Source organism: Rousettus aegyptiacus, unplaced genomic scaffold (genome assembly GCF_014176215.1).
Source record: "Rousettus aegyptiacus isolate mRouAeg1 unplaced genomic scaffold, mRouAeg1.p scaffold_m13_p_7, whole genome shotgun sequence".
NCBI classification, from domain to species: domain Eukaryota; kingdom Metazoa; phylum Chordata; class Mammalia; order Chiroptera; family Pteropodidae; genus Rousettus; species Rousettus aegyptiacus.
In genome coordinates this window covers 1,040,408-1,176,012 of record NW_023416310.1, presented here as the reverse complement: position 1 = coordinate 1,176,012, position 135,605 = coordinate 1,040,408, and the positions used below count along the sequence as shown (strand labels likewise).

The window sequence follows — 135,605 nt, the reverse complement described above, 5'->3', positions numbered from 1 at the left end:
CGCGAGGCGTGCCCGGCGGGGACCGCCCGTTCCTGGCATTCCTCTGGAGCTCTGTGGCGCCGGCCTCAGGCCCACGCCGTGTGTGTCGGGCCCGGGCGCACGCTTCCCCCTGCTTCTCGGCGGGGCGCCGGCACCGCTAGCCGCAGCCCGGACGGCCGCTGTTACGTGGCGCGCTCACGTGTCAGCAGAAGCGTGTGCCAGCCCGGCACCTCTCAGGAGCCTTAAGGAGTCACTGTGAGAACTGGCTTTGTGATCTTATTTTCTTCTGTACTGTTTCTAAACCAGGAACACAGGCGTCAGGCTTCCTGGGCGACAAACCAACCAGAGAGCAGAGATTCACGTGAGTTACCAGACGCGTTTCTCCTCCAGAAATGTACTGCTGCCGTGGACTACGGCCTTTGCAGTTTGCACAGACGGGGGCGGGGGGGGTGCACTGCGACCTGACTCTGACAGCAGGAGCTGGTTTTGAGCGGCTCCTGCAGCGTGACGCCGGCCTTGTCTCCCCCAGGCGGCCTGCAAAGCCATCGAGCAGGCCCGGGCCCAGCGCATCAGCAAGCTGGTTCTCTACACCGACAGCATGTTCACCATCAACGGTAGGCTGCCGCGTTCTGCTTCCAGCGTCTTTCCAGTAGATTTGCAGGGAAACGGGTATTTCCTCGGTCGGGCGGGACCCACAGGTAAACAGGGATACGTTCGGTTTGTTGGGTATGAGGGACAGGGCGTGGATTCAGGGTTCCAGGCCTGCTTTTCTGGTATTTGCCACGTCCATGTTTCTTTGCCAGGCACCAAAGACTTGGCAGTAAGGTAGATATGTCCCTGCTCCGTGGCACGCCGAGTCTAAGCGTGTGTAGCTGGCAATGGTGTGCCGATGGCCTTGGCAGCACCACGTGTAGGAGCGCAGGGAGGCACGCTGAAGCCTGGGAAGGCTTCCTGAAGGAGGTGACATCGTGGCCTGAGAGCTAGGTCGAGTACAAATGAGAGCGAAGGGACGAGACAGGGACTGCTCTGGGTCTGTGCCAGAAGCCCGAGCGCGGCCCAGGGAAGGGAGTGAGGCGCCCGGACTGCCACCGGAACCCAGGAGGGAGGGAGCGGGGCAGGACGTTCGAGGCTCACCAGCCCGCGAGGGCGTTTCTTCTAGGCATCACCAACTGGGTCCCAGGTTGGAAGAAAAACGGGTGGCGGACGAGCGCGGGGAAGGAGGTGATCAACAAGGAGGACTTCGCGGAGCTGGAGAGGCTCGCCCAGGGCATGGACATTCAGTGGGTGAGCGTCACGGCCCCGGGCCTCGGGTCCGGTGACCCGGAGGGAATGCACGGTCTGTAAGCGACTTAGTGACCTAGGTGAGGGCAGCAGTTTCCACGACACATCTGCAGCGTATGAGAGCACGCGGGTCATTGTCACGTGTGTGTGATGCTGCTTCGGCCAGGGCCACGGTGCACAGGGCGCGCTGCCTGGTGCTCCCGCGGAGTCCTCGCCTGGGCTCGCCGCTGCGAAGGTGGCGCGGGAGGGTCGACCTGCCCTTCATCTTTACAAAGCTGTTTAGCACGCGTTTCGTTAAAGTTGCGGGGTGAGACCTTGGTGCCAGGACTGTTTTTTCTTGATGCAAGTATCTCCTAGAATAGGTAATTTTTGTAAAATTACTGTTCAAACACTACCGAAGTGAGCCACACCCACTTTTTACCAGCGCTGGCTCTCCTAGCCCAGGACGGCGGGGGCGGTTTGCAAAGCTGCCATTGAAGCTTTGCCTCGCAGCCCCGGAAGTGCACTCGGTGGGTGAGCAAGGACAGCGCTTCTCTTTACCAGCATTTGCAGATGAGTGTGTGCACGTCCGAGTGTCGTATGCACGCCCGTCCGTCCATTCGCGCACATGTGTGCTTTGCCCAGAAAGCCCACCACAGCCCATCACAGAGTGGGGGGGAGCAAGGCAAGCAGTGGGGTCCGACTTGGGGAGAGTGACAGCGTTTGCACCAGGTGTCCCGGCCTCGTGGGGCGAGGACTGCTGAGGGGAGGGCCGTGAGGGGTGCCTCCTCTGCCCGGCCTGTCTTGGTAGTGGGCTTTCTTTTTAACCTCGAGGATGTCAAAATGGAGGGAACAAATCTCTTTGACAGATGCACGTTCCGGGTCATTCGGGGTTTGTAGGCAACGAAGAAGCTGACAGGTTAGCGCGCGAAGGAGCGAAGCAGCCGGAGGCCTGAGCAGAGCCGTCGTCGTGTGCAGAGGACCCGGGGCCGGCGGCCGCTCCGTGCTGCTGGGGAGGACGGACGTACGGGGGCCGTCGCAGGACACGGGAGACGCTCTGAAGCGAAATCAGAAAGGCAAGGTGGCATCTGTGGTGCCACGTGATAAAACTGCGTGTGTGCGTAATAAACTCGACGTGCTTTGAGATTTGAGGCTCGCGTGAGATTTTGGCGTTACGTTTTATTGCTTTGATGCTGTTCTCATTAGTTTCATCCAGGCTGGACAAACACGTCAGCACTCCGATTTAATGGGATGGGATGAACGTGGGTTCAGCAGTGCAGACAAGAGGTCGCCAAGCATTCCAAAGACACTCAGCCACCTCCAGGTGGCAGGGTGGGGTCAGAGGACCTCCAGGCTGGCTGGCACCTGCCTGCGGACCACAGAAGGCTCTGCTTGCTGGGGGCAGCCCGGGCCGGGCTGCAGGGGAGGTGGCTGAGGACTCCCTGGGCCCGGACACCTGCGTGCTGGGCAAACCCGCAAGACCAAGATACACAAATTTCTTAAAATTTTATTTGTTTTTGTTGAAAGCACTATGTAAAATTAAAAATAAATGTTCAACCCGATCATTTGTCTTTATTTTTATTACCCTTTTATTACAGAAACATTCAGAAATGACACAAAATAAATATATAGCTTATTGAATTATTTTTTGATTATTGTAAGGTGGATACCCCATAACCTCCACCCGGGCCAAGAAGTAGAGCTTCGCAGACGCCCAGAGGGGGCGGCCTCCTTCGACTCTGTGGCGTCTCACCCTGGCCTCTTGTCCTTTCCACTCGCTGTCTCTCGGGTCTTCTGTCTCCTTGATTTCCAGGCCCCCCTCCCCCCCGTTGCTCTCCTTAGAGGTTCTCAGGTGAAGACCCGGGGCCATGTGTCCTATCGTTCCCAGTCCATGCCCTTACATGCCCCTGGTACAGTCTGGCATTCTGGTCTCTGCAAATTCTGCAGATGGGCAGCTGGACGCAGAGGCGTGATCAGAATCGGGTTCTGCACTGTGACCCAGACGCCGGGTGGCCCGTGTGCTTCCACGGGGGCAGTGGCCGGTGCCGCCCTCTCTGGTGTGGGTGGGCCTGATGCTCAGTGCCTGGACCCATCAGTCAAAGGTGCACGTAGGTGACAGTCCCTTCTGTGGTTGCACACACTGACTGGAGCGGTTTTAGAAGGTGCTCCCCTCGTCCTGGGTGGAGTTCTTACAGGAACAGCGGGGAAACGCCAAGATGCCGCATTAGCTCCTTGTCATCCCTGGAAGGTGACCAGTCACAGTTTACTATTTCCATATTTTTAAAACGTGTGTCACAAACTCATGGACTTAAGCATATTTGATGGTTTGTCCACTGCAATTTTAATTGTCACTGAGCCCAAATGGTATCTCCTTTGTCCTGTAGGAGGGACCCTCTTCAGGTCAGCCTTATTTTCCCGTGTGCCGCACATGTGCATGCACACGCAGTGAGCATGCTCACACGTCTGGACCACACGCAGCTCCCTGGCTGGCTGCTGTGTCGGGGAGTTCCGGAGCCATTTTGCACACATTCTGCTCCAGGCCTACGGTCGGCTGTTTCTCTGAGGACATCTGGTTTTTTAATATGGCCGGTGGAGTCCAGTCGGGCACTCTCTGCTCCTAGGTGGGTCATCCTTCTAGGTCTTTTTAGTGGACACGGTTGTAGAAAACACTCACATGCACACTCGTAAAAAAGTGTTTTCTGAGTTCGGACTGACACTCCGAGTTGGGGCGTGCAGCCTCTTCTCCCCACGGCTGTGTCCCCCACGCGGGGAGCCGTGGTTCCTAGATGGGCAGCGGGTAGGGCGCTCGCCCTCCGCCTGGCTAAGTTCACTTCACCACGCCCCGCGTGGATCCCGAGGCCGACGCCCTCCCTCAGGCCCCGCGGAAGCAGCGCCGTGTTAGCTGCGGTGTTAGCTGCACCCGCCTCGCCTCACCACGCCCTGTGCGCTCCCTGGTGCCACCCGGCCTCCGGGGCAGCGTCGCTGTGGGAGCCATGCTCTCTGAGGCCGTGGAATTCAGTCGGTGTCCTTCGCGCCCGAAGGTTGGCGTTGCGGGGCAGGAAGTCTTTGGCTCACGTTTTTCCCCTTCGGTGTCTGAAATATTGATTCCATTTCCTGCCAGTGTGAAGTGATGTGTGGGTCGCCTAAGGAATCCTACCTTCTTTCCCTCTACGCCGGGGCCTCCCCTTCCCCAGTGGGAGGCCGTGTTGGTCTGCGCTGTGTGTCGGTCCCCCGGCCAGAGTTGGCAGGTAAAGGTGTGCTCCTCCTCAGTGCTTGCGCACCGGCTCTTTCGGGAATGTTTTCCTGAGCTCTGGCTTAGTGTTATGTTTTTCTTGTAACAGTTGTAAATCCAATTCCAATGTACGGTAGGTGGGGGGGATTCCCCCCAACTCATCTATTGAAGCTCTGACGCCCAGTACCTCAGAATGTGACTGTATTTGGAGATCGGGCCTTTAAAGAGGTGATTGGGTTGAAACAAGGTCGTTGGGGGCCTGATCCAGTCTGACTGGCGTCCTTGTCGCAGGGGATGGGGACGGGCAGAGGGAGGACCTTCAGCGGACACAGCGAGGAGGCAGGTCTGCAAGGGGCGGGGCGCGGAGGCCTCGGAGAAACCAGCCTGCGAGCGAGATCTGGGCCCAGCCCCTGCGCCTGGGAGTTAGGGTGCCCCGCGGCCGCCCGGTCCGGAGCCCCGCGGCGCGGCCCCGCGAGCGAGCGCGGAGCAGCCGGCGCCGAGGGCGTCGCAGCGGCCGCGGGAGGCGGGATCGCCGACGCGACCAATCAGGGCTGCGGGGCGCGCCGCCGTCCCCCATTCCTCTCGCCTCACTCCGTGCGAAACACGAACGGGCGCACGCGGAGCAGAGGACGAAGAGCCGGGCTGCGGGCCGCGGCTCCCGGGCGTCGAGGGTCTCGGTCCTCGGCTCGGCTCGGGCCGGACCCGAGCGGCGCCTATCGGAGGGAACCGCAGAGCCAGCAGGGAACAAAAGCCAGTGGGGGACAGGGCGAGAGCCCAGAGGAAGCCAGGACCCCCGGGACAGAGCCGAGCCCCCTGTCCCAGCGGGGAGCAGAGCCGCTCAGGAGGCGCAAGCCCCGGCCGCACCCATCCCCGGGGCCACACCCCCACCCTGCCAACCCCCGCCGCTTGCATCCTCCCCCCCCCCCCCCGCCCACGACCCCCGACTCCCACCCCCACTGCCCCGCCCGCCGCACCGATCCCTGGGGCCCACGCCCCGCCCCCACCACACCCATCCCCGGAGCCGTGAGCCTCCGGCTTCCTGGACGCGCACGGAGTTTCTGGTCTGGAGTCCCCAGGCCGGGCCAGCTGTCCCTTCAGCACCGGCTCAGACGTCGCACACACTGCCAACCACGCTCTTGGCTTCGCCCCCCCACCCCCAGAACTGGCTCCGCCCCAGTCAACTCACCTAGGTGCATGGCAACTCCGCCCTCCAGGCGCCCCGCGAACCCCTGGTCCATCCCTGACCCCCAGCCCCGCCGGGCCTCGCTCCAGGTCCGTCGGCAGATCACGGTGGCCTTCACGCAAAATGGACAGGGACCTGATGGGTCCCACCACACCCACACAGGGCCCTGGCCCCAAGCCCCGACTGGTGCAGCAGCCTCCAAGTGGTCTTGTGTCCATTCTGCCCCCTACAGGTAGACCGTGGAGTCACGTGACTGGCCCCTGGCCAACCCCGCAGCGCCCTGTGGCTTCGGGCGCCTGCGCACTCTGGCTCAGCTGTTGGTCTCCCTGCAGGTGCACTGGGCGCAAGGACCCCACCGCCTCAGGCCGGGTACTGGCTGTTCACCGTGCTGGCGCCGTTTTCCTCCAGGTGTTTGGGTCCCTCCGTCACCTGCCTCCCCCTGCTCAAATGTCACTTAGCGGCAAGCTCTCCTGGCTACACCCACAAGCACAGTTCAGCTTCCCTGCCCCCCCCCCAACTCTCTCTATCTCACACACGTTCACACACAGTGTTTACCAAAGAACCTCTGTGGCACATTTTTGGAATTAGTGTGTGCCTCCCCAATCTCTGCATCATGGGCCTTAACACTTACTTGTCAGAGCACAGACAGACAGGCACAGTGTCCTGCAAGTTTGTGACCTTCAAACTCCTTTTGTAAATGATCTCTCAACTTATGTGACATGGAAGGGCTTTATTAGAACGAGCGGTAGGGCAGTATAATCCCCAATGCGATGGCTCGTGGAGGATAAAATAGGGGGCCTCGCCCTGGAGTAAACACCAGGTTTTGCTTTCATCCAGGAAGCACAGAGCTTTGGGATCACCCCCTGAGATGCCGTGAATGAGCCAGCATTTCCCCAGGGAAGAGGAGCCCAGAGTCTGTCTCGTTTCCCAGATGTATGAAGACCGAGAGGGGCGTTATCCTTTTAATTAGTCTGAACGCGGTTTCGCTAGCCGTGGCCCCCGGGCAGCTGTTCCTGAATGTTGCTGCTGTGTTGGGCAATCCAGCCCCGTGCTCCCAGTTTTCAGTCAAGAAGATTTACGTGTGCAGATGGCTAATTTCTTAATTCAAAATGCCATAAACTTTGTGTAAAACTTAGTACTGGAATTTTTCAAATATACACCGAAAAAGAGAACAGTTTCATGAACGTTCATGAATCTCTGTCACCCAGTGTCATCGTGTTAAATAAAGTCTCTTGTCATTTTATGAGTGTTTAGTGGACTTTCTTGACGTGTCGGGTGGAGCTGCAGTTCCAGGGGCTTTCACACTGCGGGTCTTACCAGAAACCCGGCGTTTATTTGTGGCTGTTTCACAGCAAACTCCTTTTTAGCTCTTTCTTTTAAAAGGCCCCTGAAACAATACTTTCTACTTCCATTATTTATTATGCCCGTTCTCCTTTAGCATTTTTCACGTTTTCCAGAACGTTCTCCAGGTTGTTCTGTTTAGTGGAGCTGGGTTCATGGGGGGATTGCGGGGACCGGGGACTGTGGGGGCGCAGAAGCAGGGGACCCGGAGGGCCCGGAGCGTGCTGGCCGAGGGCAGGTTTGCACATCTCTCATTCTCTGTTTCTTGATGAGAAACACTCAGAACATGGAGACTCTCGAAGTGTCGTGTTTGTCGTGAGTATCGGCGCTTATCCTTGTCTCCTGGGGCCACAGCCCCCACCCCTCACCCCTGCCCCCAGTCAGGCTCAGAGCCACCGAGTGACTATGGTTATTCCGCCCAGGGCATTTGTGGGCATCTTCTCCAAAATGAAGTAAGTGAGCCTGTCTTTTAAGAGACAACTGGCAATATTTATCTCCAATGATGCAATTCAGGCTTTCGAAAGAAAATTCGAATTCTATAACACTTGTGTTTGCGCCATGCGCGTGACAGCTTCCAATACCTAGACTTTTCTGATGAGACTGGGGGTAATTAAAAAAAAAAAGTTATTTTTTCATGTTGTATAATGAAATGTATTAACATTTGGAAGATGTGCATGACTTAGTGAACCAATATTTTCAAAATGACTATCTTCTTAAAAAATCACAGATGGATAAAATATCTAGTCGAAGTACGAGACCGACCAACATACGAATGGGCAGCCATTGAAACGCGGTCAGTCCACACCGCGACCCTTAAGAAAATGCCATGTGCTGAACTTGGGTTTGGTGTGAAAGGTGGATGCCTTCGGCTTTCCCTCTGCCTCCTGCCCAGCCCGCGGGGCTGGCTGGTCACATGATTCAACTAAAGTAACATCTATCGAAAGGTCGGATGCAGGAGCAGATATGAGAATACCCCTTCCTTCTACTCAGCTGGACAGTAAACAGATCTGTAAAAATGTAACTCTTCTCGTAGGTTTTAATTTGTAAAATGTGGCTATTTTTCATAAAAATGTCATTTGTTAACATGTAATTGGTTATCCTAGTTTTGTTCAGATAAAGTAACACGTAAATTTATTTATTTATTTTCCCACTTGCGGTTTCTAACCTGTAAATGTGAGAACTGACGTAGGCCTTGGCGGTGTTGGGAGCCACCGGAAAATTCAGGACCCGGCGAAGTGGAAGGAAGAAGCAACCAGAGAGGGTTGCGAGTGGAGCCTTGGGCCCTTGGGCGGAGGAGGGTCCGACAGACCAAACGCCGACCTGCTTCTCGAGCGCCCCCAGTTGTCTGCGAGGGAAAGGGGTTCCAGGGCCGGTCAGCATGCGCCCCGGTGGCGGGATCCCTGAGGGTCGGCTTGTTCTTTGATCCCTTTTCTCAAAATGGCAGCGATGACGTCAGGGCTAACTGGCCCTTCAGGACAGCCTCTGGGCTCCGGGGCGCAAAGTGCCCGGAGCGACCCTGACCCGGTATTTTGTTCATTGTCATTTGAAGAGATCACGAATGAGAGCTCATTGTAGGTGCTCAGCACATGGGATTCATCACCAGAAGGGACCTAACGATCATCACGTTGCTCTTCCTGGGGCTGCACACGCCCGTGGGATTTTTAACGTGTTGTTTTTGTTTTTGTTTTACAGGCTGAAATTACAGCAGGGAAAAAAGACTTCTTCATCATCACAGTGGCCAAACTTACATCAACATCAAATAGCTCATGGCTCCCATCACCGTGTCAAAGGCAAAGCGTAAACAAGGCCCCTGTCTTCCCCACGACGCCACCCACTGAGCAGGTGTCACCCAGCCTCCTCACGACCCCTGGTAGGACCTGTGCTTGGGAGTCTGTGCGGAACTGCTGGCGCCCACACCCCCACCCCCTGCCTTGACCCCGGGGCAGGCTCACTGCTCAGGCCTTCTCAGGAGGAGACCCAGGACCCTTCTCGGCCCTGCCCTCAGGCCAGGAAAATAAAGTGCGTGATGCTCAGATAAAATTTTAACATAATTAACGGGATAGAGTGGGTGGGCAGACTCCAGCCCCTGAGCCCAGCCTGGTGCCTGTTTCTGTACATCCGACGAGCCAGGAAGGGTCTTCGCATCGTGAAATGGTTGTTGGAGGCCTCTCCGTTTTGCCTCCTGGCCCACGAAGCCTGAAAAAGTTGCTGTCGGGCCCTTCAGGGAGACAGTGTTGCCCCAGCAGACATGCTTGTCCCTGTCTTACGTGTTTCAAAGGCTCGGCTCCCTTCCTCGGCTGCCAGCGCCCCAGGCTGGGAGCACCTCACGAAGCCTGGGCTGCTAAGGGTCTTCGGCAAGGGGGACACCTGTCTGTCAAAACATCTAAACAGACTCTTCCCTAGCCGCCTACATCAGGGCGATGAATTCTGGTCACGGGATATATTCTTGGGCTGCCTTTGGCTATTCTGGAAATAAGTAGTTCAAGTTCAAAAGACTCGCCTTCAAAGGCGGAACCCCAGGGGCAGCAGGGTCATGCGAAAATAAGGATCTGCTCCCGGCTGCTGTGCCCGCGGACTGGGCTCCGGCGGCAGGCGGGGTCCTGGGCAGTCCCTCGGGCCGTCCGACCGTCCGACCGGCTTGCCTTTCCAGAGCACAGCTCCCCGCCTCCTCCCCGAAAGAGGGGGGAAAAGGTCTGTTTCAGATGGAGGCCAATGAAAGGAGCCACGTGACCCTGTGGTGGTGGTGGGGGACTCTGCAGGGAGAGTCGTCCCCGTGCACCGGATGGCGGCAGCTCCCAGCCTTCCCCTCCCCCACCCCACCACGTGACCTTGACGAGTTCTTCTAGCTGTCAGTGCCCTGAAGTCCCGTCTTCAAAATGCTGCCCCGCAGGGTGCTTGTGGGGGTGGAGGAGACAGTCCACGCAGAGCCTGCACAGTGTCACCCAGCACATGGCGCTCTTGTCACTTCCTAGGGGACCACAAAAGAAGCTTTGATTTGGGCGAGGAGGGAAGGCGTGGCAGCGCCATGAAGACCATTCGGGGGTTGCTCGTCGCCTCCCTTTTCATCCTGCAGACTCGGGTCTGCCCTACTGGGCATCGATTGGAAGGTTAACAAGACACACTCTCTGACTCCGAGATACGAGCAGTCACTGGCAATACAGATTCATTCATTCAGCAAGTACCCCGATGGGGCTGCTGGTCCTGAGGAGGAGGCAGACAAAGGGGGCCCGAGGGGGACTCTCTAGGGAAGGAGTATGTGAGCTGAGAATGGACGTTCCCATCAAAGAGCTCGGCGGAAGGGGGCGCCTTTGGGGGGAAAGCTGCACGGGGGGGGGGGGCGGAGAAGGGGGGTGGGCACGTGGCTGGGCATGCGAACCACGTGAACCACGGGTGCGGGGGGCACGGCGGCCGATGCCAGAGTGTGTGGAGGGCAGAGAAGGAGGCGGAGCGAGAGGGGCTGGAGGGGTGTCGGAGCCGGATGACAGGGCCCCGGAGCCGGGACAGGGAGGGAAGGCGGGTTACAGCAGAGGCCCGATGTGGTTGCGTCTGAAAGGTCACCTTGGCTGCTCCGCATAGAGCGAACTGCAGAGGAGGCAGGGGGTCAGTGGCAGCTGTCGGGTCCGTCAGGGCAGGGACAGCTGAGGGGCAGAGGACAGCAGGCGCGCGGCCAGGTCTGCAGGACGGGGCGGTGGGACCTGCGAGAGGCTGGGGACGGGGCAGAGGAAACCGGAAACACGCCGGGCTTTCCGACCGAGACACTGGGTGGCAGGAGCTGCTGTGGCTGAGACGGAAAGAAGGGGAGACGCGCGTGTGGGGCGCCGAGCCCCATCCGGCGGCGTGAGGGGCGATGCACTTGGAAGCCATGCATGTGGCCGCCATGTGCGATGCTCAGCTCAGGTTTTGCAAGCGCCCCAGGCAGGGACACATCAGCATATCGTGAGTGTAGGGTCACCAAGAGTACGTGGGGACAGAGGACAGGACAAGGAGAGAGCCGGGGACACTCCATGGGTCACATAGGGGGGTGAGCCAGGGGAGGAGCAGGGAGGGGGCACTGCGTGAGCTGCAGGAAAACGGGACAGTGTTCCTGGAAGGGGGCAGGGACCGACTGTGCTGGCCCCGCCCGTCAGAACCCCAGTGCTGCCTGCCTCTTGGGTCACAGTCACAGCAGGCGGCAGGGACAGGCAGGTGGAAGCACCACAGGTGGCTTAGGGGGCCCGGGGGTGCTGAGCAGAGTAGTGGGTGTTGTGGGCCAAGGTGGACCCTGGGGGATGAGCAGTGACAGGTCAAGCTGGGCAGGAAGGCCCTCAAGGAGGATGTGGGCATGGGACTTGCAGCCGCAGGGGCAAGAGAAGTGAAATAAATGTGTGCTTTCTGTATAATACTTCTGGAAAGTTCCAGAGTCGACTGAACGCTTTGGAAATGTGCTATTGTTGTAGGCGCCAGCCCCTGAAAGACATACGGACCACCAGAACTCAGTGAGTTATAGGAAACACACTCTTTATTCAGCCAGCTGGATCTGCCAGGGGTACGCAGACCCCAAATTAAGCAGCCCCGAAATGTAGAGGTACAGGGTTTTTAAGCCCTAAATCTCATTCTTCATTCTGTCTGCACACAAAGGTCTATTTTTCTTCTATTCACTACCTGTCGACCCACAGGTCGGGTGTGCAAGCCGGGGTACAGAAGCAGAAAGCTTATTGTTAGAATGTTATGTTCCTATGGGTGATGGTCTATGTTCCCATGGCGATAGCCATGTTCCCGTGGGCATAGCCAAGCAGTAATTTTCCTGCAAGTAATAAATTTCTAGCAGTCATTTTTCAGCCATTACACTATCCTAGAGAGTCTGGTTTAAACCTATAGGTTTTCAGTTACTTGATTCCTTGTTTCAGAGCCAAGGGCAAATGTCTGAGATAATCTGATCCTTTTTGGCTGATTGCTTTAAAAAGATAAGCCTAGATTGATTGAACACCTGGATTTATTTTTGTTATCTAAATTGATAAGAAAGTCAAAAGATTTTATCGATTTTATGTTATTTTTATGTTTATTCTAGGTCATTTTGTACTTAACATCAAAGTGGTATTGCAGACTGTCGCTATTGCAAAAGTCCAAGAAAGGGCCGGGGGATGCGAGGGGCGCCCTACCCCACCCCGAGTGACAGCAGGGTCCTCTGAGGTGACTTGATCTGGCTTCAAGCCACAGCTGTGCCCCATAGCGGCAGCAGGGTTCTAACGGCATCGCCGTTTTTCTTTTTCGGCATTTGCTTTCTTTTCTGTAAACTACGGATCGTTTCATCTCTGCGTAATGGTTCGCTTCGCAGACTTCCGGTGGTCCCAGAGGAGGCCGTGCGTGTCCGGGAGCCCTGCGGGCCGGGCACCCGCACCCCGCGTGGCGCTAAGCAGCCCTTCCCCCACGACCCCGGGACGCCTCGGGGCGCCCAGGTCCCCAGGAAAGGCCGCAAGACTCCGCGTTCCCCCGCCCCGCCTCGGAATCCATGAGCCGAACTGCTCCCCGACGGACTGACAGGGAGGAGAGGCTGCCCCGCGTCACCCCGCGCTGGAAAGGGCTGGTGGGGGCGTCGCTCGGGCGCCCCTTGGCGCCCCCGCCGGCGACCCGGCCTGAGGCCCCGCCACGCCACGCCCCGCCCCGTCCCGCCACGCCACGCCCCGTCCCGTCCCTCCCCGCCACGCCACGCCCCGTCCCGCCACGCCACGCCCCGTCCCGTCCCGCCCCGTCCCGCCCCGTCCCGCCACGCCACGCCCCGTCCCGCCACGCCACGCCCCGTCCCGCCACGCCACGCCCGCCGGGCTCAGAGCTCATTATGGCGGCGTCGGGCCCAGCGCTGCTCGTGGTGCCTCCGGGAGCCGACTGCGCACGCCACGCCATGGTGCAAGCCTGGTACCGTGACGAGGCCGACGACGACCCCCGGCGGCCGCACCGCGCGCAGCCCAGCCGCCCGGTCAGCCTGGAGCAGCTGCGCCGGCTCGGGGTCCTGCACTGGAAGGTACTGCCTGGGGCCCCGCGCCGGGGCGCATGCGCGCCAGCTCCGGCGACGCCGAGGCCGCGGCGGGGACCCGGCGGCACGCGCCGCGCATGCGCCGCTGCGGGCCCGGGCAGAGGGGCGCGCCCGCGGCCCCCGGCCCGCAGCTCAGCGCCGGGCCCCTGCTCGGATGGGCGCTCGGGCAGGTCCGGGGTGCGACCGGGAGCAACGGGCCGGGCTGCAGCGCGCGGGAGCAGGAAAGGGGTGCGCAGCCCCCTACGCAGAGCTTCCGGGGGCTCGTTCTCAGCCACAGCTGCCCCGCCGGGTCCGAAGTCCGTTACACCACCCACGTCCCGTGCGGGCCAGGTTGAAATTCGGACTTTGGGTTTTGTGTAAATATTTAACACGGTATTTGCTTATCCTAGGCTAAGACTTCGAAACAATGAAAAGGTTTATGACGTCTATTAAAATGAAGGATAAAAATAAAAAAAAATATATAATGTCTACTATGGCGGGAAAATCAATTTTGTTTTATAGTAAAATCTATGTGCAATCCAGATGAGCAGGTCACATGACAGCACTGGGCGGAGCCTTTGCGTTTGAGAGTAGCAGCGAGATACTGATCTACTCTCAAACGTATGCAAAGGGTGAGTCCTGACTCTAAAGGGTGCCCTTTGTGATACCCCATGGGTCAGACCCCGTCTCTCTTACCTTCTGGTTCTGTCTGGAGGACGAGGTTAAGGGCCATCAAAATTAAATTTACTGCGCACTTAGCATCCCGTGTATTTTACACGCTTTCTCATAAGCCCGTTTGCAACCAGTGGGAAGCGATGGACCATTTTTGTGCATCTGCTGTTGGTGTCATAGCAGAGTGACAGCTCTTGTCACACACACCACGTGAACCTCGGTGGTTTCGGTATGGAGCAGTGGTGTGCACATCCTGGTGGCTTTGCCAGTTTGGAGAGTCCCCTCTGTAGTTTGGGTACCAGTGACTAGTACTTTGAGACAGTCTGCAGTGGACCGTAAGTTCCGGTGCTAGAGTCAGTTTTACTGCCGTTTAGGGGGAAGTATGCCAAAGTTACTGCCAGTGGACTTCAGTAGGGGTTCACACTCGTCCCGGCTGGGGCCCCGGGGAGTGCTTCATAAAGAGGATGGCGTTGCCTTGGTCCTCAGAGAATGGATGGCATGTGAGGGACGGACAGGGCAAGCGAGCGTTCTCGGTGTATGGCCGCCGGCCCGGCAAGGGGCTGGGGGGTGCAGTGTCAGTCATTTTTGAAGAGGAGCAAATATTCCTGTTTGGTTTAGAATATAGATTTTAAAAAAGAACAGGGTCTCGGGGCAGCAAAGTAGAAAAGGCGCCTGGGGCCAGATGGCTGAGGGACCTCGTCCCAGCCCAGTGAACTTGCGTTCTACCTGTAGGCACTGAGGATGTTGGCCATTTTGGCCTGGAGAAACGGACTGACCAGAGAGGCCATGGAGAGACCAGACTGCGGAGTGGGTGGCTGGCGGAGGAGCAGGACAGGCGTGAGGCAGAGAGTGCACCACCCAAGCTCATGGCAGTGGGACCAGAGATGTGAGGGGGTCCCCAGGAAGGCCTGCCGGGGGGCAGGGCAGCAGAGTTAAACACGGCTGCGTTATCTTAGCCGTCAGGGAGAGTCGGGAGGGAGGGGAAGGAAGTTTTAGGGTTGAGAGGCCTGGGTGGTGGCTGTGGAGACGAGCGTACTGGAGGCCCAGGCTCTCTGTGTCCCCCTCTTGTCGACGTGACCTCCCGTTTGTCGTTTAAACGCTTGTAGCTGGATCCTGACAAATATGAGAATGACCCGGAATTAGAAAAGATCCGGAAGGAGAGAAACTACAACTGGATGGACATCATCACTGTCTCCAGGGAGGAGCTGCCGGATTACGAGGAGAAGGCAAGGAGCCCCGAGTCGTCATGAAGTTCAAATGCTTACAAAGGGAGAGCTTCATTTGTTACCAGTGCACAGATTGTCTGTTTTTTTCCTTTGAATGTCTTCATTTGGGTTTATATCATATCAGAGTGATTCATATTTGAATATTTTTATTATAAAATGTTAGAGGATAAAGACCTTCTGAAAGACACAAAAGTAGGTTTGAACAAATGGCAAGTGTTGGTCGAGATGACGAATGCCATCCTTAGATCTTCACATGGCCTCTGACCTTCTAGTGTGATCAGTATGACTGCGTGTGTGTGAGCAATGCGACTGCTGTGTGCATTGTGATCACGCGATTGTGCATGCATGATCTGCGTGACTGCCATGTGCAGTGTGATCACGCGATTATGCGCATGTGATCTGCATGGCTGTGTGCAGTGATCATGTGATTGTGTGCATGTGTGATCTGCACGCTTGCCGCGTGCAGTGTGATCAGTGTGACTGCCATGTATGATGGGTTTGGAGCAGGACAGGGCTGTTTGCACGTCCAAGCTGTGTGACGTTGGGGCAGTGACCTAGCCTCTCTAAGCTTATCTCTCTGTCAATGGGATGACAGAGCTCCAGATGAGTTATTACATGTGAACTATTTAGAACGCTTCCTGGAGCACGGTGGGGGCCGTGTGCCTGTCAGTTCTTCCTTCTGCTGCTAGTACATCGATAGGTTTCATGAAATATTCTAGCTCCCGCCCCTTCTACTTATTACGCTGCTTCTTCTTTCTGAGGGGGGTGATTTGCATCCACCTCAGCTCTGGTCTTTGAAGGCCGGGCTCTTCCCTGGTCTCCAGCTGACTCAGACTTTCCCCCTTGCTCCAGCTCAAATCGTTTTATGAGGAACATCTGCACCTGGACGAGGAGGTCCGCTACGTGCTGGAGGGCAGCGGGTACTTTGAGGTGAGAGATGACAAGGACCGGTGGATTCGCATCCTTGTGGAGAAGGGGGACCTGATCACTCTGCCCGCAGGAAGCTACCACCGCTTCACGCTGGACGAGCAGGTGGGGCCCCGCGAGGTTCGCCTGCTCTGGGCACATGTGTCCGGAGGACAGGACACGAGACGCGAAACAGAATGGCGCGCTGGCCGAGAGCCGTGTTAACGCGATGCTGCTGTCTGTTTTCTAGAACTACATTAAGGCCATGCGGCTGTTCACGGGACAACCGACGTGGGAAGCGCACTTCCGGCCAGCTGAGAATCTCGAGATTCGGAAGCAGTACTTGGAGTTTTTGGTGCAGTCGGCCTAGCGGCGCTCCTCGGGCCCCTTCCTTCCCCCCCGGATGGTCCCAGGCACGAGGACATCAGAAAATCTGTCCTGTTGTCCTCGTTTTTATGTCGTAGATTTGAGGCTAGGTTAACTTTGCTTTGCAAAATCATTTGATCAGAATCTGTTTTAATCAAAGGAGCCAGAAAAGTGAGTGTCACGTGGAAACAGCTGTGGATGAGGCGTTCCTTTTCCCGTTCAAGGTCAAGGTCGCCGTCTGGTGGCCGGAGGCTGTGTCAGCGCACGCCTCCCATGCGGCCCGGGCAGGTGTTGCCCCCAGCGTAAGGGCTCAGCTGCCCCGTCCGCAGCGGATTCACAGCCACCTGTGAGCAGGTGGAGGCGTGGGTGACGGGACTGGCCAGTGCAACACACTTTTCTCCTGGCGCGTGGTGGGGAGTGGAGTGGGAGGCCGGGCTTGCACATTAGAGGGACACCCACAGTTGCCGATGCCACTTTCTTGTTCAAAATAAAGTAGCTGCCTTAGTTTTATGCTCATGGCTCAGAGTCCCTTACATTTCAGTACATGTCGGGGAAAATCACCTTGTTTAGGTCCTTCGTGTGAGCGTATGTGTGCGTGTTAAGTTACGCTTTGTCCATGTTGGCCTTTCTTCTGTGTGAGATTTTCTAGGTCAAACTCACTACTAAATATCCCGTTACAATCTAACTTCTGACTCTTAACACGAAAACGGTACATTATTTTCTTACTCAACAATTCTGAGATGCAATGATGCCTAATTTGTCATAATCATAGAAAAACCTCAAATCAACACCATGTTTTGAAGGGCAATGCTGTTTTAAGTATTTTTTTAAAAACTGGATCAAAAATCTTTGCGTTAAAATTTATCTTTTGAACCTCACATTGGTCTTGGGAGCGCGTGTCCGCTGCACCAAAGAAACTCAAGCCTCAGACATTTTATAAACTGAGTTTTAGGGCTCACATGCGTAGGTGACAGAGGACTTGGTCCAGTGAAACGACCAGAAAGATTTAAAAAATAAAAGGTAGTAGTTTAATACTATATCTACCCATTCTTTGACAATCTTCTCTCAAAACATGGAGCCCAGTTCTCCCCTTGAGTGTAAGCTGGCCTTGGTGGCTCATTTCTAATGGGCAAATGTGGCAGAAGTGACAATGTGACAGCTGTCACCAAGTCGGAAAGGCCCCGTGATTCCTGCTTGCTCTCTGGGGTCTGCGCTGTCATCATCCGGCCCAATCACCTCAAAGGCAGCCGGCTGGGCACGGGGCTGCACCAGGCAATTCTGAGGACATACTCGGTCCCCGGCACAGACAGCAGACGCGGAGGGCTCTCCTTGGAAAAACAGCTAGCTGTGAGACCTTTCTGGGCTGGAGAACCCCTGCCTGCGACCCCCCTCCCCCGGCCACCCCCAGGCGCCTCCCTGCTGCGGCTGGGGGGGGGCCCTGCTCATCAGAAGCGGGGTGAGGCTCGCCTTGACTCGCGCAGCTCACACCCACCGGTGCTGAACCCGGCGCCCTTGATCCCGCCGAGTGGAGGACGCTGCAGTGGTTGTGTGTGTGTGTCCGTGCACGGGAGCCCCGGTCCTGGACCACGGTGCTGGAAACGCCACAGCGTCTGTCCCTCCTGCCTCTTGGCTTGGCTGGGCCCTGAAGAGGGCGGAGGAAGGGCCTGGGCGTTGCGGGGCTAGGTGCACCCCGGGGCTGGATGAGGCTGTACAGTTCACCGCCCCACACCCTCCCCTCCCCGCCTACCGAAGGAGGAGCCTTAGGCGCACCTTCCCTGGGGGCAGGAGCCCCGTTTGAACCTGTTTTCTGTTCTGTTTCCTGCCTTAGGAAGTTATTTTCCTTCAAAGGATCCTCTTAACTGCGGTGGGGTCGGGCCCCTGGGGCTATCGGGCAGGACATGACCATCCGGGTCACAATGTCCGGGACGTGAGCGCGAGGACGTGGCCCTGGGACCCGGTCAGACGTCCTGGGACAAGTGTGCTTCTTCAGATTGTCAGTATAGCTCAGCGTCTTTTACTTTATGTTAAAAAAGCTTTATTTTGCACAGACTGTTTACAAAATCCCTTGTTCTGAAACCCAAGCCGAATCTCACGTGGGCGCCCTCGGGCCTGCTCCACTGGTAACCGCGCTACGGGCCTCCAGGCCCGCCGGCGGGGACGCCTGTCCCTGGACGCAGTGCGCATGCTCGAGGGTTCTCCGCGGAGTGCCCCCCCCCAGTCCGCGTGGGGAGGGGGCCCTCAGGGCGGCGTGGCTGCTGGCAGGCTGCTGCGGCCCCTCGGTGGCAAGGGCTCTCATGCCTCCTGCTTGTTTAAGGGCTCATGGACTTTGCAGGTTAGTAACCTAGGGACCCCGGGACATTTTTATGTGAACAGTATTTGTGTCCCCTTATAAAAAGCAGAGAACATGCTGAAGTCGCATTGATGGAACAGATGCCACATCTGAGAAGTCTGAGTCTGGCTGCTTTTCCCGTAAAATTCAGGAGAAAAATGAGAAAGCGAGGTGGCTCCTAAATGGGCGAGGGGCACTTCCATTACCAGTGATTATAATAATGGCTGATAAGAATGGATATTATGGCCTTTTAACACGTGGATCTTTACAGACGCCCGCTGTTTCGGGCACAGAAACAGCCACCGCGGGTGGGCGTCCTTGGGTGTCTGGAGCTCCCTGGAGCGCGTGGCCAGGAGCACCCGGGGTTTGCTCCCGGCCGGCCTGGGAGCGGCGCCAGGGCGGGGCAGCCATTGCTGTCAGTTCGTTCAGCGGGCGCTTACTGAGCATGCGCGGGCCGCACAGGCAGGTGCGAAGAGCTGGGCTGGCGCTGCAGAGGCCCTGTCCCGTCCCGTGGGAGACCCACACCTGCGGCGGTTCCCTACAGAGGACGCAGGCAGCCCCGCAGCAACACCAGCCCAGAACCACCCGTTCGAGGGTACAGTCGGAGCCCCAGTCTCAGGACTGCAAGAAATGTCCCTTCTTCTATTTCTTCAGATTGAATTAAATCCATTTTTTAGCCCCTTCCTGCTTAACTTGGCTGCTACTGGCCTCCTTCACCTGCACAGGATGAGACCAGAATCCCAGGCCGGGGTGTGGCCTGCAGAGTGTCAGGTGGCTCTGTTGCCAGGACATCTGACCATGCAGTGCCTCAGGCCAGAAACCCTGGTGGCCCGGCTCCCGTTGTCCCAGACACAGTGTTTGGGACAGGCTCATCCATGAACCCAGCCGCTTCCTGGTCAGAGCAGGACCTGCGGCCGTGAGGCCGTGAGGCCCGCGGGTGGGGCCAGTGCTCCTCAGGTCCTGCCTGGCTGGGCACGAGCTCTTTGCTGGTTAGCTGCCTACCCTGCTCGACTCCAGGTCAGACTTTTAGGGGCTGTTTAATTTAAATTTTAAGACAAAGGAGAACTGAGAACCAACCAGATACCACAGTCATCCCAGACATGACAGCTGCTCAGAGCCATTCCCCGCTTCCACCTTGAAGGACTTGCCAAGATGGCGAGGGAGAAGGTGACAGTGTTCATGGGCTGCAGCCCCCGCCTGGCCCTGGCCCTCACCCTCACCCAGCAGCCCAGGTTTAGCAGGCGTCATCCTCCTGGATGGAGATACCAATCACCGCAGCTTCCGCGATGCAAGTCTGTTTGCTGGGACCTGAGTCCTGTTTGCAGTCTGCCGCCTTCTGCTGGAACCTGTGTGATATTACTGGCTTTTTTGCATAGTTGCTCGGGACCATTCTCAACCACCCACCTGCAAACCCACATTCCTGTGGCCTCGGGCCAGGTTCAAGCTGGAGGCTGAGTTTTGTCTCACTCGCCAAAGCCAGATTCGAAGGAAAACTCTCTTGATGGGAAATTCAAATGACATCAACAGATCTCTGGGCCTCTGAGACAAAAGCTTTTATTTTTCTCTCAAAAAGTTTAACCCTTCCTTGGTATCCAACAGCCCTTTGGGCTATCTCACCTTTTTCTCCTATTTTAATGTGCACATTGACCTACCTGTATTTCAACAAACATGTGGAGCCGTCTGTCTGGTAGGTGTGTGGGTGTTTTTACTCTATTACTAAGAGAACAGAAACAGCTTCGCTTTGCTCACGCAGCAGGTGTTCACAGCACGGTCTTTAAGAGGAGTTCCATTCTCGGATGCTCTAGAAGAGCCGGCGGCTGACAGGGCACTGCCGGACTCTCTGGAGGAGAGCGAGGAAACTCGCCAGTTCAAGAGCAGGGACCACCCCGTCAGCAGAAAGTGAGTCGCGATGCTCAGATGAGGAAGCGCAGCCCTGCCTCTCATGCACTTGGATCCTTTCCTTCCACCGACACCCCTAACCGCCCCCAGCTCCCATGATGTGCGTACACGGATGGAGAAATGAGGGTGGATTCTGTCACCCATCAGCAGGCTCGTGCGAGGTGTTCGGCACGGGCTGAGGAAGAATCAGATGAGTGACGTGGGCGCTGGGGTGTGGGACGGGGACAGGGGACAGGGGAGGAGGCGTGTGGTGTCGTCCACGTGTACACGTGCTCTGGACGCACGGGCACAGCGACAGCACTTTGTGGCGCGTATGAGCCGCTCTGAGGATGTTCAGAGTTCACGAGCCACGTGGGCCAGCTTCCGGGAATAAACCGCATCCCCTGGGGGTCTGTCCGTGACCCCCACCCTCAGGGCACATTCTCCGCGGTGCTCACAGGCAGTGCGAGCCGCGCGGGTTCAGGCCGGCTGGGGTTCCACACACTGCAGAACAGCCACGCCTTGGCTCGGGGTCAAGGAGCCGCCCCCAGACGCCAGCGGCGGAGGCCCCCGCGGCCCCGGGACATCGTGCACTGGCGCCGGAACGCAGCTCACGAAGACGCGGTGGGGCCGCGTGCAACGGCCTAGGCCAGCTTGAGGCACTGCGTGTTGAAGCTGTCGCCCTCCCTGCCGGCGACCGCCTCGAGCAGGGCCTGCTTCTTCTGCGTGCTGCGCGACGACTCCAGCTCGTACATGGTGGTGAGGTTGAAGAGCGCGCTCTCGTGCAGGCAGTGGCGGGGCTGGCGCTGCACCATGGCCTCCAGCTGCCGCACCGAGTCCTTGAGCCGGCCCAGGTACAGCAGGCACACGGCGGCGTTGTTGTTGGCCTGGGGCAGGGGGCGCGTGTCAAGGCCCGCACTCTCCCGCACCCTCCCGCACCGCTGCCCGAGGCCTGCGGGGCGCCGACGCATCTTACCACTGCGTTGCTCGGCTCGATCCTCAGGATCTCCGTGAAGAATCGGTGGGCCTCGGCGAAGTTGTTCTGACCGAGGTGAAGGAAAGCTCTGGAACGGGGGTGACAAGCAGTGAGCCGCGAAGGCCAGGATGCTGGGGCGCAGCACCCGACCCGGGAGCCGCAGGGGCGCGGTGGTGGTGTCCGCCCCTGAGCCTCGCCCCCAGTCCGGCAGCGCTCTCCGGGGGTCACCCGCGAGCGACTGCGCCCCGTCGGGCTCTGCCTGCCTAACTGCGCTGTGCCCCCCGCATTGTCGCCGTGTGCGCATGCGCACTGCCGGGCTGGCGCCGGCCCCCGAAGACAGCAACAGGCGGCCGCCTTGCGAGACCCAGACCTCTATACAGCTCGTGTTGAAAACGGGGGTTTTGAAAAACGAGGGGAAAGATCGTAGTTTTTACACCAAGAGAACATTCCTGCGATTCCAGGCCGCGCCCACATGCCCCCCCCCCCCATCCCCGGATTCAGTGCCGAGACACGTGGTGGGGGCAGGAGGCACCCTTTCCCTCTCCCACCCCGGGGCTTGCACACCCGAAGAACCGAGGTGCTGCAGACAGCGGGGAGCATTCCGCCCCCCGGCCCCTGCCCGCGACACGCCTGCGGTGTCCCCTGCCGCGACATCAAAGGCACGTCCACAGGCGCCCAAAACACGCACCTGTTCATCAGAACCATTGTTTTCCCCTGCAGTCCGTCCAACTTCTGTGTTACTTTCTCCACGTCTTGAAAATATTTTTCTGCTGTCTTAATGTCACCAATCTGTTTTGACAAAATTACTGAGTCAGTTCAGATGACAGATCTACCTGCACGCAGTTCCCTAGAGTCACGTTAGGGTGTGGAGATGTTCACATCCAGGCAGGGGAGGGCTCTGGTGGCCATTTACCTATTATTACTGCCTGACCAGGAAGCAAAACGCATTTAGGATACCGCGGAGGCTGCCGTCCCACACCAGGAGTGAACCTGCGAACACACAGGCCTTGCTAAAAAGTCGTAGTTTTTAGAAGGAATCCTGGCACAGCTGCACAGTGTTAAGTAGATAAATATAAAATGAAAGACCAAAAAAATGTAACCTTTACACTTTGGTGTAACGTGGCAGACCCCAAATCAACAAAATGCGAGCCCATCAAGCTTAAAAATGTCCAAGTCACATTTTGACTCAATAGTACAGAATTCCACGGAAAAGAAAAACAAAACGAAGCCGAGCCCGCGTTCATCGCGCGCACGGAGTGCCCAGCTCCCCTACCCAGGGGACCCGGACCTGCGGGTGCCGACGGCTGGCATGTTCCCGCGTCCCCATCGCCGGGAAAACCATGGCGGCGTTTGGTGGCAGGGACTCAGGCCTTTGTGCCTCAGGTGTAAGGATGGACATCAAACGACCTAAGGCTCGTGAGACATACATGGAAAATAAGAAAAGTCCACTTATGACAAAAACTGGCACAAAAGGGGGAGGTGAGACACAGGCCTGTGTCCCGGGCCGCACACAGGGACGACTCCGGGCAGTGATACCCCCAGTCCCTCAGCGCCCTGCTGGGGAAGCTGGCCCCTCCCCCAGCACCACTGCAGGCACGCTGCCGGCCCAGCAGCCGAGGCCTGCGTTCCCGAGGGTGGACTTCTATCCAGCAGGGCGGCCACTGCAGTCATCACCTGCCCCTGGCACGGGCCTGAGGAAACTGGGCTCGGTGTTTGGTGACAAGTGACACCCTAGGTATACTGAGATTACTAGAGTGACAAATGGCCCTGGAGTCTCGTGTCTTAAGCCAGTGTCCACGAAACGGTAGCTAACCTTACGGGGTGCAAGGAGGGCAGATCCCTTCCCAGAAGCCGACGGCACCGGGCGGCATACAGCGGGGCAAAGAAACGAACGTAGAGGAGGAGCCCTGAGGAGGAGAGAGGCGTCTGCCCCGGGCTCCCCTCCCTCTGCGGACTCTCCCGCGGGAGGCTCTGCATTTCCCGAAGCAGGTTTGCTTTAGCTAAAACTCTCTAACAGGTGCTGCTTGCTGCCAGCACAGGTGTGCTGAGTGACACAGGTGTGCTGAGCCCCAGGCGTGCGCCGGGGCCTGTGATGAGGGCTTCACCCCTGGCCCTGTACCTCTGCCTGCAGCCTGTGAGGTGACACTTCTGCTGTCGCCAGCCGCTACATGGGAGGGAGGCTCAGAGGGCCGCACGCAGCCGGCACGCACAGACCCGCAGACTGGGCTCCCGGCCCGCCCGCCCGCCCGGCCTCATGCAGCCGGGCAGCACTGGCTCTGGGCCTGTCTTAGGGAAGGCGACAGGGAAAGCTTGGATGATTCTCTGCCCCCCACTGATTTTTCTGGTGATCAGAAAGTAGGTTTACATCTTCATAATTATTAGAATGTAATTAGGATTTAAAATATGACTGATTTTCTAAGAGTTACAGGCAGCTTAAACATTTCAATATGAAAAGGCAATTAAAAGTATTGCAGAATACCTAGTAAGTCAGCAAACAGATAAACAAACCCAAGGTAGTTATCTGAAGCAAATAGATAATAAGTGAATGGACTAATACAAAAAAAGTAAGAATAACCAGATTATAAATGTAAAAGGAGAAGTAACTGTAGGTAGAAGGAACTTGAAGTGAGAGGATTGTACTTTACTGAACTCTATGCAAATACACATAAAAATACAGACCAAACAGGTGATTTCTAGGACACTCTAAAACGGTCCCCGGAAACAGACAGAAAAGCTGGCAGCACCGAGCACGCCCCGCGCCAGCTTGGCGTCTCCTCGGTGAGGGGCTCAAACCTTCCCAAACACCCCGAATTCTGCAGGAAGCTCCCGACTGACTTTCACGCAGACAGAGAACCAGCGCCAGACGCCTGACGCGTTGCTCACGCGCACGCACAGCCCAGAGACCCACGTCCCTGTCACCGTGAACGCGGATGGGACGGGGGCTCCTCCCTCAGGGAGAGGGGTTCGTGGCAGGAACTGCACATGCGCGTCACGAGCGCGCGGCGCCGGTCCCTGCGGCGGCCTGGGGCAGGGGCCCTGGCTGCGCGCGCGTTCGACCCACAAGAGCTGACGCTCCCCGTTCCCTCAACCTTTCTCCTCTGGGGCAGTCTCCGCCACCTTGGCGGCCCCGACGCCACTGTGGGTCGTCAGCGACCACCCTGGGGTCCCCCCGGTGGCCCGCGCGCCCGGGCGCCACCCACCTGGAGGAAGACGCGGCCGATGCCGCTGAGCAGCTGCGGCTCCTGCTGCGGGAGGTACTGGATGACGGCGAGGTACGCGTCCACGGCCAGCACGTAGTCCTGCGGGGAGAGGGCGTCAGGCGGGCGCGGCGCACGGCCCCTGGGGCGCCTTGCCCTAGTCCTCCCCAAACCCCGCAACGTGCTTTTCTTGCTGTTTCCTTCTATATCTCAAGCTCGTCCAAACTGGAGCCAGAGTGACCGCGTTGCTAACTGGGATGCTGTCAAGACAGACAGATGACGAGGAAAACTCCAGTTCAGCGGGAAGGTGAGGCGTCTGCCACCCTCAAGCGCAGCTCGTTACAGGGAGTGTCACGCGAGGCCCCGGGCGCGAGGGCTGACGGCACCTGTCCTGTGTCCCCTCGGGCGCCTGTCAGTGCCGCCCGTGGCGGGGCCGTGCTGTAGCCAGTGCCGTGGGTGTGCACGTGTGTGTGCATGAGTGTGAGCGTGCGCTGAGAAGCATCTCTCCGGGAGGAGGCAGTGACCCCGCTGCTTAGCAGCTGGCGAGGGGACCTGTGGAGCCTGAGGCCCTGGCTGTATTTCTGGGGGCACGGGAGTGGGGGGGAGCCCTCGGAGTGTCTGCCACACTGGGGATCCCCTGCCGTAATTCAGCACTCCCCCTCCTGTCAGTTGAGGGGTGAGAAAGGGCAGTTTGGCGTTCCTGTGTGACTGGGCCATGCCCGTGAACACGCGCATCTGGGCTGCACGGACCACGGAGGGACGTGCAGGGTGGGGGCAGGGCCCCCGGCCAGCGAGGCCATTCGGCGCCCCTTCCAGGATGGCTTTCTGGGCAGTGTCGCTGCCTTATTCTTTCTTTCAGAGTCAAGGACAAGAGTCAATATTTTCAAAGATAACTGGATCCAGAAGGGACAGTTTTAAAACACCGAGCAATGGTCTCAGAAGGGCACTTGCACCCACGCGCCGGGCCGGACGTCAGACAGGAGGCGGGGCTGTGGGGACACGCAGCCCTGGGGTGGACCCTGGCCCGGGAGCCAAGCCTGTGGGCACGGTGTCCCGGGGCTGCTCCTCCTTCCTGTACGGGAGCTGCCAGGAACGCGGCCGCGCTCAGGCGCAGTGGCCCGCGGGCTCTGCAGAGGGCGCCTGTGACCTCTGCCGTCGTGGGGGTTGGGCTCCCACGAGGGCAGGGGCAGCCCCCCGCCTGCGGGACATGCCTACTTCAGCCCGTCTCTGCCCACCTGTTTGGTGGCTGTGAAACTAGGTTAAAAGCCACCGCAACCAGCAAGGACCTGGGGGGAGGCGTCAGGTGGCTGCACAGTCCCTGAGCTGACGTGGGGAGCAGGGCGGCGGGTGGGGGACGCTTGGGGCCCGCGGAGGCTGGCGCGCAGGCAGCTGAGTGGCTGCAGTGCGGGGCCCTGGGCCGCTGTCTGGAGTCTCGGGGGAGAAGGCGGGACGCACCGCGGCACTGGAGTGACACCCCGGCTGTGCGCCGCTCGCGACGCTGCCCGACCGCGTCCCCCGCGGACACTCGGCGCTGAAGCCTGGGGATGGGTTTCCCATCGTTCGAAGCTTGACTGAGTAGGAGGGATCAAAGGGCTGGGTCCACCGCCCCTGTGAGGCCACACGCTCCGCTCAGTCATCGCGACGCCTCGCGCCGCGACCGCACCGCGGCGACCCCGGCCGGCGTGCAGCAGCACGAAGCCCGCGCCTGCGGTCACCCGCACCGCACAACCTTCCTCTCTTTACCTGACGAACGCGAAAGGGTAACCTAAAACTTCACGTTAAATCGCACGCATCGTCAACGTGTCTGTCGAGCACGACACTGCGCTGTCCTGAGTCCCAGGACGCGGGGAGAACGAGCATCGCCGTCCCTCGGTTTTCTGTTAACGTGTCTTACAATGCAAATGGAAGCCCGGCAGCGGGACAGAGGACGTCCCTCCGAGGCGCCTCGGCCCCGAGGTTAATGCAACGTCGGCCCTGTGGGTTCCGTCTGTTCTTGTCGCTCTGCGTGAGCCTGGTGGTTTCAGCACAGGTGACGGTGGCCCCGGGCTGGACCGCGGGTTTCAGGGCTGGCTATGGCTGATCAGCAGCGGAAGAATGGCTCGTTTGGAGGGGCAGAGGGGACAGGACCTCGACCTTGGGGAGCAGCCGGTCACTGCAGAGGGTCCACCTCTGTCCCGCCCACGAGAGCCGGGCAGCGCAGGGCTCAGGTGTGAGGACCAGACGCGCTGCCGATGGGCAGCTGGCCGCGCGGGGCCGGCGGGCGTGGGAAGGGGCGGGGCGGCGCGGTGAGCCGAGCCCCAGCCCCCCCCCACTCTGAGGGGACAGCAGCGCGAGCACTAGCGCTGAGGCCCGCACACTGGGTGGCGCCCCGTTTCTGAGGCAACGCCTGGCGCTCAGGAACGTGGAGGGCACGGCAAGGTCACTCTGTGCCCCAGTGTCACACGCTGCAGGGTGCGCAGAAGGCGGGGGCCGCCAGGGCAGGAAGCACACGATGCCCAGTGCTGGCCGCTCCATGCGGCTGCCGGCCGCACCCGCTGGCCTAACGGACGAGCCGCTGCGGCTCTGGATTCGCACCGCGCCGAGCCCTCCCCGGGGTCTGGTGTGTGCAGCACCCCACCCAGCCGCCCCATCACGAGGGGCTCCACAAGCGCACTGCCCTGCTCCGTGAAGACCGGCTCGGGAGTGACCTTGGGCTGTGTGAGCTGCTCCTCCCTCCTCTCCTGACAGCCCCGAGGGGTCCACAGCACTGCTCGGTTGTGGCTGACCCCTTGCCTGCCCGCACTCCCAGTGGGGCCAATCCGCCCGCCTCACGGCCACCTCACTGTAGGCCACCCGCCCTGGGTCGGAGGACAGCCAGCTGGGGCCGCCGGTGTCCCGCTGCCCCGGTTCGGCCTCTCCGTCTCGGTGGGTGAGCTGTCCCCTCGGGGGTGGTGAGCCCTGCGCGGTGTCCTGAGAAGCAGATCTTGTGGGGAAACCCATGTCCAGATGTCACAAACATCAATCGTCAAATCAAATCCGGACAAGGAAAAACACCATCCACGAGCGCAGAACACAGGACCCTTCAGGGACCGAATTCAGGTCAAAACCCAGACAGAAGGGAGCAGAGAAAGGGCACAAGCGAGGATTTTAGTTAAATCATCTAGACCCCCCCGTGGAAACCAAACTTGACAATGCAAAGTCCCCGTTCTGTTGGACTCCGCACAGCCCCCGAGCACCCCGGCGCACTGCCCATGGGGCCGCCCCGCCCGCCCGGGGCCCCTCGCCTGCCTGCGCTCCCCACAGGCCACACGCACCTTCATCTGCAGCAGGCAGTTCGCCACGGAGCAGGTCACGCGGCCCAGGCGGGCCCGCCACAGCTGGATGGAGGCTGGAAGAGAGAGGCGGCGGTGAGCGGCACGGCCAGGCCCCCGCCCGCTGCCCTGGTCAGGCCTGTGAGCTGCCCACGGGGTCGCTCTGTCCCCACGGCCACGCCCCCGCCCGGGCCCATAGGCTTGCCAGTGCAGTCCGGGCGGCCAGTGGTCACCTTAAGAGCCCACTCCGAGTCGGGCGCACAGAGGGAGGTGGCCAGCCCCTGGACCGGGCTCGGGATGGGGGGACAGGTGTGATGGGGACGGGGAAACGCGGGCGGCCCCAGGCCTCCGTGCAGCGCGCGGGCCCTGCGGGGAGCGTGGGCAGGTGGGGCAGCTCATCCTCTTCCTCTCAGGAGGTCGCGGCCAGGGCAGTGGCATCCAGACGCGAGCCAGCCCGCCGCCCAGTGCTCAGGCCCGAGAGCGGCACCGTGATCCTGCGTGCAAGGCTCCGCACACGGGCCGCCCTCCTCCCCTGCCCCGCTGTCCCCGGCTGCAGGCGCCCACACAGGGCCAGGGCCAGGCCCCGGCCCGCCCTCGGCCCGCCCTCCGGCACTGAGGAAGTGCAGCACCCGGGGGTTGCCGGGTGCGGTGGCTCCGCCCACCCAGGCTCGCTCGCTGAGGGTCAACAGCACCAAGCTTGGGGACTAGGGCCCCAAAAAGGGATGAGCGTGGGCATGCGAGGGTGGCTGCACCGCGGAGTGAGGAGAGAGGGGACGAGGCTGAGGGAGGGACCGAGCCTCTGCGTGACGCGCCTGGCCACCGACCTTGCCTGTTCTCCTGCGAGATGCTGCTCGCGCTGCCGTCCTCCGCCAAGCCCTGCTCCAAATGCGCGAGGATCTGCGGTGAGAACAAGACCAAGGTCACAAAACGCGGGTTTGTTCAAGCTCGAGACTCGGCACGAGGTGTTCCAGGGAACAGCTTTCTCTGAGGGCGAGCGTGTGCCCAGGGGCGTGGCGCACAGACCACACTGCAGACGGTGGGCCGGATACGGGGTCTGAGAGCACAACCAGCCACAGCCACAGAGCTCGGGCGACTCAGGGTGGTGGACGCTGGCTGCGAACAGCGAGCCTGCAGACCCTGCCCACGCACTGCCTGCCCCAGGGCCGCCTGCTGTCTCCCCCTGGGCTGGGGGGGTGCATCTCGGGAGGAGCTCGTCTTGGACGCTGCTGCAGCACTGTCAGTGGAGGCTCTGGGCCTCGACAGTGCAGACGCCGGGGAGGGGCCGGGAGCAGCGGCCGGGGGCTGGGACATGGCTCTGGACGGCGCCGTTCTGTGTCAGCGGACGGTGTGCCTCAGCCCCAGCACCGGGGACCGGGCATGGCCTGGACAGTCGGGGCAGCCAGCACCCGCCGCGACGCGGACGGCCACCAGTTCTGCACGGCGGGCGGGGGAGGCCCACGGTGTGGAAGTCGCGCTTGGCTGGGTTTCGGCTGCGGACAAAATCGCACACCTTGAGCGAACACCGCACCTGCCCGATTGCACACAGAGCCAACACCACCTCATCTAAGCAGGATGTCGAAAGGCAAGTGGTGGCCAAGTCACATGCAGAGCGCGCGGAACTGGGCTGTGCATTCTGCGTGGTCACCGGGGCAGGAGGGACAGGCGTTGTAACGGGTCACGGACGCCTGGGCAGACGGGTTCCCGACACCTTGGGTTCCCAGCGGACTTCGGCAGCCCACGAGCAGCGCCACACTTACGCCCACCCCAGAGACCGGAGAAGCTGACGCTGCGTGCATGCGTGGGAACTGCACACACCCCCACACGGCCGCTGTGCACCCCATGCTCTGCTCTGCGGATGGGCTCGTCAGCACCAGCGCCATGGCGACCCGGGCACCACGGCCCTGGGTCAGCTCCAGAGGGTGAGGGGCAGAGATTATGTAGGAGGCACCCAGCGTACAGACCACGCGGCAGGCCCAAGTCCAAGGCCCTGAGGACTCGCTGGCGCCCTCGAGTCCAGACACGGGTGAGGCGGCTGTGTCCGAGAGCGGCTCGGGTTTCTCTGCCGAGCCCTGGGGCCTCCCCGACCCCAACAGTCTCCCGGGGGGCCTCTGGGAAAGAGGCTTTCCAAGCCACCTAAGGGACGCTAAACGCTCCCTGGCCGAGGCCCCGGGCTGAAGCCAGAGGTGACTGCCACGTGCACGGGGGAGTCACTTTCGGTGGGCACGTTTCTTTCTCTTCCACACCACTGCACCTGAACGGATTCCCTGAACCGTTCTTACTCGTCACCTGCTGACACCAGAGAAAACCAGTCCCTGGGCGACCTACGAAAAATCGGGAGTGACGCCCGTGAACACTGCGCGCAGGCGCACCGCGCGGCGCCCGCCCCTCGGGGACCACGCGGAACGCGCGGACTCGCCGCTCTGCGGGGCCTGCGGGCGCCGAGCGCTCCCGGCCGCCTGTCACGCCGGCAGCCGCGCCCGGCCCGGCTGCACCTGTCTGTGCCCCGCAGTCCGCACCTGACTCTTCTCAATAAGAAAAGCCAGACTCCAAGCTCACACAGCGGACGAGACTTGGGACTAACAGGACCTTCGCCCCGTCGCCCGCACTGCCGACGCGTTCCCCCTTGAGAGCGGAGGTCGCACCGTGGTTAGAGGTCACTGCGCGGGCGGGTTCTGAAAGTCAGGCCTGGCCTTCCACGTATCCCATCCCACGGCCTGGGGCTGCGACGCGTGTGGGAATCCCCCAGACGCCCCCGCCACCCCCGCCCAGGCCTGGACTGCTTGGTGAGGACCACGCGGACAGGAGACCAGGGGAGGGATGTGTCTGCACGTCCCCCGCCCCCCCCCCCCCGCGAAGCCACGCCCCCGAGCCACGCCCCCCGCGAAGCCGCTGACAGGGCTCACAGTCCGGAGAGCGTCCGCTGGACACCTGCCCTGACACGGCTGGGTGCGCCAGCGGCGGGTGCTCTGCCCTCATCGACCCGCGGCTGTCCCCGGGCCCCTCGCACACCCCGCTCTTGCTGCCCCCGAAGGTGGCTTCTTCCCACCTGAGACACGTGTGCTGAGACGGCCCGGCGGGGGCTCCGGGGCACTGGGTCAGGGCGCGCGTACGTACGTCCTGGGCGGCCCCATGGCCTTCGCGCTGAAGGATGAGCTGCGGCTGCGGTTCAGCTTCCCGCCTCGTTCCTCGCCCCCTCCCCAGAGTCTGATGCCCCCAGTCCCGACCTCCAGCCTGGAGAAGCCGCCTTGGGGACCAGCAGCCAGCACCACACGGGCAGTGTGAACGGCGGGACAGAGCTGGGCGGACAGGGGCCGAATGACCACTCTTTCTGGAATCAACAGCCCTGCCTTTGCAGACTGCCCTTGAGTAAAGCTCCTCAGAGCAATGCACAGGCGGGGGGCCAGTGGGCGACCACCGAGGGCAGCCCCAGTGCGGGCCTCCGGCCTGTTCCAGTCCTGAAACACGGGGGGGGGGGGGGGGGGGTGCTGGGACAGCCCAGCTCCACGCCCACCACCACTGTTGTCAGGCAGTCACTCACGCCTATGCCACCGGGACTGAAGTTCAAGGCCGCCCCCTGTGGGTCAGGCAGGTGGGGATGGGGTGCAGGTCAAGGGAGAGAACCCACAGGAGGGGCTGACGGGACCGGCACTCGACTGGCCTCGCTTCCTCCCCACAGGGCTCTGTCTGCAGGGACGAGTCCACTGCCCCGTCCTGCCTGACACCGGCTTCCGGCAGAGGCAGTGCAGCGGGCACGCCGTTCCGCAGGGCGAGCTGCAGGACCCAGGCTCCAGCGCCACTGCCCGGGGCCTCAGGGGACGCGCCGTGCGGGACAGAGGGCGGGTGGAAGGCTGGACTCCACAGGCTCCACGGGCGGCGTGCGGTCCAGATTCCTTCTCCGCGGCCGTGCCCTGGTGGCATGCAGCTCCGAGGCTGTGTCCGCGTCTGGCGGTGGCCACCAGTGCCTCGCAGGGCTGTGTGAGCGCGGAGGGGGTGATGATGAGGGGTGTGGAGCCCGTTCTGGGGTGGGCACCGGACACGTGCTGATGGCGAGCCTCGCCACCACCTCCGACACCGCCTGACCCGTCGCCTCGCGAGTTCGGGGGACTGCGTTTGCACTTGGGGGCGGGCGTGCCAAGTGCACCGAAGGGCGCAGGAAACAGCTCCGACGCCCCAGGAGCGGTCTCGGCTGAGGGCGCGCTGGGTCCAGGGGTCCACGCACGGCAGCTGGAGGGGAGCACACGGCGAAAGACGCAGACGGCGGACTGCGCTGCGCCCCCGGCTGGCAGCCGTCGACCAACGTCACATCCATCAACACACACAGGGCGGGGCCCGCGGAGCCGGGCGCGACGCGGAACAAGCGCGTGGGCCTCTCTGCGCCTCCCGCTCTCATCTGCAAACCGGCGTGTGGAGCACAGGTTCCCGGGACGAGCGCCCGCGGGCGACGCGGGGAGACTGCAGCCCCGCTGCCCTCCGACGTCACTAGTGGAACGTCCTGGTCTTCCGCTGATGCGAGTTCGCGACCACGGACGACTCAGGAGCCGCTCTGGGCCTCGCCCACCTGCCTTCAGAGTCGGGCTCACGAAGGGCAGTCGTCGCGAGGCAGCGTCACTGCTTCCGCTCTGGGGCATTTTAGACGCTGCCCTGCGCCTCTGTCTGGCGCCAGGCAGATGCTCGCAGAACCGGCGGGAGGCGTGGCGGCCTGGCGTGTGCCCGGGCCTCGCCGGCAGCCTGGGCGCAGCTCAGCGCGGCTGCTATGCGGCCGGAAGCCAGAGGACGCCAGCCTGCTCCACCCGCCGGTGACGCCGGTGCTGCCTCAACCGTCTGTGGCTCCCCAGGGTGATTCCCGCGAAGAGGCTGAATGCCATGGTTACCAGGGGTCGGGTCCCCCGTCTTTTGAAAAAGGGGGTGGGGGGGGGTGGGCAGAGCGCGCGGAGCCCCTGCGGGGGAGGGAGGGCGGGGGAGGGCCGCCCGGCGCTGGCCTACCTTGCTGCAGACGGCCTTCAGCCCGTGCAGCCGGTCCAGCGCCTCCTGGGGGTTGCCCAGGTACTGCTGCAGCTCGGCGTGGAGGACCCGCATGGAGAAGGGCACCATGGAACCTGCAATCAAAGCCAGAGCCGGTTAGCTGTCCGCTGCCCGCGCCCCCGCCCAGGGACAGGGCCCCTTCGTTTCCCGGTAAAGACGGCGAGGCGTGGGCTGCAGCTCTCCGTGCGGCTGACCAGGGGTCCCCGACCCCCGGGCCGTGGACGGCGCCGGTCAGCGGCAGGTGGGGGGCGGGCCAGCGAGCACGGCTTCGTCTGCGTTTGCAGCAGGTCCCTGGCGCCAGCGTCACTGCCTCGGCCCCGTCTCAGACCCTCAGGCGTCAGGTGCCCGTGGCAGCACCGGGCCCTGGTGCAGCAAAGGTCGGGGACCGCTGGTCTAGACAGTCGGCAGGAGATGGGGCGTCCACTGTTCCCGCCGCTGCGTCTCACCCGTGTGGGAACCACAGACCAGTGACAGGGCAGCACCGGGCACTGCCTCTCCCGGGTCTGGGACCGAGTCCCTGGGAGTCGGTGAGACCTTGCTGCCGAGGAGCCCCCTGTGCTGGCCGGGAGGCCGCGCTCTGTCCTGCAGGGCCTGGACGAGGCGCCGGTCAGACCCTGTGGGAACAGAGCCTCCTCGTGGGCCCGTCCTTCCGGAAGATGCGTTTACGGTCACGACCTGCCAAAGCCCGGGCTGGTCTCACACCAGAGAAGCGTCCTCCACAAGTGTTTAGAAAGCGCTCGACGGAGACGCCCCCGTGTGCCTTGCGGCCCTGCAGTGCCGCGAACCCACTGCCACCGCGGAGTCACAGGGAAGCACAGCCTCCACCGCGCCTCCACACAGGGCGGTGACCAAAGGAGGGACAGCAGGGAGCCGTCACGTTAGTGGGCTCCGCCACGTCTTCGGCAGGGGCTGAGCTGCTCCGTGGAGTGGCGACGGCTGGGCCTCCGGCCGCCCGCGCGCGAGGTGCACGGCGCCCTCCCCGGGCCGCTCCTTCTCCCCCGCGGCCCAGGTTCACGGGGGCCGGCCTGGCGTGCCCGTCCCGCCTGCGCGCTGCACGGGCCTCTGCCGGGTGACTGCTCCGCACATGTCATGGTCCCTCCTGTCACCACTGGATCCCGGGACACAGGGCCGTGGGCGTGTGTTCCTGACACCGGACACAGCTTTGCGCCTCCGGAAGCCAGCTTCTCCTCCACGCTACTGTGAATCAGAACGGTCGGGCAGGGCCTGGAGCCACGTGTCGCGCACGGCGCACTTAGACGGCAGCTCGGGGGCGTCCCTGGGCCACGGAGCGAGGGGGGAGCGCAGGGCCAGGCCGGGGGGTGCCGCCCTGCACACGTGTGCGGCGGCCATGCCCGATGCGGGCGGGAGGTGGAGGCCGGGCCACGTGGTGCCCGGCGTCTGTGTGGGACACAGGACAGGCCGGGCCTGGCCTCTGGCTGTGTTGCTGACGGCGGGAAGGGACCCCCAGCCAAGCTCTCTGTGCCCTTAACAACCCTTTCTAAGGAAAGACTGGAGGGTCAAGCCCATGACAATGGCGAGCAGGGGGGCTGACGGCCTTCTCGTCTTGGGGAAAGCACGCTTCCCAGGATGGAGCCTGTGCCCCTGGCCCTGAGCGGTGGCCTTGGCCCATGCCCCTGGCGCTGAGCGGTGGCCTTGGCCCATGCCCCTGGCGCTGAGCGGTGGCCTGGGCCTCCAGCCCGAGCCGAGTGCGTTGACCAAGAGGCTGCATCTGACGTGGGAAATAGGGCACTGGACTTGGGGCGTTTACCTCTGAACCACCGTATGCGGTTATGAGTCCCACTGCAAGTTCCCAAACCTAGAAGTGCGCGTTTTATGACTTTGGAGGGAGGGCAGAAGGACTCGGGGCCCAGTGACGCGCTACCTTTACTCACACAGAGGGGTGAGGGGAAGGAAAAGCAGAAATTTAGCGTCTGATTAAAGTATTTGTCTCATCGATTTCAGTTTGACTTGGCGATCCGGGAAGATCAAGTTCTGAAATAAGGTTTCACACAGATCGTTACAGCTCCAATAATTCAAACACAGGATCGTGTGGACAGACACCGGCGGAAGTGACCGAGGGCCGGCACCAGCCAGACCGGGCCAGGCGGGGCCGAGAGCCAGGCCACACCCCCAACCCTGCCTCCCGCGGACAGTGCTCCCCGAGCTCTGCTCACGCGGACCTGTGGCTCTCCCTGCTCCCGTCCTGCGGAGGCCGGGGACACCCGGGCCGCGGGGTGGGAGGAGTCCTGCAGACTCGGGCGGGAGCACGCACTCATTCTGGCCACGTTGGGCAAGACAGTGGCCTGACTCCCGCGCCGCGCCGACTCCACGTGTCAGGCGTTGAAACCTACTCACCGCCTGCCCGCCCCCCGTGCTGTCTCCCGTGCGAGGGGCAAGCCCGCCCCCTCACGCCAGAGCAGAAAACGACCCGACGACCCAGAAAACGAGCCGCGCGGAGACGGAGCAGACGCGGAGCGCAGCAGCCCTCACTCTGCCACGTCTGCCGCTCTCCGTCCCGGGTAGTTTACTGAAGAGCCCGCATGCGACCCCGAGGGGTCCTGCCGCTGTTTGAGGGGGCTGTGGGAGAGCGGGGAGGGGAGGGGACTGTGACCGAGGGCCCTCTGGGGGCTGGCGGCCGTGCGTGGCGAGCCCGTCAGAGGCTGGCGTGAAGTGCGGGGCCGCCGGGAAGGGCGTCTGCGCCGAGCGCACCCCACGCCGCACTGCTGGGTCCCAGCAGCTGCCTGACCAGCGGCTGCTGGACGGGGGAGAGACGCCTGCAGCTCGGAGGGGACTGGACCGAGGCGGCCCCCGGGGCGGTCGCTTGTCTCCCAGGACCGGACACACGAGGGGCACCGAGAACACCCAGGTCCGCGCAAGGGCGGCAGGGACAGGGCGCGCCGCCTCACCCCTGCGGCCCGGGTACACGTGCGGGTAGTACTCGTAGTACAGGTCCGGCTGGTCCAGGTCCCCAAACGGCTCGAACTCCATCTCGGCGTTCTGGAAGAGGCCCAGCTTCACCAGCAGCGCCAGCCTCACGAACCACAGCTGCGGACACGGGGCGGAATGGCAGGTCACCGTGGGCGGCGGGGCCGGGGGTCCCGCTCCCTGCTCGCGGGCGGTGCGCCTGGCTTCGGACCCGCTGGGCAGAGCTGACCTCTCCCTCCCGCACTCCATGCCCTGCAGCCCCGCGACTGACGAAGCTTAGTGACCAGAGCGCATCAGCAGAGCCCGGTGCTGGCCACTCTGAGTCACGACGGGCACTCCGCCCCCGAAGGAGGATGCACGCTCCTAGGGGCGGGGTGAGGATGAAGTGGGGTGCAGGGGTCGGCGGGGAGGAGAAGGCAGGCGCGGCGGGCGGCAGGCCGGGAAGTGACGGGGCGCCAGGCGGAGCTGGGGCCTTTCTTCCGCCTCTGTGTGCCGCTGGGGGCGGGCCCGTCACAGGCGGGCGGTGGCAGCCGACCAGGCGGCAGCGGGAGCTACATGCAGTCTGAGCCGGAGAGCGAGAAGGGCGGCCCTGTGCTCCGAGGGGTGACGTGGCTGCAGTTCAGAGAACGAACGGGGTGGAGACTCGGAGTCCGGAGCCTGCGGCAGGGCGGGGCAGGGCGGGCGAGGCGGGGACGGAGGGTCTCCTGTGACAGGCGGCGGAGGCAGGGGGCCCGAGCGCGGCTCTGCAGCCCTCCCCGCCCGTGAGCCGTGGGGGCAGCGTGGGGTCACGCCTGACGCTGTGATGCTGGGGGCGGCAGCGGCTGGCGAAGCGCGCGTCCCCCGGGGACCTCGCGTGTCCTGCGTCTGGGCCGGGGTGCGCCCGAACCCTCCACCCGGCCAGGCCCGCACCGTGGGAGCGTGCTCCCGGGGCCGGGCGACACCGCCCGGAGGAGACTGGAGGCGCCCTGCACGGAGGGCAAAGCCGGGAGATGGGGTCGCGCTCCTGCCACGCCCCCGAGTCTCGGCGGCCCAGCCGCGGCCCCCCGCCCCGGGGCCCACCTGCAGCGAGTCCGCGGTGTGGCTGGTGGGCAGCCCGCTCTTGCCGTAGCCCTGGCCGTGGGCGGTGAGGAGGCGGCCGCACAGGTCCACCGCCGCCCTCCAGTTCCTGCAGCTCTGTAAGACACGGCGGGCGCGTCAGCAAACGGCCTCCAGGACGCAGGGCACGTGGGCCTGGCCGTGCAGGGGTCGGCAGGGGTCGGTGGGGGTCGTCAGGGGTCGTAGGGGGTCGTCGGGGGCCGTGCGGCAGTCCTGCAGGCTTGTCACCCGGGCGGCCGGGGCCCGGGCCCATGCGGCTCCACAGACGCCTGCAGCAGTGGCCGAGTGGAGGGGGAGCTGGACGCGAGCGGGAGACGAGGGTCTCGCCTTTTAAGGAGCGCTGGCGTGCCGCCCAGCCCTGAGGCCCTCGGCCTCCGCGTTTGCGCAGCTGAGAGAATGCCCCTCACGCAAGCGACGGGACATCTAAACGACGTGCCGCAAAGACAGGCCCGGAGCGCGCGCCGCGGAGCCGCGAGGCCATGCGCCAGGCGGCTGACACCCCGCAGACGGACCTCCAAGGGGCCGGCCGGCTCTCCTCCTCGGGGACCGGCGCCAAGGCCCCGCGGAAGCATCTTCTCTTTATCTGCGTGCATGTGTACACGTATGTGTGCACGCACACGCAGGCATGGCTGCACATGCATGTCTGACACCAGGTCGGGAAGGGCTCTGGTGTGGGGGGAGCAACTTCGGGACGGCCGGGCTCCCTGCTCAGGGACCTGGGGCACGGCCCTGGCTACAGCCTCTCAGGCTCCCCCAGCGGCCCCCGGCTCCCAGCTCGCGTCCGCGGGCCTGCCCGGCGCCTCCTGCAGGACGCCCCGACGAGCAGCCCTGCCCTGAGCACCCGTGCGCAGCCGTCTGTGCGGACGGCACTGTCATGCGCCGCGGTGGCCAGTGCTTGCGGTTCCGAGGCCCCCTCCCCAGCCCCGGTGCTCGCAGGAGTGCTGACTGGGAAGGCACGGGCCATGTGCCCTTCGCGTGTGACAAGCGCGTGTGTGTTGGGTTTCTCTCTCCAAGAGAGCACGGCCTTCAGCATTCTGACGGCCACTGGCCCGAGAGGCGACGTGGGTCTGTTCACGGGGGGACGCGGGGGCAGGCTGGGCTGCCCGTGCCTCCTCCGCCCCGTCTGGCAGCAGAGCCGGCGAGGGGTCTGGGTGTGACCCCGCAGCGCGACCCTGCCGATCGGGCCGCGCCCCACCTGTGCGGGCCTGCGCCGTGGCCACCTGCCGCCTGCCCCCCCCCCCCGCAATTATGACCATCTATTTCTCCAAGTGTTTCTTGCTATTTTTATCCCGCCGCCTTCTCCCTGCCAGTCCCCCCTCCACCTTCACAGTAGATGTCGGAGGTGGTCGGTAAGACACTTATTTTTAAAATTAGGACTTAAAGTGTCCCACGTAAAACTTTAAGCTCTGTGGAGAAAATCTTGAGAAAATCCCCGTCATCACTGTGTAGGACACTCTGACGATGAAGTCAGCTGGATGTGAGAAAAAGCTCTGAATTTAAATATTACTTTTTAAAAACAGGAAACAAAACACAGATTCTATCTGAAGAACTGACAATTCCAAAAGGTGAGAAAAACGGTCCAATAAAACACCAACCGCAGACAGGTCCCCTTGCTACGCCTGTTAATAAGATCTCTACTGGCCTCAAGAATTTTCAATGTATGAGAAAATATCACACCACTGTCTGAATTCATTAACACCAGGAGCAATCGCGGTGGAAAGACAGCCCGGGAACAATGGTAACGACTGTGTGTGGCTTTGCGTGTCCCCGCGAAGCTCGGCGCCACAGCCGACTGCACACGCGGCCTGCCACTCGGAGTCGCGCATCACAGCGGCTTTTTCACGGCCAAAGGGAACGCACCAGCCCGCTCGACGGAGTGCGGGAACTCACTCTAGTGGTTTTACGGGACCACGACATGGCTGCCTTCAAAGACCGACAAATTCGTTAACAAGTAAAGCATGCAGATATTTAAAAATCAGTTTTTTGCCCGTTTGTTAAAAAACAAAGAATCTCCACATCCTTCCCAAAGCTTCTCGACTGTGGGAATGATTCTCGAATCACTTCGCTGAAAGGAACTCAATGAAGCACTTGCCTTAGTTATGAAAAGCTGAGCTCTGACTGGGCTGCGTGTGACGTGCCCACCAGTCACCGGAGCACGGGGTTCTCACTCAGCTTTCCGAGGACGACACTTGTGCGAGATGATAAAATACGCGAGAAAAAAGGCAACAGCGGGCCCACAATTCCGGGGGTTCACCCCACGTTCGCATGCCTGCAAGTGAGCTTCCTGCCCGTACCCAGGACAGCATCTGCCCGGGTCTCTGCATGTGCGCCTGTCAGTGACTAAACGAAGCCTTCGTGGTGCATTTCTGGTAAATCCACCCATTCAATGGTACGCCTTCTCCACCGACCAGAGAAAACAGAGTATTTTAAAAAATCAAGTTAGTATCATAATGAACAATCCAGTTACTACATTTAAGGACGCCTCTTTGATCAAACTATGTGCTGCTTCAGATAATCTGATCATTTCAAACAACGTCTTTTAAACTAATCGGATGTAACATTGAAAGTACGTTGACACGACCCCGCTGCTACACAGGCCTGGAATCGAGCGTGAGTTCTACGCAGGCGCGAGGGCTTTGGACGAGGCATTGGACGCGATTAGCTCTGAACAGCACGAGGGCCAACACCGAGAACTCGCGCGCCACTCACGATGAGCTGCTTCAGGCCCGCGAAGGACTGCTCCACCGAGCTCGCGTCCAGCACCTGCCTCTTCGCGGCCGCTCTCTCGCCCAGGAAGCGAAGCATCAAGTCTTTAACTGCATCTCCCTGGAAGGATATAGGAAAAATATGTCAGGACAACAGATGGCTGCTTAAACTCGGCTAAGCAGAACCATGACTGACTGGGGTGTGTCTGCTCCCCGCGGGTGTGGAGGTCAGAGGCGGCCACAGCACAGTGAGCCTCGGTGCTCCCCCGATGCTGGCGGGAGCGTCACCACCTTAGTCGAGTGAGTGTGTGGAGAGGGAGCGCACCTGTGCCCGGCTCACGACAAGGCACACCACGCGGGGGGGCTGGGGGAGGCCCCGAGTGTGCGGTGACATGCGGGCGGTCACCCGGGGGCGTGAGGCATGTGGCTGGGCCTGGGCTAGGGCGGGCGGGCCTGGGCACTGCTCAGTCCTCCCGTCCATTCTTACTGTTTATACGTTAAGCATGTTAAGTGTAATTCGATGTTTTCCTCAAGACTTTAAAAAAGAAATGAGAGATTTATCATTTACTGAAGCCCAAATGTCACACATAAACTGACCAAAGTTTAGAGCTACTTCAGAGACTCACGTGCCCTGACGGACCAACTTCTAAGACTACGCCTAGTACCTCAGGTACGTTATGTCAGGGGACTCGAGAAGGTTCTAAATCACCCAGTGACATAACACGGACTCTCCCTGTCAGAATCTTAGGACCTGCTGAAAAACGTCGGCTTTTCAGTGCCCCAAAGGTATTTAATTTATACGACATGTACGCGTAAAAACGAGGGGTGCACGCAGAACTGCCCACTTCGTTGGGGACACCCCGTCGCACCTGGATGTTGTCGAACTTGAGGCCGGGCATGGTGACGTTCTCCTTGTCCACGAACACCGTGCCGTACTGCTGGGCCGCCACGGAGAGCAGGACGTCCCTGGTGGCCGCCCCGGGGAGCCAGGCATCACTCCGCCGGTCCATCTCGCTCATGCTCAGGGCAGTGGCGAAGGGGTCCTCGCTCCCCGCGAACACGGCCTGGATCTGGGAGAAGGGCTTCGGCGACGGCGGAACCTCGTGAGAAGCCACGGGGACGCAGGGGTCCGGGCCGGGGGCGCCAGGGGAGCAGGCGGGGTCCGCGGAAACCAGGGTGGCCTCCGCCCCCGGGGCCGAAGGGCCCGCGTTGGGGTTACTGACGGAGATGAAGGCGGACGTCGTGAACGAATCAAAGAAGTCCGAGGCCAGGGAGTTGGTGCCGGTCGTGTCCGCAAAAAACGTGCTCAGGCTGGGGCTGGGCTGGACCACCTGCGGGGGCGTCGTGGCGGCCGGCTGGCCGGCGCCCCCGAAGCTCGGCGACTTCACCAGCTGCGACTCGAAGCCATCGGGCAGGAAGGGTGGCGGCTGGGCGGTGGTGGGCGGCACCCGGCTGAAGATGGTGCACACGGGGACGGGCTCCTCCTCGGGGCTGGGCCGCCCTGCGGCCAGGGCCTCCGCGGCCGCCCCAGCCCCATCCTGCACCGCGGCTGCCCCCAGGGACGCCCCGCCATCAGGGGCCGTGTCCCGGCCAGCGCTGGGCGGCCCGTCCCCATCGCCGCCGTTGCTCAGAGCGCTGGCCGCTCCTCCGTCTGCGCCGTCCTCCAGTCTGTGGCCGGTGCTGCCATCTGCAGGCCCCGCGACCTCCTGCAGGCCGCCGAGCTCGCCCGCGGCGTCGTCGTCGCTGTCATCGGGAGAGTCGGATATGAGGACGCTCTCCATGGCGCGCTCCGTGAGCTTGTCGGAGCCGCGAGCGTCCTCCGAGAGCGCCCCGCTGTCCTCGGACCCCAGCCCGGCCCCGCCGAGGTCCACGGTCTCCTCCAGGTAGAGCGGCTGCCCCTCGTCCCGCGGGGTCGTGCCCTCCGCTGGCCCCTCGGCCGGCTGCGACGCCTCTGTCCCGCTCTGCTTAGCGCCCTGGGCGGTCTCCATGGTGGCCTGCAGCAGGGACACACGCGCCAGCCCCATCAGCACCGTCTGCTACCACCAAGCGGATTCTACCCAACCATTAAAACCGTCTTTAATTTATAAAAACGGTGACCGTGTCATTATGTGGTCAATGCCCCACTGCGCACTTCCCCAAACCCGCGGAGGACGCGCCGCCCAGAGGGAAGCCTGGCGCTGCCTGCGGCTTTGCGTGGTGGCAGCTTCGTCAAAGGCGACGAGGGTGCCGCGGAGGGAGACACTGACGGGGGGCGGGGGGGGTACGGAGGGGGGCGGGGGTGAGGGGGGGGGACACAATCTCCATTCTTGCCGCTCATGTTCCCCGAACCTAAGACCGCTCCGCAAATACGTCTATTTGACAGATGCTCGTCAGCTCCGCATCAGACGATGCAGGACTCACCAGACTCCGCCTCTCCAGCCGTTTATCTACTGCTGTGGAAAGTGCCACCTGAGCCCCTGCTCAGTGCCTGGGTCAGAGGCGCCACGCACACCCGGGCTGCGAGGCCGTCACCCGCGTCTGTCCCCAGGACTCTTCGCAGCTCGCAGGACCGACTTACGTACTCGTTCAACAGCGCCCGCCCCATCCCCCGCCCTGACCGCTGTCTGCTTCATGAATCTATGAACCTGAACAGTCTAAGTATGTCACGCAGGCGGCAACGCACAGTGTTTGTACTTTTGTATCTGGCTTATTTCGCCTACAAAACGTCCTCGAGGTTCATGCTGTAGCACTGATCGGAATGTCCTTAATTTTTAAAGCTGAATAACATCCCACTGTACGTGCAGACCAGTTTATCGGTTTATCTATCAACAGACACTTAGATTACACCCCACCTCTGGCTACTGTCGACGCTGCTGCTGTGAACACGGGTGCACGACACAGACACCCCAAGACCCTGTCCACAATTCTTTTTGGCCTATCCCCAGAAACTGAATGGTTGGGCATATGGCAATTCTATTTTTAATTTTTTGAGGAACTATCAAACTATTTTTCATAGTGGTCACGCCGTTTTACACACCCACCAACTGTGCACAAGGATCCCAGTGTCTCCACATCCCTGCCAACACCTGCTCTTTTTTGTCTTGTTCGGGGTAGCCATAGCAACCACCCTAGTGGGTGTGAGGTCTCCGGCCTTCAAGCCCCACTGATTCTGTAAGATGGGCTGAAGTCCCCGCCCCCACAAAGCCTCCCCAGGCCCTCCGGTCTGTAACAACCAACCCGTCCTCTCCCGAGCTAGTAACGCGGCTGGCTTAACGCTGGGACTCTGCGACAGCGAGGGGCGCACGTGTCAGTCAGGAAGGCCGAGGCGTGCTCACGGGGGCCGGGGGCCAGCGGAGGCCGATGACGACCAAACTAGACGCCCACGTCGGGACGCGCCACGCGCCTGGCGTGCTCCGAGCCGTGGCCCCGGCTTCCTCTTACGTCGTCCTCGGAGCGGCCCTGTCAGGCGGCCACCATCGCTTCCCTCGCTGGGGGGACGAGGCCACTGAGGCTCACGGGCTCCTGCAGCGCGAAGCCGTTCGGCGGGCGTGTGAGAAACCAAGACCGGCTAAGCGGAGTGCTCGGCCGACGCGGGCTGACGGAGGCCCCGGGATGGAACAAGGAGCTCCGGCGCCGAGAAAACTATTTGCTCCTCCTTTTAAAGAACGTTTTGGAGCAAAAGTTACTGCACATTGTTCTGCTCTCACAGTGAACAAATTCAAGGAAACTAAGACAATCATACAAGCTGAAGGTCCTGCCGCCACCCGGAACCTTTTTGACTTTCAAAAACTATACTTAGCTGATCAAAAATTCCTTTTTTCTCACTGTCAACATTTTCATCACAATATTCCCAGTTAGCTGTCCTTCCTTTTTATAGCCTGGATCGCCCTAAAATCCAAAGATAAGATTATTTAAAGTAGATAATCAAAGTTAACCGTTTTGGAGAGGTTTCTTGTCCAGCACAGTTACTAATTCTCCATTTATTATACACTCATCCACTAATTATTAGCTACAAATGAGTCAAAAATACAAAGGAAAGGAACAAAAGCCCTTTTTCTCACAACGCTTCGGCGAGCCCAGCCTGCAGGCCACGGCAGGGGCATCGGTGTGTGGGTGGCCCGCACGCGAGGCTCTCCCCTGGGTCCTCCCTGTGCGGGAAGTGGGGGCCGGGCGCAGAGACGCAGGAGACCCAAGCATGGCTTCGTTTCGCCTCCTCCTAACTGAGCGGAGAGCTGGCAACCGCCTCATGGACACAGGGCACTACGCGTCAGAGAAACGAAGCCACTGTCGGTAAGTGGCACGGCCAGGAAGAGAGTGCGGCCCTTCTGACCAAAGCCCTGAGCACTGAAGCGTCCCGGCCCCTTGCACAGCACGCGGCGCCCAGGAGATGCCAGTAAGTGCTGCCCGCTGACTGCTGGTTCTGAGCCCGCCCCAGAAAGAGAACACTTCAGAGGACAACTCTGGATCTCCCAGCAGCACATGAGTGTGCGGCTGCGGAGAACCGGAGAACGCAAGGACCAATCCATACGACTACGGGAATAGATGAGGAACAGAACTGGCAAAGTCATAGTCTTCCGTATGTGCGAGGAAGAGCAGAAAAACTTAAAATAAGCAAAAATAACTGCCTGTCGAGGTTAATTGTCACGTATTACAAGGTACGAGAAAGACAGGTTACCATGGGCACCTGGGAGAGCTGTCCGCAGAGGCCCTGGAGCTACTTCGCACAGGACACGAGAAGGCTCATTGCTCTGCAACCGCAGTTGTTATGTGGCTTGGACAATTACTGCGTCTGTGATCACTGAAGAAACCCACAGTAAAACTATCATTTTTTTTTTTTTGCTTATGAAATACGCAAAGATTTTAAAAGTAAATTTGGAGAAACTTATTTATCGATAAGGAGAATGTAGCCTTTCTGAAGGACAGCTAGGCAAAGGGTTTACGACTTTACCTCAAATGTTTTTAATGAAATCTTCTGAAAAAAAGAAAGTAAAAAGTAACAATCTTTCAAGTCTATGCTTAAGTTTGTAACTATGTTTTGATCATCTTCAGATACATTGTTTCTAATCCAATCTAATTTAGAAAACCAACTTCTGTTTCCCTGTGATGTTTACACAGAAGCTGCCCAGTTCAGAGGGAGAATGATACTGTTATTCCTGATTTCTGCATAGAAACCACACGTCCATGGAAAACCACTGCCATCGGACTGGATGGAAACGTCCCCCCAACCAGGGGCCGCGCCTCGCCTGGTGCTACGGGGCCAAAGATGCCAGGGCGAAGCCATGATCCCCCGCTCTCCGGGGGCCACGGTGAGGGGACGACGCAGAGAGCAGACCGACTGTAACACAGACACCAAGGAGTGTGAAAACGAGACACACGGAACAGTGGCCGGACAGAAGGGGAGAGTGACTCTGGATGGACAGGGACAGCCTGTGACAGCCACGTGTAAGTTTTCTTACATTTTTCATTAATAGACCTTAGAAGATTCTTGCTATACTTCCCCTTCTCTTCTGAAGGTACAGTTTCTATAAATAATTTTAATTAAATATTGATTGGGTACAACACAATATTTATAACCCGCGGCTAAGAGAATACCCTAGTGCCTTCGCAGGTAATATTCTGAAATTTGTTATACTCTTGTTTTTCTTTAATTTTCCATGTTTAGTCCCCTCAAACACCACGTTAGGCTTTTCCAACTTTACGTCCCCTCCCCACTGCTGACCTTCTAAGCGGTGTGAAGCTAGACGCCATTCAGCGATCTGGTCACGGCGTTGCGGCGGGCGCTGCCACGACGCGTCATGTGTTCGACTGTTGGTGGATACTCGGGGCGTGTTTAGGTTTCTGATACTACAAACGGTGCTGTTACTTTTCTTACACACGTCTCCTGGTGTACGTGTGCGAATTTCTTCATATCAAAAGTGCACATGCTGGATCACGCAGAATACGCTTTATCTTCACTAGATAATGCTGAATTTCTTTACAAAGTGGATGTGCCAATTTACTTAGTAGCAGCGTGTAAGCATTCTGGTACACTTGACATTCACCCTTCTTAATATCAAGACTATGTTGACGATTCCTACAAATCAACAGGACAGTAAATTATATAATAGAAAAACAGGCCGAAGATTTGAACAGGCTGAAAGGGAAGCACATTTCACGAGCATGTGCCCTGGTGCTCTGACAGTCATGCTTCCAGATTTTCCCAGGACAACTCCATGTTAGGTCCGCGTCTCAGTAAAAGGAAGTGGGAAGTAACCTCTTTCCACTTTCAACCCCAGAGTCCCAGGTGGGACAACATACAGTCTCACTGCCCAGAATTTCATGTGTGGCAGAGGGACTCTTGCACGTGGCACCATGAGCTATGACCGTGGATGTGTATAAATGGCAAATGCAAACAAAAATACTTCCCCTTTCCAAAACCCCCGAAATAAACCACCTGGAAACGACCCGTGCTCAGAGACACGGTGATAAACAGCGGCGCATTCGAAATTGGAACGTTAAACAGCGGTGAGTGCTTTGCACGAGCTTAGTTAATTCCTTAACATGTTTTTAATACTAACTTTAAGTAATTTAAATTCACTAACAACAATTAAAACTACCACTGCTCAGGTTCCCTTTCTGGACATAAGCCTCTGGAATTATATATCTTTTACCAGATGGCAAAAATGTGAACCATATTTCTGTGAAAGAACCATGCCAAATCTAACTAGTATGTATTTATAAAAGCCCATGCAAAAACACCCACTACCGATCAAGAATTTACATGCTTTATCTTATTTAATCCTCAGAATGAACCTATACAGTATTATGAGCTCCACACAGCAGAGGAAGCCAAGTGCCTGCCCAAAGTCACAGTGCCAACACTTGATGCTGGTGGGAGGCCCACACAGGTGTTTTGGCCTCTGCACTCCTTGAAACGCTGCTAGGATAGAACATGATTCAGAGCGGCGGGGAGAGGCAGGAGGGCACAGAACGCAGGCTCGGGCTAATAGCTTGAGTCTTCGCTTCGCTACTAAGTGAGCCTTGAAAAATAACCTCACCATTTAGTCTCGGTTTCCTCATCTGGAAATTGGGACAATGGGGATTAAATGGTGACCAACGCGGGCACTTTTAAAACTGCGAGGAGCTGCACGTACAATAACCATGGTCATTGCACTTCCAACGATGAAGCAGCGTGGAAATACGTCTTGGGACGGCGGCTGTTAGAAATCACTGAATGAGAGCGGAAGGAGCGAGGTCCTGCCCTCCCAGCATTCCCCCCTTCCCTCCCACCCCACCACGCAGAGGGCCTGGCTCACTGCCGCTCCACACTCTCTTCTGAATTTATGAAAAGAAACAAGGAATAAAAGACTTCGATCCAAAAGGTACGGGGCTCTTCAAACGGCCATATAAAAGAAAGGAAGTGTAGGTCCAAGGAAATGATTCTTTGGGGTCTAACTCTTGCAGCCGAGTGAGAAATAGGAACACCTTAGAACACATCTTTGAGCCTTATTTCTTTCTAAACAAACATGTTTTCAGTCTTCCCGTACACACAGCCTACCGATCGGTTTGGTCCGGGACGCTGCACTGGAAGGTGACTTAAGTGACACAAATCGGCGCACTTTACGCCCACGTCACTGAGTAGGGGCGGGCGGGCGGGCGCGCGGCCACGAACGTCTTTCCACTCACGAGCAAACAGGGGTAAGAGGCGTTGGGGGCTGGCTGAGCCCGCCTGGCCAAGCGGCCCACCGAGCGCCAGAGCTGGGAGGTGGCCTCCGGCCCCCCCTGGCCGTGAGCGCCGGGCGTCCGCGGGGCCCACGGCGAAGATGCGCGCGCGGAGCCGCGGGGGACAGGGGCCGGCGCCCCAGGAGGGGCCGGGCGCGGGCCGTGGGTGCAGGCCGGGGGGAGAGGTGCGCCCGGAAAGGAGCCCCGCAAAAGGCACTCCGGGGAGGCGCCCCCGAGGGACTGGGGCTGAGGGCGACGGGGCAGCGGGTACGGGCGGCCTGATCCCTCCCTGCGGCCCAGGCCCCGAGCCTCACCTGCCACCCGCCTACCAGGGCTGCGAAGGGTCACCAGCGGCCGTGATCAGGCCCCGCAGAAGTCGGAAGACGTGCGGAAGGGGAGGAGTGGCCGGGCGCCTGCGCCGCGCCTGCGCCCGCCGGCCCTCGCGCATGCCCAGTGCAGCAGCCGGAGGCGCACCTGTCGCGGGCGGAAGCGCGGCGTTTCCGGTTCGCGCAGCGGTGGGGGGTCCTGGGCCCCAAGGTGTGAAAGGGGAGGGAAATGCACACAGCGGGGAGAGGGCGGAGCCCACACCTGCTGGTGGAGAGGGAAGTGGCTCTGACATCAGAGGCTGCAAGCGGGCTTTGCAGCCGAGGGCCCCTGGCAGGGAGACCCTTAGGCACTTTTCATTGCAGGCCACAGCACCCCGGGAGTACTGTATTTCCAGGGATTTATCTTTGTACTTACCAGTATTTTCAGTTTTTCTGCCCTGTATCTGTACTAGTTGTGTAATAACATTGATAAAAATGGTAGTAATAGTAATAACAGCAATAATAGCTGAGTTGATTTAATCCAGCAGTATGAATATCCTGCATTCTCTTAGCTCCATAACTTCATCTCAGGCCAACGGAGCCAGTGAATAGCATGCTCATGTCTGTTTCTGCTTCCTTGCTTTCTCCTGGGATCAGCCAGACCTCTTTATTGATCCAGCAAATATCCATCCGGCTGTAATTCTGCCAGACACTGCATTTGGCACTGGACTACTGAGCCAAACCAGACCTGGCCATTTCTTCTTTTTCAATGATTTTTAAAATGTATTTTCGATAAATAAAAATTGTATGTATCTAAAGTATACAACATATACATCTTGAAATGACAACAACTGAAATGATTAACGTCGCCTATTTGCCTATCGCTTACCACTTTTTGGGTATGTGTGGTGACAACACTGGAAATATCCTATTTCAAGAACAAGATATATTATTACCGTTTTGTACATTAGGTCTCCTGAACTTATTTTGCAGTGAAAAGATTGTACACTCGGATCAATAACCCTTTCCCACTGCAGCTTGGCAACCCCCGAGTTTGGTAATAAGGGCACTGCCTAGTGTCAAGGTGAGCAGTTTGGAGTACTGCCTGAGAGGTAATTTCTCCACCATGATAGTCCTTGGAGATTGCTGGGGAAGCCAGAGTCTTCCCAGCATTTTCTCATTCATTGTCAAATGCGGCCGGCATTGCCATGCCGGGCACCAATGCTCGCCGCGGCACTGCCAAAGCGGCAAGGCGACCCTTTACCCATGCCACACGCACTCGGGTGCTGGGCGCCTCCGGGCACGAATTAGCAGGGACCCTAACTTTAAGGATCCTGAGGAGAGCCTGAGTGACAGACCAAGCACGCATCCTAGCCCCCAGCTCCACGTTACTGAATTTTGCATCTGGTCATCTGTAAAATGGAAGTATGATAACCTTAGTCACAAGATTGGCGCGAAGAACTTTACGACAGCGCATATAAAGCGTTTGTCCCGCGCCGGGGAAAGTACTAACGGTAACGAAGACGGGGTCACAGCCCCAGGTGGGAATTCTGGGATGATGGGGCAGGGCGGGGGTGGGGAGGCCCGCAGGAGACATCCGAGCGGCCCCAAACCGCGGACTGGGGGAGCGCCGTCCCACCGCCCCGCCCGTCCGCCCACGACGGAGCGCCGGCTTTCCGCCCCACGGGGCCGGCCGCTCCCCCCAGCCGCGGCTCCCGCCCCGCCGGGTTCAGCCCCCGGGGTCCCCTCCCCGCCGGCCGAGAGCGGAGCCCGGAAGGGAGCGAAGTGAGCATGCGCACGAGCCGCGCGCCGCCGCCATTGGCCGCCGGCAGGGAGCGCCCCGGCGGCGAAGCAGGAAGTCGCGGGCGTGCGTCCTACGGAAGCCGCGCCGCTGATGACGGAGCAGGAAGTCGCTGGCGTGCGCCCTACGGAAGCCGCGTCGGGCCGCCAAGCCTCCCGGCTGGGCGCCGCGGGGCGGGGGTCGCGCCGGTTCCAGGGGGCCGCCTGAGGCGTGCGAGCGGCCGCAGCATGGAGGACGACGCGCCGGTGATCTACGGGCTGGAGTTCCAGGTGGGTCGCAGGAGGGCCCCGGCGCCCGCGGTTTGCAGGTGAGACCGGCGCTGGTCCCCGCGCACCTGTGCGGCGGAGGACACTGCGGTTGCGGAGGCTGAGCGACCTGGGCGTCCAGCCCCCACCGGGGCTCTCCGTGACATCACTTGGTCATCCAGGGCCAGCTGGGCGCCGCCTCGCAGCGCGACCCCGGGCTCGGTGGCCAGCCCGCCGTCCCTCCCCTCCCTTGGTCCTGGGCGCTACGTGGGGCCTGATTTTCAGCACTAACTTCGGTGTACTCACGCGTTCACATTTTCCTCCAGAACTGGGGTCCCTGGAGGCAAGAACTCTATTTTACTTTTTTCTTTTTGAATTGTTTAATTGTGACACACGGCCGCGTCTACAGGAGTCGCGAGGATAAGCGGAAAGTTCTCGTGTACCCTTCGCCCAGCTTCCCTAGCGTTGGTATCTTCCGCGACCAGGGCGCACCGGTCAAGGCTTAGAAATTAGCATGTTGTAGTCCTGTTACCTGAACCACAGACTCTGTTTGGATTTCACCTGTTTTCCCACGAATGTCCTATTTCCTTTTCATCCGGTATGCGCTGGCGCCCAGTCATGTGACCATCACATAGTAGATGCCCAGCAAATGGTTGTGAAATGAATGGACCCCGTAGTGTAAGCACTGAAGTGGGAGTGTATGGCAGGGTAGAAGGACAGGGAGAATGCCCCGTGGACGGAGTGAAGGAGGGAGGAGGACGAGTTGGAAGGGCAGGTAAGTCACATTATGCCAGGCCCTTTGGAGCCCTGCCTTCAAATGGCTTCTGAGAACCTGTTAGGCGTAAGGCACTGAGGGACAGTTAGAGAAAATTAAAAACAGTTCACTGCTTTATGAAGTACGCCATGCATAATGTGTGTAGCAAATGTGTGTGAAAAATCTGAATGACCTCTGCTTTCAGGAAGCTCACAGTGAGGGGTGCAAGCCGTGTTCGTCACTAAGAGCCCGGAGGTCACTGTGGCTACTGCGGCTTTAAACCTGGCTCCCGCGCTTACTACACGCATGACATCAGGCCTCAGTTTCCTTGCCAATAGAATAGGACAATGAGTGTATACCCCCTGCGGCTTTTATGAAAACTAAATGAGTCAACACATTTAATTCAGCCACTTAGAGCAGTGCCCGGCACATAATAATCATTCAATAAATGAGGTTCCAATTATTATATTGGGACAAAATTCTTACTGATAAGTTCCATGCAAGGCAGTATCCAAGTGTCCTATGAGTAATGAACCGTGTTACAGGGTTTGACAGCTGGCTCTGGTCTCCAAGACTGGTGCCTTAACTACCAATAATCGAGAACTTTATGTGTGGAGAACTCTGCTTAGCAATGTATATATATTTCGCTTAATTCTCAGCGTGGTCATATTAGCGATGTTATTTTTCCTGTGATCCAAGGACATTTAGTAAGAAAATGAGAGACTCTTAGATTCTAAGCTAGGTAGGCTTTAAACCCACTCCAACTCTAGAGCGCCTTAACCATGGAGTTATGCTGCTTTCTCCTTAAGAAGGTACACACGGGGGTACACACGGGAGTACAAAGGGGGATGCGTTCAGGGAGCTATGTTTCCATGGTCCTGTGCTGCCTGAGTGGGCATCTTTCATCAATGCTGCTTAATAACTTCTTGGTCCCCTAAATAACCCAGAAGTTTCAATCTTCAGTGCTGGGTCTTTGAGGTCACTAAAATGCTATTTCTTGGGTTTGACAAATCGATGGAGTTGATCTTTGCCTTGGGTGTTAAGTGTTTTATCTGAATTGCTTTTTTGTCTTTTAAAAAACTCTTTTATATTATTCGAGCCAAACTGATGACAACTGCTGGGAAGCAGGATCTCAAATGCAGGCTTTTCTTTTTTTTTTAATTCTCAAGGAAGTGGCTGATTTTTGCACTCGCAGACTTTGGACAGCTCCTTGGGCTGTGATTTTCTTGAATTTGAAGAACCATTACTGCAGAAACAAAGAACTGAAAGTTATAGTGAAGTTTGGTTGTCAGTGACGTTTAAATTACTGTGGAGAAACAGTTTAGATTAAAAGATGGGGATGTGGTTATTGACTATTGGCTGAGGGTAGTGAGGCTTGGCGGGTACAGCGAGTAACTCCTAGGGCAAATAAAAGGCGGCTCCCCGACACAGGGGTCATTAAAGTAAGAACATGCTGTGTGGCCCGCTCCGGTGCCACCCCAGTGACTTGGGGGCGGCCCTCGGGAGGGAGGTCGCTCATAGTGGAGGTCGAACTGGCCCGGCGCTGCGTCTCCACCGCCTGAGGCAGACGCCCCCGCCTGCTCGGCTTCTCGCGTGGCCTTGGACCTGTCCGGAGCACGGGTCCCAGCGGGGAGACTCTGATGAAGGCCAGCTGAGGGCCAGTCTGGCGTCATCTGGGGCGATCACCGGCTTGTACAGCACGGAATTCCCGAGGGCGTTTATGTTGGCGGGTCCTCCTCGGCTGGCGGTCGGGCCTCCTGCCACTGCGCGGGACTGGCTGTCACGTCTCGGTGCCTCCTGCTGGCTGTCCTCTTGGCTCTTGGCCTCTGTAGTTGCCTCTTACTGGTTGGTTCACCAAACGGTGATGGTAGACTAGAAAGGTCGGCGAAGAGAAGGCCACGGCCTTTGGAGAACCAGGGACGACGCGTGGAGTTTAATAAAGTGCCCCGTGGTCTGACTTCGGCCACATGGTCACGAGCTCCATGCTTCACCACGCACAGCAGGAGGAGGGCTGGGCTGTTCTGTTCTAGAAGCCGTGCGCCCGCGGGCAGGTCACTTACCCTCTCTGGTCCTCGGCGTCTGTGTCTGCTACGTGGGAATAATGTTCTGCATCCTGTCTTCCTGTCCACGTCATTGACTTGTCAGGATGAACCAGGATAAAATACTTGGGAGTTTTCCATGGCCGATTATACTGTGGGATTTTGATCTTCTTGTGTTAGGATCATTGGAACACCTCGAAACTATCATCATGATTTAGAAGGGCCATTTATCATTCACGTAATCAAAGAAGCAGAATGACAGATGTGGATGGAGATGTCACCCAAATGGCCAGAGCTCAATTATTTTTTGTAATTTTACCCAATAATGTACAAGAAAGGTCTTAAACTTTTGAGAAGTTTCAGTGTAATTTTAAAGATGCAGTTTAGATTTTTTTTGGTAAGAATTTTTTTTCTCTTTAATTAAAAAAAGCAAAAACTGTTTTGGTGTGTGGGATGGAACAGGACCGTTTCAGGGCCGCCACCCTTTTCCAAAGCAGTGGCAACTCCCGGAAACATGGTCTAGTCAGACGCTTTGTCGTGCATGTGTACCGTTGATTCGGCGTCAGGCACGCGGTTCTCGGCTCTGTCAACTGCTTTAGAGTGAAGCTGAGCGAGTGCCGGTTCGTTATTGTCGCGCAGGTAGCTCGTGCGTTCCCGAGTCACCCGTCTTTTTCAGTCTCATAGCCCTAAGACAGTTTACTCCTTTTTGGTTTTCTCCTGTTTTAAAGTGATGGCACTTAATCCCACCTTCAGTGTCAGGTTGAGTGGCCGGGCTTTAGACCCTCAGGAATGGCGAGCACACGTCCTTATGAGACGTTTTCCCTTAAGCCAGCGCTGGTGGGATTGGACAGGGCTCAGAGGGTCTGTGAATTTGCTGGAACAAGCAAAGTTCTGTGTATACGTGTGTGCATTCTGGCAGAAGATGTACAGATTCACAAAGAATTCATCAACTTTGCAAATTTCCAAAAACCGTGCCACCAGGCTGTGCTGAGACGCTGCAGCACACGGGCAGAGGGGGCCTCGGGGAACTTGGGGTGGGCGGGTTGGCGGAAACAGGTTTTTTCCCCCAAACGTCTGATAATAGGAATACCCTTTTAGACACATTTTCTTGCTTTTCTGGAGATGTGCATTCGTGGCTGATGTGCGTTGCGCTGCATGTGTCGAGGAAGGGCGGGTGGGGACGTGTGACATGGCCGTATTTCTGAGGGCCGTGCGAGGAGCGGCCACCTCCAGGCCTTCATGCGGGAGACGGCCAGCAGGCCTCGGCGCCCACCAGCGTGGGAGCCTCGTGAGAGGTCGGCATGGCTGTCAAACCGCTCTTCCCACCGTTCTGAAACCCGGGAAGCGAGGCCGTGAGCGGCGGCGTGGCTTGGTGTGACGGGGTCGCGGGCGGGCAGGCTGTGGACCGGGCCTGCGGCGGGCCGTGCAGGGCGGGACTCGGGCTCGGTGCTGGCCCAGCAAACCCGCGCCGGCCTGCCGGCTCCCGGGACCAGCACGTGGGTGCCCTGCCGCCCCGTGGCCCCGCGGGACACTCGGCTGAAGCCGCCTGCTCTGCTGTTGCCGGGGCCACGTTGGAGAACGATTTGTCCAACGCGTCCATCACGGTTGAAAATACAGTTTTATCAGCACACTTGCCATCTTTCGTGCTGGATTTTTGTGCCCGCCCACCGTTGTTTCCCTAAGCGGGTCAGAAGCCGGGTGATTGCGGCGCGGCGGACGAAGGCGGCAGGCGTCTTACACCGCGTCCGCGTTGCCGCCGCCACCGCCTGGCGGGCGCCCCGCGGGCCGGCGGGGGGCGGGAGCGCGCGGGGCGCCGCGCGGAGTCTGACGTCGCGTGCGCCCTCTCTCCTGCCCGCAGGCTCGTGCCCTCACTCCGCAGACTGCAGAGACGGACGCCATCCGGTTCCTGGTCGGCACCCAGTCCCTGAAATACGACAATCAGGTAACCGTCTCCGCGGGTGCGTGCGCGTTCATCGCTGAGACGGCGCTCAGCTTCCCGGCCGTCTGAATTGAGTTTTCGGGCAATATTTGAGAAACTTAATGCCACGCCGACAAAATAAAACGTTCACTGGGACGTAAACATGCAGCTGCACGTGCTGGTTGCGTTCAGTGGTTGAGGCTGATTGGGGGCGCCTTCCGGTCTTCGTCCGCTCAGTTCTGTGGCGACACTGGACGCGCCGTTAAGGGACAGGGCAGCGGCCCGGGGCCCGCGGCGCGGTGTTCCAGCCGTGGCGGCGTGACGGGCGGGGCTCGCGCCAGCCGCGGTGGTCCCTGCGCTGAACGCGGAGGCGGCGTGTGAGCCGCGTCCCCGCCCAGCCGGCCGTGTCTTTCTGCCGGAGGCGCGCGACGCCGCCGGGGCGTCCGTCCGCTTGAGGCTGCTTGTTCAGCCTCTTCTCGGAGCTTCTTCCCTCTCCTGTGTGTTGTGCTGAGTCAACGGAAAACGGACAGGCGCGCTCGTGCTGCGAGCCGGCTCTCGGCGAGCTGGCGGGACGGACGCGGGTCATCGCGGCCGTGGTGGGGGAGGTGCGTGCCCACGGCGTGTGACCCAGGGGAAGTGGCCCTCGCTTTGGGCTGCCGACCAGTCAGCACCACAGGGAAGGTGGCTTTCAGGCCAGGGGGAATGTGTGTCACTTGCTGGGTGTGTTCACAGTGCTGGGGCTCCTTCCTCGGGGTGGGAGGAGGGGGGGGGAGGGGGGGAGGGGAGAGGAAACGAGGGGGACGGGAGGGGGGGCGGGGAGGGAGGCAGAGGGAGCACAGGCCTCCGGCCTGCTCTGCGGCGGCCGCGAGCCCCCCGCCCAGCACGCGTGTCCGCACGCAGCACGTGCCCCTGGCGGACACTGCATGTTCCTCCCTCACGTGACACGTGTGCTGCTCTCATGTGACACGCGGGTGTTCCCGTGCGACACGCTCCCTCTCACGTGTTTCCGCCCACACGCGACGTGAGTTTGCAGGGCTCCTGGCCCCGTGCTGGCCGGGCGGCCCCCTGTGGGCGGCCACCGCACTGGCAGCTCCTGCTGCTCTCCGCAGAGCAAGGTGCAGTCGGTGCTCTGTAACACGGGTACGGTGAGTTTTAGGGTGCTGTGGCACTGACCCTCCCGGCCTCCTGTCACCCCCCCCCAAAAGCCATCTCCAGGGACGGTGACTAGAGTTGCGGGGCTGCTGCGGAGGCCCCTGGGGGGGGCCCCCGAGTTCAGCAGGATGTTCCGTGTCACCGTCACTTCTCCAGCAGCCGGTGCCGGGACAGGGGGAGGCAAAGTGGGTCCCGGCCCGGAGCCCCTGGCCCCGCCGGCCAGAGGCGCACACAGCGGAGGCGGGGGCCGGCAGGGAGGCCCCTGACCCCAGGGTCAGTGCCGGGTCGGGCCACCCCCACCCACGCCTGCCGCCTTGGTGGACAGGCGCGCGGTGTCAGCCCCGCGTCTAAGCGAGCCCCCCGCTTAAGCGGGCGGGCAGCCGCATCGCTTCTCCAAGGTGACCCAGCTGCAGTGTGGCAGAGTTGTGACTAGAGCACTGCCTGCTCCTCTCTGCCCCCTCTCGCTCGGCTCGCACTGTCACTGTGAAGCATGGGCCACGTGCATGGCGTCCTAACGGTGTCCCGTGTGGCCCGTGTGGACAGACACCCACGCAGACGGGGCGCTGTGCCAGGAGGTGCACGTCCCCAGGGCGGGACAGCTGGCCCAGGCTGGGCAGTGAGGCACGCGGTGCCCTGACAAGAGACTCTCGCAGCCGCTCTGCGGCCCCGCCCGCTCCCTCTCCTGTGCGGCTCTCCAAGCCTTTCCAGGGGGGTGAGGGCCGCGGGTTGGGGTTCACTGCCTCTGGCTTGGCCTCCGGCCATCGTCGGCCCCCCGCCCCCGGCAGTCATTAAGTCCCTAGAAAGCGCCCAGCCCCCGAGTCATTACTGCGTAATGCAGCTGTGCTGCCTTCCTGACGAGGTCAGGAGCTGTGACAGCTGCCGGCCTCTCTTTGTCAGGCTGGCTTTGTTCTCCGTGCCGGGGGCAGGCCGTGCCCGCCTGGGGTCTGTCCTTGGTGAGGCGGGGGGTGCTTTCACTGGAGGGGGTACGCGTTGGTCGTCCGGACGGCGTGGCAGAGCCTGGGAACTGGGGGTTCAGATTGGAGGGGTGCTCGGCTTCTGCACAGTGCTTCTCCACGCGTTTCCTCCGCGTTCTAACCCCGTTTCTCACGTGGGCAGGGCGCGAGTGCCCGGCCGGCAGAGGGGATGACTGTGACGTGTCCCCTCTCAGCAACCCTGTCGATCGCAGGCAGGATCAGCGGACAGGCCGGCACCCCTCAAGGGAGTGACCCACAGCTGGCTGCTGGCCTCTCCTCTGCAGCCCTGCCCCAGGGGACTTCCAACTTCGCATCGTGATAATCGACGCCACAGCGAACATTCCTGGTTATGTCTTTGTGCGAATCCACGATTATGTTCTTAACATAAATTTATATTCGAAATCAAGATTTCATTTCATTTTTCTCATTGACTTGGGTATTGATAAGAGAATACATGTCAAAATCATTTTGATTCTTCCAAAATTATCCAGATAGCATGGAGATACCTTCATTTAGTGGCCAAAATGTGATACTGTTACGATTAGTTCTGTAGGATCGCCAGCAGTGACCGCTGTCGGACTCCTTTTTAAAGAGCTTCAGCGTGTGCCAACTCACAGTCCTGTCTCACTCCTTCCCACCACTGTGTGACACGTCATGCCCACCACGCAGTGGGCAGAGCCGGGCCGTCCCGGGCCTTCTCCTGCGGCCTCGCAGCGGGCCCCAGCGGCTCCCGGCCGATTTGCATGACTCTGCAGGACTGGCCCTGACCCCAGCCGTGGCCTCACCAAGGCACTAGGGGACAGCTCGCTGTCTCGTTTCTTAGGACTGGTTATGTTGGGGGCCGGGTCGTAGAGTTGCCATCGTGACACACTCTCCAGGGACTTCATGCTCGTCTCTCAAGAGGAACACAGTGAGATGGACGTGCGGAGGCGCGTGCTGTTAGTACAGCAACAGTAACAGCTAGTGAAGATGTTAAAGATGCGTTCGGTTCTTTGTCTCTGTTTCATTAAGTGACGTCCTGATGTCCTCTGTATTGTTTGTAGATCCACATCATAGATTTTGATGACGAAAACAACATTATCAATAAGAACGTCCTCCTCCACCAAGTGGGTGAAATCTGGCACATTAGCGCCAGTCCCGCGGACAGAGCCGTGCTGGCCACCTGCTACAACCACAGTGAGTGCCGCGGCCGTTCCGGGCGCCCGCGGGGGTCAGCGTGGGACCGGGCTCGAGGTGCCTGTGCGCATGCGCGGCGAGACCCGCCGCTCAGTGCAGGCGCGGAGCGCAGAGGAGCCGTGTGGGGGTGTGTGTGGGGGGGTGGGGTCGTGTGTGCGCGCGCGTGTGCGCGTACGTGTTTGTGTCGGGGGCCGGCGCTCCGCGGCCTCGCTGCCGTCCGGGGCTGACCCGCTGGAGTCCCCGCTGTTCCGGGGCGCCGCACCCCTCGGGCAGGGCCGGCGATGTGCGGGGCCCCGGCGCGGCCGTCAGCTCCAGCGCGCGCCCTCGCTGCCCGCGCGCGCATGGCCCCGGACGAGCTCCGGGCCCCCGGCCTCGCCCGCCGCTCTGCGAGCGTCCGCGTCGGTGTGCGCGTCCCTGGCACCGGCTGGCCGCGCGTCGTCTTTCACTCTTTTCTCTGTTACTGCCGGTAACTAATGTTCGAATTCTGGCTTTGGGGGAGAAACTCACCTTCCATCTTTTTCTGTTATGGGAGCCACAATAAAGCGTTGGGTTTTTTTGCTATGTAGTTTCTAAAATGTGTCTTTCAGTTGTCCAGCGTGCCAGAATGCTTTTCAGCGTTCTGCAGTCTTTAGACACAGGAAACGCTGTGTTTCCTCTTTCCTTCCGGACCCGCGCTTCAGAAGGTGCCTACACCGGCCACTTCCTCCCGTCACCAGCGTAGTTAGCAGGATGCCCCACTTCCAGAACTCTGTGAGGAGGCGGTCTGCTTTCGTAGAATTCCACCTATGTCTCTTTCTCCTTTATCTTCACATCTACCTTTTTTTTTTAGAAAAATAGTCTTCTTTTTCGGAGCAAAAAATCATTTTCTGAAAGGCCTTCACGCCCCATGTGCTTTCTCGTTCCTGGCTTCTCGGCGCGTTGCCCCGCGGGCTGCTCGCAGCGCTCCCCGGGCCTCCTGGGGTCAGGCAGAGCTGCTCACGAGAGGCCACTCTGTCCTCTGTTACTTCATCCCTGAAGAAAGTCACTCACTGCCCAGGGGACTCTGGTGGCCTGGCGGTTCCACCCTGAATCTTCCCATGGCGTGCTTGAGATGGTGATGTCCTTTTTATCCTTTTGCCTAAACAGCTGTCTTGCCCTTGCGCACCCCCACAGCCCCTCCCCCTGCACTTGGTGTTTGTGGACTCGAGGGCTGTGCCTTCGACAGCCGGACACGTCCCACGTGCCGTGGGGCACCGCTGTGTGTGCACCCTCGTGACCCGCTGTCTCCGCACCCGCCCTCGGCCCTGCTGGCCCTTCGCCCTTTTACGGGAGGCTGGCGGCCGTCCTTCCGTGGTGGGAGTGCCTGGACGTTGGTCATGTGAAGGCAGAGGTGATCCTCTTCCAGAAGAGCGACTTTCTCTCTCCCTTTTGGTTAACTCAAGGTCAGCTGAGCTTAGTTTTACCTCCAAAGCACATTCTCCTTTGCCATGTAACAGCGAGTCACAGAGTGAGGTCCCACCCGTACCATCGTCCGTAGGTCAGAAGCAGGTCCTCGGGCCTGGAAGGGGACCGCAAAACGGTGTGACCCCCGGGGACCGGCGTCGTGGCCCCAGGAAGGTGAGCAGTGCTCGCCGTCCCTGGCGAGCGCGTGCGGAACACCGCCGCTGTCTCTCAAGGTCCTCGGCCTGGGACGGCACCGGCCCGGGCACAGGCCCCTCCTCTGAGACAGGTGCCGGAGAAAGTGGGCCTGTACCCAGTCCAGAAACCAAGCCCGTTTGAGCGCCCTCTTCTGGACAAATCTTGGCATTGTTGTTTATTACAAATAACATCGTTTAAATATCTGTTTATTGCAACGTGAAGAAAACCTTCCACTTAGTAGGAGTCTAGTGTGGTAGAACTCTTACGCGCGCGCACACACACACATACAGTCACACACACACACTGGAATACCACTACGGCCTTGAGAATAAATATGGAAAATTGGATTAACTCACACCTTGTTCTTCCAAATGCCCAATGAGGAACGCTTCCTCTGTGCCTTTCACTGTCCTGCCTCGGAGGGGCCGGAGGTACAGGCAGCAGACGTGCCCCCGGGGCAACCCGAGCAGCTGCCGCTCGCAGCAGAAACTCACAGCCTCAGGTCCATTCACGCTGCCTAGAAACAGCGGACGTGCAGGGGGTCAGAGGAGCCGACGTGCAGACCCGTCACCGGGTCAAACTGCACACCTGTCTGTCCTGGCTCACGGCGCTGTCTCGTGGGGAGCAGGTTGTCACGGATTCTCGATAGGGATCTGTGCCTGCCATCGATCTGATTTTGGTCGTCACCTGTGATGATCGTGACAGATGTATTCTTGGAGTCAGGGCGGTGGGGGGAGTTGTATGGACACAGACTCTTTTGGGTCTTTATCTACATAGATGAAGATTCGGAAAAAAACTAGCTTTTCTTTCTGATATTTTTATAAGAAAAATGCATCGCCGTGGAAGCAAAGTGAGGGCACGAGGGGGGCGAGGCGGCCTCCCCAGCCCTCCCCGGCCCTCTGCAGCCGGGAGCGGCCGGGAGCCGGCCGGTGTCCGGGCAAACGGCCGGGCGGGCGGTACGCCGGGGCTGGGACCGGTGACGGGGCGGCCGTGCCCGCAGCAGAAGTGCACCCTCGGTCCTCGCCCGACGGCCACCCCGGAAGGCCGGGTCCCTGCAGCCCGCGCGCACCCGCCCCTCAGGGGCCGCACAGGGTTGGGCTGCTCCCGGCACCGTCTGCCCCACAGCCGCCTCCTCACGTCACCTCGTGCAAAACGTGCTGCAAAACCCGCTCGCTCGATTGTACGTCTTATTGACATTTGATCATTAGGGAAATTCGACTCTTTCATAGAACTGTTAGATTCGCTTTTGCGAACATCTGATGCGGGCGCGGGGTGGGGTGGGGAGGGCGAACGGGAACAGCCCACGCCACTGTCCCCGGCGTCTGCGGCCGGAGCAGGCCCCGGGGGAGCAGGGCCGGGAGAGGCCTCCCGCGGGACGCCCGGGCAGTGTCGGGGGGCCCTGGGTGCCGCCTCCCGTGCTTCTTTAGCCGTCGTGTCTCTCCTGGTCCCCACATTCAAATCCTAGTTCTCACAGGTCATCAGGCGGTTCCTCGAGGACAAAGCGTGCTTCGGAAACCTGTGGCTTTGCCGCGTCAGCTTCCCGTTGTCCAGAACCCCTTTGTGTTTGCGTCCGCTGCGCGTCTGCTGTGTCTGTGTTTGTCCTGTGCGGGTCCGTCACGTCCACGGTCTCGTCCGCGCTGTCCCATGCACGTCGTGGGTGTGTTGTGTGTTGTGTGTCGTGTTCGTGTATGTGCGGCGCGTGTGCAGGCTGTGTGTGCTGACTTGTGTACACGTGATGCGCGTGATGTTTATGTGCGTGTCGTGTGTCTGGGGGGGTGTGCCCGGGTGGTGGCCGGCTGTGCCCCCGCAGTCCCCTCTTGGTCAGCAGGGGGCACCAGCGTCCTCTCTGAGCGACTCCTCACTGTGTCGTCCTCCCCTGCGCCCTCCCCCCGGTCCCTGCTGGCCGTGCCCTCAGCCTGATGCCGTTTTAAAAGCTTTCTTGTGCTTCTCAGGCGTTTCTCTAAATACCGTCACAGACCGAAGATCCTGCTCGAGAAGCACATGGCCAAATCAGGCACGTGGCTGGCCTCTCACGGAGGCGACCAGCTGGACAGGTGTTTCTACCTGGGGCATCTGAGGTCCATGGGAGCAGTACGGAGCTCAGTTCCCTGCCCCCGCACCGCAGGCTCCAGGGGACCCTCTCAGCGCCCCCTCTCGTGTGACGGGAGCTCGCTGCAGCCCAGGTCGGGGAGAGCTGGCTGCCTGGCGGGGGCCTCGCATGCCCCCCGAAGCGAGCGTGGCGTCAGCGCCGCCCCCGCCTGCGAGAACACTGTTTATGAGAGGCACCTGTGTCCTCCGGACTCACGCGATGACCACGGGAGACGGCCCGGGGCGGGTGGGCTTTGCGGAGATGTCACTCCTGAGAGGTACATAGTGGGCGTGGCCAGAGCTCAGTCCCTCGCCTGGGGCGGCCACATCGCCGCCCGCCTGTGGGCGCTGCCCCGGGCCCTCCTGGCAGACGGCCCACCTTTTGCGTCCTCCCAGGGCTTCGCTGTGTCGCCTGTGCGCTGAGCTGCCCTGTGGCCTTCGGTCCGGGGGCCCCTGGGCAGGCGCGAGAGCACAGCTTTTTGTTTAAAGCGGCAGCTTCCCCTTTATCTCTGCACCAAATGAGAAGAAAAATGCACTTTCAGTTTACACGGTTACTTTAAAAATGAGCGGAGGGAAGGGCGGGTTTTCCAGGAAGAGAAGCGTCTTCAGGCCCTCGCTGGGGTCCAGTCCTGAGCTGGAGTGACTGACGTTCCCGGGCTTGGAGCGCAGACGGGCAAGGAGGGGCCGCGGCTCCATGGCAACGGCGCGACGCGTGAAGGGGGTGCGGGGTGCCCCGTGGGGCGGCGGGCGGCTGCGGGTCTGCTCCGCGCGCCCTCGTGCGCTCCGTGCCGCGCTCCGTGCAGCGGCGAACGCGGAGCGTCCCTTTCCCGGGCGCAGGTGCCAAGAGGCAGCGCCTTGGGACGAAAAGCCAGCGGACTGGCGAGAGGCCTCTCACCTCAGGGACCCCCTGCAGGGGGTGGCGGTGACAGCCGGCGCGGGCCGCCCCCGCCCAGCTCGGCCCCTGACCACAGCCTCCCACGCGGCTGCCCTGGGCGGTTCCCTGCGTGCCCAGCAACACACGTTTGAAGTGAGAACGTTTTGTGCTCTCGTTTGCACGTACATGTGTTGTGGGCTCCCATTTTTCCGTGACTAATAAAAATAGAGCTAATGGCGCTCTCTTCACTAGCAGAGCTGTGCGCTGAGCAGTGTCAGCCGAGGACTTCACGGGAGACAAGCCCGGGGGGCCGCAGCGGGGCGCGCCTGCCGTGTGGGGGGTGTGCGCACTATGTGTGTGCTGTGTGCTGTGCGTGTGCTGTGCGGGGAGTGTGTGCTGAGTGCGCGTGCCGTGCGGGGAGTGTGTGCCGTGAGCGTGCCGTGTGTGTGTGCGATGTGTGCCGTGTGTGTCGTGTGTCGAGGGCCCTCCTGGCTGGCCGTGCCCGGTGCGTGTCGCGTGGTGAGGTGCTTGCCTGCGTGTTTTCTTTGTGTGTCCGGCGGCGGACACCTGGGCCGTTTCGTGTCTCGGCTGTTGTAAACAGTGCCCAGTGCACGTGGGGGTGCAGCACGCTGTCTCAGAGCTGAGCACGGGCCCCTTGCTCTCTCAGGAACGCTCCGTGGCTCGGGGGAGTGCCCGCGTCCTCATTCCCGTGGCGTTTCTCCTTGGCACACGGGGTTCCGTGGTGGCCTTCGTAGCCGTGTTGCAGCCTGTCTTCCCAATCGGGGTGCGTGGGTCACAGGTGCACTCAGAGGGGTTCATCTTTACAACGCCCCGCCCCCTGGGTTTGGGTTGCCAGAGGGTGACTGCAGTGTCTGCATTACCGGGATCTGCTTGGGCTTCGGAGTTTTGGATGGCGGGTGAGGAGGTTCTGATGGCCAGGGGTCCATCTGGGCGTCGCCGAGCCCATTAGGTTCCGGACCGTGAAGAGTGAGAGCTCAGGGGACAAGGGCCACCCGCATCATTCTTACACACTCATCTGACGGAAATGGGCTGGAGCCATACACTGTGGGCAGAGTCTTTAATTAGCTGTTTCTCCTCCCTGAGATTGAGTCCCGTGTTGTTTCTCACGTTCCTAAGCAACCCCTTCGGACACCATCAGCATCATTTCTCTGTCCTCATTGACTTTCTGTAGCACCTCTACTTTTAGTATCATCTGGAAATTTAATTAATGTGCTATTTACTGCTCCTTGCAGATCACTAATGAAGACGTTAAATAAGACTTGGTCCCCAGAGCGCCCCGCCGGACGCCCCCTCTCCGCGCGCCGTTTCCGTCATCCGTCAGAGCGCTGTGTTTATGGCCCTTCCTCCAGGTTCCAGGCCGCGAGGGGGTGCTTGGGCAAAGCCCAATTTGAATTAATTTTTCCAGTTAGACTGTAAAAAAACCCTCCATGCCACGTTCCTCCTGCAACCCCAGATGTGTTATCTGCTGCTCTTGCACAGGCTGGCCCGTGCTCTGTGCCCTTGGCCCCCCCTGCCACGCCCACTGGCTCTTTTCTGGGGAGTAGAGGGAGTGCTTGCTGCCAGGGCTTTGTGAGGCTGCGTGCCAGCCTCAAGGTGACCCCTGTCCAAGGTGTGCACCTTGCACGAAGGTGCCTAGCCATTGTCTCAGTCTGATCGGCTCGCCACGACACAGCACACACTGGGGGGTGCTTGTGCCTGGTCCTGGAGGCTGGAAGGCTGAGAGCAGTGGGGCATGGGCGGGACTGGGTCCTGCGAGGCCTCCCTCCTGGGCCTCTAACAGCTGCCTTCTCCCTGTGTCCTTATGGTGGCCCCTGTGTGTGGCTGTGTCCTCGTCTCCTTGTTTTATGAGGACACCAGACATAGTGGGTTGGGGCCCACCCCAGGGACCTCATTTTTAGCTTGGTCACTTCTTTAGGGACCCCTTTCCCAAATACAGTCACACCCTGCTGCGCTGGGCTGTAGGACTTCACCAGTTCAGCCGCAAGGGCCATGGGCTCTTGGGTTCGTTTACTCACAGGAGGAGTTTGGGGAGGTGGTTGTCTTGGTCAGGCTCTCGGCCCGAGTCCGCCTGCCATCACAGGTGTTCCCAGCGTCCAGGTGTCCCACGGTGCAGCCCAGGGTCGGGCAGCACAGCAGGCCTGCGGCCGGCATGCGCTCGCTCCTGTCTTTGACTGTAGATGGGACCTTGGCCACCTGCGATCTTTTCTGCTGAGGTATTTTGCTCACCCTCCAGACTTTGGGGCACGGGCAGGGGAGGCGTGGCCTGCCTTGGTGTGGCGGGGGTTGGTGTGTTGTGGCTGGGGGCATGGCTAAGGAGACTGTGGGAAGGGACTTGAGCAGGGTTGTGCGGACAGGATGTGGCCAGGAGGGGCACCGGGTGGAGGCGTGGCTTGGAGGGGCGTGGCCAGGAGAGGCACCAGTTTGGAGGCTGGCAGGAGGGGCGTGGCAGAAGGGGGCGTGGCTGAAGCCAGGTCAGGGCGATTAGCTGCTATGTGCTGTCCCTTGCCCCTGGAGGGCCTCGCCGTGGAGGGGTGGGGGGTCGTGCAGCACAGGGGCCGCCGAGGGGGTGGGGGCGTGGAGCCAGTGCAGCATGGGCGCAGGCGCCGTGCGGGCAGCAGTGACTACGCTTGTGCACTGGGTCCTCACAAAGAGCAGGACTTCGGCGCGGAGGGCATTTCGATGTCCCTTAGTCTGATCTCAGCTGGGTGTGGGGAGCGGCCACTCCGAGGGCAGCCGAGAGTGACCCAGCCAAGCCCCAAAGCCGTGGAGTTTCAGGATGAGAACTTCATTTTCATAAGGGATGGGGAGGGAACAGGGGCAGGTGACAGACTCGCCGGGCCGCCGCGGGCCGTGGGAAGCCCTGCTGGGTCCTGCTCCTCTGCCTGCCGGTGTCGTTCGTGGTGTGCGTGGCCCCGTGACTCACCAGACATAGGACGACGGGAAAGCCGTCTTACAAGGAGGCGCGAGTCCTCTGAGGACACGCTGCGAAGTAGAATTTTATGAAGACTGAAGGAGGGTCTTTAAGAATAAACGATGATAAATGCAAAGCCGAGATGGAGAACAAAGGCGAAACGCTGTGGCAAAATGGCTTCTCGGTTAAGGATTTTAGGGGTCTGCCCTGTAACTCGTGACCGCTGACGTCATCCCGCGACCCGGCGGCGGGCGGGTGAGGGTGAGTGGCAGCCCGTGTTCCCGGCAGCCGCAGCCGGTCTCGTGCCCCTGCGTGCGGGGAGAACGTCCTACATCAGGACTGGGATGAATTTTTCAGCAGAGGAAGGTGAAATGTCAGGAAGGCTGCAGGTCGCGCCGGCGCGGGGTCCTCGGGGGCTGAGAGCAGCGACGGCGACAGCGCAGTGGCCGGTGACATGCTGCTGGCGGCTCCGCTTCGCTCGGTCCCCGCCCCAGGCGTCCCGCTGGCGCCGCTGCCCCAGTGACAGCGGGGGGGGGGGGGGGGGGCCTCGGGCGGCGCCCCAGGCCCGCAGCTGGCAGCCGCCGAGTGTGCGTGTGGGCGCAGGGGTGCGGGGGAGGCAGCTGCGCAGGACCGGGGGTGAGGGCGGGGGTCGGGGGCGTTCCGGCCCTTCCCCGCCCGCGGTGCCCCCCTCTCCCCTGCCTCTCCTCGGCCCTCGCAGTTCCACCCCCGCGACTGATTTCCCGGCTCGGACCCGGCTGGGGCTCCGCTCCCCTGATGGCTGCGGCGTGGCAGAGCCACGCAGGCTAGGCAGCGGGGCGACAGTCCTGGCCCTGATGCCGGTCACCTCTGGGGCCTGAGCAGTCAAGGCCCCTCTCTACGACCGGGCTGCGTCTGCAAAACTGGGAACGTAATTACTCACGGGACTGTGGTGACCGGCTCCGGCCCTGCGGTGGCGCGTGCTGGCACCGTGTCCTCATTGCCTGGGAGCCTGCCCCGAGAGCCTGCCCGGAGCTGCCTTTCCCCGGCATCTCCTCCCGTGTCGCCCCGCAGTCCTGGGGCCCCACTTATACCCCGAGTTCCCCCGCATCCTTCTGTCATGCTCCGGCTGCTTCTCCTGCTGATCTCCCCGCCTTAAACAGTCTTCTTCCAAATCTCTGCCTGTCGCAATCTATCCCAGCCTTCAGGGACCACTCTCTTGCAGCTCGTCCTCCCCGCCATCTCTAACCCTCTTTCGGCCCCTGCTCCGTGTACCAGACTGTGCGTGTAGGGTGGGGGGACCCCTTCTCTCTGGGGATGAGGGCCGGTCACCCAGCCTCACGAGGTCGCTGGTCTCCATTGGGTGGATGTGGGGTACACGTGTTTTTCTTACTGATTCATGGGGAAGCTAAGATGGGAGTTTCTGTCAGAAACAGGGTTGCCAGAGAAAACGCAGTGTACCCCATTAACCTTGAATTTCACATACGTAAAGAATAATTTTTAATGTAAGTATGTTCTGTGCAAATATTTTTATTTTTCAACCTGGCAACTCTAGTTAGAAGGTGTGCGCAGGGCTAAGGCTTAGAGGCCACCTGTTCTAGAGTGAGCTGGTCTGTGGGCCTTGCACACCTGTCAGGCTGACAGAGGCGGGGGAGGTGGCCGTAGCCATTAAGAACTGCCCTCAGCCCGGGGGCGCGGGCTTTAGCCGAAACAGCCGGTGGACGTCCTCTCCCCCTGCAGCATGTCCCCAGGGACAGGAGGGGGCGTGTCCTCCGTCCCCCTCCCTTCCACCTGCAGTGTGTCCCTGCCGTCCATGTGGCGCCCTGCCGTTCGCACAGTGCTTTACAGTGTTCAGGGCACTTTCCAAGCCGCTTCAGTGGGATGTTTCTGGGCATCTCCGTAACCCCATTTCAGAGGTAAGAAGATGGAGGTCAGAGGCATTCGCGTGTTCCTGTGGTGTGGGTCCCACGTCAGAATCGTGTTTCCGCAAGAGACTCGCTGTCTCCCAGCGACCACAACCCCTGCGTGTGGAAAACGAGGCCGACTAGTTTATTTGGGAAAAATTGGATGCTCTAGGGGGTGGGGGGAGAACCGTAGAAAATTTAATAGTGTACCCAAATTTAATAGATGAAAGCGATTTCATGAGAGACTCAGACTCAGGTACGAGTGTTCCCCATGGCTTTTCGATGAGTCTAAAGTTCTGTTGCATTTATTATTTTTAAATTATCAATACTTTTAAAAGCCTTTGAGGACAGACTGGTGTTTCTCTCCTTTCTATCAAAAACGTTAAAAAGGGACGATTTCTGTGGCATCCTCAGTTCTACTTCGGAGCCCTTTGTCCTCAGTTCTAGGGAGGGAAACAAGACACCCACTCGCTGCAGCCCCGAGACGCGCGGCCTCCCACCCTTGGTCGCGAACCGCGAACGCCCTCCTGCGCCCTGCGTGACACCACGTCCCCACGCGTCCGCACTCTGACAGGATGTCCTGGGCCGTACGTGACGCCTCGTCCCCCTCGTCCGGCTTTGGCAGGACGTGGTGACTTCGGGTCAGCACCCACCCTCCGTGAACACTGTGACCGTACACAGGAAAGCTGGGTGGGGTCTTTCGTCCCCAGGGAGCTGTGCTAAAGACAGAATTCTGCGGGTGGGAGAATTGGGGGTGGCCTGGCCCCCCAGGGCTGCAGGCACAGCAGGGTGCAGCCGCCCCCTCGGGTCCAGTTCCAGGGGCACGTGGTGACGCTCTCCCCACAGCCCTGCCCACCCTTGGTCTGCCCTTCCCCCCCCCCCAATTCAGCTCCTGTTAAAAGTGGACAAGTAGAGGGTGTGACCAGTGAGTGGCGTCTCTGCCCCAGTCGGCGGTGTCTGCCCTCGGGCGTCTGGCCCCGTGCTGGCCGCCCAGCCCCTTCGGCCCGGTGCCCCGGGTTCCGGAGGTGAGTTCTGTTGGTAGGCAGGGTATGGTCGTGCGGCGTGCATGTGCGTGTGCTAATTCGCTCGGTCCACCTCTGTCTCGTAACCGTGTATCAGACCATTCGCATCTCCGTCGCCAGCTCTGCAGGGCTGGAACGGGCCGTCCCGTTTGTTCCCTGTTCTCATCACCGTTGCCCGTCGTGCTTTCCCGCGGGCGACTTGAACATGTTATAAGATTCCACTTTGACTGACTCGCAGTGATCACGAATATACCACCTTGCACGCTCGTCTCAGTGTTCGCTGTAGGTGTCGCACACACGGAACCTGCCGCGACTCACTTCTTCGTGGGTCCCCGCCCGCCCCACTGTTAGATGCAGTCTTCAGGGTTCCCCGATGTTGAGTGTGTGTGTGAGAGTGTGCGCGCGCGTGTGAGTGTCTGAGTGTGCGTGTGAGTATATGAGTGTGTGCGCGTGTGTGCGCGCGCATCCGAGTGTGTCTGAGCGTGAGTGCGCGTGTGTGTGAGTGTGAGTGTGTGAGTCTGCGTGCACATGTGTGAGTATATGTGTGTGCGTGTGCACATTTGTGTGTGTGCGTGAGCGTGTGCGCGCATGTGTCTGGGTGAGTGTGCGTGTGTGTGTGAGTGTGCGTGCACGTGCGTGTGTGTGTATGTGTGCGCGTGTGAGTGAGTTTGTGCGCGCGTGTGTGAATGTGTGTATGTGCGCGCGCGCTTAAACAGTGGCAATTCATCATCTGGCGTTCGGTCCTGGACGGCAATGTCCCATATCGAGGTCCCGGCAGGTGGGCCCTGAGCCGCCCTCCTGCCCCGTGGCCGCTGGCTCGTGCCTCTCCCTGCGTCCTCACGAGGTCTCCCTCTGTGACGGGGCTGTGGTTTCTTCACCGGCCGTCGAGTGTGACCTAGAGTCACGAGGAGGAAGGACGCCGGTGCAGCGCGCTGATTGGCTGTTCTGCTTCTTTCCGGGTGTCCCGTTTTCTTTGCAACTGGACCTCTTAGTGGCAGGACCCCCCCCCCCCCGCCCCCACGCTCCTGAAGGCTGTCGTCACTAAACACCGAGTTCGCAGCTGACAGCTGGTCTGTTCCATCAGGGAACAGCGCCGTGCCCGCCCCTCGGCCTCTGCCTTTTCGGGGGAGGAGCGACTGTGACTGGCCTTGGTGGCCCTGCTCGCTTTCAGCGCGGTCCTGACTCCAGCTTCTGCACGTCCGCCAGCACGTCCGCCAGCACGGGGCCGCGGGCTGATTCCTCTGGGGTTTTTCCCCTTTGGGACTTGCTCGGCCGCTTGCCGCGCCACGGTCTCCCAGATGCGCTTTCGGCCGCTCCCTCCCGGCCTGGGCGCCACCAAAGCGTCGGCTCATTTGCAGTTGTTCACAGGCTCCCGAGGCTGCTCATTTGATCTTGTCGTCTGTTTTCTCACTGGAGTTTAAAATGGGTGTTTTCTGCCATCGTGTCTGCAAATTCATTGATCCTTTCTTCTGTCATATTCATTCTGCTGTTCAGCCCATACATGGAGTTTTTCCTTGTCGTTATTGTATTTCTCAGTCATAAAATTTCCATTTGGGTGTTTCTATCTTCTTTCGCTTTGGTGAGATTCGTTCCTTTGCTTGTTCGAGGGTGTGTGAGGTCGTTCGCTGAAGCAACTTTGAGATGGCTGCTCCGGACCCTGTCACGTGGTTCCAGCATCGCCTCATCTTGGTGGCACCGCGGTTCCCCTGGTTCTCGGGAAGCGGGGCCTGGTTTTGGCAGGCGCTCACCTGGCGGTACCGGGCTTCCAGGGCTCTGGCTCCAGGGACAGCTTGTTTTGGGGTCTTTCCGGTGCCTCTGGAGCTCCCCGTGGTGCCAACCAGGGGTGGGGCGTCTTTCTCGGGGACTGGGAGGGCGGTGCGGCACCCTGCGCCTGGCTGGGCTGTGCATCCTGCGGGGCCTGTGCGCGTCGGGCGGAGCCTGTGGGCAGTGGGGCGGGGCCTGTGGGCAGAGGGGCGGGGCCTGTGGGCAGTGGGGTGGGGCCTGTTGGCTGCGGGGCGGGGCCTGTGGGCAGAGGGGCGGGGCCTGTGGGCAGAGGGGTGGGGCCTGCTGGCAGTGGGGCGGGGCGTCCACAAGGGCTGCCCTCTGTCTGGGTGGAGCCTGGAGTCGCTGGGCCACCTGTGGCATCTGGAGTTTTGGGTGCTTGCTATTGAGCTCAGGGTCTCCAGTTTCTGTTATCAGGAGCTAAGGAAGCTGCAATCAAACACGTAAGTCCTGACTATCAAATGTGGGGAAGGTGGAGGTTCCATCTAACTAAAGTAATTTCAAAAGGAAAGCCAAACTTTTAATGTCGGAAAGAATATATGTCCTTACCGATGCTAGTGGCCGTGGAGCGCTGTCCCCTGCATAAAGCTCGGGCCAGGCGGTCAGCTGCACATCCCGGAGGCCGCGTGTGGGGGGCGGCGAGCGGGGGCCTTGCAGGGTGCCTCCACTGCCACCAGGGGCAGCAGAGGGTGCGGGCCCATGTGGGCCGGATCTGCATCCCACTGTCTGATTAGGGTGGACCCCTCTCCCTCAAGCCGGATTCCTTCGAGCCACGAGCCCAGCACCTTCCACCCCAGTTTCATTTTCGGGCCCTTTAGCAAGGTCAGCATCACACCGTTTGTAGAAGGCTGGGTTTTGCGTCGTGGGGGTGCCTGCTCCCTGTGGCTGAGGGACGCCGTGTGAAGTGTGGAAGGGCAGTCCAACGTTCCTGGTCACAGCCGGGCAAGGTGATGGACAGTTGAGGATGGGCCATCCTCGGGGAAATACAGAACAGGCAGCAGAGTGGAGGCCGGCGTGTGCATCACCTAGCAGGAGTGGCGTCTGCAGGAGGCGGAGGTGACAGACCCTCAGAGGACTGTCCGGATGCAGAACGAGGGAGACAGGTGGCTCGCAACTGCTGGATTGTTTTCAGCCTGGGTATTGGAAATGCGGCGGTGGTGGTGTTGACAGTGGGTCTCTTCAGGCAGATGCCAGCCTTGTCTCCCTCCCCCACCCAGGCCTGAGGCTGCGGCCCCAGTGACCCCATGGGTGGGCCGGGGTGGGAACGGCAGGTTGGCCGCAGGAGTGGAATCACTTAGCTTAGGTGGTGGGTAGCCGTGGCGCTGGCCTCCAGTCCCCCTCACTCCGCGTGAGCCAGGCAGCCCCTGCTGCTCGGCCGGCCTTCCTGGGGCCTCTCTAGCCTCACGCGGACTCTGCGGCATTTTAGAAAAATCAGCTTGCTGCCCCTCAGTGTCGGCTGCCCTAGTGCCCTGGGGCCTTGTCAGCCTTTGGGGTCGATGTCCTTACCTCTGTGCTTGGGGCAGTATGTGTTTGCTTACATCAGACTTAGAGTTATAAAATGGGGAATGTAGGGCAATTCACGAAGTCTCCATTTTAAACCGTGAAGCCGTTTATGCAAATCAATTTTGAATGATGGGGTTTTATGATACTGAACCTCCATTTTTAAATCTAATGTAATTGTCCAGGATTAAAAAAACATTCCCTTTTAAAAACAGGCAGTGACGATTTATTTGGGTCTTGCACTGTTACGTATTGTCGCCGTGCTCCTGTTGCGGCTGCAGGCAGACTGTTCTGGAACCTAGTAGAAGCTGTGTGCGGATGGCGAGATGGAGTGGCGTGCTTGGCCAGCAGAGGGCGCAGCTTTCCCGGGGTCCGTGGTGCTAATCACTTGTCTCACTCACATTGTTCTCATTGTGCGCACGGGAAACACTCGGAAGTCAGGTCATGAACACCCCACGTGACATCGTGGCTGCTTGTCAGCTTTTGCATAGCTTTTCTGTATTCAGGGGGAAATTCCTGGGTTATTAGTCCTGGTTCCCACTGTGGAAATAGAAAATCAAGTTTCCATTGTCCTTTGTGACAAGGACTTGGTGTGTGACGTAGACTCTGCCCCTCAGAGGTGTCCACATGAGGGGGCAACGGAGGCTCCCACCATGGCAGGTGTGCTGAGGGGCAGGGTGTCCGCGTGCGAGGGGCCCCGAGGGGCCAGCACTGAGCCCCGACCGCGAGCACGTTGGCGAGGCTCCGCCCTTCCGTGTGCTGTGGTGTCCTCGGGGCTCAGGTGGGCTCATTTCTCAGACCCCATTCTGGACCAGCTCCCTTAGCCAGTCAGTGCACCGGGAAAACGCCTTTGCGGAGACACCGTCGAGGGACACAGAAGAACTGAGTGCTGGGAGGAGGGCGGAAGGCCTGACAGCCAAGGCCCCCAGTTTAGACAGGGGGGCCCTTTCCTCCCTTAGAAGCTCTGTAGACTGCTGCTTGCCATTTACCGCACACGTTTTAAGAGCTCATGTCCATGAGTCACGTGAAAGGAGATCCTTCTAGAAATAACCAAAGCAAAAAATTTCCAAATTTTAATTTTATCCCCCCTCCCCCACTTTTAAGGCCAGCTTTCTGTTCAATTCAAGCCCCATTGTGCTTCTCTAGGAGTCACACTGTCAGGCGGGCTTCCCCTCGAGGCCCACGTCTTGGGAGGCCCCTCAGCCCCTGTCAAGCTCAGAGCTGGTGGAGTTCAGGGACTTAGTCTCCGGTGCCAGGAGGTCTGGCTGTCTCTCGGGTCCCCTGGTGTCCCTGTGGGGATATTCCGTGCCGGGTTTTCCAAGTTCCCTTCCACTTTGGAGAATCCTGTAGCCTCTGCAGACTCAGGAGCCCTGTTAGAAAGTCCTGTGGGGCTCCTCCGCCATGGCCCCCGCTCCCTCTGGCCCTGGGGTGGTATGCGAGGTCCTCACAGGCAAGCGCGCCACATCCTGGCCCCTTCACCCTCATTTCAGAGTGAGACGTTTGGACACGCATTTCTAAAGTCGCACTCACCATTGAGAGTCCCTGGGTAATTGTAAATTCCTTGGTAATTACTGGGCCTGGCCGGGAGAGGGGCAAGCGCCTTTTCTGACTCTGCAGCCTGGTTGGGGGCGCCCCAGACAGTCAGTGGCTGTCCCTGGGTCAGCGCGTGATGAGATCCAGGCAATGCGGAGTGACTTTGTAAGCCAGAAGTCCCTTCGGATTGATTGCCGCTCCTGCGACACAGTGATGGGCCTGACAGGTAGATCCCGGGGAGGCGATGGATGCAGTCTGAAGTCTGACATTGGCAGGACTGCGGTTCTGTCCCACATACCCAGCCATCAATAAAATGGCAATATGTAGCCCACACTGGTTTTCAGGCCTTTCTTAAAGCCACAGAACCTATTTTTCACACATTACAAGGAATTCTAGTCTGTGAGCTGCCGACCTTGCCGCAAGGGCCAGCTGGGTGGGGTGTCGCCACGCAGCCGCTCCGCCGACGGGCCTGCTGGGGTGAGGGGGACGGACGGCAGACAGGAGGTCGTCTGCAGGTCACTGCCATGCGGAACGGCAGGTGAGTCGGCACTGCCCGCTGCTCCGCCCCACACGCTTGGAAGGGCCTGGCACATAGTAGGCACTGAATAGCACATAGTGGGTGAGTAACAAAGGGAGGGCTTGGCTCTGCTGAGCAAAGTCTTCTCATGGTCTAAAACAACAGCAGGGCACAGCCCATCGGCTGAATCTGGCCCACCGCCTGGTTTTGTCAATAAAGTTTTATTGGCACACAGCCACACCCATTTGTGTAGGGTCATGGCTGCTTTCATGCCAGGAGGCATCATTTTAACCTTTCACTGACTGTTGTCACCATCTTGGCAAGAGTTGCCGTTGTACAGCTGAGGGCTTTTCGGGAGGCCTGCGTCTTCCTCACAGGAGGCTGGTGGTTCGAGGAGGCAGGGGCGCTGGAGCCGGACGCACCTGGGTGGAATCGCAGCTCTTCGGAGGCCGCGTGACCGTGGGGACGTTGCTTAGGTTCTCTGAGGCCCAGGATCGCTGTTTGTAACAGAGGATAATGGTACCCACGTGGCAAGGTTGCTATGGTGACTGAAGAGATGCCGTCGCAGGTTCACATTGTAGGCCCGCGGCACGTGGCCGCTGTGCTCCCACCGTCCCCGTGGTAAACAGGGCGTGTCGGGAACGTGTCAGGCACGTGGTCCTTGCTGGGTGCATAGCTTGCCAAGCGCGCTTGGAGGTGGCGAATTGTTCACATAGAGTGGGTGGCAGGTCCCCCCCGGCGGCATGGCAGCGTCACCCGAGCCCCTCGCAGGCCTCCAGCCCGGCCTCTCCGTGAGTCAGAGCACTTCGCACGAGGGCACCAGCGTCAAGAGTTCCAAACTGTCCCCGAGTGGCTTTCGCAGGTACCCAGAACCTAAACTGCTGACTAAAGACCTTTGTCCACCAGTGGGTGCCCAGAACCGTGCCCTGGTGTGGCCGCAGCACCAGAGCGCAGACGGGCGGAGTCGGGCGGTGATCCCGCCGGGCCCTGACTGCGCTGCTCGCCGTAGCGCTGGCCATGGGCGTGTGGCTGCAGCTGCCCCCGGGGGGCACTGGCCGTGGGCGTGTGGCTGCAGCTGCCCCCGGGGGGCACTGGCCATGGGCGTGTGGCTGCAGCTGCCCCCGGGGGGCACTGGCCGTGGGCGTGTGGCTGCAGCTGCCCCCGGGGGGCATCCAGGCCGTGGCCGTGTGGCTGCAGCTCGCCCCGGGGGGCACTGGCCGTGGGCGTGTGGCTGCAGCTGCCCCCGGGGGGCACTGGCCATGGGCGTGTGGCTGCAGCTGCCCCCGGGGGGCACTGGCCGTGGGTATGTGGCTGCAGCTGCCCCCGGGTGGCACTGGCCGTGGGCGTGTGGCTGCAGCTCGCCCCGGGGGGCACTGGCCGTGGGCATGTGGCTGCAGCTCCCCCCGGGGGGCATCCAGGCCGTGGCCGTGTGGCTGCAGCTCGCCCCGGGCGACGTCCCGTTGTGTGCGCTCCACGACAGCGGGAAACTGGCAGGATGGTCAGGGTTCAGGAACTTCGGTTTTGCTGTTCACAGAGTGACGCTGGCGCCATGGTCTGAAAACACCCGTCGTGTCGGTCAGACGACAGAAGGCCTGGAAGTGCAGGGTTCAGCTCCTCACACACCCCCTCGTGTTTCACCCCAACGTTTGAAACACGTTACCCACTAAGCACGCACGCGTGCGGCTTGTTTCTAAAACTAGTGTATGCACGTGTTTACATAAAACTTGAAAACATGACATTTTTTGTAATATGATTTTGACCTACATCATAGTGCATTTAGTGAGTAACTCTCTTTCCTAGGTCCCCTTTGAAAGGAGGTAAGTTATAGATATTCAGTGCCTAGCAGAATCGGATACAGAGAAGGCATTCAGGTATGTAATGAACTGTGCACTGTTCACACGAGATGCCATCCCATTTTGCATCGACGTGAATCCTCATTACAAAAAATTGAATTCCTGACCTCCAGATGCCTGGTCGTGATGCTGGCTGTGACCGTGGTTCTGCCCTGAGCGGTCTGCCCGCCCCCTGGCCAGCCCTGCCGCCGTGGGGACCGGGCTTCGGTCCTCCGAGTGTCCTTGTCGGTGCCACAGCTGGGCTCTCAGGGCCTTGGGCTCGCTCTGCTTCCTGATCAGGACACGGGCTGGCTTCGGGCGCGGGGAAGAGCTCGCCCGGCTGGCTGCTCCCTGCACTGTCCAGCCCGGGCGCTGGGGGAGGAGGTCGGTGTTCTCGGTGTCCCCTTGCGCAGGCAGAGCCAAGCGTGGCCACACTTGCTGACACCTGCGATCTGCATGGCAGTAGCCTGCTTGGTTATGGCAGGGCCCCCGTGACCCGTGCTCACCTTGCCTTCCCCCGTCACAGCAAGTCTGCTCAGTCCCACGGCAGGGGACGTCCGCTCTGCGTCCCAAACACGCCTGTCCCCCTGCATTTTGAGGACATTTTGTCCCTCTTTCCGCTCCCGCCTTGCCTCTGCCCTGCATTTCCCCGGCCCCCTTCCTGTCCTCCTTGGGGAGCCTGGGGCACCTGGAGTCGGCACAGGTGGCCCGCTGGTACGCTGCTGTGGGACCGAGTCACTTGATACCTTTAGGAGAAGTTTCTAGAGAAGTGTGAACTGTGGTTGATCGCTGCGGCCATGTCTTAGGGGAAGAGGTTTTCTCTTTACTGTGGCTTAAGTTCCTGGGAGGGTTCAACTCCCCAGATGCACCGAGTCACCGTCACATGTCCACGCAAAATTGCATCTTTAATGAGGGATCCTCATTTTGTATCCTTTTGCATGTAAAAACGTGTTTTGCAGTTCTCATCACCTTTGTGTGCTTTACGTGACACGTCATCGGTTTGCATTCGCATCCGTCGCTGAGCCTGTGCCACGTGCCGGGCTCCGTTCTCCGCGGAGCTGTGGCCTGGCGGCAGACTGGCATCCCCACGGAGCGAGGCCGCGAGGACAGGAGCAGAGCGGGAATGCCAGCGTCCTTGGCAGCAGAGGAGAGTGGGAGCGGGCGCTGGGCAGCCGCGGGCGTCACGCCTCAGAGGCGGGCGGGCTCCTGGGGGTCCTGCCTGTGCCACTCGTCGGAGACAGCGTCAGTGTGCGTGCGCGTGCGGAGTCCGGGAGGCGGCGCTCCGTCGGGGCTTGCGGCCCCGGGCTGCGGTGGCCGGCGCGGGGAGGGGTGGCTCACGTGCGAGGCGGGGGCTCGGGGCGCTGCGGCTGGGCCCTAAGGGTGGTGGAGAGCGGGGCTGCGGACGGGAGGGCCGAGGCGCCCGGCAGCCCCGAAGAGGTCATGGAGCTCGCTTCTCTCGGGGCATCGGGTCTGTGGGAGCACGAAGCCCTCGCCCCGGCCTGCCGTCCCGGGGGGCGGGGACCAGACCCGGACTGACCAGGAGAGTGCGCGGCGCGTGGCAGCTGGGGTCAGTGCTGTGGGCTCAGGGGGAAAGCAGGTGGTTGGGACGTGGGGAGGAGACGCGGGCAGAGCCGAGCCGTGGCGTGGGGGGGGGGGGGGGTTCGGGGTCATCCTGTGAGAAGCGGGGGTGGGGGCGGTGGACCTAGCAGCGTTCTGCACGTGTGTGAATATCCGGGAGAGGGCGCCGATGCGGTGACTGTGGGCTGTCACGGAGCTGGGGCACCGAGGACACGGCGGGGCGAGCTCAGGGCTCAGGGCTGGACTCCAGGTGCGGCTGCGCGTCCTGTGCTGCTAAACAGGGCTGCAGGGCCCAGCGTGAAAGGAGGGACGCGGCGGAGGGGACGCGGGGCGGGCGGAGGGGACGCGGGGCGGGCGGAGGGGACGCGGGGCGCCGCGGAGGGGACGCGGGGCGCGGCGGAGGGGACGCGGGGCGCGGCGGAGGGCACGTGGGGCGCAGCGACGGAGACGGGGGGCGGGGGCACGGTCGGCATCTTTGCCGCGTTCAGAGCTGAGGGGCCCGAGGCGCATGGCGCACAGGGGCAGGGAAGGGAGTCCTGCGGAGCCAGAGCAGCGTGGGGGCAGGAGAGGCAGCTGTCAGGGTCCACAGCGCCCGCGGCCGGGCGAGGTGAGGGTCTCAGGATCCCTGGGTGGCTCCCGCCTTTGGCTATGGAGGTGACTCTGGTCTCTCCCATGTCGCCCCCATGCTTTGTCTGCACAGAGGGAGAGGACCCTGGGGCTGGTGGCCTTTGTTTTGGAACCAGACTTGGGAGCCAGCCCGGATAGGAGAGGACGGCCAGAGGACGGCCGAGGAGGGAGGTGGCAGGGGCGCGGGCGCAGGCGGTCGGCCGTAGTGGGGGGCGGGGGGTTGGGACGGGCTGCCAGTCCACAGAAACGGTTTCCCGCCTGCCTCGTGAGGACCGGCCCGCGATGACAGCGCACCCAGGGCGGAGGAGGAGAGCAGAGTGGCGGCTTGGGCTCCCGCGCGCTGAGCCGTGCGGGGAAGTCCCGGGTTTGGAAGGAGGTGCGGGACGTAGAGGCGCTGGCTCCCTGGCGACAGGGAGGACTGTGCTTCTCGTTGCGCAGGTGGCGCGGGCTGAGGAGGAGCGCTGCGGATGCATCCCCGTGCAGGCTCGACCGAGGGCCGGCCGCGTGCGCACCCCGCCCTGCGCGCGGGCCAGAGCCCTGCTGCTCCCCGTCTGTGAGAGAGTGACCCACTGCGTGGGGTCGCCTCTAAGAAGCCCCCTGCCCTAGACGCTCAGGGAGCGCATGTGGCTGCATCACCTTCTGACCGAGACCCGCCTGTTTTTAGGGGGCGGGCACGTCCAGGTGCCGCTGTGCCGCATGGGCCACCATCTGGCCGTGCCTTCCGGGGGCAGCTCCGAGGCAGTGAAAGGTCGGTCTCGTCCACTGGGATCTGCCACCGCAGACACTGCTGACGGGGCCACCCACGGACACCTAGGGGAGAGCTGCGGGATGGGGGGGAGGGTGCAGCCATCCTGTTGCTTAGCGACAGGTTCCAGTCCACATCTGTTCTTCCAGGGACCACAGTGGTGGCCTGGCTTTGTAATCGGGAGTCCTCTTTGTTTTTAATTATCAATATTTAGTCATTAATAACTGCTATTAGCTTGACACTGCCAGTCAGAGAAGCAACAGAACTTTCCAAACGCCCTGGAAGACTGAATGTTGGAAGGCCTTTCTACCGCTGCACCGTTTGGCATTTTGCAGTCATCTGTTTGTCTACCCCGTGGTGGCTTTTGAAGGACTTGGATAATTTTAATGAAAATTTCTGAAACTACTCATGAGTCCCCAAATATACTTCACATTCCTTGTTTGCTTGGTGCGGGTGTGTTTAGCGATGAGAGCGATCTGTGTTTGTGAGGACCTGGGCACCCAGTTCGCGGATGTGGATGAAAAATAACGCTCCTTGTTTCCTTGTTTTTCATCGTGGAAACTGGGAGGCAGACGCGGAGCAGCAGCACTGAGGGCCGCGGTCCCCTGCCTGCCGTGGTCCCCCGGGCGCCCTCCTCACCCGCGCAGCGTCGTCTCCCGGGAGGCTCAGCGCCGCATCGGACGCGCGCTTGTTAGAGACGAGCCAGGCTGCTTCTAACGGGGCCCGTGTGGCGGCGAGGGCCGGCTGGGGGTTCGTGCGCCCTCGGCTCACCCTGCAGACGGCGCGTGCAGCGTCCTCGGCGCAGGGGCCATGTCAACGCAGCGCGCAGGGAGGGGGCGGGTCCGCAGTCGGGGTGGACAGGGAGTCGTGGGTGAGGAGGGAAGGGCCGCCGCGCCTTCCCGGGGCGCCCTGCGCTGTCCGGCGTTCGGGTGAGTGGGGGGTCCATGCCGGCTGGGTGCGGAGCCTGTGTCCGTTGTCCGTCCAGCCGTCCCCCCAGTGCATGCCACCGCGTCCCCGCCGCCCGACGCCCGCAGCTGCGCGCTCCTCCCACGCTGGCGCGTCCGCCCGCACTGCGCGCTTCCGCAGGAGCGTGTCCAGCTTGGCTCAGGGGTCAGGTCTGGGCCGCATCTGCGCTCAGGGCCAGCGCGCCCTCAGGCAGACCGCTTCTCTGAGCTGTGGCTTCCTTGTCGGCATGTCGGACAAATATCCGGGCCATGGGTCTGCCGGGCAAGCGGCACCATGAGACCCAGCACTCTGTGGGTGCCCTTCCGGAGGGTTCTGGTGCCTGGGCCCGCCAGGCGCTCTATAGGGCCCGGGGTTATAGAGCACCCGCCAGAGCGCGTGGCCTTTCCTGCGTGCTTCCGGAAATGCTTCCCACAGTGTAGATGTGAAGCCAGGGGACAGCTCAGGACACTTGCTGCTGGTTCGGCCGCCACAGCGTTTCCAGGTCGTGAAAGCCAGCACGTCCCTCACCTGTCGTCCCGCGCCCCCGGGACACTCCTGGCAGGACGGCCTCCCAGCCAGGCCTCTGCCCTGCTCCTCCTCCTCTCCTGGGCTCCTGAAGTTTTTAGCCTCTGCTGCCGGAGGTCCGTGGAGGCTCGTGGTCACGCACTGTCAGTGACAGGGGTGTGCACATGGACATCACACGCAGGCCCACGTGACAACAGCAGTTACCGAACACCCTCCGGCTTGTGAATGTCGACCCTTAGCCGCGCGAAGCCAGCCTTCTGTCGTGCGCGTCGGGTTGCGGGGCAGGGGTCAGGCAGAGCGTTACGGGCCTGGCTCACCGCTGCACCACATGCCTGGGGCCTGGCCAGGAGGCCCAGGCGGGGCAGCTGGGGTGCTGGCAGGGCGCACGTGCTCCTGCGCCCGGTGGTGGGTGCCGACTTTGGCTGGGAGGACCTGATGCTGCCTCAAGGCCTGGCAGTGTGGCCGCTTGGCGTCTGCACGCTGTGGCGCGGGGTTCCCAGGGTGAGAGCCGAGCGTCCAGCTCCGTGGGCTGCAGCTGCGGCTGCGCCCTCCGTCCGGGGCTGGGGTCACTGGCACTCGTGGAGATGGACGGGAAGCCGACCCGGGAGCCTGGCTGGCTCCCACCGTCCGCGGTGTTCGGAGTGCCCCGTGTGACCGGCTCTGCTTTGGGGGACGCTCCTTGCAGCATGTCGCTGTCATGGCCAGAGCTGTCTGGGAATCTGTGCGCACACACATCTTGTTCTGAATCCGCGCGCACGTATCTTTTGTTGTAAAATCTACGTGCACACCTCTTGTTCTTGTCTGAGCTTTTGCTTTAGAAGGGCTTCTCGGGAGAGACTCTGGGTCTCTGGGTAGTTCCGCGGGGCCTTGGCACCCCGTGGTCTCTTGGTGGCCGAATCTCAGGGCCCTCTCCCGTCCCCCCTCCCCGGCCACCTTTTCTCCTCTCCCTGCCGCCTGTGCTCTGGTGTGCTGGGCTCTGGCCCTGCCTCCTCGTCCTGCTGCCCAGGCTGAGAGAAGACACCACCCGGTGTCACCTGCAGTGCAGGGGACAGAGCTCCTCCCCCCGAGGTTGCTGCCGTCACTTTCACTCTGCACGCACTGGCTAAATGAGGCCTGTGGCTCCCCCAGCCACAAAGGGTGCTGGAGGAAGGGGAAGCAGTGTGCTCCATGCAGGAGCAGCATGGAGGCGGGCGTGGGGCGCGGGCGCAGGCGGGGCGGGGAAGGAAGAGGCCGGCGGCTGCACCCGCACAGACGGGCTCCAGGCGGAGGCGCCTCCAGCACCCGCACCGTGGACAGCGGCACGGGGGGCGGGCAGGCGCGGGCCGCGGGCGCTCACCCATGTCTGCGCTGCGGCTGCGCTCTGCGGTCTTCAGCGCACAAGTCCCGCTCCATGAAGGCGCCGTGTTCCGGTTCTGTTGAGGAAAGCACCTGCCAGCGCCGTAGAGCCACATCCCTGGGGCTGGGGTTGGAGTGCGGTCCCCCCGCTCCGGAGTCTGTTTTCCCACTGCCTTCTCCCCTTTGTTTGGGTTTCGTGTGCACGTGTGTGTGTGTGTGTGTGTGTGTGTGGCTGGGGGCGGCCGGGGGCAGGGGAAGGGTGTTCCTGTGGGGTCTCTGGCACCCTCAGAATGTGCCGCCCTGCCCCTGTCCCAGGCCTCTTTTTCAGGAGCTTGTCAGTAGGCCGTCACATGAAAATCGCACCTTGCGACCAAGTAGGTCACCTTGGGTATTTGTAAAGACCTGAGCACTTGAAGGCTGCCAGATGAAAGATGCTATGCGTATGTAAAATGTCACCAGGCTCCCTCATGGAACTTTTTAAATTTCACGTTTATGCCATGGGGATCCAGATTCCAGAACATTTGCCCCGTGCGTTTTTAAAAAAAACCGAGGAGCAAATAGATGTGTTTAAAATCAGCCGTTTACTGCAGCCCATTCAGAACCCACCGCAACCACACCGCACTTCCTGCATTTTGAGCCATTTCGAGAGAAGGGAGGAGAGGAAAGAGCCTCCCGTACGTGAGGGGGGGCTGCCCGTGGGGCGGCGGGGCGGCCTGCGTCTCCGGTCCTGGCGCTGTAGTAAGAGCGGCTCCCCCGCCCCAGCCGCTCTGTTTGGGTGGCTGGGGGTCGCTGTGTTCATTAGCAAGGCAGCGAGATAAGCCTGTTTGCCAGTGGGAAGAGGCTTCTGGAAGCCGCCCCTGTCTCCGCCGCGCCGAGGCCCTTAATGGGCACCAGCTGGGCTTCCCCTTGCACACTGCGGCACGGCGGGCTGCAGAGGGCCTCCGTGCCAACTCGAGCACACACTTCAGTGGCCGTTCCCCAGGCAACGGTGTCACACAGCCAGCTGGCTCTGTCCCCGAGCCCATCAAGGCGCACCCCCGCCAGGAGCCGGCTCGGCGGCCTCGGCCCACGGCTGTCTGCGGCTCCGATGGGGGGGGCCAGTGCAGTTGAGTTTCAAGGTTAAACGCGAGGGAATGAACCAGATGACTGTGTAGACAGGGACCACAACGTGGGGTGTGTTTGGATGTGCATGTGGCGGGGGAAATGCCGGGCTAGTGGGAGCCTGTGGGGTTCGATGTTTGCTGCAGACAAAAGGCCGACCCGATCCCCTCACCCCGTCTAGAGCTGCCCTGAGCCAGGGCCAGGGCTGTGGGCGCGGCATGGCGGTGCCGGGCGGGCTGGCCGCCCCACCAGGGCCGCGCAGGGAGAGGTGCCCCAGCCTGGCGCGGAGGACGAGAGCGGGCTGGGCGCGTGGGCCGTGTGACGGCTGCCCACACGAACGCAGCGCGGGGCTCCAAGGACCGTGCTGTCTGCGGGGTTCGCCCCGGAGTTCCCGTGCCTTCCGAAGTCAACTCGGGGACGGCCCCCTTCGGTGACGCTGTGCCCGCTGGCGCTCGCTGGCTGTCTTTTCTGCATGTCGAATTTGAAATGCACGTTTTCAGGTGTCGAGGAATTTGAACTTGGACCCCCCCCCCCCCCCGACGCCAACCCCGTTCAGTTCCAGCCAATCACTGGGGTGCTATGTGGCACGAATCCGGGCTCCCCACGCCGCGCGTGTGAAATTGCGTGGTATGGATCAGATCGGCTTCTCAGCCTGGCGCGTCAGCCGTGACATAGGGGCTCTCTGCCGACAGGCCGGGTGACCACCCAGCACCCTGAGCTGTGTCCCAGCTCACTGCTGTCATGGACAGTAACACATGGGCACCCCATTTCCACCTCATCTCATCTCAGAAGCCCCAGCAGGCAGCTGGCGGTCCCCGCCTCACAGCTGGGGAGACTGAGGCTCCGAGCAGCCGTGGGGTTCAGCCCACACTGCCTCCTTGGGCTCTAACGTGAGGCTGTTCCCACCTCTCCCCAGTATTTACTGAAGAAAATGCATTTTTACATATAAATCGTGTTGATCAGCTTTTTTTATAGGAATGTGTTGATATTTCATCCTGGGCCAAAATATTAGGAAGCTAAACACATTAGTCAGCAAATCTTTCAATTATCAAATAAGCATGAGGTTTTGGGGGGCAGGTTAATTTCTGATGTGGCTGGTGTCAGAGCCGTTTATAATGGTGATTTGAAAAGTCCGTCTCCAGGCGAAGTGCCACGTTTGCCCAAGGTGACTCGCCGATTTCTGCATTTTAAGGAGACCGTGGGTGGGTCATCATCTGGAAAGCCAGCCCCTGGATGTCAGGAGAGTGTCCCCACTTCCTTGTGGGACCGCAGGCGAGTGGCTGCGTGCAGGGTGGGGGTGCTCAGGGCGCTGAGGTGGGCTCGCAGTCCTGCCTCTGTCTGCGCCCCTGGGACTCCCCGGCCCGCCGGGGATTGGGTTAGAGATGGGACGACCGCTCAGGTGGCCAGGAGCTGGCCCTGCTGGAGGACAGTGTCTGCCACCTCCCCGTGATGCGAAGGGACCGCCTGGTGGACCAGCCAGGCCAAGCTGCAGGGGCAGCAGGAGAGGAGGCCTGGGCCTGGCCGTCGCCGGCCGGCTCCCTGCCAGGGTGCCGGTGGCAGTGGGTGGGGGGGAGGAGCCCAGGGACCGGGACTCTGGGCGTCTCCGGAGCCCCTGCTGGCTCCTGCTGACGAGCGGTGGTGTGGGGAGGTTCGCAGCAGCACCCCCAGTGCCCGTGGGCAGTGTGGGGCCCCGGGTCTGAGGACGTCCGCGGGGCCTCGGGGACAGGCCGGCGGAGCCTGGGCAGCGGTCGGGCCACGCGACGTCCAGTTACGGTGCAAACGTCTCTGGGGGTCCAGGAGAGCGTGGGACGGCCGAGTGGCGGCTGGGGCTCGGGGAGGGCGCTGGCCCTGTGCCCCTCGGTGCGCCTCCCCGACGTCCCCTTCCTGAGCCAGGGCGAGGGCGAGGACGTGCCGCGGCCGGGCCGCTCCCAGGCAGGGCCCCACCGGCGGGCCGCCGGCCGGGCAGGGCGCCGCGCTGGAGCCCCGTGGTCGGCGTGCCGTGCACTGCCACTGAAAGTTGGGCATCCTTGCGGCGAAGACACCCCAACACGTTCCAGGTGGCTGGACGCTCGGGAGCATTCATGTGCAGGCTGAGGCCCTGGGGTCCCCGGCCGAACCCCCCTTCCTGTGGGCCCCCGCGGCGCGCTGTGCTGAGCCCTGCTACGTGTCCGGCTGTGTGCCGCCCAGGTCTGCGGATGGGGTCGGGGTGCATGGCGTGCGGCCGGCAGGGGACTTCAGTGTAGGGCTTTCCAGCTACGACCGCAGGGTGGCTGGTCCCCGTATACTCCCTTAGGGCTCAGCGGTGGTGTGGGGTGGGGACCTGGGGGCGCACACCGAGTTGGAGAAGGTGCGGTGTGGCCCGCTGGACCGCAGACAAAGTCGCAGCTGGCCCGGTGGGAGCCGGTCTGCAGCTGCTGGGCCGACAGGGCCTGCCCCCCCCACCCGAGTTCCGGCCAGGAAGCCTGGGGCCTGGGGCAGGGTCTTGCAAGGCCTGCAGGGGGAGCCAGAGTCCCAGCCTGGTTTCAAGGCCCTGGAGCGGGGCCGGCGCTGCCTGGAGAGGGCTGTGGAAAGGGGGTCACCGGCGGCGATAGCGGGTCACAGAAGTTTGGGGGTCCCGGGCCCATTCGGGGCCGAGCTCCTCGAGCAGTCTCCGAGCATCGCACTCGGACCCCATGGCGGGCTCCTGCAGTGTCCCCCCCAGAGCCCTGGACTGAGCCGGCCGGCACGGCGGGGTGCTGGAGGGGCCCGCGGCGTTCCCCGCCTGCAGCTGCGTCGGGTCGTGTGGGCCGCGCGGCCTCTTCCTTGTGCTCGTCCTTGTTTGCTTCTGCGCCTCTTCAGAATGCAAAGCCGTTCTCAGCTCGCGGGCCACTTAGACGCAGGCAGCGGCGCCCGCCCCGGCCGAGATGCTGGTGGAAAGCCGAGAGCGCGTGCGGGCTTGCCGGGGCGGGGAGCTGTCGTCCCTGCCGGGGACAGGGCCTGGCTGCTGGGGGCCCTTCCCGACGGGCACTGCGAACGGAAATGCTGGGTCAGTATCTGGGGCTCTGAAGCCAGGGGCTGAGCCTTCTGCCCCTGTAACGACGGCACGGCTCAGAGGGCAGCGCGCGTCCCCTGCCCGACGGATCCGCCGGCCTCCTGACACCCGCCTGCTGCACAGGCCCACCAGCGAGGCAGCGGGGAGCTGCGACAGCCAGCGCCGGTCAGGACCTCGGTGGCGACCGGCTCTCCACCCCGCAGGGCGGCCACGCTGCCTCTGGTCCCCGCCTCCCCGTGGCTCCCATCTCCGTCCTCCCTGTCGTGGGCGGCTCTGCAGTGCGTGGGGTGGGAGCCCTGCGGGGACCGGCCAGGGCCGAGTGTCTGCACGTTGGGAGCTGGGGGCGTGCCGGCCCTGCCGCTGCACGGTGCATGCTGGACGGGCGACGTGGCGAGCCCCAGACAGCGTCCGTTCCCCAGGTCCGGCACTCGCCCCCCTACCGGCACAGCCACCTTGCCATGGTGACTCCCTTAACCATGCACTGCCAGAGCACGTGGGCGGGCAGGCGTGGACAGCACTGCTCCCGTCCGCCTCGTCTCTGGGTATCACCCCCCCCATCCCATCCAGCCGTTGCAGTTGGGGAGCCTGTCCCCGCGAAGCATCGCCTGCCAGGACCCTCCGCTTCCCCGGGGACAGGGCGCCACACTGGCGTGGGGAGGTGGAGGCGGGTTGGGGCCTTGCCCTGGGGGCAGCCTCTGTCCCATGTTCCCTCTCCGTGGTCCACGCCGGGTCACTAGTCTCGGCGCTGCCCAGGGCATCTGAAAGGCCGTGTGCAGAAGCGTTTCAGGCGCAGCCCCTGGCTTGCTGGCGTGCCCACCTCAGCCCGCCTGGATCGGGATGGCCCTGTGGACCTGGGCTCCGCCTCGTCTCCCCCGAGCTGGCTGAGCCTGCACCAGACTGCCAGCCACAGCCTGTAGAAACAGCCCGCAGCTCCGCCCTGCACCCTGCGCTGCGGCCCTCCGGCCCCAGCCAGGGCCCGTGAGGCCCGTAGGGAGCCGCCGGGGCTCACTCAGGCTCCGATCTCCTCCAGGGCCCCTGAGCTGAGCAGGGCAGCCCCTCACCACAGCTCACCTGCCGTGCGCCCCTGCCTCTCTGTCCACCTGCCCCCAAATCCCTTAACCTCACTGAGCATCGTTAGCACTTGTGTTACATGCGAAAAACAGACAGTGGCCCCAGACGGGCCTTAAAGACCCAAATCCGGGACGTCTCAGGAAGCGAAGGGCTGTCGTCCGAGGCAGGAGTTTTCCCTTCCCCCCGACTCTGGCCTGCTGAGCCGAGGATTGTGAGGTGGGCACACGGGCGCCCGCGCTGGGCCTCTGTGCCTGGCCTGTGGAATGAAGGCATGAGGCCGCGGCCCCGACAGCCATGCGAGGGCAGGGGCCGAGCCGCGCCCAGGTGACCTGGGGGCAGCCCTGCCCTCTGGGGGCTCCCAGTCCTGCCAGCAGGAGCGGGGTGCCAGCCGGGAGCCCACAGGACCTGACTCTGGGAGAGCTTTGAAGACGATCAAAGAAGAATGCCTCGCTGGTGGTTACAGCATTTTCCTGCTGAAGATCAGGTTTTCCCTCTTAAAAGCGCCTCGTCCCTTTGATAGCTGCTGGGCGCGTGTCGGACGCTCTGCTGACATCCCGCAGACTCGCGAGAGCGGCACGATGATTTGCATATCTCGGTGGGCGCACCTCCAGCCTTGCCTGCTCAGTGCTGTTTACCTTCAATTGCGCCGGCCCGGAGGGTCTGGAGAGGCCGGCGGACGCCTACCGTATTCCCCGGGCCTGCAGCGCACCCCTCATGCAGCCGCCCCGCAGCCTGTGCATCGCGGGGCTGGGGCGGCCTCCGCGCACGTGGCTGACACTTGCCAGTCTCCCTCAGGGCGATTGCTGGCCCTTACGTTGTCAGTCGGGGACTTTGGACTCACCTTCCACGCACCAGATTTTCAAATTACGTTCTGGAAAGAAAATTTTAAAATCTTTTCAGAAAATCCGAATCAATTTTTCGTACACTAGAAATTTTGTTAAGCGCCTTTCCTTTCATTTAGCAGAAACGTACTTGTTGGCTACGTCTCGTAAGGGAGCCTAGTGCGGCTTTATTTTTGTATTCCGTGCGCTTGCCCGTTGCTGGCAGGGTGGACGCTTCTGTCGCTGCAGTTGTCACCTGTCCGGACCCAGCCTGCCAGGGGGAGTCCCGGTGGCCTCGCCGTCTCGTGGCCTGTCCCTCGTTCGCCAGCCCTGGGGAGTCTTCATTCACTGGTTATTCGGGTCATCCAGGAGGTCACTGCACCCGCGATGTCCTCGTGCGGTGGGCTGTGGACATTCTAGGGGCCGCGCGCCCCCGAGCGAGCATGGGGCCAGACATGTGTCACAGGGACCCCACACAGGGGTGTGCGTCCAGGGTTCCAGAACGTAGAAACGAGGGTGTCCTCCCCCCGCTCCCCTCGTAGCTTCCTGGGCGCCGTCGTTTTTGCCTGTGTCAGAAGGGCCCTGATGATCAGTGTCCGGTGCTCCTGACTCGCGTCCCCCTGACTGGAGGCCCCTCTGCCAGCCCCTTCGCGGATCCAGTCCGCCTCCCACGCCGAGCCCAGCCGTCGGGAACGGAGCCTGGCGCTCGGCCCTGCCCGCCCGCCCCCCGCCGCCTTGACTGCAGTCTCCCTCTTTGCCGGGCGCTGTGTCCTCTCTCAGTCACCAGCTTCCGCCTCGTCGTCCAGAGCAGACGCTGCCTGGCCGGCCTTCCCTTCCGTGACCCCCGATTGCGTCTACGTCCTGGGCCGTGTCCGTGTCTGACTCAGCTGCAGGACCCCGGGGCCGAGGTTGGCCAGCGCGCGAGCGCGCGGGGCGGGGCCGGTGGTTCTCAGCATCAGCACAGTGGCGGCGTCCGCCCTGCGGGCTCTGCGGCGTGGCTGGAGGCCGGCCGGCCCCCGCTGGTGTCCTGGGCTCGGTTCCCAGTGCCGCGAGCACCTCCCCGTGGAACGCGCCCCCCGCAGCAGCAGAGGTGTCCGCGGTCCGGGCGGGCTGTGCGGGCGCGTTCAGGTCTCTGCCTGCTTCACTCCTGCTCGCATCCGGCTGGCGAAGCCAGCGCCGCGGCCCGCCCCGGAGCCGAGCGCCAGAGGACGTGCGTGGCCTGCGGCCATGCGGGCTGCAGACTCGTGGCGAGGGTGCAGACGCGCAGGGCCGGGAGCGCGGGAGCGGGGCCGTTCCCACGCGGCCCTGTCGCCGGGCTTTGAGATGGAGCTTACTTACTGAAAGTAAAAGGTTGATAAAAAGAAGGAAAGCTGTAAGCCGAAGCGTCGTGCTGGGCGGGCGCCAGCGCCCCAGGCCCCAGCGGAGCAGGCCCGAGCCCCGGCCGCCTGCCGAGGGCCATTGCGTCCGCTGTGCCCGCCGTGGGCTGGCACAGACTCGAGCGGGGTGAGGCGTCGGGACGTCTGGCAGGGTGGGGGGCCCCCTTCATCCCGCTCCTTGTCCAGGTCTCCGTGAGTCCGTCGGGACGCAGGTGCGCGCCGGGCCGCCTGCCCGCCCCCAGCACCCCGCCTGCTGGCGCCCGTCCCCTTCCTTGGCCGGCACCCGGGCCTCGCTGGTCCTGATGTGGCTGCTGCCCCCGACCTCACGGACCGTCAGCGGGCCTGAGCGCCGGCGTCAGAGGGCGGACCCCGAGCGGTCGCCCAGCTCGTCGTGGACAAGCCGCGCTCCGTGCAGCCTCTCCCGGGAGCGGGGCGAGGGCCATCTGCTCCGTGACCGCGCGGCCCGGAGCCCGCGCGCGGCCCGCTCGCTCGGCGTCCCCGCCAGGGCTCGGCATCGCTGCGCTTCTTGAAATTACATTTTAGCCATTCTGGCGGGTGTGTAACGCGTCTCGTTCTGGTTTTATTTTGCGTTTCTCCTGTCACTTCTGGTGTTGAGATCTTTTCCAGTGCGCATCGGCCATCACGTGTGTTCTGTTTTGGACTGTCTGATTCAGTCATCTGTCCGTTTTTTAAAAATCGGGTTATTTGTCGTGTTATTAAGGTCTTTGTCCTGGGTGCAAGCCCTTTGTCAGGCATGTGTATGAGGATTGTTTTCTCCCAGCCTTGCTTCATTTCTCACAGCACCTCCCCAGGAGCCGATGTTTGTAATTTCGAGGAAGTCCGATGTCCTTCGGGGAGCCTCAGCCCTTGGCTTTAGAGCAGCCCCTGTCGTCAGCCCCCCTCCTGCGGGCGGCGGCTTCCTTCCTGTGCGGCAGCCTTTGCCGGCCCCAGGCTCGAGGGCGTCTGCGTGTCCGGGAAAGGCTTGTGGTCTTTCATCTGCGGCCTCTGATCCGGAGTTTATCTGGAATCATGTTTCTGAGCATGTTGTGAGGTAGAATACAAGTTCGTTTCTTTCGTAGGGAGGTACCATTCTTCCAGGATCTTTTGCTGGAAAAAACCTCCCTTTGTCCACTCCAGCACAGTGGCGTTTTTGTTGTCGACTAGGTGACCATCTCCGTTTTCTTCTGGGTTGTTTACCCGTGTACCAGATCGGTAAACCGCCCACTTTCGTCATTCTCCAGGGCCGCCTCGGCGCTCTGGGTTCTCACCACATTTCAGGATTCCAGAGCGTGTTGCTGACTTCTGAGCTCTGCCTGCAGCTCTCGACGGGGCGGCGAGGCTGCGGTCCGCGGCCGTGGCGCACCGTCCCCTCCGGGTCGTCACCCCTCTCGGCGGTGTTCTGTCACCTCGCCGCGCACAGGCCGTGCCCCTCTGCGGTGTCGGGCACTGTTGGATGCTTGGCTTTTTAATGTGATCGTTAATACTTTTTCGAATTTCACTTTCTAATTTTGTTTTGTTGATCTATAACACCAAACTGATTTTTATACGTCACCTTTGTGTTCAGCAGTTTCATTAAGTTTCCGTTTTATTCCTGATAGGATAGTGTAGATTTTCTCAAATTTTCCACACGCATAACCACTGGCAAGTAATTGTACTGTTGTGTTTTTTTCCTTGCCATACCGAACTAGTTAAGGTCACTAGTGTAGTGTTGACTAGAAGCGGTAACACGGAGCGTTCTCGTTTCCTGCCTTTTCTCAAGGGCAGAGTGTGTGGTAACTCACCTCGACGATTATGGCTGCCGGGTGGACAGGCAGTTTCAGGGAAGGCGGTGTCTTCCTGGCACCTGAGCGGAATTCTCCGAAGCAGGAGTTTGTTCCCCAGGGACCCCGCCCCTTGTCATCCCTCCCGTGCGCTCCCTATTTTTACTGTCCCACGCCCTTTGTCATTTCGTACATTTCATCCGTTTCGCCGCGCAGCCACAGTTTATTTCTCGTGTTATTAGTCCCACCGCTTTTTAGACCAGACGTTCCCTTTTTGCCATCTGGGGAGATGAGTGCGCTCTGCGCCTCTGCCGGGCGGCTGTCTCAGGCATTCGTCTCTTCTTCCCAGCTCAGAGTTGCCAGCCCTGTCTTCGGTTAGTCTCATATTTTCAGGACACCATTGCCAATCTCAGAAGCTCTACAAAAAGACTGTGTAATTGAAAATTTCAGCAACATGAATTTCTCACGTAGACAGAAACCATTATGCACGACACCTGCACAGGTAAAACGGTGTCAGCGTCAAGTGTGTACGTGTGACGTCTGTGGCTCTTCTGTGAGCTGTGGTCCCGTGTCCTTTCAGACCCAGTGAGGTCTGCGAGGTGAGCGCGGAGTCTGGCATCAGGACGACGTGGTGGAAATGCTGGTCCTGCTGCTGCTCGCCTGCTCACGGCCGGTAACGGTGGTGACGTCGCTGCCCGGGAAGCCAGGCCCTTTGCTCGCTGTGCTCACTGCTGCGTCTCGTGCTTGCTTAGTGGGCATTCGGGTCGAAGGACCATTGTAGCTAAAAGGTGGGCCGTTCCGAGCGTCATGCGCGGCCCTTCAGTCCCCCTTACCTTACGCACAGGAAGCCGTCCTCTCCAGGCCGCCTTCCTTGTTCCACGGTTACTTTATCTTCTCGACGTGATGTCAGCTGATGCCTACGGGCTGAAACTTCTGGCGTCACGCCATGCAGTAGAGGCCGCTTTAAAAGCGGGGCCGCTTAGCACGTGCGCGGCTTGGACCTGAAGGGAAGGCAGATTTTCAAAGGATTTATGTTTAGGAACTTATGATTGCTTTTTAATCACATAATGTTAAATCCAATTATTTTTGTCTCATTTTTTATTTTATGGAAAATTTCTCTAGAGGAGCAGAGATCTGGAGCGAGGCACGTGCCCAGAAAGCAAGTGACCCCAGCCTTTCTTGTCTAAGTCAGTCTCTGTCCAGAGCTGCTTCTCAGGGTGCTCTGAGAACGAGCAGATTCAGGAGCGTCGGAAAGCCGAGGGCTCAGGGCCCCGGGAGGGCTCGCTGAGCAGCGCCGGCAGGCGCGCGTGGCGGCCGTCGTGGCTCGCAGGAGCCGCTGCGCGCAGGCGGCACGTGGCAGGCGGTGCAGTGGATGGCGTCGCCGTCAGGCGTGGGCTGCTCCCTGCCCGGGAGCCTCAGTCTGCGCGCCTGTCGGCCACACACTCGTCACCTCTGCGGACGGGCTCCAGTAGCCCATGGGCCCTGTTCACGGACAACGCGCTCAGGGTGCTCAGGGTGCTCAGTGCGCATGCCGGGCGCCCTCGCGAAGCCTGGGCAGAAGCCCAGGACCCGAGCTGCATGCCTGGTCATTGGGCCCCCTCCCCTGACGTCACTTGAGCTCTGGTTTTTGAAGAACTTTTGAGGAATAACAGAAGGAAGTCAGTTTGGAGGAATGTAATTTTTTTCTGGAACAGACTGATGGTTTTGCACCCAGAGAAAGCGGGTTTAGCGCCCGCCGTGTGTTTCTGTCTGCTGACCCCGGGCCCCTGCCCTTCTGCCCCGCCTCTCCCGGCAGAGTGGAGTGGGGTGCCGGGTGGCCCTGGGAGGGGGCAGGGTGCTGGTGTCCCTGGGAGGGGGGGCGGGGTGCTGGGAGGCCCTGGGAGGGAGGGGGCGGGGTGCGGCGGCCCTGGGAGGGGGCGGGGTGCTGGGAGGCCCTGGGAGGGAGGGGGCGGGGTGCTGGGAGGCCCTGGGAGGGAGTGGGCGGGGTGCGGCGGCCCTGGGAGGCGCTGGCCGCCGCGTGGCCACGCGTGCGCTCTGCTGACACCGCCCTCTGTCGCACAGCCTTGGACGGCAAGGTCCTGACCTGCGCAGCCGTGTGGAAGATGCCGCAGGAGTCGGAGCCGGGCAGCCATGAGTCCCCCGACGACGCGGCCAGCGCTGCGCACAGCCTGGAGCTGCTCTGCCACCTGGACGGCGCGGCGCACGGCAGCACCGCCTGGTAGGTCCTGCGCGGCCCGTCCACCGGGCCGCCGGCGGGCCCACGGGCCGAACCTCTCCTTCCGCGGAGCGGATGCTGCCAGCGCTCGCTCCCCGTGCGGCCCAGTCCCGGGCGCTTCCCGGGACGGCCCTGCGCCGGTGCCCTGCTGCAGGCGCCGCGAAGGGGCCCGTGCCCGGGTGCGTGGGGGCCGCCGGCGCCGCTGCTTTAACTCGCGGGCGCGCGTTGATTTGCTTGTTCCTTCTTCTGTGGGCTGAACGTGGCCGTGCCGTGCGCCTGTCCTGCTGAGCCGCGAGCCCTCCGCGGCGCCGGCCCCGCGTGTCACGTGCAGCCCGGGGCCATGCCTCAGGGCTCCCTGGCCTTTGCTGCCGTGTTGTGATGGAGGACTTGCCGTGCCCATGTGGTCCCCAGGACCCTCAGGACACTCGCCGCTGTCTGAAGGCGCCGAAGCCTTGGCAGACGCGAGGGGCGGTGCTTTGTGGGCGGCGTGGAGCGTGCGGTCGCTCTGGGTGCTCGTGTGACTGCAGTAATTGCTGTCTTGATGTGGTAACACTCGGGTATGTGTGTCTGCGTGCGTGTGTGTGCACATGTGCGTGAGAGAGCCTCCTCGGAAGAGTCAATTCTGTCTTAGCCAGTTCTACCGATTTAACAAACTTAACCCAACAGATCTTTGCCAAGCACCTGCTGGGCATTGACTCCAGGGAGGCCAAGGTGGGTGAAGGGACCTGACCTCGGGGGTCCCCTCCTCTCTGGGTGACGACGCCATAAACATCTCATGGAGAGACGAGGCAGGCGGGGACCTGCTCCGAAGTCGTTGTACTGTGTGCCCTGGGCCCCCGAGGAAGGAGTAATTAATTTTTACTAGGGGAGTTGCAGAGGGATTCGCTTAGGAGGTGACATTTACAGCTGGGACCGATCTGGTTTCCACCATCACTGGCGGGGCTGGAGCAGAGCCGTAGACCAGCGCGGTTACAGCGCTGTGTTCTCAGGCGGCCACCAGGCCGGTGGCCAGCCCTTCTCACAGGTGTCACACCCCGTCCTGCAGTGTGAGGGCCGCAGGGGACGGGACCTACAGCCTCCGGAGGAGCGGCCTCGGCGGCCACGGGTGAAGCACATCTGTAAATGACTGCACCACGAGGGGCCTCGCGTTTCAGGAGCAGCCGCAGTGCCCCAGCACGGGCCTGGCCCTCCCTCACCCCAGCACGGTCCACACTCGCGGGGGAGGCGGCCGTGAGTGGCGGCGGGTGCGCAGTCTGTGCTGGGACAGGCTGGGCCGTCCTGGTGGCCTCAGGGGTAAGGGCAGCCCCAGCCAGAGGAGATGTTCAGCCCTGAAGAGGTGCCAGTGGAGAAGGCCGTGGACGCCACCTGCCAGACGCCCGCCCACCGTGACCCCAGCACAGGGACGAGCCATTTCACCGCAGCGACTCGTCTTCCAGCTCCAGCCCTGGGCTTGGGTGGGACAGCCCTCCACCTGCGTGGGGTCGCTGGGTTCCGCGGGACCATGGCACCTTGGCTCAGGCCCTGCGAGCCTCCCCCTTCACCCCCCCCACCCGTTTACACCAAGAGCCGCGGCGCCGAGGCTGTGTGGGGCTCTGCTCTAGACACCGCCACTCGCGCATGCGCCCTGCTGCCCGCCATAGTGGTCACGTCTCATCGGTCTCTCCAGAGGCCGGTCCACCGTCCATGTGCGCCCCATCTCCCAGGCCCTGGGACCCCGTTCATGGGGGACTTGGGGCCTTGCAGCTCTGCGGCCGCCCGTGGACGCGGTTCGGCAGGCTCAGGCCCACTCCCCCCCCCCCAACCTCGCTTTTCTGTTCCTCGCAGTCACCCTTGTCAGCGTTTAACGTTTAGTGTGACGTTCAGACTTTGCTTCGTGAGAAACCAAGACCCATCATTAAAATCTTTGTCTCTAAGAAGGAACACGAGTTATTTTCTAAAGCAGAGCGATAGCACCTCTCGTGTCTCGTAGCCTTTCGTTTATGCTTCTTTTTGGATTTTGTCATTTTCTTTTTGAGATATGAAATGTTACTTCGACAGCTACGTGAAATTCGGTTGATTGTTTTCTCCGATGACGTCACTGAGAAGCACAGGCTTTATCTCAGAGAGCGACGTGCCTTGGCCCGGACGAGACCAGAACGAGGGGACTGGGGAGCCAGTGTCCCGAAGGAGACCCTGCCGCACCCCCTCCCCTCCCACTCTGGGATGAGGCTGGGCCACCGCAGCCCCTTCTGCCGAGCCACAGATGCCACAGGTGCGGTGCCCCTGGCTGTGCCTGGGGACGGGGGACCCTGCCGGTCAGCCTCGGGTCTTGCCGGCACAGTGCTGGGCTGTGGTGGTCACCGTGCGTTCCACAGCAGGTAGTCCTTCCACAGCAGGGGGTGAGGATGTGCCCAGCTTGCAAGTGGGAAGCTTACGAATCAGCCCGAACTCATTGCCCCTAATATAGGGCGATGGACTGCATTTATGGCCCCCACTCCCTTTTCGTAGGTCAAGACCCTAATCTCCAACGTGTTTGGGGAGGTAGAGCCCACGTGACGGGGCCGAGGCGCCCCGTAGACGGGACAGGAGGGCCCCCTCCCTCTGCGCTCCACCAGGTGAGGACAGGCGAGGAGGTGGTGGCTGCGATCCGGGAGGGGGCCTCGCCAGACCCCGCCCGCGCCGACACCGGCCTCGGCTGTGAGGACTCAGTGTCTCCGTCCGGCTCTCAGCCCACACGGCGCTCTGTGTGGCGGCAGAGCTGCGACAGGCAGCGTCCAGCAGACGTGTGCGCCCGGCCTGGCTGAGCCGCGGCTGCCTTCTCCGACTGTTCCCTCTCGGCTTTCCTTGTCACTCGTCTGGACACCACATGCGTTTCCCTGCGAGGACAGGCCGAGGGGAGCGTGGTCCTCCCGCGCCGACGCATCCGCAGGACCAGAGCTGCTGCTCCCTGAGTGGAGCAGGAGCCGCGGGTTTGGGGCTGAGTCCCCTGGCCCTGCTCCTAGCTACCTTGCTCAGTCCTGCTTACGGGACGTCGTGCGCGCCGCGTCGTCACGCTGCAGAGGCGCCCACGGACGTGCGCGCCGCGTCGTCACGCTGCAGAGGCGCCCACGGACGTGCGCGCCGCGTCGTCACGCTGCAGAGGCGCCCACGGGACGTCGTGCGCGCCGCGTCGTCACGCTGCAGAGGCGCCCACGGACGTGCGCGCCGCGTCGTCACTGCTGCAGAGGCGCCCACGGACGTGCGCGCCGCGTCGTCACGCTGCAGAGGCGCCCACGGACGTGCGCGCCGCGTCGTCACGCTGCAGAGGCGCCCACGGACGTGCGCGCCGCGTCGTCACGCTGCAGAGGCGCCCACGGGACGTCGTGCGCGCCGCGTCGTCACTGCTGCAGAGGCGCCCACGGGACGTCGTGCGCGCCGCGTCGTCACTGCTGCAGAGGCGCCCACGGGACGTCGTGCGCGCCGCGTCGTCACTGCTGCAGAGGCGCCCACGGGACGTCGTGCGCGCCGCGTCGTCACTGCTGCAGAGGCGCCCACGGACGTGCGCGCTGCGTCGTCACTGCTGCAGAGGCGCCCACGGACGTGCGCGCTGCGTCGTCACTGCTGCAGAGGCGCCCACGGACGTGCGCGCCGCGTCGTCACTGCTGCAGAGGCGCCCACGGGACGTGCGCGCTGCGTCGTCACTGCTGCAGAGGCGCCCACGGACGTGCGCGCCGCGTCGTCACTGCTGCAGAGGCGCCCACGGGACGTGCGCGCTGCGTCGTCATGCTGCAGAGGCGCAGTGAGCACTCTGCGGCAGGAGCCTGAGCCGCGGTCCCAGTGCTGCGACCTTCCCGTGCTCCCCTTGAACGGTCAACGAGAAAGGATTGCGGTAACGCTGTGATCGCGAGTGCTCAGTTCCATCGATGGCGTCGGGAAGGCGGCAGGCGGGCGCGGCCAGGGTGCCCCCGTCAGCGGCGGCGTGCCCGCCCGTCTGCGGAGGAGACGGCGGGACCTGCCCCAGCAGCTTCGGCGACGCACGTGTTCGCGGAAGTGAAACGACACTCTCCTCTTTAGAAGCACGTTGAGAATGTCACCAGGAAAGACAAATTCACGCCTGTGAGCAGACCGCACCGCCGTGACCCCTGTGGCTTCATCCTGGGCGGTGCGCGTTCTGGTCTTTGATAGCCGTTCGCACGCGCACCGTGCCAGGCAGGGTGGCTGCAGCTGCGGATAATCGGGAGCCGGCTTGAGTTGGCTGGAATGCAGGAAACGGCCTGACGCCGCGGTGGGCGTCTCCGCTGGGCTTGTCAGGGCCACGGACCCCCCGCTCGGCCCGCGGCTCCGCCTCGCGTCCGCCAGCGCCTCGCGCATAGCGGTTCGTGAGGTGACTGCTGCGAGGGGCGTGGCCGCCTGGCCCCAGATCGACGTCTGTGCCTCCTGAAGGCCCAGCCCCCGCCGGCCCCTTCATCGCTCCTGGCCGGCATCGGTCAGCTCTCCGGCCGGGGAGGGAGGACGCACCGGCCGCCAGTGTCCAGCCAGCTGGGCTGCCGTAGCCACACCGTAGGCCGGGGCCAGACCGGCAGCAGCATTCACCTCGCAGTTCTGGACGCTGGAGGCTCGCAGTCAGCATTCCCGCATGGCAGGCCCAGGGAGGGCGGCGGCAGCCGCTCCCTGTGCGCTCAGCGGCGGGCAGTGCCTGGGCTGGGGGCGAGGACCCTCTCATCTCTGGTGTCACTCCGGCCGTCAGGGTTCCCCCCATCACGACCTCCTCCAACCTGGTCACCCCAATGGCAGCCTGCCGTTCGGGTGGCCTGGGGGAAGGACACAGGCGGTCTGTCCCCAGCAGAGGGGACAGGGCCAGCGCTGGGTGACCCAGCAGGGCTGTGGTGAACACTGCTTCATGCAGGACGGGGAAGCTCTTAGCCATGGGCTTGGGGTCGTCAGCGTCCGTGTTAACAACACCTGACACTTCCCCTGTCACAGTGTCGCGTGGGAGCCCACGGGAGACGGGAAGAGAGTCATCTCGCTCGCGGACAACCACCTGCTGCTGTGGGATCTGCAGGAGAGCTCCAGCCAGGCCGTGGTGAGCAGTCAGCATGGTTTTTGTTTTGCTGAATTTTTTAAATTGAATCTTTTGGCCGAATTCAGAATATAGGTTTTGATTTGTATATGTTTAGAATTTTGACGTTAATTGTGAAATGATGAATGAACGGGTTAACTATTTGTCAAAGAATTGAGTGATTGGCTCCTTGTGAAAGTCACTCAGGATTGGGCCTCTGGCCGTGTACAGGTGTGACATAGAACCCAAAAGTTGACAAAACTACCTCCGTTTTGCCATCATTCGTCCAAAGGAGGCAGGGGATATCAATGTTTCAAGTACATTGTCTTTTTAACGAATGGGATTCACAGTCTGACTGGGGACAGCATCTTGTGAGCAAGTGTTTTCGTGGTGTTGACCAGCTTGTTTGAAGATGCCGAGTGAGTTGTGGGAGCAGCATTCGGCTGTGACCGGCGACCTGCAGCCCGTTCCCTGTCAGCTCCCCGGTGCACCCAGTCCTGGGGTTGAACCGCACCTCCCCCCCCACCCCCATCAGCTGAGTCTGTGAGCGTGGTATGGGGCCCCGGGCCCGCACGGTGGCTGTCCCTCGCCCGTCGAGAGCCCACCGCCACCTCCCGCGTCTGGTCCTGGGAGCAGGTGTAGGCGGGTGTGCATGGGCGCTGAGCCGGGACCCCGTTTCTGGCCTGGCCGCCCCTGCGGGCCTGCTTGGTGCTTGGCACTGACTCTGCCACCAGCTTTGCGTGGAGTAAATATTCTGCTGGTTGGGGTTCGTATTTTCTCATTTCATACCTTAAAAATTCCTCTTTGAAATGTGATTCTTACGTGTGCTCATGATTCCCACATGTCTGTTTAAGTCAAAGTCACGACTTTAGAGAAGCATGAAGCGGTGAGTGCGGTGCCCGTGCTCGGGGCGTCGGGGCGCGCCGGGCTGTGCCCCCTGGAGCTGCCACCCTCCTGGGCTCCTCACAGCGGTGATGGCCCTTTGCCCCCTCCCCCGCGTGAGCAATGCTTGTCCTCAGTCGGCTGGACTTTTTAACATAAAGTGTTGGTTAAGGTTTTAAAATTCCTCGCGGTCAGAGAGCATCTCATAGCCTTTGGTGTGAAGTTAAGTCGGCTTGTTTTTGTAGCACATAAGTAACATTTAAGGAAAAACAATAACTATTTTTATTATAATAAAAACACGTATTTTTGTATTATGGAGTACAATGTACATGTCACCCAAAGTTTTAGGAAAGAAACAGTCCTGTGGCCCCGCAGGCCTGGGCAGAGCCACTTGTGAGCCCCCCCTGTGGTGGGGGGACTCGACGGCCCTGGGTGGCGGCCGGCCCAGGCCTCACTGGTCCTCACACAGGCGTGAGCAGGGTGTCCCCAGGACCCCACACTGACAGTCAGGAAAGGGGAAGGAGTTTCCTGTTGAAGGGCCGGCCCCCTGCAGGCTTGGAGGAGCGTTGGGGCTCGGGGCGGGGGAGAGCCAGCCTCTGGGCTGAGGAGGTGCCGAGTGCAACCCGAGCATGTCCCTGCGCGGGTCAGTGGCTCGCAGGCCCCCGCCCCCGCCGGCGGCTGTCCCGCGATCAGGCCGTGCGCACGTCTCCAGACCCTGCGATGACTCTGGCGGGTGATTAATCTGTAACTTATTTTCTACAGAGACCAATTTGGTTTTCTCCCCCTTTTATCCGCTGTCAGCAGTTCTGTCAATGTCACTTTGTGACCCTCCGCTGCGGCGTTTAATGCCGAAACCCTCCTATCGATCCCGGCCGTCTTCGCCCGGCTCCTCGGGTTTTTTTTTTTATTGTTTGAGGATATTGCCTTCTGTGGTGAATCTAATCTCGCGCTCACTGCATCATTACCCTTTGCAATTAAATTGGCGGTTCTTCGCCATTTGTAATCGTTAGCAGGAGCCCAGGGGCGGCCCAGAGGGGCGGGTCCGCAGGGTCCTGGTCCCCATGCAGGCGGCGGGGGGTGGGGGGGGGTCCTTGTTTCCATTTGCGCTCATTCATCCCAAGGTCCCAGCACCTTTCACCGGCTGTGGAAATAAATAGCTCCTTTCAAGGTGCAGCGAGCGGCAGAGCCACAGAGGAACGTGGCCCGGAGGATCGGCGCCCACCCCTCTCCCGAGGCGGCCTGCTCGCCCCCCGCCCCGCCCCAGGTGCTTAGCCAGGAAGAGCTCTTGGGAGGAGGACAGTGGGCTGAGGGACACACATGCATTTAGAAATGCCCTGATCCCAGTTTTGACCCGGGGAGGGAGGGTCAAATGCCCGTGTGCGGGGCGGGGGGGGGCGCCAGGGGAGGCAGGACCGTGACCTGTGCTGAGGTCTGTGTGCTCCGCCTGGGAACGAGGCACGTGTTTCTTGCTTGGGGACAAAGGCGGAGCGTGGTGGGGGTTTCGTGGCCCTGTCCCCCTCCTCAGGCAGGTGGGTCACCCTCCCCCTCATGCTCGCCGCCCTCATTTCCCCGAGTCTCCTAAGTGCCGAGGACCTGGTTGCTGTGCGCGCCGCGCCCTCCGCAGCTCCTGCTGAGCTGTCTCCACGTCTCCGCCTTTGTCCCCGGGGAACCACCCAGGGCCCCGGGCCGTCCGCGCGGGCCCCTTGGGCGTTGACGGAGAGTCTCGTCCAGGTCTCTGTTAAGCTCGACCTCCAGACTTGCCCATGGCCGCGCAGCTCACGCATCGGAGTGACCAAAGGGGCACAGCGGGCACGTGACCGAGGCGAGTCCCTGCCCTTTGCACGTTAGTCTGTGAGGCAGGGGCTGGACCAGCCACGTGGCCCGCCGAGAGTGCCCGGCAGGCGTGAGGCCCTGGCCTCGTGGCCACGGCCGACCCGCCCGCACAGCCGCGCTGTGGCCTGCTCTGCCCTTCTCGGAACATGTGGACATCGTTCTGGTTTCCGCCTCCGCGCTGGGCCACCGACCCGCCACCCTTGGCTGCCGCGTTCCAGGCCCGGCTCAGCCACGCTGCTCCCTGGGGGCCTCCCTGTTCTCCAGCACTTGGTCCTCGCCACATCCCCAGACGCTGAGACAGTGACTGCTTCTCTGTCTCGTTCTGTCGTCGCCAGGCCTGGCGCAGTGCCCTCGCGAGGCGGGATGCGCGGTACGTGTTTCTTGTGTGGAACAGAGGCCACCCCTTACCTTTCTGTGGACGGAGGTTGGTGGGTCACACTTGATCTGTATGGCGACAGAGCAGATGTTTTAACTGTGGTGTCACAGAACAAGAGCCCCAGCTTTTCCGAGGGAGTGTGCTTCCTTGGGTGTGGGGAGGAGGTGGGCGGGCAGGGGGCTTGGCCGGGGCAGCGGCAGGCCTCCTGTGCACCTGGGGCGGGGGGCCTGGGAGCAGAGTCAGCTCGCATTCCGCGGGGAGCCCTGGGGACAGCGTCCACAAGCCTCCTCGGAGATGGCCATCACTGTTTTGGCACCACAGGGCGCTGCCGTCTCTCTGCCCAGCACCCACCTGCCAGACACAGCCCGCTGCCCCACCTTCCCCATGACCTCAGGCCTCTCAGGCCTGGCAGAGGGGTCACGAGCAGGCAGGGGCCGTAGCCAGGCTGTGACGTGCTGGGACTAGAGACTCGTCCACATGACGTGCTAGATCGGTGAGGCTGGAAGGCAGACTTGTTTAGAGAAAGATGTTCTGGGACGGGTCGAGAGAGGGCCTGAGCGCGTCTCCCGCGGGCCTGGTCAGCGCGTCCTGGGCGGGGCCGTCCCCGCGGTGGCTCCTGCAATCACAGAGGTTCTCTCTGAGAAGTCTTTAAAAACGTCGCCCTCACCGTGTTTCCTAACAAGCCCAGGCTCCTTGGCGAGGATGTGGGGTTCCCCTCCCAGGCTTGCAGGCGAGTCCTCTTGCGCTCGCTCCATCTCGAGTCGGGGCGCTCCCGTGGCCCGCTAACGCGCTGAGGTGGGGCCGCGAGGCCAGCACAGTGACAGGGCCCGCGCACGGCCCCAGCCACAGCCCGACCCCCCCTCAGCCTCGTGAGAGCCGTGGCCGGCCTGCCCTAGCGAGGCTGGTGTCAGGGTAACGTGACGAGGTGACCGGCTCGCATGCCCTGGGGGCGTGGGCAGAGGGCCCCCTGTGCCTCTGCGAGGCCCTGCGGGTGGACAGTCGGCCCCCAGTCGAAACAGCAGTGTGGCTAGTGAGACGCCCCCGCGCGTCACCCCTGGGTGGGAGGGGATGAGGTTAGTGGGGAGCTCGCCCCCCACGGCCCCCTGACCTCCAAGCTTCTGCTTCTGCCCAGGGCTTGCCCGGGGTGTCTCAGGAGGTCTCTGTCGTTGCTGTTGGGGTTTGAGTGACGCCCGTGTTGGCAGATTCAGGGCCCTTAGGACGGAGGAGGGGCACGGGCCAAGGACATGCTTGTGTCCGGAGCCGGCCGGGCGGCCCCCACGCGCCCTGCGTCTGCGGGGACAGCCCGATGTCGCGACTCTGCGTTGTTCCCTGGAGTCTGAGCACGTGGCCTGTAATCCACCCTCCTGAGCCCTGTGGAACCGGGGGGCTCCCGCGGGGCTCGGGTTTCGTGTCCCGGGTGAGGCACGGCGAGTGCAGGGACCTCCTCACGGCCGCTGTTGCTCTGCTTCTCCCTCCGGAAAGCTGGCCGGCTCGGCGTCGCTGGAGGGCAGGGGCCAGCTGAAGTTCACCTCGGGCCGGTGGAGCCCACACCACAGCTGCACCCAGGTGGCCACGGCGAGCGACACCGCCATCCGCGGCTGGGACACGCGCACCATGAGGTCAGTGACGGGCGCCCGGGCCGTGCCGGTTCCGAGTCAGGCTCTCGGGGCCCGCGGCTCGTCTGTCTGCGTCTCGCGTGTGGGGACTCCTCCCGTTCTGCTTCCCGCCCAGACGCGAGCTGGGCTGTCTGCGGCCGTGGACCGCCATTGCTCCGTGGCTGTTCAGTGCTCCGGGGGTGTGGCCCTCGGCAGGGGGCGTGGCCCCGGCAGGGGGCGTGGCCCGCGGCAGGGGGCGTGGCCCGCGGCAGTGGGGGTTTAGGATGAGGATTATGGTCAGGCTTCCTGACGCCGCACGGGGAGCTGGTGCCCGCCAGCGCAGCCTCGGTGGCCAGCGGCCACACGTCAATAGCCTCTGCCCCGGTCGAGTCAGCGGGGCCGTCTGCTGCCATTTCTGTGCCTTCGAGACCGTCGTCACCTATCGGGTGATCAGCTTGTCACTTCAGTCATTATGCGCAGCAGCCAGCAGTTCCTACGGCATAAATCAGAGCAGCGTTTCTGCTCCAGGTGTGGCGTGATAGGGGAAGGAGTGATGGGGAGCACATCTGTTGCCGTGGCAACGGGAGCTGTGCCAGCCTTTGATCCCTCAGCACAGCGTAGTTTATCACTAAGCTGCAAAGACGGTGTCACGAAATAACGTGTGTTGCCTTCGGGGTGGGGCACAGCTTCAAGTTTAGCTCCAGGGGCCTCAGCCTCGAGGGGCTGGTGAGCGAGCGGCCACCACGGCCAGGGAGCGTGGACGCCCATCGTCCTTCAAAGGGCGTGAAGACGGTCAGCGTCTGAAGGCGAGAAGCTGCGAGGCCGACAGTACACACCCCGACCACGCATGATGGGTGTGGCTTTGGGGGCGCCGCCGCGCAGTTCCCGCCTGTGTCGCGTCACCGCTTAGGGACGAGGAGCAGCTACGGGGACACGCGGCCCCTCCCACTGGCCGTTATGTCTTCTGCGCACAGCTCTGGTTTATAGTGAGCCAGGGTGCGTTTCACGTTTGTTCTGGAATGTACTGCGCTTTTGTATTAAAATTTCCTCTACCAGGGTGTGCAGTAACCCCCTAGAAAATCCTCGGCACGCGACTCCCCACACAGCTGAGGCGGTTAGCATTACGCATCTGCCTGTTTCACTTGGAAGATCTTAAGGTTTAGGGTGTCTTATTTTAGGAAAAAATATTAACATCTTGGAAAGATACAGGATATAGAAACTGGTTCAAGGCTTAAAGTGATTTGAGGCTGGAAAATCCAACATGGGGGAAAAGATGATGGGGTGAGTTTGTCCACCCTGGGGACCAGAGAAATGTGGGGTACGGGGTGAGTTTATCCACCCTGGGGAGCAGAGAAACGTGGGGACAGCGACAGGGAGCGGGGCTGCCAGCCGTCGCTGTCCCCACGGAAGCTGGGAGAGTGAGGCGGCCGCGCACTCACTCCAGGCCGGGAGCGAGTGGCAGCCCGGCCGCGCAAAGCTGGTTTGGGCCGCGGGCCTGGCGGAGTGGGCTGCGCCGGGCGCCCTGCCCGCCCCTGGGTCTGTGGCGTCAGAGGGGCGTGGCAGGCCCTGCAGGTCGCAGCCTGGAGCAGCGTGCATTGCGCGAGACACACGTGCCCACCCGCGTCCCCTGCATGCAGGCGAGTGGGCCGCAGTGGGCCCGGCGAAGGCGTCCACGGGGGTGGGAGTGGGTGGCAGACAAGCCGCGCGGCAGACGTGCCCCCTGGCTGTCCTCGGCGGCCCCCGCTCTCAGGACCAGCGCTGCGTCCTGCCTGCCCCGGCCCCTCGTCCTCCCCTTTCCTTTTCACTGCACCCTTCCCGACGCTTGTCTGCTGTCCCACCCAGAAGCCCATCTCTGCGCCTCCGTGGCTGTCACAGTCTCTCTGGCCCACGCTCCTTCTCAAGGGAACGTGTCACCTCCGTAGCCTGCGGAGGATCACGGACAAGGAGCGGCGGCAGCCTGCAGCTCCGCGCTCGAGGCGGCTCCTGCGTCGGCAGCCGCTCCCGGCGCCTGGCCGGCCCGGCGGAGTGGGGGGCCCGGGCCCGGCTCCCGTCGCCCACGCCCCGCCCCGCGCGGCCCTCTCTGCCTCAGCCAGGTTTACTGCATCGAGAACGCCCACGGGCAGCTGGTGCGGGACGTGGACTTCAACCCCAACAAGCAGTACTACCTGGCGAGCTGCGGGGACGACTGCAAGGTGAAGTTCTGGGACACGCGCAGCCCCGCCGCGCCCGTGAGGACCCTGGAGGAGCACTCGCACTGGTACCCGCCCCGCGGGCAGCCGGGGGGGCCGCGCCCTTCGTGCCGCGGGGACGCGTTCAGTCAACCCAGTTTTGCGTTTTCTAAAGAAACACTAATTCCAGATGTGAATGTTTGTGATTTATAAACATAAAAGGAAGGAAAACATTAGACTCCCCCTTCTCAAAACAGTGCCAGTTCAAATGCACCGAAACGAATGTGCGCAGATGCCCACGTGGCTGTGTGCGGTGTGGGGCCGTCCCAGGGTTCGGTTCAGTCAGTCAGTGGCATCCGTGCAGTGGGGACCCTGCCGCTGTGACAGGGACTGAGGAGTGGCCGTGTGGACAGACACGGACAGCCTGAGAGGCCCGTTCCTCCTGAAGCGTCTGCACGCCGCTCCGGCGCTTTTGCTGAGCCAGGGAGAGAGCAGGTCGCAGCATAGTGCGCATAGGACGAGCCAGTTTCCATTAAAATGAAGCACGTGTGCTCGCTGTCTTGTGTACCTGATTGCGTGTGTGCATGTTTTTCTGTGTGCAGGATTTATGTGCATGCTTATGCACATGCATGCGTATACGTGGGTGCATGCTTATGTGTGCATCTGTATGCGTGTGTGCATGCAGAGGAAATGCCTAGAGGCGTCTGGGCCAAGCTGCTGTCAGGAGCCCTCGCTCAGGCAGGGGGCACGTCCCAGGAGAGCTGACTGTAGTCTTCTTCTGAGTTCTTTGAATTACCAGAAGCTACATCAGAAAATTTAAAATCAGAAAGTTTAAAAATCCAGATGCTTGTGTGTGACAGATTCAGTGAGTGGCCATAATTGCTGCTGTCCGAGCAGAAACGCCTGTCCTCCGGGCCTCCACGTGCGGGCTGTCGGGTGCTCTCCACGGCCCTGTGGGCTGGCAGCCGCCCAGCGTGGTGGGCGCTCAGTACTGCAGGTTTGGGCGTGTGCGGGCGAAGGGGCCCAGCGACCCCGACCTGGCGCCCACCTGCCCTGCACTACTGCTCCAGGGCAGGGCCCGGGGTTCGGTTCCGGGTCACGGTGGTTTCTAGTCCGCGTTTTCAGGGTTTTAGGGGGCCTGTGCGCAGTGTTGGGCAGGCAGCCTTCCTGGCCCGAGCCTTGGGCCCCCATTGGGCCTGTCTGTTGGGGTTTAGGAGGGGGCTTCAGGAGCATGCGCTCAGCCCGTCCTGTGCTGGACGCCGCCCCGGTCGGTGTGCCTTGGGGCGGGTACCTGGCGGTCCCCAGGGCGCAGCCCAGCGGTGTGTCCCCTGCCTCCCAGGGTGTGGAGCGTCCGCTACAACCACTCGCACGACCAGCTCGTCCTCACGGGCAGCAGCGACAGCAGGGTCACGCTCTCCAACATGGTGTCCATCTCCTCCGAGCCCTTCGGCCACCTGGTGGACGACGACGACCTGAGTGACCAGGAGGAGCGCCGTCCGGAGGAGAAGTAAGTGGCCGGGGCTGTGGGCACTTCCTTTCCTGCAGCCGGCGCGGCCTGCGGCCCTGGGCGTGTGGCGTCAGCCCCCCGGGCGGGTCCGGCGGGGACCGAAGGGCGCGCTGAGTCGCCGTCTCTCAGCGCCAGCGGCGACGATGACGAGAACCAGGGCGTCGCGGTGGTGGCAGTCGTCATCGGTGACCCTCTTTGCTGCCGCGGCTGTTAGTGTGCGCTTCAGAGTTGCGGGCTGTGTGGCCCCTCGGGCCGGGGCGGGGCGGGGCGGTGGGCCGCCCTCCCGCCCCCAACACTGGCCGGGTCCCCAGGACGCTGCGAGGCGCGGGGCGCCGTGGGCGACTTCAGAGACGCGCCGTCTCGGCCTGCGCTGTCCAGAGCTGCCTCCCAGCATCGACCGCACGTCGGGGCGCACGCCTGTGAGACATGTGCGGGTCTGGGGGCTCGGGGTGCGTGCAGGTCGGACTCCGCGTCCTGCGCAGTGGGGCGCCCGTCCCTTGTCGGGGCTGCGGCTTCTCTGCGTTGTGGGGGGGGGGGCACGTGCTTCGTCAGCCATGCGGCGTGAAGCAGACCCCTGCTTCTGGGGCGCTTTGTCCGTGGGGGGCGTGAGCACAGTGCGTGCAGGACCCCAGAGGTCACGCCCTGGACTCTGGAGGCGGAGGTTCTCGAGTCGACGTTTGAGCCGTGCAGTCAGTAGCCGTGGGGCCTGCGCCTTCCCGCCGCGGCTGTGGGAGTTCCTCCCCCGCGGCCGGAGCGTGGCCGGGAGCTGCCGACGGGGGACGCACCGCGCTCAGGGCGTCCTCCACAGGGCGACCCGCGACGTGCCCGTGTCCCGGCCCCGCTGCGGGTCTGTTCGGACGCGAGGGGCACAGCCTGGGACACACCTGTGCTCAGCGCAGCGATCGCCGTCGCGCAGCCGGCCCGGGCGCCCGGCGTGCCCTCTGCTCGTGGCCACGCAGGAGTCCGCGCCCGTCTCTGCGGGGGGCGCTGGTCGGCCCCTCAGCCGACATCTGCAGGCCTCACGGGCAGCTCGCCGTCCGCGCAGTGGCCTCAGGGCACGTGAGGCAGGGAGCACGTGTGGCTGGCGGTCCTGCCCGGAGCGAGGCCACCAACGCCCGGTGCCCCCATGACCTCCCGCAGCCCCGCTGCTGCGGTCTGTCCCCGGGCTTATTAAATTCCGATCAGAATTCCCCGAGAGGATGTCGTGCGGTGTTTCTGATGGCAGCCAGCGGCCGCGCAGGCCCCCTCCTGGGAGGCGGGGCCGTGACCGTGTGTTTGGGCTGCGCTCGGGGCTCCACGCCGGGTCAGGGCACAACAGCTTCTTCCCGAAGAACCCGGTGGTCCTGGGCCCAGCGCACGCTGAGCACAGTGCGTTTGTGCGAAGGAAGGAAAGGGAAGGAAAGCGCCAGAGAAGTGTGTGTCGGGTTGAAATGTGTCCTCTGCACTGCGTGTGTGTGTGTGGGGGGGGGGTGGCCCCGGAGTGTGGCCCTCAGAACGGGAAGCCCGCGCGGCTCCGAGGTCCCCACGCTCACACGTGGGCGTCAGCATGTGAGCGTCACCCGGCCCCACAGAAGGAACACTGCGACTTGTTCATTGGGAAGTGACGGGGACAGTGGCCTGTCCAGCTCCTCCGCAGAGAATCTGGGCTGCGCAGTCCCTGAGTCTCTTCTGCTAAGACGTCATGGGCAGACGTCACCCTTGATGCCATTCCCTCTGTCCCCACGATCGTCTCCCCGCCTCTGCCCGAGCCGAGGGTCCCCTGGCGGTGTCCCAGGGCCTGTTGCCAGGTGGCCGCACGGCTGCCGGGCCCCTCCGGCCGCGGTCGGCTCCCTGTGCCCCGCAGCAGCCGCTGTGGGCCCCGCTCGGGCCCCGCGGCCTTCCCGCCGCCTCACGGCGTCTCCGGTGCCTTGCAGGAGCCAGGAGCCCCCGCAGGACGGCGTGATCGCCACGTACGAGGAGCACGAGGACAGCGTGTACGCCGTGGAGTGGTCCTCAGCCGACCCCTGGCTGTTCGCCTCCCTGAGCTACGACGGGCGGCTGGTCATCAACAGGGTGCCCCGGGCGCTGAAGTACCACATCCTGCTCTGACCCGCGCGGCCCGTCGGGCGGGGCGTTCGCGTTCCAGACGGTGCCCTCTGTGGCCACCAGCCCCCCCCCCGGCACAAGCGTGCGTCAGTGACGGCAGCCGACCCCGAGTCAGCGCCCCCCCCAGAGACACGGCTTCGTCCCCTGAGCCGTGCTGGGGCCGCCCGCCGGTCACCTGCCGGTCACGTTCACGCTCTCTGCTTTCTCTTAAGGACGCTGGGGTTTCACCTAAAAAACACTTTGAAAAAAAACTCACTTTGTTTTCATAACATTAAGTTGCCTTTCCCTTGAGGCTAAAATGAAATAAACACGCAAGGCCATCACGCCTCACGGCCCGCGCCCCGTTCTTCCAGGGACTGCCCCCCGACGGCCTCGCCGCCCGCTCTCCGTCCATCCTCTCAGTCTGGGCCCAGGAGGCAGGCCCCAGAGCGTCCTCCACTCCGCCCCCTCCGGCCGCGGCTCACGGGAGCTGCCCCCCGTCCTGGGCCTGACCGGCTCGCGCCAGGCCCAGCTGGCAGCCCTGCCCGTGTTAGTGGCCAGGTGTGCGTCCGCCTCAGCGCCCGGTCCCCAGGAGCCTTCTGCGCTGGGTCCCCTCGTGTTACTGGTGGCATCGGTGGTGCGGCTCCTTGTCACCTGAAGTCGCACTGTGCTCCCAGGTGGCCCAGCGCCCTTGCCTGTTGTGATCCGCGCCGGCGCGTCGGGCCGCCTCCGTGGTGGTCCTAACGCCCTGATCACGTGGCCTCCTGCCGGTCGCTCCTCCCGGGCTCTGTATCGGGAGCGAGGGACAGGAGGTCGGTTCTCCCCGGACAGGCCTCAGGCTGCAACCTGACTCACGCCCAGGGGCCACTGCTGTCCCTGGAGTGTGTCGTTCCTGAGGAGCCTCCTGGGTTTCGTTTCTTCTTTCCAGGGGTGAGAGGTTGTGGGGCAGAGGCGGGGCCTTAGGGTAGGGGAGGACAGGTGGGCTGTGGGGGAGGGCAACAGGTGAGGGGCCTGACCACTTCTGGTTCAGAAGCTCTTGCAGTCGGCTGCCCCGCCTGTGAACCAGTGAGGGCGGAAGGCAATGCAGCAGCAGGAGGCACTGAGCCAGGACTGCAGGACGCAGAGGAGGGACGGTGCGGGACGCACCTCGGCGAGGCCACTAGCAAGGCCTGAGCCTGAGCGGTGAAGGAGCAGGGGTTTCTGGGTGACCGAGTGGATGGGGACAGAGCACGGGGATCTGCGTGGCCCCCTTGCCGTGGTGGAGGGTGGCCGTGAACTTGGAGGCACACTGAGTTTGAGACGCCAGCAAGGCTGCAGGTGGGCATGGCCAGTGGGCAGCCAGACAGGGAGGGCCAGGAGACCCTGCGTTCCCACCAACACCCAGGTGGCCGGGACGCCCCCGTGTGGACCTCGTGCCCTAGTCAGCTCAGCTGCTGTGACAAGTGCCACAGGCAGGGTGGCTTCTAGCGCATGAGCAACACTCTGCTTCCTTAGTCAGAGCTGCCAGTCCGAGTCGGTGGCCCCTCTCGTCAGCTGCTCGTCCTGTACTGGGGGGCACTCTCACAAGGCCCCCAAATGCCATCACCGTGCGGGTCAGGCCCTGACACATGAATCTGGGGGCACAGCACCTGGAGGGGTGGGCACCGGGAGGAGGGAGGACTGAGCCCCGAAGCTGAGGGTGCCGGCTGCCAAACCACTTTGCTCAGAAAGAGCACGTCTGACCAGGGTCACTGGAAAGCATGGAGCCCAGAGGTTCTGGTCCAGGCTTGGCAACAGGCCAGGGCCTGCCTTCCACACAGGCAGGCATTTCTTAGGGGGCCCCCGGGGTCCTTATCTGGCAGATGAAGTCACTGCACCCACACCTAACTCCCAGGCATTTGCCGGGATTAGAGGAAATTAGAGAAGGAGACTGTCACCCATATAAGTGGAGCGGGGTGCTCCCACAGTGCAGGGCAGGGCGGGGGGCTGGTCACAGACGCCTGCTTCCTAGGTGGGGCCCTCAGGCAGGTGAGAGAGAGAAACCCAACACCCTGACTCCAACACGGCACGTAGCGCCCAGCCCAGGTGACGCTGCCAGTGTAAGATCCGCAGTGACCTGGCCCGGAATGTGTCATCGCTCCAGAAGGCCTTTGGAGACAAGCTGCTGCTGGTCGCCCGGGCACATCTGGGGGCTGCTCGTGGCTCACGGCTCCTTCCTGGGAGAGAGACCTACAGTCAGGTACAGGCCAGTGGGGCATTGGTCTGCGCGTGGTCCAGACACGGGAAGCCACACAGCAGCAGCGCAGGCCCCTGGGTTCCGGGGACAGCAGGGAGGGGCTGGGCGTCCGAGCCCCGCTGGTGGCTGGCTCACACAGGGTCAGCAGCTGGCCCTCCCCACCAGGGGCGGACCCACAGGAGTGGCTAGTCATCCCGGCTCCTCCTGCTGAGCGACAGGCACTTCGCCGAGCGCCTCCTGCGTCTCCCCAGGCCAGGCCGCGTGCTGCGCTGGCGCTGGCGGCCGAGACAGCCTGCCCCGCCTCCCGGTTTCGCGCCTCCTGCCGTGCTGCTGTGAGATGTCAGCGCAGCGCCCGAGGGACGGAGGGGCTCGCGGGGCTGGAAGTGTGGCCGCGCGGACGCGTAGTTCAGAAAATGACGGGGACACCTGCGAGCCTTGGAATAATCAATCAGCTGCGGGTGAAAGCGTCGAAAGCCAGAGTGCAGAAGCGGTGCTGGGAGCTAGCAAGCTCGCCCGCCCGTCCTGCGAGAAGGCTGGGAGCGGAGCCTCTGCGGTGCTGGGGCGTGTGGGGCCCTGGAGGGGCGGGGCCCTGGAGGGGGCGGAGCGTGTGGGGCCCTGGAGGGGCGGGGCCCTGGAGGGGGTGGGGCGTGCGGGGCCCTGGAGGGGCGGGGCCCTGGAGGGGGCGGGGCACGCGGGGCCCTGGAGGGGCGAGGCTCCTGCGTGCCTGCGTGCGTGCGTGCGTGGCTGGGCCTCACTTGGAACGCGCCATGTGCTACTTACTTTAACAGGCAGCTTGGAGCCGAGACGCGAGGCCCGGGAGCGGCGTTCCGTCGGGCCCCGAGCCCCTCCGAGCTTCGCCACTGCCCCCGTAAACGGAGGGCGCTGCCTCTTCCTTCGCGGCGGCTGTGTGCCAGTGACCTGGCGCTCGGAGCAAAGCACCAAACTAGTGGGGCAGGCGGCAGCCGGTTGCCTCGGCGTGGGGACCCCCGGGGCAGGGATGGGGACAGACGGCGCGCTGCATGCGCAGACTCAGTCTCTGCTGGCAAGTGGCCTGTCCGCGTGGGGCTGGAACCCTGGGCCGGTGTCATCGTCCCTGGAGGCTTCGCTGTCACGCGTGGGGCCCGGCTCAGCCGCAGGGCCCTCACCGGTCCCTCGTGCGGCTGGTCGTTCTCGCGGGAGCGGCTCAGGGCTCTGGGGCGGGAGCCACAGCGTCCCTGCCCTGCACTGGCCGGAGCTGGAACGGGCCGGCCGAGGTGACAGTGCACCGGGTGTTCTGAGGGCCTGTGGCCTCGCCCAGCCCTGCGGAGCCTCAGTCCATCTGCAGACTCGGTGTGGCCACTTGTCTTACGGCATCAGCTTCGTCTGTTCAAACCGTCCGAGTTTTAGCTGCAGAGCTCGTGTGGACGAGACTCTTCCTGCACAGGGAATCCCCGTGGGGGGTGGCGCCCGAGCCCCGCCTGCCCTCTGGTTCTCTATCGAGGGCCAGCCCACCGCCCGAGCCTGGGCGAGGACACCACGAGGCGCCGGCAGCGGCCGTCCATACCCGCCTGTCCACACCCGCCGGGAGCCTGCTCCGTGTCCCGCGGGCTGAGGCTTCCCGCAGCCCTTGTGCACCTCTGGGGAAGGCCGGGTTCCTACTCCCTGAGTGCACGTGGCTTCAGGAGAGGCGTCTGCTGCCGCTGAGGCTTCGTGAGGCCCCACCCTTGGCCCCGGGGTGGGCTGCACTTGTGCAGGGCTGCACGGGGGTGTGACACGGGGGTGTGATGCTGGGGGCCTGCGGGCACACGCAGCTTGCCGGGGACAGCGCATGGCTCCGCGCTCCGGCCTGCCATCTCCAGACCCCGCCAGGAGGTGGGTGGCCCCCAGGAGCCCTGTCCTCGAAGGGGTAGGACCCTCTGAGGCCACCTCTCCCAGGACTAACAGGTCGAGAGAGGGGGAATGAGCCCACCCCTGAGAAGTGCTCTGTGGGGCCTGGAGCCAAGGCCGACCCCACTTATTCTTTAAAAAAAAAAAAAAACTAATAAACGTTTTAAAGGCTGGCTTTTTAAATTGGTAACTTTAAAAAATATATTACTCATATTAAAAAATGTTTAAAGCAGGTTTTTGTTTCTAAAAAATTGAGCATAAAATAGAGACAGTTGCGTATACCGCCCCCTCCCGTTTCCGGGGAATCCTGTTCCTGTGGTTACAATTGGTTACAACTGAAGCCAGTGTGGATACGTTGTTACAAACTGGAGTCCGCCCTTTTCACCAGGGCGCCCCCTCGGTGTCGTAGTGTCTGTGGCCTGGACAAGTGTGCAATGACCTGTGTCCACCATTGTTGCATCAGAGTCGCTTCGCTGCTCCGAAACCCTCTGTGCTCCCCCATTCATCCCCGTTCCCCCAAACCCCGACAACCACTGATCCTGTTACCTTCCCCAAGGTTTTGCCTTTCCCAGAATGCCAGGTGGTTGAAGTCAGGCAGGATGCAGCCTTTTCAGATGGGTGCATCTCTTTTACTGCTGAATAATATTCTTTTGTCTGGACGCACCGCCGCTGGCCTGCCCAGCGCCTCCTGCAGGACGCCCCGGCGGCTCCCGCGTCCTGGCCCGATGAGCACCGCTGCCCCGAGCATCCGTGCGCAGCTGTCTGTGTGGACGGCGGTTTCGTCTCCTTTGGAAAAACGCCTGGTTTCCTTCCACCCCCATTGTCCGGGCGCCTGGCACATGGCATGTGAACAGACGAGGGAACGCCTCAGCACCCCGCTGGCAGGACCAGTCGGCGGCGGTAGCCTGCCCCACCCCCGCCGAGCTCCTCGTGCCGCGTGCGTCAGGCCCGGCGTCTGCTCACCCCTGCACGCTGCCCACCGCTCAGGCCTTTTCACACAGCTTCCTTCCGAGCCGCTTTAGTTTTCGTTTTTGTTTAGCGGTGATAAGAAACAGGATATTTATTGTCACCTCCCAGAAATGGAACCCCGGCCTAAACAGAAGAACTCATGAATCTCCCTGCTCAGCAGTTGGATTTTTCAAACTGCCCAAGTTGGTGGCCCAATTCACTTCTGATGTCGCTATGCAGGTTTCGGGAGATTTAGACATGATTTTTTATACCGTGAAAAAGAAAAATAGAGCTGAACGTGTGATAATGATGAACCCTCCGACTGCCGTGTCCAAGATTGCTGTCGGGCGCGAGTCGCAGTGATCCGGGCCCTGCTGTGTTCCCTGCCGAGTGAGCCTGTGGGGGTCACGTGGGAAGCATCTTCCTGTTGTCCTGCTCTGTGTAAATGGCCGTCTGGCCGCAGCGTCCCCTGCCTCCCTGCGCTGAGCGCCGTCTGTCCCCTGATGGCCTGCACGTCCCTCTTTCCAGGGGTCGGTCCCTTGCTTCCTCTGCCGTGGTTTGGGGGTGAGGCCACGAGCTTCTTGAAGACGGAACTGAACCCACCTTAGAATTTGCCGTCGACATGCCTAGACTCAGGGACCCCAGCCCGTCACCTGGAATGGGGGTCATGCAATGGAACGGGAGGGTCGCACGTTCGAATGAAATGGGTCGATCTTGGAAATGCCCCAGGGCTGCTCTTATGAGTCTCGTCTTTTTACTCTGAGACGTTGATGAGAAACAGTGCGTGAGCTGCAGCTTGCCTGTGGCCCTCCAGCTGGCCCTGGAGCAGGCGGCCAGGGCGGTGCCAGGGTGGCCCCAGCCTGGGGCGCGGCGGCCGGGCTGGGTGCCGGTGCTCTGGTGTCCGGACATGGAGTAGCCGCCCCCACCTGCTCAGCAGGTAGCGGCCTTGCCCACACCTGCCTGCTAGCTCCCGCGAGGCCCCGGCCCCGTGCTCCATGCGGGAACGCTGTCTTGTTAGACGTCCCTGAGGACATGTGATGCGTCTCTTCAGATGGCCGTCATCCTCGAGGGCCTCTGGGGGGCGTCCGGTGTGTGACGAGGGACTCGGTCAGGCCGCAGCGACGCTGTGGGAAGAGCTGCCGCTCACTGGCCCCCAGCCTCAGCCGGGCGGGTGTGGAGCAGCCCGCAGGGCAGCATGGTCACCGCCATGGTTCCTTCTGCAGCTCCCGGAGGCCGTGGTTGGGGGGACACCATCGTCTCCCTCTGTCGCTGGGGGGCGGGGGCGGAGAGGCTGATCACCATGCGGAGGGCTTCACTGCCACCCAAACACGTAGGGACACAACACGCTCCTCCCCGGGGTGCGGGGCCCCCCTACCCCGCGCGCCCCTTACTGTGGCCTGGCGTCGGAAGGCAGCAAGGGCTGAGCCAGCGCCTGAGCTCCGAGGCTTGCGGATTCGGGGGCTCGGGATGGGGAGGCGGGCGGGCTGCTTGTGGCAGTGGGCGTGGACTCGCATTCGAGGTTCCGGATCCCCGATGGTACCGACGTGTGACATTACAGCGGGGCAGGCGTCAGCCCGAGGAGGGAGCAGCGCTTACGGCCTGAGGGCGGCTGCCGGAACCAGTGCCCGCGACGCGCGTGCCCGCGGGCCACACGGCTGTGAGACGCCGCGCGCCGCCGGGGCCCCGCGTGTGCCGAGAGGGACGGCCGGGTTCCACCCCAGCGCGGGGGACAGAGCGGCTGGCTCCCCGGCCTTCCTGCCGTGCTCTCTGGGCGCTGGCTGGGCCGCGAGGCCCTGCGTCACCCCCTCCGCCATCCCCATTCTCCCAGCGCTCGGAGTCCCGGCCGCGCCCGGTGGGCGTGCAGGAGCGCGTGGGGCCCCGCCCCTCGCGTCACATGGCGAGGGCCCTGGGTGGCCCGCGCCGCACCGCTAACCGGCTGCAGAGCCAGGCCGTGCGCTGTCTCCCGTGACTCCCCGCTGGGGGCAGGCGGTCCAGGGCGGTGCACGGTGGGCGCCCGAGCTCATTCTGGGTTCGGGCTCCCACTTCAGCTTCCATTGTCAGCTCATTTCTGGGCTGATGTTCAGAGATTTGAGACTAGAGCCTGGGAGAAGACAACCCGATCTATGTTCACCTGTTTGTTTTGTCAAACCAGTTAATTGAGATATGTGTAAAAAGCCGTGCGTTTTAAATGTCTACAACTCGACGGGCTTCAGGACAACTGCACACCTGTGACACCGTCGCCACCCCGCCGAGGCCACAGCAGTTTCCTCCTGCTGCATCACAGTCGTGTGTACCTGTGTGTGTGCGCACGCACACGCACGCGCACGCCAAGGACACGTGACGCAAGCGCCGGCGTTCGGCACACCAGCCGGGGGCCCAGCCGGGTCTCCCGCTCACGTTCATCCCGCTCACGCGTCACTTCTGTGCCTGAGTCGTTGAGTTTATCACGAACGGATGTTGGATTTTGTCAGACGCTTTTTCTGCATCATGAGATAATCGCAGGACCTTTATCTGTTGTTCTGCGCGGCCAGCATGTCACGGTTCCTGATTTATGTGCTCCGGCCGCGCTTGCACCTGGGGGAGCCTCGGGCGCCCGTGGGGTGTGTTGCAGCGTTTGATTTGCTAGTATTTTGTTGAGGATTTTTACGTCCGTATCCATCGGGGGTATCGGCGGTTTCCTCCTCCTGGCGTGGCCTGGTCCGGCGTTGCTGTCAGGGCCGTGCGGGCCTCCTGTGACTTGGGCAGCGCCCCCTGCTCCACCGTGTTTCAGAAGATTTTCAAGGGGACTGCTGTGCACGCTTATTTAAATGTCTGGTGGAATTCACCTGTGAAGCCGTCTGGCCCTGAGCTTCTCTTTGTTGGGAGGTTTTGATTAAGAGTCAGTCTTCCTACTCTGTGTTCACGTTTTCTGTTTTGTTTGTTTGTTTGTTTGTTTTCGCGAGTCTGTCTTAGTAGGTGGTACACTTCTAGTAATTTGTCCATTTCTTTTAGGGTTTTGAATTTGTCAGTGTAATTGGTAGTGGTCTCATATGGTCCTCTGTATTTTGTGGTATTAGTTGTAATGTCTTCTTTTTTATTTATAACTATTTATTTGAGTTTTCTCTCTTTTTTTTTTCTGTTTAGTCTAGCTCAAGGATTGGCAATTTTATTTATCTTTTCAAAAAGCAGACTGTTAGCTCATTGATCTTTTCTATTGTTTTTTCTGGTTTCTGCCCTATTTAGTTCTGGTCTGATCTTTATTCTTTCCTTCCTTCTTTAGTGCTGGGCTCAGTGAGTTCCTTTTTTGGTTTCTTGAGGTGTAAAGTCAGGTTGCTCACGTGAGCTCTCCCACCTGTCTTAATGTGTTTCCTGTTCGCCTTAGACGTCTCTTTGCCTGGCGCCACAGACCTCTAACTGGGTGAAGTAGACTTCATTCCTAGATCCATCTGCGTCTCTTACGAAACTGTAAGACATTTTCAGAGATTACCGTTAAACAATGGAATGACGACAGTTAGACACACCTGTGGCAGGCGTTCGGGGCAGAGCGCGCGTGCCCTGCCGCACGGGCCGTGGCCGGGCAGTGTTGGAGCCATTCTTTCAGCAGACACGCACGGGGCTTCCAGGCGGTGCCGACACCAGCGCGCAAGGCCCGTGGGACCCTGACCGGCCCTGGAGAGCTCTTGGCTTCGCACGTGTGTGTTTAAACAGCGACCGTGGGGGCGTTGGCATCTGGGGCACAGAACTGGGGTCTGGGGACGCCGCGTCTGTCCGCAGACCCCGGGAGGGGAATCAGGAGATGGGAGTCCGAGGCTCTGCCCCTGGGCGGCCCCTCTGGCCCCCGCAGTGTTGTGAAGGCCCCAGGGCCGGCCCCGCAGCCCAGACCCCGGGCGACTGGGACAGCTCAACATCTCTGCAGGAAGCCAAGGCCGTCCGGGCCCCCCACCTCCATGCACGCCATCCGCGTCGCCTGCGGTGGGGTCCCCTGTCGCCCTGTGGGAGCAGGGTGCTCCCCAGAAGGGGTACATGCCTCCCAGGCAGGGCTGGGGGGGGGGGTCCGCTGCTGCTCCAGCCGACGGGCACGGCCACCACCCGGGCCTGGCACAGCCGACCCTCGGCCAGGGAGGGCGGCCGAGACCAGCTGCTGCCCGACGGGCGAGTGGGCCCTGCTCGCCGTCCCCTCGCACTGGCTGGAACAGGGACAGCCATGGGAGTCTCGTGGTCAGGGGGGCACCGGGGTCCCCAGGGGTGGCTCCCCCACCTGTTTCTCTTCCCGATCGGAGACACAGGAGACAAACAAGCATGTGTGTGACACTTGCACATGGGGTTTGCCTGGTACAGCAATTACCTGTGCTAACTAATTCAGGTTAATTGGTTTCCAACTTTTTAGACTTTATAGGCAAAGCACAAGAGACTCAATTATGAGTAAAAATAGACTGAAAGTGTCATCAGCCTTCACAAGGCGAAGCAGCACCGTCCGCGTCAGAGGGAGGGCGGGCGGGAGCTGAGGGCGCCGCCCTCGTCAGGGGACAGCTTTTCAGGAGCTGACAGTCGCTGCTGTCGAGCACAGCAGGGACACCGGCCGTGAGCGCGGGGTCGCCCGGCTGGGTGGGGTGCCGCAGGGGCCAGGCCTTCTCCACCAGCGGCAGAACCAACACTGCAGCTGGTCAGGAAATAGTGGGGTGACCCCGTCGACGGGTGCGGGGGTGACTGCGGCAGAACTGAACTCAGAGCAGGTTACGGTGGCCACTCCGAGGAGCAGGTGTAGAGGCGGAGAGGGCAGGGTGGGGGGCTCCCCTCCTCTGTCCCTCTCTCCCTCCCTCTCTCTCCCCCCTTTCTGTGCTATTTTATATGTTAAATATGTGCATTTATTACTTTCATTAAAATTTAAAGTATTTAAGGGTTTGCTAAGTAAGTAAACATTAGAAATTGGGTTACCGAAGGGAAGGCAGCTTTTTCTGAATGCTTGAGGGGCACTCAATTATTAATTGATATGCAGCTTATGCATCGTTCTCATCTGCTTCTTGAAGGAGGTCCCCACGTTCCAGGCCTCGGGACATGCTGGGGGCTCGTCCCTGGGGTTGGCTGTCTGTCCTTGGAAACACTGCGACTGTCATAGTCTGAGAAGTTTCGTGGCCTCGCTCCTGCCCCAGTAAGGAGCCTGGTTTCGTAGAGCTTACGTGGCCCGGTTCTGTGGCACAGAGAACAGAACAGGTTGGTGGGTGCTGGGGGGGGCGGGGAGTGCAGACAGCGTCCTTGGCAGGAGGGTGGAAACCGGGAGTCAGTGTTAACAGGTCACTTGAACCTGGCCCCCTGGCAGCTGAGGGCCATCGCGCCTGCACGGTCCAGCTTCCTCGGCGGACTGTCTCCCTGGCTGCCGGCCACCCCGTCTCCCGCAGGCCAGCAGTGTCTGTCTGGAGGACCCCGTGTCGGCCATGGACAGCGTCCTAACAGGCCAGACGTGCCTGGGGACCCGCCTCGCTCTAAAGCAAACCCTGGCGCTTTCCCATGGGCCCCCCGCCGCGCGCCCCTGGGGGCGGTTCCCAGGACGAGCAGAGCTACCGTCCGCCTGTCCTCCTGTGCAGGGCGGGCCTCGTTCCCTGCCTTCTCAGTGGCCATGTCGCGTGGGACGACACTGGAAACGTGGGCGAGGGGCTGCTATGGAGCCTGTGTCTGTGACCCTGAGGTGCACAGGCCGCAGCCTGACCCCGTGGTCGGGAGGGCGGGGCCTCACGGTGGGCGGGGCCTCACGGTGGGCGGGGCCCCGTGTCAGAGACCCGGCGAGGCCGCGGGCAGGAGGTGCCGCGGCGCTGGGCAGCGGCTCGCAGACGCCGCGTCTCCCAGGACCTGCTCTCGGACGTCCGGCCCCGGGACGGTGACGAATGGTGTCGGCCGCTGGCTGCGGTGCTGCCATGGCCGCCCGGCGGGCGCCTGTCATCTGTGGGGACGCGGCACACACCTCCTTTCTGGTTTATAAGCATCGCACCGGCTTGGGGTGCGTCACGAACCCTCTCAGAAGTTCTGAGCAAGCGCGGCGCGGGCCGGACTCACGCGCGGGGCGGAGGCTCGGGCGGGCGGCGGGAGGAGCGGGCGGCACCGGGGAGACGCCTGGGGAGTCGCCCGGGCCGGCACCTGCCGCTCGCGGCGGGGGTGGGGGGGGATGGGGGGAATGGGGGGGTGGGGAGCAGGACGCGTCGCTGTGCCCTGGGACCGTGCGCGGGAAGTGCCGGGAGCCGCCGGCGTCGCGTGGGAAGCGCTCCGGGCGCCCACGCGTGCTCGACGAGGACGCCTGTGTCCTCGGCTGTCCACTCGCGGCCCCCGAGCAGCGTGCGGGGGGCGTTTGGAGGCCGCCGGCCGTCATCGCACGAGAAGAGCAGGCATTTCGTCTGCAGAGTGTGAGAGGCGGACGCGCCCTCGGCCGGTTCGAGGAGTAGGAGGCGGAACCTCCGCGGGGCCGGGCGAGGGGTGACTCGGGGCAGAGCCGTCGACCGGTGCGGGTGCGCCGGCCCCCGCCGTGGGGCCCAGGGGCCCCGGCAGCACCTCTGGGGCCAGACCGCAGTCGGTGGCCGGCATGACTCGTGCACAAGGTCAGCTCTGGTCCCGGCCGCAGCCTCCCCTCCCCGCAGCCCGCACACACCCCGGGGGGCTGCCCTCCACAGGACCCCGTCCACAGAACCCCGGTTCCTGCAGGGCGTGTCGGTGCCCCTCCTTTTACAGGTGGGGAGACCGATCACATCATCAGCAGATGGCAGGGCTGGGGGCTGAGTGCGGCTGACGCTGAACTTTGTCCCCATGTGCACACATGTGTGCTGGCACACGCATGTGCACTCATGCGTGCACATGCACGCACAGGCACACACACGTGTTGGCGGCGTTCATGCACATACCAGTGCACACACATGCGTGCTGGCACATGTGCGTGTGCCGGGACGTGCACATATGCGGGCATGTGCGCGTGTGTGCCGGCGTGTGCTGGCACGTGCATGGATGCGTGCGGGCTTGCGCGCATGCGTGTGCTGGCGTGTGCCTCCATCGTCCGCCCGTCTTCACCCTCTTTCCCTCGGCTGTTCCAGAAGACGCCGACCCCCGCCCCGCCTGGGCGCCCCGCCGGGCGGGCATCCAGCCCTCGGCGACGCGGCAGGCCCTGGGCCGCCCGCCTAGGTCAGGGTTTAAGCCACTCCGTGACGCGAACGCCCCGAGCCTGGCCGCGGTGGAGAAGTCGTCGTTCTCTCCGCACGCGGGGACCGCGGCTGGATGGCCGCCGCCTCTGTCGAACGGGAAGGGCCGACCCCGGTGTGTGGAGCGCTGAGGCTGCCCCGAGGGGCCAGGGCTACGAGGCGGAGTCGCGTTCTCAGCCGTCAAGACGTTGGTTCTGGCCAGCACTCGCCTGGTCTGCTGACAGGAGCAGGGACGTGTGGCCTCGTTGCTTTGGTGACAGCGAGAGGCAGAGACACAGACTCCCAAAGGGGTTCCTGGGTCTGGCTGAAGGTCCCACGCTGCCTGGGCCTGCGGGGGCGCCCCGCTCTGTCCCCCGGCCGCCCACACCTGCCACCCAGGCTCGGCTGACCTCCTCAGGGGAATCTGCGTGTGGGAAGCGAGGAGGGGGCTGGGGCGCACTTTCCCCGGGGAGCGCGGTGTCCCGCTGAGTTCTGGGTCGGCCAGGAGTGTTTGTGCAGAACTGCGTGCCCTGAGCTCGTCCCCGCACTGGCAGGCCCTGCGGCCCCGCCTGACCTTCCGCACTGATTCACCTTTGCTCCACTTATGGGTTCTTTGGTGGCATCTGACGCTGCCGTGGGGTGGCGGTGGGGGCGCCAGCTCTGAGTGTCAGTGCTGTCGGCCGCCTGTGGGGGGCGGGGCACGCCGGGCAGACCTGTCCGTGCACTTCCTGGGGCCCGGACCCCACCGCGGACTCCTTCCCAGCACCCGGGGCCCACCCAGGGCCCTGCGTGTCCGGCCCTGCCCCTCCCGGGGTCCCCTGTCCTTCCGGCCCTGCGCCCCGACTTGCACGTCTCTGGGGGGCGTCCTCGGTCCCCACACACGTGCTGCCTCAGGCCGGCGCCCTCACTCTCCGTACCCGAAACGTGTTTCCCCCTCTTCATCTGTCTAAATCCTACCTGTCCTCCCAGGACACACCTCAAATGTCATTTCAAATGTCAAGTAGCAGAGTGATCTTTAGGAGCTATAAATCGGGTCGCGTCGGGCTCCCGCTTAAGGCTTCAGTGGTTCCGACTGAACTTCCCACGCGGCCCAAGGGCCCTGCACGGCCTCCCCGCAGGGCCCTGGCGACAGCTTGTCCTGCCCTGCGGGCACTGCTGTCCCCTCGCGGGGCGGCTCCCCCAGTTCTCCACGAGGCCAGCTCTGTCTCGGCAGCCAAGTCTGAGTTTAAATACGACAGGATCTAGGGGAGCCCTTCCCCGATGCCTTCTGGGACGTCGCCCTGCAGAAGGGAGGCAGACAATGGCCCCAAGACAGCCAGGCCCCCGACCAGGCCCCCACCCAGCGCTGGACGGGTGTCACGGGGCGACAGTTACAGAGGTGGGATAGGGACAGCACCCCGGGCCACCCCGCGGGCCCAAGGCCATCGGGTGTCCACGAGGCGGGAAGGCCAGGCGGGTGGGTCGGAGGTGCTGAGCACAGGCCTCGACCCGGTTGCTGGCTTTGGAGCTGGAGGACGGGGCCCTGCGCCCCGGAAGTGGGGAGCGGCCTGGGTGGGGACACGGGTGCCCCCGGGTCCTGTAAGGATGGGATTCTGCTGACACCCATGAGCAGGACCGGGGCCTCCCGGAGCCCCAGGGCAGGCGCGTGGCCTGAGAGGCGGCCTCAGGTTCCTGTCCCCCACGCCTTGTGGTTGAAGCGGCTACGTGTATGGATGGTCACAGCCGCAGGAAACCCGCAATCCGCACCCTGTCCACGCACGTCACGTGGCTCGTAGCCTCTTCCCCAGTGCAGGGTCTCTCTCTGCCTGTCTGGCCCCCGGCCCCGCCAGCACCCGACTGGGAGGTGCCCGTGTGGCCTCACCCCCGAGACCCAGCGTCCAGCAAGAGTCACAGAGGCGCACGGCACACACGTGGTGAGTGTGTGCAGGGGAAAGTGCCTTTTTTCGATTTTGTCCTATTTAATTCTTGCAATAAGCTAGTTCATTAACAGTAAATACGTACGATTTCTTAAACTTCTTTAAGATCTCCCCAGTAAATAAATTCACAAATGAAAAAAGTCTTCTTTTTTGTCAAAACCCGAGTGTCAGTTTCCGGCGCAGGCATGCAGTCACCAGACCTGGTGGCCGTGTGCAGCCCGCAAACCCGGCGCAGGCCAGCGTGGCCCCCTCCGGTTCCTGCACACCGCGGTCCAGCCCGCGGGCCTCTGGCGGACACCTGCCGCCTCGCGCTCACCTGCCTGGCCTTGGCCCGGGAGCGGCTGGCGGCCTTCCGCCCCCCAGGGCTATGATGGCTTTGGTGATCTCAACTCCCCGAGTCCTGTTCACGTCCTCCCCGGGAGCCAGGAATTTCGGGGGGCTGGCCTGGAAGCCCCCCACGAGCTTGCCCGCTGCACCCCACCACCGTGCCTTTCTTCCCGGCCACCCCAGCCCCGTGGCAGCTCCGCCCACGGGTTCTCCCTCCAGTCGCCCCAGTCCCACGCGAGGCCGCCGAGGCCAGGGCGACGTCTCGCAGCTGGGTGTCTCTGTGGGGTCATGAAGAGCCGACGGGCTGGCGTTTAGGGGCGAGCGGACGTGGCCGAGGGGCAGGAGTGAGTGTGGGTTCTTCCTTCCTGTCGGGGACTCAGGCGAATCAGAAGCCGGTCTGCACGGGGACAGCTTCGCCCTCCCGAAGTAGAAGTTACGGAGGCCGCGAAGCAAGGTGCGCTCCGGGGGCGACCCCGGCTGGAAGGGTCCGCTGCGCGCGCCCGCCCTGCGCCCGCCCCGTGCTGCGTGTGCGTGAAGCGGCGAGGACGGGCGCGGTGGCCGCTGTCAGGCTCAGAAGGGACCGTGTCGCTCGCCGATGTCCAGCCTCGTCCACGAAGCCCCACAGAGGACAGCAGCTGTCGTGGGCTCTGTGTGCGTGCGGGGTGTGCGAGGCCGGGTCGCCCCTGAGGCCCGGCTCTGGCAGAGGCGTCTGAGCGCGTCGCGGTACTTGTTGATAGGAATGTCATTGTTACCATTCTTTATTCCTGTTTTTGATCCATGATTTTTCTTCTTAAAGAAGTTCCTCCAACATTTCCTGTGATATTGGCTCAGTGGTGATAAATTCCTTTAGCTTATTTTTGTCAGAGAAGCTCTTTATCTGTCCTTCAACTCTAAATGATAGCTTTGCTGGATAAATTATTCTTGATGAAGATCCTGGGTCTTCATCCTGTCGAATATTTTTTGCCAAGCCCTTCTGTCCTGCATAGTTTCTTTTGAGAAGTCAGCTGCCAGTCTTACGGGTGTTCCCTTATAAATAACTATTTGTTTTTCTCTTGCTGCTTTTAATATTCTTTCTTTGTATTTAACCTTTGGCATTTTAATTATGATGTGTGTTGCTGTGGGCCTCTTTGGATCCCTGATTTTTGGAATTCTCTGAGCTTCCTGGGATTTTATGTCCATTTCCTTCACCAGGTTAAGGAAGTTTTCCATTATTATTTTTTTCAAACAGCTGTTCGACATCTTGATTTTCTTCAGTCGCACCAATCTATGGATATTTGGACCCTTAATAGTGTCCCATATGCTCCTTAAGTTATTTTTATAGCCTTGGCATCTTATCTCTTGCCATTCTGATCACCTGTCCTTGAGTTTCCTGTCCTCTAGATAGGGCATTTGACCCTTTTCTTTATTCACTTTGTTTATTCTGTTTAATATACTTCTCATCTCAGATAATGTGTTCTTTATTTCAGGCTGGTTCCCTTTTATAATTTCCATTTCCATTTTTGTGTTTTTTATCTCACTGAATGTATCTACTCTTCCCAAAAGTTCGTGGGGCATCTTTATAAACTCTGCGTCTGTTCGATCACTGGACTCCGTTATATCTGGATCTAAACTCTGCGTCTGTTCGATCACTTGACTCCGTTATATCTGGATCTCTGTTCTGTTCTCTCATATGGCTTCTGCTTCTTTGTCTTCCCATTTTGGCTGCCATCCCGTGTCTATCTCTATGTACTAAGCAAAGTTCCTAAGTCTCCTAAGTCTCCCTGTCCTAGTAGTGTAGATTGGTGAAGTAGGTGTCCAGTGGCACGGTCCTGAGAGGGGTTCAGCTAAAGGCCAAATTTAGCCCCAGCCTGTGCCCCTCCGGAGCCACCTGTTAAGATTCCGCAGGCGATCCACAGACGCTGTGCTTAGAGTTGCCTCAAAAAGCCACGCCAGAAACCAAGCTAGCTGCCTCCAGTGTGAGTCTCAGCGCTGCTCAGCAAGGTGCACCTGCCCGGCCAAGGACACCCCAGGATGTGGCTTGGGCGGGGCGGTGAGCTGGGGGAGGCGGGTTTCAGGGACTCCTCTGGGTGGGGCGACTTCTGCAACCCAGTTTGACGACATCACGGCCATGGCGGTGCCGGGCCAGAGCCCTGGGGAGTGCGGAGGGCTCAGCAGGGAACAATGGATGCCGCCCGCACCTCTGTGCAGCGAGTCTCGCCGCGGCCCGCACTCCGACAGTGTCTCCCTGTGAGTCCCTGGTGCCCCCTGCACAGCCGAGTCGGCGCTGGCGCTCAGAGCGAGCAGGTCTGTCGCCAGACAGTCCGCTCACAGACGCGGCCCCTCTAAGAGCTGTCCGCCTCTGCCGCGGCCTCCGTCCCACTCAGCCGCTGGGGACCGGGCAGCCCCGCGACCTCGCCCTGTCCTACCTCTGCCGTTGCTGATGTCCTGGACTGTCCCCTAGCTGTGTGGCTTGTTCCCTTGCTGCCGCTCCGTGTTCCCGTGACAACACCGATTCGGTCGCCGGAGGGGTGAACAGAGCCTCTGTCATCTACGCCCCCTTTTCTCCTCTGCCGCCCGCCTTTCCCACGCGTGTGGTGGGAACGCCACTGCGGAGCCACCGCCAGGCACAGGCCGTCAGCTCTGGGGGTCGGGCGGGTGTTGTCAGTCACAGCGAGAAGGCACCCCCTTCTCAGACAGCTGCAGGAACGGGCTTCTCAGCCTCTGCGGCGTGATCCCCGGGCCCTTCTCCGCTGGTTTAGACTGCGGATGAGTGCGTCGCCGGCCGCCACTGTGGGGTGGCCTCGCCGTCCCGCGTGCGACCTCACTGTCCCGCGTGCGACCCCGCCGTCCCGCGTGCGACCCCGCCGTCCCGCGTGCGACCCCGCCGTCCCGCGTGCGACCCCGCCGTCCCGCGTGCGACCTCGCTGTCCTACATGTGGCCTCTCTGTCTTGCGTGTGACCAGGCCACTGTCCCAACAGGGCCACCGGCGACCGTCTGGGGTCTGCGTCTGTAAAGGACGTCGGCTTCGGCTCCCTGTCCGGCCTGGCCTCAGGCCGCCAGGATGTGCCTTGGGGACGGACATTCATGTGGCATGGACGCTCGCCGTTCCCCACAGTCTGGAAACCGGCCTGGAAAGGTCCGGCTGGTCCCTCGAGAGAAATGGTTCTCGGACAGCACTCTCCACTTCAGACATAGCTTTTCGTCCCTTGCTCGTTGGTTCCGTCGCGGAGGCTCGTTTTCCCAGGGAAGAGCAGGACGTGTCTGGACGCCAGCCCCGCGAGGGGGGCGCCCCGTCCGCCGCCCCTGCGGCGAGGCCAGCGGCACGCTTGTCGTTCCCACCCCCTCCTGCCCGCTTTCCCCTCGCGGCGTCACCGGGCTGCCGTTTATGTACGTTAAGTGTTTCCACTTTCAAGAATTACGCAAGCTGATGCATCCGATGTGTAAGAAGGATTCGGATTTGTTCGATGACGTGGTTTTACTGTCCTCTGCCACTCTTTTAGGCCACAGCTCCCCCACTTTTGAGGGACTTTTCCTTTATTCCGTCGCTGACGCCCAGTCGAAACCAGACATGTCGCCAGGTTTCGACTCAGATTCCGGAATCTTCTCGTCGGTTTTAAGCGGCGGGTGGAATGCTGGGGCCGGGGCCTCCACCCGCAGGCCTCTCCAGTGTGGCCCAGGAAGTCACTCCGGCTTTCCAGCCGGCTCGCCGGGTGATGTCCTTGCGTCCTGCCCTCCGGGGGCCACCCCGGAGCCGTCCAGCCGGCTCGCCGGGCGGTGTCCCCGCGTCCTGTCCTCCGGGGCCCCCCCGGAGCCGGCCGCTCAGGCTGCAGTCCCACCCCTCGGCCCTCGTGCGAACTCGCATTCTCAGGCGGATTCTTACTATGAGGCAACAGAAGTTTTGGAGTAAATACGGAAAATGCCGCCGGTTCTGCCATTTTGGAAGGCGTGCTGGGTGGGCCCGGGTCACCGGTGACGGATCAAGCAGCCTCTGGGCAACAGGGAGTTGCCGGACTGCGGTGTCACCCAGCTCTTCCCCTGACGGAAGGGTCACTGCGCTTGGGGACGGGAGGCAGCGGGCCCCGCGGGGAGGGCCAGGAGGGCCCCGGCCGGCTCGAGCTGCTGCCGGCCCAACCGGCCCCTTGTTTCTGCACCGTCTCTGCCCGCTCCACGGTGGAAAGGGATCAGCCTCCACGCAGGGGCTTTTCTGCTTAGCTGGTGAAAGTCACCGTTGGACCCCAACTCGCCGGGCCCTCGCCCCCTCCTCTGGAAAAGGAGAGGTGGGGGAGCGAACTTCCGCGTCGCATGCCTTCAGGCCGTGCGTCTCATGCGACGGTGCTGCCTCAGGTGACGGCCACCGCCCCGCTGGACCGGCCTGCGGACGGCGGGTGCTCGACCTCAGGATGAGCTGAGGGAAGAGTGAAAAGTAAGCTGGGGAGCTTCCGTCGCTTTGTCACAATAGCATAAAATGTGGAATAATGAACTGTAAATGTGTCTAATTACATAAATAATGCATTTGTGTAATTGTCAAGTAAGGGGTGTGCTAATGAATCAATTATTTTTAATTGTAGGATGCTTGATTGTTTCAGAAATATAATTGATTGTAATCAAGAATCAATTAAATGTTGATAGTAATTGTGTTTACCAAGCTTAAACACATGACATCATTACACTGTGAGTGCTTCAGGAGGAAGAAACTAGAACGAGGTGATTATGAGCGAGGGGGAAATGGCTCGTGTTTATGCCAGCGGCTCGCGGGGGCTGGGGACACGGAGCGCCAGCGGCAGGGTTTATCCGTCAGGGCTGATGAGGGCGAGCCCCTCCAGCTGCGAGCTCATCACCTCCGGAGCAGGCAGGGCCGGCCGCGGGGGGTGTCCGCGTTAGGGTCGCCGCCGTGGAGGCTGCAGGTGCACGGGGGGGGCGGCGGCTCGGGCCCCGCGCGGCACTGGGCTCGGGGGAGCTGGCCCCTGGCCCCCACTGCTCGGGCTCCCTCGAAGTGTGGGTGGCACCTGTCTCCGCCACGCCGACCTGAGATGCGTGAGCCTGGGTGGTCTACACAGTAGGGACACGAGTGTCACTTTGTGAGAGATGCTGAGTTTGATGTCGTTGATTGTAAATGTAGTTCGAAAGCTGCTCTATGCGTGTGGCTGTGTCTCGTTCCCATTTGTAGTCCCATTGCCTGCCACATAGTAGGTGCTCAACAAATGCCGAGGGAACACATAGAAACCGCTCACTACGCATTGGCCAGTTAGGGTCTTGCTGCCACGTGGTCATTGTAGTTCTCAGCCTGCCACTTGTGGCCTTCCCATGCTCTCCCGCTCGTCAGCCATCCACCCACCCGTCCATCCACCCACCTGATTACCCACCCACCTGCCCATCCATCCACCCACCCACCCACCCGCTCGCCCACCTATCTGCCCATCCTCCCACCCATTCATCCAGATGTTTACAGAACCCCTGCTGCCGGCCAAGGCCTGCCCCAGAGTTTTACGATCTGTGGTTTGATGAGGTCAGATGGTCCTCTCCCTCACGGACCTCTCAGTAAGTAAGGGGAGCCGGTAATTAACGAGTCATCACGTGGGGCGTGACAGACGATGGCGGGTAGCACGTGTGGGTGGGGGGCCGGCGGAGCGAGTACGGAGCCCCGCCCCCACGGAGCCCCGCCCCACGGAGCCCCGCCTCCACGCACGGCCACCCTGGCACCGCCTCTCAGCACGATGTTGGGGGCGGCCCTTCAGGGCGAGCATGGCTCGTGGCCGTGGAGACTCCCTGCGCTGGGGACGCGTTGCCTTCAGCGACCAGAGAGCTTCCATTTTCCTGTGTTATTTCTTTGGCAGCTTCTCTCTGTTCTCTTCTCTTTTTGGCGCCTCTACCTTTTTGATGTTCGATCTCCTGGGCTGATCCCATAGATTTCCTCATTTCCATTTTTCACCTTTTTATTTGTTCTTCTTTATAACCCAGACTTATTATTGTACTTTCAGTGTTTGTTATTCTCCTTTTTAATTTCCAAGAGTTTTTCTCTGAATTTTTTTTTATAGCATACCGTTCTCATTTCACAGATTCACTTTTTCTTCTGAGCAAATTAACTGTGGCTGCTTTTAAAATTCATTTTGTGTTTCTGTTCTTTTTGTGTTTGCTTGCTCTGGGTTTCTCTGGTTTTGTTTGTTCATTGTGTTAGAAGTTTCTCTCAAATATCTGGTGTTATTTGGCCAATCTGCTCGCTTTCATCAGTGCCTGGCTGAGACCTAGTGGGGGCGTCGTGCGCACGGCGGGCTTGGCGAGTGGGGGGCTGTGCTGCAGCGTGTGGGGCCGCGAAGCCAGCGATTCTGTCACGGAGCCCCACCGAGAAAGTCGCGGGTCCTCGGCTTCCGGTTAATTTCTTCAGAAGCAAGTGCTCCAGCCCCTGCTGGTTACACACCTGATGTTAGCATCGCGGAGGCAGGTGCAGGGAGGGTCTAGTCAGTACCTCCTGCCCCCCTCCCTTCTGGCCCCTTCCAACATTTAGTCCTAAAGATGCTGGATGAGCTTGAGCCAGGCGGCCGTCCATGCTGAGAGGGGCTGGCGAGCACCCAGGAGGCTCCATGCAGGGTGAGGAGGGGACTGCGGGGAGCGTGGTCCAGCCTGGGCAGGTGCCTCCTGCAGGCGCCCGACATCTGAGTGGCGGGGAGCCAGCTGTGAGCAGCAGCAGCAGCATAGACCTGCGGAAGGTTCAGGGACTGTTGCTGCCAAAAACAGCCATCACACTCTCCAGTGGCTGGGGTGCGGCTGTGGGCGGTGCTGGGGCTGCACATGCGTGCACGCACACAGAGTCACACGCACGTGCATGCACACATGCACACACACACATGCATGCAACACACACAAACACGCATGCACACATACACATGCACCCATGCATGCACAACGCACACACGTGCATGCACACACACAAGCACACATACACATGCACGATGCACACACATTCACACATGCACACGTGTGCACACGCACGCACACACATGTGCACACACACACACACTTCTAGACTGCGAGTCCTCCAAGAGTGGAGGCTGTGTTGTTTCTCTGTGCACCAGCTTCTACCTCTTCCTAGGAGGCTGGTAAATGTGTGTGGAGTTGAGTCAAGCCACAGGGACGGTGTCTCCCCAGAGGACAGCAGAGACCCTTGTCTTGTCTGTCCTTTTCTCCTCCTGGGCCAGGTGCTCAGCTAAGAGTCAGCCCATGGAGGGGGTGTGATGGGGGTGCACGTGGTGAGGGTCAGGGGACATGGGGGCTCGAAAACAGTCCTAAAGTGCCGAGGACCGCACCCCACCTGCGGGCACCGAAGGCTGCCGCCGGAGCTGTACCTCCAGATAACATTCTCAATTTGCTACAGAATTTGCTGTAAGGATGAGATTCCCCTATGCTGAAAAATGGTGTTTATTCACCATGAAGGTTAAAGAAAACAGCCCTTGAAAGAGAATGAGCTTTTGTCAGAGGATTTTTTTAATGAACAAGATTATGTTTATACAATTGTGCGTTTTACGTGCACATTTTTTAAAAAGGAATGGGGACTTTCAGAGTATAATGGAATCCTTTAATTAGAAGGCATTTGAAAAAGCAGAATAGGAAATCACAGCACACTTCCAGCCCTGCCCGTGTCCCTCGGAGGGCCAGCGGCACACGCACAGATGGCTGGGGGTTTCCCGGAGGTGACCTCGGGCAGGGGCTGCAGGCCACGTGGCTTCGAAGGAACGAGGCCACCGGAGTAGTCTGCGCCAGGAGAAGACTCAGATGGCAGCGCACCCAGCCTGTCCCCGCAGGGCCTGTCGCTGCACACAGCATCCCCGCCCAGCTTGTCCCCGCCCACCCGTGTCCTCCCGGGGACATTCTGGGGACACGGTGTGAAATGTGTCATTTTTCTTCTCGACACACAGGGATAAAGGGACACAGTAGGAGTGCAGGGTAACACGAAACAACCAGAACCCCGCCCCCGGGGCCCTCTCGCCAAAGGCTCCTGCCAACTTCCGCGGCTCTGCCTCAGACATCTTTTACTTATCTTTAAAAATATTTAAATGAAAAAAAAAAAGAGGAGATTATCTGCAGCCTCCTTGGTGCCTCGTGTGCCTTTTTTCCTGCTTACGTTGTCCTGACAATTTCCCGCCGCGCGCGCCTCCGCCGCTGACCCCTGCGGCTCCCACCGTCTGCCCGCAGCGTCGCGGCCTCTTTCCCCGCGCGACCGCGTCGGCCTCTCGCCCCGGCGGCGGGCGCCGCGCGGAGCCGCTGCCTGCGGAGCGCGGGCCCGGCGTGCGCAGACTGGCGGCCGCGTGGGGCTGCGAGGCCCGGGGCTGCGCGCCCCGCTCCGGCGAGCAGTGGGTCCCGCCCCCTCCCGCAAGGCGCCGCCTTCATTTCTCTCTGCGCCTTTCCTGGAATTTCCTTAAGACGAGGCGCGCACTCAGCACATCGCACTCGGTAAATAATCTGCAGTTCCTTAGAGACGTAGGTTTTGCGAACACTCAGGAAATGAGCGACAAGTGTGCCCCGCGGAACACGGGCCAGGCGGGACCATCGGGATCCCCGAGGGAAGTGGGGTGCGGAGCCGGGTTTGTGGGCTGCGTGCCCGGCCGCCCCGCCCCCAGGCCTGGCCGCAGCCCGGGGTCCGCGGCCCGAATGCGCCAGCGACGGGTTCTCCCTCTTAGGTGTCGCAGACCTCAGTGTCACAGCCCGGTGTCTTCTGGGGAAGGCGTCTAGGCGGCCTGTGGAGGAGACTCCGGTCGCATCGAAGCTGCCGGTGCCGGTGTCGGTGCCGCGAGGTCCAGGCCCAGCGTGGGGGGCGTTCGTTGTAGCCAGGACGGGTTTCTGACAGCGGACGCAGAGGAGGATTTGGGAGAACGGCAAAGCCACTAGCTTCGGAGGGACGTCTTGCCCCACTTCCGCCCCCTGGGCCCGTGGGGCCGTGGGCTCAGGGACCGAGCAGGGCGCCCGGGGGCCCTCTAGCACACACACCATCTCGCCAGGTCCTTACCTGTAACAGCCCACCTGTCGGCGGGCGTGGCTTTCCCCATTCAACAATGAGAAAGGAGGAGCTGAGAACTGAAAACCAGGTCGGACTCAGTGACCTCCAGGACACCCCCTGGAGACAGCTGGAGTCAGGTGCTGCTGGAGACGGTGGCCTCAGGTGCGCTGCGCTGAGAAGGCGGGGCCCGCGGCCAGTGGGTTTTCTGAGCAGGGGCTGAGCAAAGGGGTCCTGGTCCTGCAGGGGCATGTCCTCCATCCCTGACTGTGTCCAGAATCCGAGACCATGTCCACCATCCCCGACCATGTCTGGGGTCTCTGACCGTGTCCGGGGTCCCAGACTGCCCGCTGTGGGCCTAGGTTTTGCCACTTCCCTGGGAGGGGCCGTTGCTCCCTGCACAGCCAGACTGGGCTGCCTTCGGATGCCTTGGGAGAGAGGGCCTGCCCCTAATTCGGGGGCCCACTGGGGGGTGGTTTGGGGTGTGCTGAGGGCACCTGGAGGTTGTGCGGGAGTGGAGAACGGAGGTCGCGGCCCATGGGGCCTCCAGTCTGTCCTCCGGCGCTCGTTCAGGCCCAGCGGGCGGGTGGCCGGGCACAGGGCTGGAACAACTTCTCGCGGGCAAGTAAGTGCACGGTCGTTTTAGAAAAAGGAGAAGAGGAGGCCGTGGGGTGCGGCTGTGAGCCCCGGGGGGCCGCGACGGCATGCGGGGCACAGCGCTGCCGCTGCTGCTTCTCCTGCTGCCTCCCGCCCCTCCCCCGTCTGGGGCTCTGGGGGCGGGGTCTGCCTGGAGGGCTCCGCCTGGCAGCACGCTGCCCCGCCCTTGCCAGAGGGCCCCCCGAAGGTGTGGGGCCGGGCGTGGGGCATGGGACGGTCTCCGAGGCCAGGGCAGCCTGACCTGCTCTCGGTCGAGCGTGCTCAGCCTCTTCCCTCCCCCTGCCAAGCCTCTCGCCTCTGAGAAACAACAGCATTTGTTCCATGGCTTCGGCCCTTGCCCTGGAACAGTGGCCTTGACCCCGAGTGCCAGCCTCGTCCTCACGCAGACTCGCTGTGCTGTGCGAGCCTCTCCGTGCAGCCTGGACCTTGCACTCAGATCACCTCCGGCCCGTCACAGAAGGGCCGTCTGTCTTTCCCTTGCCATGCAGAGAATGGCACTAAAGTCCTTTGTCCTCGGAAGCTTCTGTGTGTGCGAGTATGACTCCGACCTCTGTATGTCATTGCCATTGCAGTTAAGAGGGGCCATAAGAAGCCCAGGGATTTTAGCGCAGCCGGAGGTCACGGCTCAGCCGTGGAGGGCTCCGGGGTCTCTGCTCCTGTCTGTCTCTCGCTGCCCACTGCGGGGCATCTGGCCCACGCGCACAGTGGGCGAATGGCCAGCCTGCTGTCCACTCTGCTCCTGGAATCCATCATCCTGTGTGGGAGGCTGAGGCAGACGTGGAAGGAGTCTGCGTCCCTCACTGCTGCTGGGGGCACTGGAGTGGCCAGGGAGGTCCCTCCCCCGCCACTGAGAGCCCTCCCCCCTCCAGCGGCCCCCTCTGCCTAGGAAGGACGGCTGCGGCTTTGGCCTTGCTCCTGACGCTCTAGGTCTGGCTCCTCTGTCCCCAGGGTCGGCTGTGGCCTGCCCTTACTCTCGCTGGCTTCTCTGTTAGGCGGAGGGTGGGCAGTGGAGTGGCTTTGTTTCATGGCCACCGGACGTTGACTGGAAGGCACGTGCAGCCGCCAAAACGTTGGGTCTCCACAGAGCGGAGCGTTCCGGGGTCTTTGTGTCTGGCCCACACGAGGCTCTGTGCTTCGTGCCGTATAAAGAAACCGTTCCAATGAGCTGCCGGTTAGCTGTGACTCCGTTTTTAATTGCATGGAATTAGCACTCGATTTGCATAGGACTTGATTCGCCAATTATCTGTGACTTTGGGGTGTCCTGTGCCCAATGAGGGACTGCTCCCAACCACAGCAGGAAATAGAAGGAGGGCAGAGGCTGTGCCACCCCGCGGGGGACCCCCAGACCGCCCCTCCCGTCCAGGCGGGCGCACCGCCCGCTCCCTCTGCAAACTCTCTTCCCACAGACAAAGGTGCTGAGCCCTCGAGGCCTGGCCCCGCGGCGCCCTGCGCCGGCACCTGCTCCACACGGCCCTGCAGGCCCCTGCACCCCTCCCACCGGCCGCAGTCCCTACAGGGCGCCTGCCCAGAGCCCCTTAGTGCCGCCTGCCCCCCTCCCCCTCCCCCCCCCCCCGAGTTCCTGCCGTCACCTGCCCTCAGTGGGCGGTCCCCGCTCTGGGCCTCTGCCGCCTGGCGCGCATTCGGCCCCTGCCGTGGGCCGAGGGCAGCGCCAGCCTCCTGCACACGCTGCCCCGTGCCCGCCCCCCACAGCCTCTCTGGGAGGGTCGCCTTGGGCTTTTCCGCATCGTCCGGGACCCTGGTACCTGGGGGTGTCGGCTTCACAGGAGCAGCGGCCCGTGCCCTGCCCAGGACACCTCCACGCAGCACCCGGGTGCCCAGACGCGTCCCCACGGCGCCTCGCCCACCCCGCGCCCTTTCCCGTTTCCGGGCGTTGCGTTATTTCTTACTCGATCCGGCAGCACTCAGCGTCCTGTGGCGCTGCCGTGGGGACCGAGCGCTGGGGACCGAGCGCTGGGCTCCGAGCGCTGGCCGGTCTCACAGGCGGGAAGCTGCGGGGCCGGGGAGCGCGTTTAGTGCTGACCGGTTCCGGGGCCGCGCGGGCTGCGCGCGGTGGGCCCCGACGGTGCGAGCGGCGGTGACGGGGGTGATGAGGGGTGGGGGGGTGACAGGGGTGGTGGGGCGGTGGGGGGTGACGGGGGTGGTGGGGCGGTGGGGGCGTGGTATTGGGGGGTGGGGGCGCCCCCGGCCCTCGCTGCGAGGCCGGGGCGCTGTCCCCAGTGCGGCAGTGGCGGGAATTGCTGCGGGTCAGTCAGCAGGAATTGCCACGCCGATGTCCACTTACACCCAGAGTGACAGCGTGGTGGAGACACGGGTCTGGCTCCCTCGTGATGGGCACAGGTTGGGCCCCGTGAGGACGGATGACTGTCCTCTGGTCAGGACGTGGGGATTCGGAAGCACTCCGGGCCCACCGCAGAGAAGCGTTGCGCCTTTGAGGGAGAAAAGGTTTGGTTATTTACCGTTGCCTTCTCCCCATTTCCTTCTACCTTCCTTTAGGCGAAAAGATAAAGAAACTCTTCCAGAATGTGTTTAATTATGAAGGCAATGCCTGTCTTTATAACGTGTTTAGAAAATAGAGCTGAGCAGAAGAGAGTGGGCCTAAACCGTGACACCTCAGCACCCAGCGGCCAGCCTTGCCTTGGGCGTTTACACGTGTGCAAATTTCCTGGCCTGACACACGCGTGCGTGCACACACACACACGCACTTGGAATAAGCAAAAGTGGAAAAAATATGAATTTTTTTCTCAAAATATTTTCATGAATATATTTTCTTTTTAAAATGTTTTTATTTTTCAGTTTTAGTTGCCATAAAATATTAAATTAGTTTCAGGTGTACAACACAGTGATCAGACATTTCTATAACATTTTTTTTATGCTTACAGCACCTGGTCTTCCTAGGAGGTCTCCCATCCAAGTACTAACCAGGCCCGACCCTGCTTAGCTTCCCAGATCAGACAGGATCGGGCATGTTCAGGATGGCACGGCCATCACTGACATTTATATAACTTATGAAGTGATCACCCTGATAAATCTGGTCCCCACCAGGCCCCCTACATTGTTATTACAGTATCACTGATACATCACACCCTTGGAGAGGCCAAGCCGTGAACCCAGGCGGGCTGTCGCTAGTGCCGGGCTGGGGTTGCTCAGCAGGAGGTACGGGGCCCACCAAGGGCAGACGCTGCTGGTTTGGGGTCTGTGGACCTCTGAGAGAGGTTAGGAAAGTCCGCAGCGTGAGCCCAGACAGGCCGTTTGCATGGGAAAGGAGCTGGAGGTTTGGGTGGGCTGCACCTTGGGAAGGATGGGGTCTCAGGACATCACCTGGGCGGGGAGAACTGTGTCGGCCAGGCGACGGAGCCTCAGAGGACAGAGAGGTTGACGAACAGTGGTTTTATGTGGATTCACTGAGCACTTTAAGGGAAAGAAATAGAAACACAAGACATTTTTTTAAAAGTCTTATTTGGACCTGACGATCCCCCTTTAAATACTTTATTACTTTTTAAAATTACTTTCAGTGTCTCCAAGAAAAGTTATCCCCACGGCGACAAATGGCTTGTTTGTCTCGGGATCCCGTTGTGCTTATGCTTAACTAATCCAAGAGTCGGGGTTAATGTAAAAAGGTCCTGGCAAAAGGTTTTTTTCCTGAACGGGTCATTCTCTCCCTGCCCGTGTCGCGTTCCCAGGCATCGCCATCGTGGGCCTTTTCGTGAAGCTCTGTTATTCCTTTATCTCTTCTTTCCTGGGGACTTAACACTGCAGACACTCCGCCCACCGAGAGCAGACGCGAGCACAGGG

The 135,605-nt window shown here is 61.7% G+C and overlaps 5 protein-coding genes and 1 pseudogene across 12 annotated transcripts in view; 4 read left to right on the top strand and 2 right to left on the bottom strand.

Annotated features, from left to right (window-relative positions):
- The window catches only part of RNASEH1 (ribonuclease H1), a 7,615-nt gene extending 4,814 nt beyond the window's left edge, over nt 1–2,801 (top strand). The window contains exons 5-8 of one of the 2 annotated variants that reach the window (XM_036224793.1): nt 286–340; nt 509–677; nt 1,139–1,263; nt 2,109–2,801. In XM_036224793.1, the coding sequence (XP_036080686.1) occupies nt 286–340; nt 509–677; nt 1,139–1,263; nt 2,109–2,195 (436 nt within the window). In that variant the 3' untranslated portion in view covers nt 2,196–2,801. The remainder of the gene's footprint in view (nt 1–285; nt 341–508; nt 678–1,138; nt 1,264–2,108) is intronic. The other variant, XM_016155847.2, reaches the window with a different exon arrangement.
- Nucleotides 2,802–12,798: 9,997 nt separating this feature from the next.
- Nucleotides 12,799–16,666, top strand: ADI1 (acireductone dioxygenase 1). Its single transcript, XM_016155814.2, has 4 exons — nt 12,799–12,993; nt 14,763–14,882; nt 15,735–15,914; nt 16,039–16,666. The coding sequence occupies exons 1-4, from the start codon at nt 12,811–12,813 to the stop codon at nt 16,156–16,158; spliced, it is 603 nt and encodes a 200-aa protein (XP_016011300.2). The 5' UTR covers nt 12,799–12,810; the 3' UTR covers nt 16,159–16,666.
- A 3,347-nt stretch (nt 16,667–20,013) lies between these two features.
- Nucleotides 20,014–47,697, bottom strand: TRAPPC12 (trafficking protein particle complex 12). 5 transcript variants are annotated; one of them, XM_016155837.2, is made up of 13 exons: nt 47,566–47,689; nt 45,270–45,623; nt 40,441–41,565; nt 39,576–39,692; nt 36,831–36,944; nt 35,753–35,891; nt 32,808–32,920; nt 28,649–28,721; nt 27,828–27,901; nt 24,538–24,636; nt 22,026–22,126; nt 21,338–21,425; nt 20,014–21,248 (listed from the first exon to the last, which is right to left on the bottom strand). In XM_016155837.2, the coding sequence occupies exons 3-13, from the start codon at nt 41,557–41,559 to the stop codon at nt 21,006–21,008; spliced, it is 2,280 nt and encodes a 759-aa protein (XP_016011323.2). In that variant the 5' UTR covers nt 41,560–41,565; nt 45,270–45,623; nt 47,566–47,689; the 3' UTR covers nt 20,014–21,005. The 5 variants fall into 5 exon arrangements, with proteins under 5 accessions (XP_016011323.2, XP_016011324.2, XP_036080383.1 ...); XM_016155838.2 differs by lacking the exon at nt 45,270–45,623 and having other exon boundaries at nt 47,566–47,696; XM_036224490.1 differs by lacking the exons at nt 36,831–36,944; nt 45,270–45,623 and having other exon boundaries at nt 47,566–47,696.
- Nucleotides 47,698–49,468: 1,771 nt separating this feature from the next.
- EIPR1 (EARP complex and GARP complex interacting protein 1) lies at nt 49,469–108,115 on the top strand. Of its 3 annotated transcripts, none has more exons than XM_016155836.2 (9): nt 49,469–49,626; nt 54,254–54,337; nt 57,483–57,615; nt 92,169–92,325; nt 97,264–97,363; nt 101,913–102,049; nt 104,115–104,282; nt 105,533–105,700; nt 107,614–108,115. In XM_016155836.2, the coding sequence occupies exons 1-9, from the start codon at nt 49,585–49,587 to the stop codon at nt 107,786–107,788; spliced, it is 1,164 nt and encodes a 387-aa protein (XP_016011322.2). In that variant the 5' UTR covers nt 49,469–49,584; the 3' UTR covers nt 107,789–108,115. The 3 variants fall into 3 exon arrangements, with proteins under 3 accessions (XP_016011322.2, XP_036080451.1, XP_036080450.1); XM_036224558.1 differs by having other exon boundaries at nt 49,547–49,664; XM_036224557.1 differs by lacking the exons at nt 49,469–49,626; nt 54,254–54,337; nt 57,483–57,615; nt 92,169–92,325 and adding an exon at nt 96,251–96,396.
- Nucleotides 92,488–96,211, top strand: LOC118605236. Its single transcript, XM_036224559.1, has 2 exons — nt 92,488–94,573; nt 94,810–96,211. The coding sequence occupies exon 2, from the start codon at nt 95,168–95,170 to the stop codon at nt 96,179–96,181; it is 1,014 nt and encodes a 337-aa protein (XP_036080452.1). The 5' UTR covers nt 92,488–94,573; nt 94,810–95,167; the 3' UTR covers nt 96,182–96,211.
- Nucleotides 108,116–134,683: 26,568 nt separating the features above from the next.
- On the bottom strand, nt 134,684–134,802 carry LOC118606131 (annotated as a pseudogene).
- Between the last annotated feature and the right edge of the window lie 803 nt (nt 134,803–135,605).

Excerpts from the sequence above, each read along its gene's own strand:
- ADI1 (XM_016155814.2), top strand. The coding sequence starts at position 12,811 with ATGGCGGCGTCGGGCCCAGCGCTGCTCGTGGTGCCTCCGGGAGCCGAC. Across the intron at positions 14,883-15,734 it reads TGCCGGATTACGAGGAGAAG|CTCAAATCGTTTTATGAGGA; the intron begins GCAAGGAGCCCC and ends CCCTTGCTCCAG. Across the intron at positions 15,915-16,038 it reads GCTTCACGCTGGACGAGCAG|AACTACATTAAGGCCATGCG; the intron begins GTGGGGCCCCGC and ends TCTGTTTTCTAG.
- TRAPPC12 (XM_016155838.2), bottom strand. The coding sequence starts at position 41,559 with ATGGAGACCGCCCAGGGCGCTAAGCAGAGCGGGACAGAGGCGTCGCAG. Across the intron at positions 21,426-22,025 it reads ACAATGGTTCTGATGAACAG|AGCTTTCCTTCACCTCGGTC; the intron begins GTGCGTGTTTTG and ends CCCCCGTTCCAG. Across the intron at positions 21,249-21,337 it reads TCGAGCCGAGCAACGCAGTG|GCCAACAACAACGCCGCCGT; the intron begins GTAAGATGCGTC and ends CCCCTGCCCCAG.
- EIPR1 (XM_016155836.2), top strand. The coding sequence starts at position 49,585 with ATGGAGGACGACGCGCCGGTGATCTACGGGCTGGAGTTCCAG. Across the intron at positions 49,627-54,253 it reads TCTACGGGCTGGAGTTCCAG|GCTCGTGCCCTCACTCCGCA; the intron begins GTGGGTCGCAGG and ends TCCTGCCCGCAG. Across the intron at positions 105,701-107,613 it reads GAGCGCCGTCCGGAGGAGAA|GAGCCAGGAGCCCCCGCAGG; the intron begins GTAAGTGGCCGG and ends GGTGCCTTGCAG.
- LOC118605236 (XM_036224559.1), top strand. The coding sequence starts at position 95,168 with ATGCGTTTCCCTGCGAGGACAGGCCGAGGGGAGCGTGGTCCTCCCGCG.